Here is a 144,179-nt window from a genome sequence, read left to right as displayed (position 1 = left end):
AGTGTCGGTAGAATCCTACAATGCCCAAAAAGTGCTGGAGGTTCTTTATGTCTTTCGGCGGTTTGAAGATCAGTATGGCCTGGAGTTTTGATTCATTTGGGCAGACTGTGCCTTGCTCCACTACAAAACCAAGGAGGTTGATTCTGTTTGCACCAACTGGACCTTGCTTGGATTAATGGTGATACCAGCATCCTGCATTCGCTGAAGAACATTGGCTAGATTAATAGAGACTTTTAGTATAGCGTATGGACTCTTTCGTACGATAAACGCTAGAAAATTATGGGACGCTATTCCGTGTGTGGCATCGGCGCTTTTAGTTGGCCGTACGAAAGCGCGAACGCAAACTACAGTGGCGACATCTAGGTTTAGAATAAGAAAACATACTCGGGTTTTTTTTTTACTCGCAAGCCAAACCTAGCCAAGTCGCACCGGAGCCAGTTTCTTAGCTGTGGCAGTTTTGTTGTACTCCCTAACGCTGGTATTCCTGCGCTGACGACTTTTACCTTGTATTGCCATCATGGTGCATAACGGCCTCCTTTCAGCCCCGTACTGCCAAGCATATTTTTACGGATACACGCGTGTAAGCAGTCAAGCCAAGACGATTCACTTCATGGCGTTGCCATACCAACAAAGCAACGCTACTCGTCAGGCTTAAGGACTGCGCTGCCGCGGTGCAAAATAAAAAATAGAGGTAAATATTCGCTAATTATTTGTGCTAAATGCTACACGAGGCAAAGCGAAAACCCCGTGTGCCATTTATAGGCGCCAGCGCGCACAAAAACGTGGTAACGAAGACAAATTCACTCTGAAGCGGTAGGCCTGGACGCCGCCATCTTGTCAACGCTGATCTCCCATCGTACGTGAGGGCTGCGTACGATAAACTCAAGTTTCAGCGTACGCTGGCCTATCGTACGAAAGAGTTCGGTCTCGGCTATCGTATAGCGCATGCGCAGTGCCTGTCACGATATTTTTGGCGTGCGCTATTCCTTTGCGTGTGTCTGTGTACGCTATACTAAAAGTCTCTAATGAGACGTTTTTCTAGACTCTCTGAGAACACTACTACATTATCCATGTACGCCATAGCGTAGCTAAACTTAGCGTCTCCGAGCACTATATCCATTACTAGCAGAAAAGTAGCAGGCGAATTACACAAACCGAAATGTAGCTGCACAAACTCGAACAATCCTCGGTGGCCACTAAAGGCAGTTTTCTCAATGTCGCGACAGTCACTAGGGATCTGCAGAAAGCCTCCGCTGCAGTCACGAGTAGTGAAAAACATTGCTGATCCAAGTGAATACTGATGGAAATGGGTTGGAGCCTCGAACTGTTGAGGCGTTCAGCCGCTGATATCGATGGAAAATCGTGCTGTGCCGTCCTTCTCAGGCGCGAACACCACAGGGAATGCCCAAGGGCTTTTTGAGGGTCTCACCGTACCAGGGGCCAGATTTTCATTGAAGGCACCATCCAACAGTGCTCGATTTTGGACGCTCAAGGGCCTTATGTTGAACCGGATCGGACGAGCACCGCCAGTGTCGATCCTGTGTGCCAGAACGTTGCCCTTTGCAGGTGTCTCCGTGAAGAGTGTAGCGAAGGGCCTCAGTGTCCTCTCGATTCTGCATCTTTCGGCTGTAATCCGCTGAAATACTTCAAAACAGTGAGAATACCACTTCCAGTGGCGGTGCCAGAATGGCTGTTTGTTGCCAGCAGCTGTTATTGCAAAGCACCAGGTTGTGCTGTGACCTTAAATGCCGCAGTATTCATGCCGTATTGGTAAGTTTGGTTTCGAAGGTCTATCACGATTCACGCCTTGGCTATGATGTTACGGCCCAATATCATTGGACGGGAAAGGCCGGGAAGCTGTAGGAAGCGCTGTCTAATCTTTCGCCCATTTATTAAACGGGCTCCCTAGGTTGCGGGCGCTACGTGATCAGACGCCATACGCAGGCTGAAGCTTACACTCCGTAACCGCGGGTGTTTCGCATTACAGGCTTTTTTGACTCGATCGCCGGAAACTGAACCTGTACAGCCTGTATCTAAAAGCTGTGGCACTTCTATTTCGGCCACAGTCACCGCAACCAGCGGCATTTGTGAAGGTAGGTCTCATTACAACGAGAGGTTGACGGAACAGCGCTCAGCGTTTGTTCCTGGAGCTCTTTGGGTAATGCCTGTGGCTCCCACGTTGATCGGGGCCGGGTGAGCGGTTCTCGTCTCTGCTTCAGCGGTGGTCGTTCGCGGTTGTATTTTATGGTAGCAGGATGGTGCGACGACCAAAATACCCTGCTTCGTGGTGTGGTTCCGGCACGAGTAGTTCCGCGGTTGAGGGTGGGTGGCGACGACTTGTGCTGTACGTTTGCACCGCAACACGTTGCACCCACAACTCCGTCAACGGGAAGGGGCGGACGGCAACTTGCACGCACAACTCCGTCAACGGGAGGGGGTGGTCGGCAACTTGCACCCACAACTCCGCCAACGGGAGGGGGTGGACGACGACTTGCACCCACAATTCCGTCAGCAGGAGGGGGGGGGGACGATGACTTGCACCCACAATTCCGTCAGCAGGAGGGGGCGGACGACGACTTGCACCCACAATTCCGTCAGCAGGAGGGGCGGACGACGACTTGCACCCACAATTCCGTCAGCAGGAGGGGGCAGACGACGACTTGCACCCACAATTCCGTCAGCAGGAGGGGGGACGATGACTTGCACAAACAATTCCGTCAGCGGGAGGGGGCGGACAACGACTTGCACCCACAATTCCGTCAGCAGGAGGGGGGGGGACAATGACTTGCACAAACAATTCCGTCAGCAGGAGGGGGCGGACGACGACTTGCACCCACAACTCCGTCAGCAGGAGGGGGGACGATGACTTGCACAAACAATTCCGTCAGCGGGAGGGGGCGGACAACGACTTGCACCCACAATTCCGTCAGCAGGAGGGGGGGGACAATGACTTGCACAAACAATTCCGTCAGCGGGAGGGGGCGGACAACGACTTGCACCCACAATTCCGTCAGCAGGAGGGGGGGACAATGACTTGCACAAACAATTCCGTCAGCAGGAGGGGGCGGACGACGACTTGCACCCACAACTCCGTCAGCAGGAGGGGGCGGACGACGAATTACACCCACAATTCCGTCATCAAGAGGGGGCGGGCGATGACTTGCACAAACAATTCTTCAGCAGGAGGGGGAGCGACGACGTGCACCCACAACTCCGTCAGCAGGAAAGGGCGCACGACGCGTTTCACCTGACACCACGTGGCAGTCGACAGGTGCTGCAGGCGGTATACACGGCACGGCTACCGACACTTCATAGCAGGCTGTAAGGAGGCGCCCGGGACAGGGAGGCCGCGAGCCGGCAAGTGGTCATAACTGCTTACCACCGCCAGCCGTCGTCGTTTTTCTGCTGACGAGAGCCGCGGGGGCTTGGGCACTCTCTTCTGCAGTGGCATCGACCACCACACTGGAAACAGACTGGAAAGTCAGCGTTTGTGTCGCCCATACCTTGCCACGTGCTTGGATCAGCAGACCGGCGATGGCCTTGGGTACGCCGTGGGGGCGCTCCTGGGTTCCGGCCTTGGAGCGGGAAGTGGCCTGGGGATCCAAGAAATTGTTTGCTGAACAGGTCCACCGAGAGAGGCGTGGCGGAGCCAAACGAGGTCCCCCATCTGCAGTGGGCGCACCAGGACACGCACATGAGGGCTCCAGGGCAGTTTCTGGTGGGGGTGGTGGCAGATACGTCATATCGGCTAGCATGACGGCCTGGATATCAGAAGTCGCGTTTGCGAGATCGTCCAGCAACGAAAAGCTATGCCACCGCAAATAGGCCTGAAAGCGTGGATGGGCTTGGCGTATCGCTCGTGTGACCTTCTCTGTTTCTGGTACGGAGGGGTCGGCACGCTCAAAAAATGCCTGACGTGAGCGTATATATCCCAAAAGGCTTTCCTCCTCTGCCTGTGTGCGAGTGTACAATTCATCTTTAATGCGGACGGCATAGTAGGGGGGTAGGAACTCTGCCCTCAGCATCTGTTCGAAGTGAGTCCAGTTTTGAAACGTGTTTCGACGCCGCCAGCGTGCGACGGAGCCTTACAGGACCACTGGCAAAGCTCGTAAAATAATGTCGTCTGGTAGGGCTTCCACGCCGCAGTAGTCTAGCATTTCTTGTAGGAATTCGGCTGCAGATGTTTTGTCCGTGTGCCCTTCATATGTCGGCGCTGCGAGCTGCAAACAGAATGTCGGTGATGCAGCCTGCGCCTGTCGTTCAAGCAGCGTAGTTAGCCAGCTCAAAATAACGGTCATGTCTGCCGCAGCCTCCCCTTATTCCTCTTCGTCAGACATTGCGTTAGTCGTGTGGTTTGTTCACTCCTTACAATTAGTACGTTTACCTGGACTTAAACGCATTAGAAATGGAACAGCCCGAGTAGAAATGTTTGGCCCAGAGCTTACGTTCCTTGACGCAGTTGATGCGGTATCCGGTAAATTACTGGGGCCGGCTTCTAATGGGGGTGGTTCTCTTGAGCTGGCGGTCCTCGTGGCACGGGTGCGGACTCAAAGTGACGGGTATCAACTCCCTTAAAGCTGAGTAAAAACTCCAAACCTGGGCCTCAGCCCTCGCTCAGAGGGGTTCGTGAGCCGCCAACTGTGCGACAAACGACCGGCAATAACGTCAACAAAAAGCCCTTTTAATTTAGGCAGTCAAACATAAACACTAGATGAAAGACAACAACGCCAATCTTGCGATTTGCTGCACAGCACCTTATAAGGGAGGGAGCACCGATAACACGCCACACAATCTGAGGCTAGTGCAGCCGTGGAAACACAAGCGCCAAGCCATGTGTGGCGAGGCCGGAAAGCTCCTGCGCTGCAGGACAAAAACGCGATGCTTCGAAAACGCTCACACCCACGTAGAGCTCCCGGCGAACGCCGCTGCCCTGGCGTTCTAGCGGGAAAAACACCCATCAGCCGTTTGCTCGTCGCTTATCTAAGCGCTCGGCGGCTCACGTGCCACGTTACGCGTCAGGGTCCAGGCTGTCTGACATGCGCTGTAGCGTCGGCGCCGGCCGAGTGCCGCCGGATGCGTCATTGCATGATTACGTTTCAAAACAGAGGGGCCAAGGACCCCATAGCGTACAAGTGCCACCCTTTCCTCCGGCCGGGACGTGCGTGGTCATTGATCAACTTCGGCAGAACTTTCTGGAGGTCATGAGCTGCATGTTTCTCCGCCGGGTGAGTCATTGTCCCCTCCGAGTGATGAGAAGGGGATGACGCCTATTCACGCAATGCTACGCGTCCTGCACCCGCGCAAAAGGAGATATCTCTAATGTTCTTGAACACTCTACGCGACGACAGTGCGCGCTTCCGCCGTGCCGTGGTTACTTAACGAAAATGTGCACCGCTTTCATGGCACTGCCATGACCTCGAAGAATATTGTAATACAATATTCTCAATAGACTATCAATAAATCGGCGCGTGTTACCATTGATTCAGCGCAGCGTGAGAGAAATGCGCGCGGGGCGCCGCTTAGAAAGTTTCAGAATATTAGAGAAGCGTCTCCGCCAGCGCGAGGGGAGCTCGTAAGCCTTGTGTGCATCGGCCACATCCCCTCCGCATTACTCAGCGGCGACGGTTACCCACCCGGCCGGAGAATCAACCGGAGTTCTCCAGAAAGTTCTGCCGCCAACGACGACTCGCGTCTCGGCGGGATTATGCTTGCAGAGTGAAAGCTACGTGCGCGCCTGCCTTGGAGCTTTGTAACTGACAGACCCTATTCATTGAGGCCGCGTCAGCCTGTGTTAGAGCTCTTAATTGGGCTCGTTGGTGAACGAATTAAGACATGGCGGTGCTATCGCACAAGACGACACAGAATTGGGGAGGGTGTCCTGTCCCGCTATATTCTTTGTTGTCATACTTGTGTGCTAGCACCATGTCTGTGTTAGTGGCAGTGCTGCAGCGAGCGTTTCAGTGCAACTGCTCGGCTTCCGGGGTCAACCCGCGGTTTGGCAAGCCCAGTGATCTGCGAGCGAGCCACGCTCGTCTACGGGACGGTCACATCGTGACTCTTCAGATGTCGGTCTGCGACAGTACCTGGTGAACAATTTGGTGTTTATTTGCTCTGAATCTCCGTGTATTGATCAGTGATGGGTGTTAATTGCAAGCCTCTTTCGTTGTATGCTTTTTTTTATTCGGAACAATAATTTTTTTAATATAAAATGGGCTAAGAATTTGCACCTATAGCCAAGGGATAGTGCCGGGTCCATACATAATACAATACAATGCAACATAACTGCAGCATGGGAAGGCGAACACATTCCATTAATGAAAAAATACTTAAGTATTTTGAACATCAAGAGAAAACTAGGAAACCTTAAAAAAATCCCAATTCACATCATAACTTCAAATGCTCCTCATCATGAACGTTTTCAGATATTGCAAAATATTTGTTTTCATTTTAATGTCATTAGGAATGTCATTCCAAATCAGACCTCTACTGAACTATATTAGACGTGGCCCATAAATATTGGAACACATTGGTAAATTGAAGTGTTTAGCACTAAGTGCTCTTGTCTCTTTTTTCGGACGTACAAATATGCTATCAGGAGGTGGTTCATTAAATTATAGGATTTTGTGGATTGTCTGCACTACCTTTAAAATGTATATGGGGCGAAAAGGAAGAATGTAAGTTAACTTAAAGATTGGTTTTATAGAGTCAGACAATTTTGAGTCAGTAATTATTTTTACCACTCTCTTTTGCAGACGAATAACCAGCTCAAGATATGTTGGGTATGTGTTACCCCATGACTCTTTGCAATACATTAATTGGCTCTGTATAAAAGCGAAGTAAAGCATGCGGAAGAAAAATAAATCGTAGCATTCTCACGATTGCGGTAAAATGTGACAAGCATACGCTAAATTGGTGCAGACTTGTTTACTTGATTTTTCTAGCACATGTCAGCGTCAAAGTACACACCAAGACATTTGAAATTGTCTTTGTATTGGCTCGTTATTTAAATATAGCGCAACATGTTCGTAGTTTAAAATTTTCCCCTGGGGCTGAAAACAGTGTATTCAGTTTTTTTAAGGTTAAGGGAGAGATTGTTGTTAGTAAACCAGTTAGGTATAATATTTATTTCTTCGTTTACTTTATTGTGAAGCTCGTTTAGTGTCTCCCCTATAAATATTAAACCTGTATCGTCGGGGTACATTAACACTTGAGAGTATTTTATAAGGATAAAAAGTCATTTACATATAACGAAACAACACTGGTCCTACAATTGATCCCTGCAGGACCCCGATTAGCCCGCCTTGCGCCTCAGAGATTACATTATTCATAACGATATGCTGTATGCGGTTTGAAAGATAACTATATAAAAACTCTGATATTTTTTCTCGAAACCCATACTTAGACAGTTTATCTACAAGGGTTTTATGGTTAACCGTATCGAATGCCTATTTAATGTCAAGGTATACAACTATGGCGAACTTGTTATCGTGGAGGGCTCTATTTATAGCTTGCGTTAGGACAAGAGCAGCGGAGACTGTTGATCTATTCTGTGTAAAACCATGCTGACTAGGGCATATAATATTGTACTTGGCTATACTTTCCTTTATGTGCATACTTAATATTTTTTCAAAACTTGTGTTGATAACACTGACGACTGAGACTGGCCTATAATTGCTTTGTTCCGAACGGTCTGCTTCTTTATAGATAGGTACGACTTTAGTCCCCTATAGGTTCGCATTATATATTGAGCTCTTCATAGACTGCATGGACAGATGTAATAGGTGGCTGGCTAAAACGCCAATGTTCTTTTTGATTATTTTTACAAACAACAGGTCCACACCGGAGGCTTTGCTGACTTGCAGTGTGCTAACTACTCCTATAATTTCGTTTAACTCAATATCATTGATTACAACACTATTTATAAGGGGGATATCAAATTGCTCGGGTCTGATTTAGAGGGGCGCTGCTGCGCTAAGGAAGGCCCGATATTTGCAAAGTAGTTCTTAAACGTGTTCACAATATTTTGATCAATCATATCAGGTTGTAACATGCAGCGGTGGCGTAGCGGTAGAACATCCGCCTCGCATGCAAGAGGACCGGGGCTCAAATCCCGGTGCAGCGCAATTCTCCACCGGAGAAAAAAAAAGCCCGCGTGTCGATGGAATTTCATAAAACGGTTTGAGGTGCGACCTGATGCCGGTGAACACCTCCGGCAACGCACTCCCTCACCAAGACAGGAGTTGGCCACCCTGGTGCAGTAATTGGCCGCAACCTCTCAGGATAAGCTCTATAAAACCCCGGCCCTCAGTCACCAGCGGCGGCGGAACAACTGATCACGGCGGTGGTCAGACCTGTGACGCAGCAGGGGGTGCTAAGAATTTTTGTCTCCGCTGGACAGGCCGCCATTGGAAACTGACCCTGGCAACGCTTAATGCTAGAACCCTAGCTAGAGAAGCTAGTTTAGCAGTGCAGTTAGAGGAACTACAAGGTATGAAATGGGATGTCATAGGGCTTAGTGAGGTTAGGAGGCCGAATGAGGCATATACTGTAGTGAGGGATGGGCATGTACTGTGTTATCGAGGCTTACCAGACAGGCGACAACTAGGAGTAGGTATCCTTGTCAATAAGTATATAGCGGGCAATATAGATGAATTCTATAGTATTAATGAGAGGGTGGCAGGCATCGTAATTAGGCATAATGAGCGGTAAAACTGAAGCTTGTACAGGCCTATGCACCCACGTGTAGTTATGATGACCAGGCAGGTGAAAGCTTCTACAAAGATGTAGAATCGGCAATGCGAAAAGCAAAGACGCAGTATACTGTACTAATGGGCGACTTCAATGCCAAGTTAGGGAAAAAGCAGGCAGGAGACCAGGCAGTAGGTGACTATGGCATTGGCACTAGGAATAGCAGAGGGGAGGTACTAGCCGAGTTTGCACAGCGCAATAACTTAAAAATCATGAATACCTTCTTCATCAAACGGGAGAACCGGAAATGGACATGGAAAAGTCCTACCGGGGAGACTAAAAACGAAATTGACTTCATACTGTGTTCAAACCCTGGCATTATTCAAGATATTGACGTAATCGGGAAAGTTTGGTGCAGTGGCCACAGGATGGTGAGGTCCCGAATTTTGCCTAAATCTGAAGGAACGGTACAGATTAGTAAGAAAGAAACCCATAAACAAATCAGCGGTGAGGGAAAGGGCAGAAGAGTTCAGAATCTCGCTACAGAATAGATATTCAGCTCTAACCGAGGACGGCGAGATTACTCTAGAAACAATGAACAATAATTGCAGAGATATCGTTACTGAGTGTGCTGTAGACGTAGGCGGTAGGATAGTTAGATAGGATACCGGTAAGCTGTCTAAGGAGACGAAAGATTTGATTACGAAACGGCAGAGTATGAAAGCTTCCAATCCAACAGACCATATAGAATTAGCCGAGATATCAAAGCTAATCAATAAGCGCAAGGTGGCCGATATAATTAAGTATAACATGGAGAAAATTGAGCATGCTGTAAAGAACGGGGGAAGCCTTAAAGTGGTGAAAAAGAAATTGGGCATAGGCAAACACCAGATGTATGCGATAAGAGACAAGGCGGGCAACGTCATCACGAATATGGGCAAGATAGTCAAAGTAGCCGAGGAGTTCTATACAGATCTCTACAGTAGCCAAAGTAGTCAGGAGCGTATTGAGATTGGCGGTAGGGAAAAACAGTCAGACATTCCACCACTGAAGAAGGACGAGGTCAAGAAAGCATTAGAAGCTATGAAAATGAGAAAATCAGCTGGCGAGGATCAGATAACTACAAATTAGTTAAAGAACGATGGGATATCGAGCTAGAAAAACTGCCCACCCTGTATACGCAGTGCCTGGTGTCATCGACGGTACCGGCACCGTGGAAGAATGCAAACATTATCCTCATGAATAAGAAAGGGGACTCTAAGAACTTTAAAAATGACAGACCAATCAGCTTACTGTCTGTTACGTATAAGGTATTTACTAAGGTAATCGCTAATAGAATCAGGACAACCTTAGACTGCAATCAAGAAAAGGATCAAGCAGGTTTTCGGAAACGGTACACTACTATCGATCATATCAATACCATCAACCAGGTGATAGAAAATGCTCGGAATATAACTAGCCCTTATACATAGCATTCATTGATTACGAAAAAGCATTTGACTCAATTGAAACCTCGGCGGTGATGCAGGCATTGCGAAATCAAGGGGTAGGCGAGCCGTACGTGAAAGTGCTGGAAGATATATAGTGGCTGCACAGCAGCCATAGTTCTGCATAAAGAAAGTAACAAAATTCCCATAAAGAAAGGTGTTAGGCAAGGAGACATGATCTCCCCAGTGCTATTCACAGCTTGCTTAGAGGAAGTATTCAGAGACTTGGAATGGGAGCAGTTAAGAATAAGGGTAGATGAAGAATACCTCAGTAATTTGCGATTTGCTGATGACGCTGCCTTGCTAAGTAACTCAGGGGATGAACTGCAAATAATGATTGATGACCTAGACAGGAGAAGGAGGAAGATGAGGAGGAAAGGCGGGGAGTTTAATCGGTAAATGAACAGGTTTGCTACCCTGCACTGGGGGAGAGGGGTAGATGTGTATAAAAGTTGTGGGTGAGAGAGGGATGGGTGATGACAGTACAGTTGTATCACAGACATGTCACATCACATCTCACGTAACATAATAAATCATAGGCTTTCGATCAGTCCTGTGCTTTTCATAAAGCGGAGCAGTGCCTTGGAAGCCTTCATCGCAGACGATCGCCGTGGCCAGGGACCTAGGATCTTAATTTCAGTTAGTGGGCGTCTATCTAGATGCTCCAGCGCACGGCATAGGCACTGTCTTTCCTCGCTGTATATGGGCACTCACAAATAATGTGGCCTATAGTCTCTTCGCACCTGCAGTTTGTGCATGCAGGGCTATGCAGGGCATGCCATACATATCACAAAAGAATAAGAGTTTGTAAATGCTACACCAACCCACAGGCGGCACAGCAAATGCTTCTTCACGTCGGGGTAGGCCAGGTGGAAGCCGGAGCTTCAGGTCGGGGTCCAGGAATTTTAAGCGGCAGTTCGCAAACTGGTCAGAATTCCACAAGGAGAGCGTGTGTTCCCGCGCAAGTGCGCGAAGCCTGCCCGCTGCGTCTGCCCTGGAAAATGGAATCAACACACAATCGCCGCCTTGGTGGGCTGTTCGTTCGACCTCGTCCTCCCGGAGATTGCCCGCTATGCCGCTGTGTCCTGGAAGCCATTGGTAGATGATCTCATGTCCTTCATTTATTGCATAGTGATGAAGTTGTCGTATTTCCGCGACGAGTTGCTCATGGGCTCCACGACGAAGAGCCGCTTTTAAGGTTTGCAGAGCTGCTCTTGAATCTGTGAAAATAGACCATCGTTGAGGGCTTTGCTGACTCATATGCCTAATAGCGACACGTAGAGCGGTTAGTTCTGCGGCTGTTGAAGAAGTACGGTAAGTTGTTCTAACTTTTATTTCTGTAGTAGTTGCGCGTATGACCATGGAGCCTGAAGAACTCACGGCATTCACTGAACCATCGGTGTAGTCGTGCATACGATTTGCATGGTACTGATGGAAGTACTCAAGGGTGACTTGTTTTAGTTCTGTCGGCGATAGCTCGACCTTCTTCCTGATGCCGGGTATTGAAAGAAGCACGTGTGGTTGATGCAGGCTCCACAGTGGAGAGGACGGTCTAGATGCGGGTGTAAACTGGGACGGCAGAATAGCGCGATGCGCATCAACGGTCTCTGTAAACGATGTACGCGGCCTGGTAATAGGGAGACTCCAAATGCTGACAGGGAACCCGGATGATGTGTCGGAAATGTGCGCTCAGGGCGTCAACTGTTAGGTAGGTAGATATTGGATGCTTCTGAGCAATCGAAATGGTAGCCGCCGTAGAGGCACATTTCGGCAATCCCAGGCAGATTCGCAGAGCTTGAGCTTGAACGCTCTGTAGAATTCCTAACTTGGTTTTCCTGACATTTCCAAGTGCAGGTAAGCTGTACCGAAGAAATCACATAAATAATGCATGGTACAGCTGGAGCATCGACCGGAAACGTAGAAAGTTAGGCTTAAAAATCGATATGCAGAACACTAAGGTAACGCTGAACAGCCTCGGGAAGGAAGAGCAGTTTACGTTAGGTAGCGAAGCACTGGAAGTAGTAGGCGAATGTGTCTACTTCGGACAGGTGGTAACCGCAGATCCGGACCATGAAAAGGAAATAACAAGAAGAATTAGATTGGAATGAAGCGCATTTGGTAAGCACTCATAGATTATGACTAGCAGCTTACCGGTATCGCTCAAGAGGAAAATATACAACAGTTGCATCTTACCTGTACTCACCTATGAGTCTGAAACGTGGAGGCTAACCAAGAGGGTTTTACTTAATTTGAGGACAACTCAGAGGGCTATGGAATGAAAAATGGTAGAGGTAACATTAAGAGATAGGAAGCGTGCAGAGTGGGTCACAGAAATAACTCAAGTTACCGACATTCTAGTGGAAATTAAGAAGAAGAAATGGGCATGGGCAGGACATGTAGGGCGAAGAGAGGATAACCGATGGTCGCTTAGGGTAACAAACTGGATTCCAAGGGAATGAAAGCGTAGCAGGGGGCGGCAGAAAGTTAGGTGGGCGGATGAGGTTAAGTTCGCAGGAATCAAGTGGATGCAGCTAGCACAGAACCGGGTTAAGTGGAGAAATATGGGAGAGGCTTTCGCCCTGCAATGGGTATAGTCAGGCTGATGATGATGATGATGATGATGATGATGATGAGGTAGCATATGGTGTTTGGAGCGAAGGCAGACAGCATCATTTACGGCATTCCTCATTTTTGCTGTATTACCATTTGCTTGCTGAATAAGAAAACAGTAATATTCCTTTTTTCTTGTCATTGTGGAGGCTGTGAGTTTCCTTAGGCGCCTAAATTGGGCTAGACAACAGTCGTTACTTTTATTCTGTTTCCATTTCTTATACCAGTACTCTTCTCTTTAAGTCATCAAGAATGGATCTCGTCATCAGCGGGCTGTGACATATTCTGTTCAGCACTTTTCCGTTACGAACGCGTCATCAGTGCACCTTTATTCCTTCGGAGCGGCATCCGCTTTCTTGGCGCGCCGCTGGGCGGCCGTAGCGATGCTACACGGGCAAAAAGGTTTCTTACACATGTACTTTCAGTACTTTTTATATTCTGAAGAACAATAATAGGATTGTTACATGCTGTGTCAACATTACGTACTGTCATAAAAAGCAGAAAAGTCTGCTCTATAGCAGGCTTCGAAGCAAGCCATGTTTTATTTTTGTGCGTCGTTTGGCATGAATATGACCCCCACCCTCAGGAAGTCTAGTCTTCACGACAACAAATACGGGCAAGTGGTCACTATCTGTACAGAGCATACACCAGCATACACACTGTCATCTATGTTACAGAGCACATGATCAATCAGTGTACTTGTGGTGGCAGTAGTACGGGTAAGTTCAGATATCAGATTATGTAAATAGAAGGATTGGAAAAGGAATGTGTGATTATTTTCTGTTTGATGTCTTTTCAGTAATAAACTCACCATCAATAACAATTCTACTTCTTTTCCCATGTGACAATAGAGCAAGCGATGTTTCAAACTTCTCAGTGAATCACTGTAAGGTTGAACTTGGGGGGCGGTACACGACTCCAATTATTAGGCCATTTGAAATTTTGATAAATAGTGCTTCTATTGGATGACAGAGGCTGTAGACAAAACCTGAAATGCAATGTTATCTCTGCCAAATGTTGCTACACCACCTCCCCTTGCGCATGAGTAATGTGGAAGTGAGGAAAATTTATACCCGGGAATGAAGGTAATCTCGTTTTCTCTCAACCATGTTTCGCTCACTGCAATTAAATCAAAGGCCACGGGGCGTTATATACCGTCAATGGGTGACAGCGGCAACGCCACAATGCTTAGCCGATGTTTGTTTCTTGTGCAGTGCTGGGATGCGTCACCGTAACACCGTTCTTCGGTCCCCTGCGCTGCCTGAGGTAACTACAGTAACTACAGATTCCGCTTCGGCGAGCAAGGTGCGCGTGGATGCAGGATCTTTTCTTTACTCGGACTATCCTATCGCCCCCTTGTGTGATAGTGAAGATTTGTCCGTCTGCACGGCCATCGACACTCATGCTCCTTGCTGGTCCGTCATCATTATCGAACAACCAATCACCATCGGCAGTAGTCCAGTGACGTCGCTTGCCAAGGATATAAAAGCACGGGACTTGGACTGTATCTTCAGTGGGCTTGGTGACAGCGGCAACGCCACAATGCTTAGCCGATGTTTGTTTCTTGTGCAGGTATGTTATCTTCCCCATGCGTATTGTGTCCGATCTGACGATCTGTTCTTGCTGCTGTTACCTTGCCCACGCAGTCTTGCCTCAGCTTCACATGCTTTGTTTTGTTTCAGTCGTCGTCTCTTGTTAAGTGGCGATGTCGAGCTTAATCCTGGGCCGCCAGCGAAAAATAATTTGTCAGCCAGGTCAGGTGATAGGCCTGCAACACGCTCTAGAAATGGTTCTTCTGGTTCCGCGCCTGCGGCAAATGATGATTTAGGCGTTGTTGGAAATGATACTTCAGATACCTCCGTTGTTTTCATGTTTTCGCAACTGCTTGAAAATCAGAAAAACATTGCTCGTGATGTAACCGATATCAGGGAACAGTTCTTAGCTCGTTTTGATGCTCTTGAATCTCGCGTAGCAGCGCTTGAATTGTCTTGTGGCCACAGCGCTTGTCCGTTATTCTCCTCTCTGTTTGTCCCAAGTAGCCGCGCTGTTTTTTTGATCTTGTGGCCACGAATGCGAAGAGCCGCGCTTTGATCTTCCTCAAACTAACAGTACAATCACAAAATTAATTAAAAAATAGATGACTTAGAAAATCTTTCAAGACGCAATAACATTATTGTGCATGGCCAGGCTGAGGAAGAAGAAGAAACCAGCGACACTCTGCTTGGCAATGTTTCTCGGTTATTTGAAGAAAAACTAAGAATTCAATGTCCTCAAATCGAACGTTGCCACAGGATAGGCAAAATTCACAGTGGTAGGATTCGTCCAGTTGTTCTGAAACTGCTTGATTTTCAAACTAAAATCAATGTAATGAAGAATGTTTCAAAACTAAAAGGCTCTGAAATTTACATTACGGAGGACGTTTCGCTTATGGTGCGGTCTATTCGACAGAAACTCTGGGACGCCTCGGCTTCTTTTCGCAGTAACGGTTCTCGGGTACGGCTGCATTTTGACCATATGTTTATTGATGGCGTTCGGTACGATTGGGATCACGTTTCAAATTCTTTGGTTGTGCTTTCTTGTACCCCACCCGAGCCAGTTAGCCAGCATGCAATTACCTCTTGTGTAGAAAATGTGCATTCACCATTGCCAAAAGCTGGTCCATATATTTCATCACAGTCCCTTCCACCCACCAGTCTTAAGTGACTCGTTTGTGATTCTGTGAAGAATTCGACCCTACTGAATGTTCTCCTGGCGAATGCAAGAAGCATTCTTAATAAACCTGAATTGTTTAATTCCGCTGTCGACACGTGCGAGGCTCATATTATCGCAATAACAGAAACCTGGCTTCATGCTAACATACGCGACAGCGAGATATTTGACGACTCATCCCGTTTCTCAGTTTATCGATGCGATCGCACTTTGCTACCAGCCGGTGGTGTTTTGCGGGCTATATCTAAATCAATACAGTCCTATCACATTCCTCTGCAAACTAACCTAAAATCTTTTTGGGCACGCATGGAACTAAACCATCAAAAATACGTTCTTGGTGTATGCTATCGACCTCCTAACTATCCTTCCACTTTCACATCAGAACTACATGATGTGCTTAACCTTGTTGTTACGCGCTATCCGGCAGAACCCATTACTTTGTTGGGTATTTTTAACTTTCCTGACCTGACGTGGTCTTTAGAATCAACTATTAAAACATTCCCATCGTCGCAAGGCAATGAGTTCCTAAACCTTTGTTCACCTTTTCCCCTTTCCCAACTAGTAACGCAACCAAACCGGGTATCAGATACCACTGCTAACACTATAGATTTGGTATTAACATCCCATTCTGATCTCATTTCTCACTTGACCTGCATGCCAGGCATAAGTGACCACTCTCTACTCTCTTTTAATTTCTGGATTCCATTGAATAATGCTGACAAGAAAATCAAGCGTATGCGTGATTATAGCCGAGCTGATTTTCAGGCCCTTAATGAAGAGCTAGCTTCTTTTGTCGATGTATATTTACCAGATTTCAATAACAACCAGGTGGAAGTGAACTGGAGCATTTTCATTGCTAAAATAACGAACTAAAAGAAAGATATATCCCTCTACGCACCATTACAACTCATAAAAATGTACTGTGGTATAACGCTCACCTAAAAAGGCTTTCTAACTGAACAAAACGCTTTTACCGCATTGCTAAAAAATCTAACTCTGTTTCTAAATGGGAAAATTATGAAACGGCAAATAGCGCGTATATATCGGCAATGAAAAACGCAAAGGCTCACTTCCTACAGTACACTCTGCCGAACATGCTTACAGATGATCCCAAATAATTTTGGCGTACCATCAATCCCGATAAAAATCAGTCAATTCAACTGTTAGATGAAAATGGCTCAACTATCGCTGATACTGATTGTCCTCAAATTAAAATTTATTAACGATGCCTTACTATCGGTGCGCACACTCCCAGACACCCTTAGAATATGTGGGGGTTCCAGTCCCAAAAGAGATGTCGTCGGCTTGCGTGCCACGCTCACCCGGAAGTCAGCTCTATAGTGTCTGAAAGGGGTGGCCGTTTGGAACACGGGTATTTCCCGTTCAAGCCAGAGAAAGGGTCGATTTAGAATTAACAAACAAAGCAAACCTTATACACAGCAAGAGACGACAAAGAGGAATTCACGCTGATACTTACACAGAGGCAATTTTCACAAAAGGGCAATGCCGAGCGTGCAAGTAAAAGAGGCTTTCGGCAACATAGAGGCTTCACAACGATACACAATTACAAGAGAGAGTCAGAACAAATTAAGCACAAAATTGTTAACCGCGCACTGTCGCAGACGGGCGTCTGGACAGCCACGCTGGGGACGTCCTGTTGATGCGCGCCTCTCCTTCGCAGAACCGTGGGCTTGCCGAACAGCGGATTGACTCCGCTAGCCGAGAAGTAGCACTTTATTCAGTGCAACATTCGCTGCAACTCTGGCTCTAACACTGGCTGGCTTTCGGAAGCGACGTGACCTCAAATTATAAGACGTGCTGAGTCTGTCTGTTATAACGCTCCAATGTGGGCGCGAACATACAGGACGAACTATACAGAGCTCTTACCAAACTACGTGCCCATACTGTCACATTGAGGTGGATTCCTAGTCACGCTGGAAACCCAGGTAATGAAGTAGTCATCGCCTCGTCCGCTAATTTCAGCAGTGGGCTCCTTGGATTCCCTTGCCTTATCCAGCCACGTGGGACGCAACTCTTCACTACAAAAAAAAAGCACTTTCTCTTTCTCATAAATACGACGCATACATTAAATACGCTCCTTACTCCTTCAGATCGTTTTTAAACGCATCACACATTCTCCCGGATGCCCGAATGATTCAGAACACTATGTAAACTTATCACACTGCATGTGGTCCTGCCTTGTTGATATTAATTCGCCTCCACTTTACACGGCCTCCTCCCCTTACGTGGCGGACTTGGTTAGCCTCTGATGAGCTCGAAGTCCAGTTTGCCCTTGTAACTCTGGCCAATGACATTCTCGACGCTTAATAGTGCGTTAAATAAGTTAAATAAGAGTTGTTTCTTCCTCCTCCTCCTTGTTCACAGTCAACTCGATGTGCCTATAGCTGCAATATCACTCAAGCAGGCGAGTCGAGCGCTTTATACATCCACTCGCAGTGGGGCCAATATAGGGTCCAACATAAATATATTTTGTCTTTCATTCTTACAGTGTTCTAATGCGAGAGGGTACAGAGGGCTGCCTGCATCGAAATCACTTCCTTTTGAATTTGCACTCTCTTTATTGTCTTGAATGCCCTCCGATATGTTTTAGTTAAAGATGCGGCGTGGTTTCTCTTGTGCAGTTCAGAATATTCGGCGTTTTTGCAACAGCTTTTATTGCTTCACTAACATTCAGGCAAGCTACTCACATTGGAGGAGACGGGAATACGAGTCCTCGACGGGTCACCGAAGGGAGCTGATCTGAATATCATTAGGAACCTTTTATGAAAAAAGTATGTCATGACGATCCTTCACAGAGAGCAATAAAGAGGTTTGTTTGGTTTGTGGGGTTTAACGTCCCAAAGCAACTCAGGCTATGAGAGACGCCGTAGTGAAGGACTCCGAAAATTTCTACCACCTGGGGTTCTGTAACGTGCACTGACATCGCACACCACACGGGCGCCTTGCTTTTCGCCTCCATCGAAAAGCTGCCGCCAAGGCCGGGATTCGATCCCGCGTCCTTGGGAACAGTAGTTGAGCGCCGCAACCACTGCGCCACCCCGGCGGAGTGCAATAAAGAGGTCCTCTGGCAAGCAATAACCGAAGAGTAGGAGAAAATGAAAAGTACAAGGCTTATCCAACAATTGTATCCATCTCTGGAAAAACGAATGGCAGACGCAGCAAAGGGTGCCTTCACTGAGCTTGAGTATAACTTTCAGAAAGAATACGAGTTTGGTTCTGCTATGTTCAAAAGTACTGCGTTATTTGCTCGGCCTCATCGCAAGCATTTGCGCTTTAAATTTTTTTGTCAAATTCGTATATGCATGCACATATAATACATATGTACGTACGAGTGTGTTATCATTGATTTTAAAGATGTGTCATGCATAAAATGCCGTTTGTATGTGATGTTCATCGGAATGACGAGTGGCACAGTCAGGGAACAACTAACCAGATTTATTACGGCCCGTACATATATATGGCCGTGGGCAGAGCAGGTAGTATTTAAGAAGAGAGGAGGAAGTGAACCACGTTGCACATGAGCTGATGATAACATGCACCGGCACTGATATATTACATGTTGACCTGCATTATCCGAAACTAGAGTTTGTGGTCCTATTGTACAAGCTTTTTTGTTTTTCGAAAGACCTGCCGTGCATCTACTACACAAATGTTCTCGAAGTACTTATGATCCTGATTCAGTCAGCATTTCAGAATTCAATCTGAGTTGCCCGAAAGGAATTGACAACAGTATGTTATTTGGTCCACTTCTTTGATATTTGAAATATATCTCAGAATTCTCAATTAATTATACCAGGAAAGTGACAGAGAAGACCGAGAGGCCAACTCCTTATGTGCACAAGCCGTGCAGGAAGATTTTGAGACTGAATTTTCTAGACGCAGGTCGCATTTTGATGAATTGATGAATATGTAGTGCAATGTGTAACTTTGAAGGACAATTTTTTTTATTGTTAGCAGCTCTTTTCGATTCTTCTTAACTGTTTATCCCCGTTTCCATGATTACGTATACGTAATCATGGAAACGGGGATGGAACTACGTATACATCTTCGGTCTTTCAACCAACTGATATGTTTTGAACAAAGCTAGAGCAGCCCATTCCACTAGACAAGTGAAATTTTGACTTTATGAGTAAATACTTGTTCCTTACTCTGAATCTGAGACGAGCCATGAATTTTTGCCGGTGCCTCTTCTGATCTAAACGAAAACGGTAGCGGTTGACAGAATCTCCGCCCAACAGTTCACCATGCGCTCACATCAGGTCGCGCTACACATTCTTAAAACATTCAAAGGCACATTGCATAGCCCGGTAAATTTATTTTTGTACAAAACATAGGGGTAAAAAATGTTGAAGTGTACCCGAAGCTCCATTCGACCGTGCTCGGCCGCACTGACGAAGGCGCGCGTGCGCGTCAGCGGATTGTTGACTGTATTTTATTCCTCGTACACAATAAATGTTCGATGCTGATTACGGCCGTTGCATAAGCCATAAGGGGCGAAATGTCAGGACCTGCCGGTTGCAACTGACGCGGGCGAAGCTGAAAACGAGCGCGCGTTTCCCTTGCGCTTGAACGGCTGTAGCGGAGGAGCAGCAGTGGGGCGGTGGCGACCCCACCGAGGCGCGGCGGGCGGTGGAAACAGACCCCATTGGAGAGGCCGTAAGAAAAGAGAAGCGCGCTCTCCCTCGAGACCGGCCGTGTGTCTGGATCCGCAGCCGGGATTAGCGCCGGCGCTGTGTTCTGATAGGGTAACAAACTGGATTCAAAGGGAAGGAAAGCGTAGCAGGGGGCGGCAGAAAGTTAAGTGGGCGGAGGAAGTTAAGAAGTTCGCAGGTGTCAAGTGGATGCAGCTGGCACAGATTCGGGTTAATTGGAGAAATATGGGAGAGGCCTTCGCCCTGCTGTGGGTATAGTAAGGCTGATGATGATGATGAGGATGATGTGTTCCGATTTATTGCTAGTTCCCCGTAAGAATAAAAAAATAAAGACCAACTGAAGCAAGAGCCTCTACTTACTGTTGCCTTTATTGTCATTTCCAACCTCATATTGCACCCATTGATTTTTGTTTCGGCTGCGCATTTCTAATGTTTGTTTTTTCCAGGACTGTATGGTAGGCTTCTTTCAAGCATGCACGACCCATCGCTTGTTTGTATCGAGCGCGCAGCATTCGAAAAAAGAAATACTGGGTATTTTCATTTTTTTTTTTACTTCTAGACCCAGCTGGAGCTCCAAGAGTTGTACTATGTATGCATGCTTGGAACCAGCGCTCGGCTGGTCTACGGATATTGCTTGTGTTGCAGAGAGCACGGAGCCTTCATGCATAGCGGAAGATTTGTTTCTTTTTTTTTCTTCTAGACCCAGCTGGAGCTCCAAGAGTTGTACTATGCATGCATGCTTGGAACCAGCGCTCGGCTGGTCTACGGATATTGCTTGTGTTGCAGAGAGCACGGAGCCTTCATGCATAGCGGAAGATTTGTTTCTTTTTTTTTCTTCTAGACCCAGCTGGAGCTCCAAGAGTTGTACTATGCATGCATGCTTGGAACCAGCGCTCGGCTGGTCTACGGATATTGCTTGTGTTGCAGAGAGCACGGAGCCTTCATGCATAGCGGAAGATTTGTTTCTTTTTTTTTCTTCTAGACCCAGCTGGAGCTCCAAGAGTTGTACTATGCATGCATGCTTGGAACCAGCGCGCGGCTGGTCTACGGATATTGCTTGTGTTGCAGAGAGCACGGAGCCTTCATGCATAGCGGAAGATTTGTTTCTTTTTTTTTCTTCTAGACCCAGCTGGAGCTCCAAGAGTTGTACTATGCATGCATGCTTGGAACCAGCGCTCGGCTGGTCTACGGATATTGCTTGTGTTGCAGAGAGCACGGAGCCTTCATGCATAGCGGAAGATTTGTTTCTTTTTTTTTCTTCTAGACCCAGCTGGAGCTCCAAGAGTTGTACTATGCATGCATGCTTGGAACCAGCGCTCGGCTGGTCTACGGATATTGCTTGTGTTGCAGAGAGCACGGAGCCTTCATGCATAGCGGAAGATTTGTTTCTTTTTTTTTCTTCTAGACCCAGCTGGAGCTCCAAGAGTTGTACTATGCATGCATGCTTGGAACCAGCGCGCGGCTGGTCTACGGATATTGCTTGTGTTGCAGAGAGCACGGAGCCTTCATGCATAGCGGAAGATTTGTTTCTTTTTTTTTCTTCTAGACCCAGCTGGAGCTCCAAGAGTTGTACTATGCATGCATGCTTGGAACCAGCGCTCGGCTGGTCTACGGATATTGCTTGTGTTGCAGAGAGCACGGAGCCTTCATGCATAGAGGAAGATTTGTTTCTTTTTTTTTCTTCTAGACCCAGCTGGAGCTCCAAAAGTTGTACTATGCATGCATGCTTGGAACCAGCGCTCGGCTGGTCTACGGATATTGCTTGTGTTGCAGAGAGCACGGAGCCTTCATGCATAGCGGAAGATTTGTTTCTTTTTTTTTCTTCTAGACCCAGCTGGAGCTCCAAGAGTTGTACTATGCATGCATGCTTGGAACCAGCGCTCGGCTGGTCTACGGATATTGCTTGTGTTGCAGAGAGCACGGAGCCTTCATGCATAGCGGAAGATTTTTTTTTTTAACCACTTCCTAATGACATTTTCCTCAGCGCTCGCTTTTGGGAAGACTAGCCCGACGAGGAAGCACGACATCGAGAGCGAACCACATCGCAGGAGTGCGCGCTTTCAGCTGACTTGCCACGCGTTCATGTCTCCCCGCAAAGAGAAAAGGTCCTTTGAAATGAACAGTTCGATTTACTGCTGTGTTTATGGGCGTTATAGTAGTTATAAAAATATCACCGGAAAGCAACCAAAAATCAAGTTTTTTCGGTTTCCTTAGAAATCATACGAGAGCGACGTGACTCATCGCTAACAGTGGCACCCGGCCGTGCGGATGCAACTGGCATCCGTGATATTGCGTGGGTTTGCCAACAACAACATACTGTCAGGCATGCGCACAGAAGAGAATAAGTAAGTGCAAAAAGAGGCTCTCCAGGATAGAGGTTGAAGAAGAAGAAGCTCGCCATCTGTTGGTTAGCGCACCAGGCTAAGGCATGATTATAAGTTCATTGCAGCTACGTTTAAACGTACAGTTGCAAAAGCGAAGGACGAGTATGATGTTAAGCATTTTGATTTCCTGTCCAAATCTGGCAACCGAACTGCTCTTTTTGGTTTTTTACACTCGCGGAAAAATATTCCGCAATCGCAAAATCTACATTCCCTTATTTTGACTCCCCATGAAGCAATAGACGCAATTGAAACAATTGCCAAAGGACTGGAGAAGCGTTTTTCGTCTACACTTTCTTCATCGTCGATATCTGTAATGTCAATGGAACCAGTTAATTATGATCCTCAAATTTCCGTTTCTGAGCTTTCTCTTATAGTGATGAGATTACCAGCCGCTGCTCCCGGTCCTGACAACGTAACTTCAAAAATGTTAAAAATTCTTTTTGACGAGTCACCTCAGACGTTATTAGAGCTAGTAAATTATGCCATCAAACATGCTTGGATACACCCAGAATGGAAACTTGCCAAAATAATTCCTTTACTTAAGAATAAAGGCGGTGCCTTGTCAATTGATAATATTAGACCAATTGCATTAACATCAAACATTGTAAAATTAATTGCAAGAGTCATACTTATACCTATTTCGGACTTCATGAATAAAGAAAATATCCTCAGTCCTTGCCAAATTGGTTTCCGTCCAAAGTGTTCCATCTGGAATGCGCATGCTGACCTCGAGAGTCGAGTTCTTTTAGCGCGGAGCCAAAAAATGCACGCTGCCTTGATAACGCTAGATATAGCCAAAGCCTGTGATAGCGTTGAATTCTATTTCAAAAATTAAAATCTCTCCAGTTTCTACATTATTTAGTAACCTGGATATCTGAATTCCTCCAAAACTGAGAGTTTTAATGTGCATTAAATGGCGTTCATTCTGGTATATAAGCAAGCCAGGGGAGTGCCACAAGGAGCAGTCCTCTCACCAGCCCTTTTCAACATACTACTCAGCTCAATACCAGTTAATCATGACGTTCGCACTTACGTATATGCTGATGATATTGCGTTTTTTGCAACTGCATCGGATATTCAATAGCTTTATCTCCGCTTGCAAACGTATCTAAACTCTATTGAGAATTGGTTCTGCGGAATGCGTCTAACATTAAATGTGAACAAAAGCGCGGTCCTCGTATTCAATATAAAAGAATCTGTAAGTCTGTCTGTAATGTATCAGCAGCATATAATACCACAGGTTAAATCATTAAAGTATTTAGGGTTCACTTATGATGATAATCTTTCATGGTAGCCCCACATTAACCATATTGCTACGAAAGGGGCTCGAGCCGCGGGCATATTGCGCAGATTTAGTCGTCCCCGGTCTGGAATGCGGAGAGATGTGCTTTTAATGGTTTATGTTATGTATGTGCGTCCAATTTTAGAGTTCGGTTCAGTCTTGTTTTCTGGTTCAGCAGCTTATAAAATTTGACCGCTTGTGCTCTTGGGGCGAGAAGCGCTTCGGTTGGGTCTTGGACTTCCAAAATTTGTTGCCAACAATGTGTTCTACCTTGAAGCTCGGATTCCTCCCTTGATATATAGATTACCAATTCTAACCGTTCAGACGTACCTAAGGATATATGAATCACAGTTTCACCGATCTATGTCTATTTTTTGCTGTCAACCGACCTCCTTTTTCGGTGTCCATTGGCCTAAATTTAACACCCCGCAGGTTGTTATGGTCAAAAATTTGCTGGACCCTTCAAATGTTTTCCTTCCTAGTATTCTACCCATACAAACCATCGGTGCATCTGTTGAAATTGTCTTTGACGACATATTTCCGAATATTGCTAGACTTATCATCCGTTATTCTAAACGGATTATTAGAAGACAATTTAAGAAGCCTTTCTGCTAGTTTAGTAGTAGCTACTGACGCATCTCAAAGTAATGAAAAGGCGGGTGTGGGTATATATTGCCCGCATTTAGACTGGTCTTTTTCTGTCCGGCTTCCGGACTTCACCCCAATTTTTGAAACGAAGTTTCTGGCGGTGGTACTCGCTTTACGGAAATTAGACTGCTCTTTTTTTAAAGTGGCTGTAATTTCCGACTCTCTATTCTTGTGTTCATTCATCGCTCTCTTCGTCGGTGGATTCTGCAATAGTAAAAACCTTTGTCTCCCTGATCCCTAGACAGTTGAAAGTTGTGCATATGGTATGGTTACCAGGCCACAGCGATGTGACTTTAAATGAATATGCTGACAGTTTGGCAAAAGTTTTCTCAATGGCCCCGTATTATCTATCCTTCCGGCGACAGCGTACATCACCGCAGCGAGGTTTTGGAGAAACATTCTATTAAATATGAAAAATGGATATCTTTTAAGATCTGATGACTACCTGCATCTACATTATTCTTGGAATAGAAAATTATGTCATTCACGGCAACTTGAGATTTCTCTAACAAGGCTGCGGTGCCGTATCCCACCTTTGAATGTCTATCTTTACAGGTCTGGTTTAGCACTTTCTCCAGTCTGCGCATTTTGCGGTGAACAAGAAACATTAGATCACTTTTTATCGTTTTGCCGCCGCTTCACTACGTTGAGAAGACAGTTGATGGAAAGGCCATTGCAACAGCTTGGCCTTAGTTTAAGCAGCCTGACATTGTTATCATTTGGCGCCACCATCCTTGGGCACAGTCACAGGTCAGTTTTTACCGCCAGAAAAACTTTTTACGGAAATCAAATCGTTTGCCTTGCTAAATAATTAAACATCACTTGTTCTGAAATTACAGTGTCAATCTCCCGTGAGTGTTACCACTTTTCATTATAGATTTCACTTATTTCCCGTTTTGTTTCCTTTCCTGTACCCCTCAAATCAATTTTTTTTTCTTATGCAAGTATACTTCAAAAAAATTATTTTGCTACCCAATTCTTGGCCGATCCCCCTTTGTGGGTATATGCCATAAGTTATTTGGACAACAACAACAACAACAACTGCAGAATCACTCTGTAAATAAACCTTAACAGTGTGATGGAGAGAGCTGCAACGATCAACACGGATTCCACTCTACCTCGTTCGAGCCGACGACTCGCTGGGCTCCCCCCTTTGACACACACAATGACCCAAGACGGCAACGCACGGCAGCCAGGTCCAGCGGCACCCGCATGGCAGCAGTACCGTGAGCCGCGGACCTTTTCTGGCAAAGCTGGCGAAGACGTGGACGAGTGGCTTACCAATTACCAGCGGGTGAGCGAGTTCAATCGCTGGGATGCCTCTGTAATGCTGGCAAATGTTGTTTTTTTTCTTGGACTCCACCACCCTGACATGGTTTGAGAACCATGAAGCGTCCCTAACGAGCTGGGATTGTTTCGAAGAGGAGATTCGAAATTGTTTCGGGGATACCACGGCAAAACGGAAATGCCCTGAGCAGACTTTATTCCAGCGAGCCCAAGGGCCTGGTGAAACATGCACAATGTACATAGAAGAGGTCCTAAAACTCTGCAAAGCGGTGAATCCCAGCATGTCTGACGAAGACAGAGTTGGCCACCTCTTAAAGGGCATCGCGGTGGACGTATATAACTTTTTAATTACGAAAGAAAACTTAGATTCTCCCACGGCCGTGATCAAGCACTGTCGGACGTTCGAAACTTTAAAGCTGCGTCGCATAACCCCGAAATTCGGCCGTCTGCCTAACGTGAACACTGTTGCAAGCGTGGATTCTCACGAGCATTCACATGAGCCTTCGCATTTGGCCGACATGATTCGCCAAATTGTCCGTTATGAGCTCTCCCGCCATCAATATGTGAACCGCAGTGCAATCCCCTGTGACAGCTGCTCCCTGCAGGCAGCTCCCATCCAGCGCTTTTCTTCTTGGGGTTCTACCGCTCCTCCTCCCGTCCGTGACCACCGAAACGACTCATATGGCCCTGCTTCCCTAGCTCGTTCCCACTACAGGGCGCCACATCCTCCGCAACAACCCCAGCGGTTATAGTTTGCTGATCGCTTCGATCCTGTTACCGAGGACTATTATTTGGACCGTGCTCGTGAACCACCAGTCTGTTACCGCAGTGGTATGCTTGGCCACATATCCAGATTCTGCCGCCGCCGGAGCCCGGCACCACGCGCTACCAGCGCCAATGGTCAAATCGCCGTGCTACCGTGAGTTCAGAAGTCCGTGACCCGACCTATCCCCCTCCTTCCGGCTCCTGCCGCTATGTACCAGCACGCAACGACTCACCAGTCTCAGACCGCAGCCTGACTCCTCCTGCCCGCCGCTCCCGACGTTCGCCTTCTCCCCGCCGTTCTTTTCCGCCACCGGGAAACTAGCGTGTGCGGCCGATGGAGGTGCGGTCGCCAGGTCATCGATATTGCCAATTCCTCTACCGGTCGGTATGCTGAAGAACCGCTTGGAAGTGTTAGTGGATGGTGTTTGTGTTATGGTCTTAGTGGATACGGGTGCTACAGTTTCCGTGATGAGCTTAGATTTTAAGAACCGTCTCGGCCGCAAAATTATGTTTGGTTGGGATAGAACTGTGATATTTCTAGTTGTAGGGTTGGTTGGTTCCACTTGGTATTTGTTATGTAAATGTAACGATCGCTGGACACGAGTTTAGAACTGAATTTACGGTGCTCCCTCGCTCTACGCACGACGTTATTCTAGGAGTAGATTTTTACAGCAGTGTGGCGCAACTCTCGACTTCAACAGTCGCGAGATCAATAAGCCCCAGCCTTCGATCGGCCCTCATAGCAAAATCTCCGCGGGCTTTCCAAGTGTTTTCTGTCTTCGAGGATACCGTCGTTTTGGCGATGTCCAACATCTTCGTCCCAGTTGTGTCCTCGGGCGCGGTTCCCAATGCTTTCGATGCTCTGATGAAACCCGCTTCCCTTTCCGGTGCAAAAAAGTGTGTTGGTGCCCCGCAGCGTTGTTCGAGTGAACGAGGGCGGTGCCACGCTTTGGACTGTAAATTATACCAACGAACCTGCCGTATTGCCGTGTGGTTTGAAACTCGCCGACTTTGAAGAAGAACGCCTTTCAATGCACATCACCGCGTTCAGTGACGGCGTTGCTCGTTCAACTAGACGTCCCGATTATGCCGATTCCCAGTTTCAGTCCATGATAATTGAATCGCTACTCACCAACGACCGCCGAATATTGATGGATGTTCTTATGAAACGTGCGGACGTGTTCGACTTTGCTCGAGATCAGCCACCACCAATTCCGCCTTCCCGCGCCCATCACATGATCGACACTAGATCTGCGCACCCGATTAGACAGACACCATACCGTGTTTCACCTTAAGAACGTAAGATAATTGACGTACAGGTCCGTGATATGATGCAAAGAGGAATTATTCAGGAATCATCTAGCCCATGGGCCGCCCCTGTGATTCTCGTGAAAAAGAAAGATGGCACCTGGCGATTTTGTCTCGACTATCGCCGCCTCAATACTGTCACCAAGAAGGATGTTTACCCGCTCCCGCGTGTTGATGATGCCATTGACTGCCTCTATTCAGCTTCCTACTTTTATCTTTTGATTTACGGTCCGGATACTGGCAGATACCGATGCATCCGAAAGACAAGGAGAAGACGGCATTCGTGACTCCCGAAGGGTTATACGAATTTAACGTGATGCCTTCCGGCCTATGCAACGCTCCGGCTACCTTTGAAAGATTTATGGACACTCTTTTGCGTGGACTGAAGTGGCAAATTTGCATGTGTTACCTAGATACGTAGTGATTTTCGGGAGGACCTTCGCCGAACAGGACAGTCGTTTAGCTGTGGTCCTTAACTGCATAGAGAAAGCGGGTCCCGTGCTGACCTCTAAGAAGTGCCGCTTCGGTGAACGCCAGATCGTTGTGCTTGAGCATTTGGTTGACAAAGACTGTGTTAGGCCTGGCCCACAGAAGATAGAAGCTGTCAGCTGCGTCAAAGAGCCCAAGTCTGTGAAAGAACTCAGGAGCTTACTGGCACTTTGCTCTTACTTTCGACGCTTCATCCCTAAGATTGCTGACGTAGCCTACCCCTCACATCCCTCTTGCAGAAATATATTCATTTAAAATGCACTCCTGAATGTGATTCTGCGTTTCGCCAGCTCAAGTTTCTTCTTACCTCGCGGCCCATACTGCGTCGTTTCAGCCCGACAGCTCCCACTGAACTCCACACTGACGCAAGTGGCATCGGCGTGGGTGCTGTGCTCATACAACGGCATGACGGAAACCAACACGTTGTCGCTTACGCAAGTCGCACCCTTAGCAAGTCTGAACGCAACTATACCGTGACGGAGCAACAGTGCCTTGCCGTCGTTTTTGGCTTACAGCGGTTTCGCTCGTACCTTTATGGACGTTCCTTTACAGTCATCACCGATCATCACTCGCTGTGCTTGCTGGTGAATCTACACGACCCCTGCGGTCGGTTGGCCCGCTGGGCCTTACGCCTTCAGGAGTTCAACTTTACAGTGTCGTACAAAAGTGGCCGCCAGCACGCTGACGCTGACTGCCTCTCGCGGCAGTCAGCGGGCCACTTGTCTGGCGGTTCACGCTTTCTGCTAGTCGTTCTGGCTAGCCTCTATTCCTCTGTTCTACACTCTATGCACGATGACGCTACAGCTGGGCACTTGGGGTTTGCCAGGACTCTTACGCGCATTAAGGAACGTTTCTATTGGCCAAATATGCGTCGAACGACTCAGCGTTACGTGAACTCCTGCGTGCAGTGCCAGCGGTTCAAGCTCTCCACGACTTCTCCGCCGGGCCACTTACATCCGGTGACAACACCGACCACACCATATGAGCAAGTGGGTGTTGACCTCATAGGCCCGTTTCCCCGCTCGTCCAAAGGCAATCGCTGGGTCATCGTGTGCGTTGATCATCTCACGCGTTACTGTGAAACTGCCGCCATCCCTTCCGCCACCGCCGCTGACGTCTCTTTCTTACTTCTTCACGCTGTCGTCCTCCGTCATGGGCCTCCTCGTGTAATTATCAGTGACCGAGGCCGCCAGTTTACGGCAGATGTTGTGGAGCAGCTTCTGCGCTATTGTACTTGCCAGTTGCATCACTCTACACCATACCATCCCCAGACAAATGGCCTCGTTGAAAGTACAAACCGGACACTGACGAACATGCTTGCGATGTATGTTGACTCGCAGCACAAGAACTGGGATGACGAGCTTCCATTCATTACTTACGCCTATAACACCTCGAAGCAACTTCTTATAGTCCATTTTTCCTCCTCTACGCCCGTCCGCCTCGATGTTCTCTAGACACCATTTTGCCGTTCTCTCTCGACAGCGAGCTTCCTGTTTCGAGCACCCTCTGCCGCGCTGAAGAGGCTCGTCGAGTCGCCCGATTACGCACTCTGGCCTCGCAGCACCGCTCTAAGCAGCGCTACGATCGTCGGCATCAGGATGTCTCCTACCTTCCCTGCGACTTAGTGTGGCTCTGGACACCTCCCCGCAAGCGTGATTTGTCCCAGAAGCTGTTGTCGCACTACACAGGCCCATTTATGGTGCTCTAACGCATCAATGAGTTGAATTACGCCGTGTCTCGCCAATGTTCCCAAAGTCGCCCCTCTCGGAAAACACAAGTATTTCATGTCGCAAGAATGAAGCGCTGCCACTCTCGGGACTCTGACTGACAGCCCAGGGGCTTCGTCTGCGAATGGGGAAATGTCAGGCATGCGCACAGAAGAGGATATGGAGTGCACAAAGAGGCTCTCGAGGATAGAGGTTGAAGAAGAGGAAGCTCGCCATCTGTTGGTTGGCGCATCAGGCTAAGGTGCAGAATCACTCTGTAAATAAACCTTAACAATAAAAAAAAACGAATTACATATGTGCTGAAGAGACGCCGAAAGGGCCGAATAAAACTCACCTCCAAGCTGACGTCGTAGAAGACGCTTTTCATTTAGGCAGCGCATTTTCCGAAGATATCCGAGGGCCCCTCTGCACTGTGAAGTTCCTCGCGAACTCCATACACGTGCTTGGATTTGTACCATTTCTGACCGCGCACCAAGCAGTTACCCTTAAAATAAGTCTCAACATTCTTGATCAACCAAAATCCACAGAACAGCACGCGCTGAGGAGCTTGCTCAACCATACCTGTTTTTCCGTGCACTGCACTGTCACAATTGTCACCACTCGTTTTGACGCACCGAGTAGAAAATAAGGACTACGGCAGAACTGCCGAGCGCCGAAAAAGCACGCATGGCCCGGTGCCTTAGGGCAAATCTCCAGATGCAACCTGTGCTCGTCCCGTCCTGCGGAAGAGCTGTTTTTTTTTTTTTGAGCCTTTCCATTGACCGACGGTGCCCATCTGTACTTGGCTCTCGCTTCTGGGGGTCTCACATATGCCGTCTACACGTACACTGCCGCTGATCGAGGGGAAAAGCCAGTGGTGCGAATCGCACACTGGCTTAGTTTTTTGTTTTTTTTTATCTCCTTACTTTCAAAGTGCCAAATTGCGCGGAGTCCAAATTCCTACTACAAAGAAGAACGATGCGCGGCACCCAAAGCGCCGGCGGCCCTCTACCAGACAGCATGAGCGAATAGCGGCTTTCTTCGCTTTGCTTTTAGTTCATTTTTTCAACACACACACTCACATGGTACATGTTCTCTTACGTCCATGTGTGGAACGAGGCAGAAAATGACAAAAAGAAGTTTCGTTCTAACACGTTTGCTGCCGAAAAGCGTAGACTTCGCGTTCACTCCGCCGCCTCTCTCCAACGAGCAGACATACCACATACGGGTGCGCCGGCGGGAGGTGGCGCCACTTGTTCCGGAGCAGTGGCGCCTCCATACCAGCGCACTAGGCCCATACTAATCCTATTACCTGAGCCAACTTTGTACCAAACTTTATAGTCGGAATCCCCGGACATATCCTGGAAAATAACCCCTAACGTCTTAGTAGTGGAAGTAACGTCTAGAGGAATAGTGTTTAAATAGAAAGTCATTTCTATAGCTATCCACTTCTTTTTACTTCCAAACACGACGTTTTTTGTTTATTTGCCTTTATTTTTAGGCCATTCTTACTTGTTCACTTATACGATTTTCCCACCAATAAACTTGCAGCATCGACAAGTTCATCGCCAGTGTTACCTGTTAGTAGTATGCTTGTATCATCCGCGTACGTGATAAATTTACCGTTTGTATCAATTTTTTACGATATCATTTACATACACGTAAAAAAGCACGTGGAACACCAGTTTACATTAGGTAGCGAAATACTGGAAGTAGTAGGCGAATATGTCTACTTAGGACAGGTAGTAACCGCAGATCCGGACCATGAAAAGGAAATAACAAGAAGAATAAGATTGGGATGGAGCGCATTTGGCAAGCACTCGCAGATTATGACTAGCAGCTTACCGGTGAGCACAGGCATCTTGCCTGTGCTCACCTATGGGGCTGAAACGTGGAGGCTAACTAAGAGAGTTCTACTTAAGTTGAGGACAACCCAGAGGGCTATGGAACGAACAGTGGTAGGGGTAACATTAAGAGATAGAAAGCGTGCAGAGTGGGTCAGAGAAATAGCTCAAGTTACCGACATTCTAGTGGAAATTAAGAAGAAGAAATGGACATGGGCAGGATATGTAGTGCGAAGAGAGGATAACCGATGGTCGCTGAGGGTAACAAACTGGATTCCAAGGAAAGGAAAGCGTAGCAGGGGGCGGCAGAAAGTTAGGTGGGCGGATGAGATTAAGAAGTTCGCAGGGGTCAAGTGGATGCAGCTAGCAAAGAACCGGGTTAAGTGGAGAAATATGGGAGAGGCCTTCGCCCTGCAGTGGGTGTAATCAGGCTGATGATGATGATGAATATAGTTCCCTGCGGGACACTAGACTAGAAGCGTATTGAGTTAGAGAGGGGGTGGTTTATGACAACGATTTTCCTGCGGTTTTCCAAATAAGAGCTTAAGGAGAAATCAATTTTCAACGAAGGCCCTAGCGTTGAAGTATCTTAATGAAAATATGATGATTGATGTAATCAAACGCGTTAGAGAGATCAATAAATATCAGTAATACCACCTTGCCACTTTCAATCTGATTTAAAATGCATTTTTCTTGTTCTGTAAAGCGAGCTTTGTTCCCAAACCTTTATGAAAGCCATATTTAAAATCAGGTAACAATTAACGCATTTCTTAAAATTCGCGAATAGGTTTAAAATCACTTTCTCCAATGGTTTTGAAAATACCGGTAGCATATATATGGGAAGATGACTTCCTAAATAATTTCGATCTCCTTTTTTTTAAATATTGATGGGAAGCGTGCTATCTGCATCCTTCGGGGAAAAATTCCTTTGCTTAAGCAGAAAAAGAAAGATATACGTAATACAAGCAGACAAAAGATCTGCCACATATTTTACGGGTTTTGCTTGAATGCCATCAATATCATTAGAACTACTATTATTTTAGCTAAGAAATATTCTAACTCTTCCTCATCTCTGGACATAAAAATATAGACCTGGAATTGTATAATATGCCTTCAAAATCGGTGTCTGGTTACTTCCTATGTTGACGAAATATTCGTTGAATGCGTCAGCAATTTCTTTATTCAGAACCTCTATGCCATTTATGCTTAAGCAGTGTATTTCTTCATCATGGGCATGGTAGTTCAGCAATGATTTCAGTTTCTTTCCCAACTAAGCCGTGCGCGAAATAGATGAGTTAAAGGAACGCATATAGTAATCTCACCTTGTCTTTTCTTTTTTAAATCTTTTTCTAAACGATTTCTAAATGCTTTAAAGGGCTGAAATAACACTATGTCAGACCCCAGGATTCTGGCTCACGCGCCTCCGAAAACGCCTCGCGCCATCCTGCGGCAGCCAGCTGCGCGGTGCCGCGTAACTGAATGGCGCTGAAAAAATAAAAATCGATATCTCGTCACGCATAAGAGTTATCAGTTGTTTCCCCCGGTTACTTCTTATAAGCTTCGTCGAGTTTCTTCTTGGAATCATTTTATCTACCTAGGTAGAACACGCAGGTTTCCTGGGCAATCGAAAAATCAATGTATGGGGCCTATGAGAATTTTGTCAAAAGCACACCACTTCTCGCTATTCAATCATCGACTAATGCTCCAATTAGCAGGATATAAAATGTTTACCGGACTTTTACGTAGTGCAGTGTTCTGTCTTCAAGGCAATTTAAATTTGGTTACAATTGATTGAAGGGGACGGGTTCCTACTATTGTTTTTCTGGTCAGAAAAATTATTCCTGTCAGGCGGGGCCTCGCGCAATTGGTTGCTCCTCAAAGGCGGAGACATGACGTCCTCGGAGACGTCACGGACTTGGCTGCTGGAGGAGCGCGCGACCGTGTTTAGAGGAGACGGCGCATTTCATGTTGTTTTTTTATCACTGGGGGACAAGAGGAGGATGTCGAGATGGCTGGCAGTGAGATGAGGGGGATGCACTCGACAGCGGATGGCTGTGGTTTAGAGGAAGAATGATTGTCGCGCTTGCTTCTTCGCTCTTTCAGTTTGGTGTGTCTTTACCAGCCTCGTCGGCGCCGGTACTCGAAAGGGGCTCTTTGCGGCGGGTTTGGAGCTTCGCTTTGCAATGAGAGGGGTATTACGGTTGTTCTAGTTTTAGTGCCTAGTATTACTTGGCTATGTTCACAGATTTCTATCCGCGGACCACATCAGCAAAATCGTGTCCGCAGCAGTTGTAATTTAGAAGTAGTAGCGGTTAATGAGTGGGGTCAATAAATAGGTGACGTAATGTTGCGACCGATATATTATCGGGCCGTTAAGTTAATTAGGTAATTAATTAAAGGAAAAAATGTAAAAGTTGACTGCAACAGTTGTGAGTAATTGAGAAGCGGTAGACGTTAATGAGGGGCGTCAATCGATAGAGGGTGACATAAGGTTTTCTCCAAAAAATATTTAGGCCTATAAGGTAATTAGGTATAAATCAGAGGCAAAAGATAGAAAATCGTCTCTGCAGCAGTTGTGAGTAATTGAGAAGTAGTAGAGGTTAATGAGTGGTGTCAATCGATATAGGGAGACGTAATGTTGTTGCCGGAAAAATAACTAGGCCAAAAATGTAATTAGGTAATTAATCACCGGAAAAATTGTAAAAGTTGTCCGCAGCAGTTGTGAGTTTTGAGGAGTGGTAAAAGTTAATGAGTGGTGTCAATCGATTGAGGGTGACGTAGTTTTGTGTCCGACCCTAATTAATTGATTACCTAATTAGTTAATTAGGTAATCAATTAGAGGCAAATACGCAAAATCTTGTGCGCAGCAGTTCTGAGTAATTTAGAAGTGGTAGAGGTAAATGAGTGGTGTCATTCGATAGCGGGTGACATAAGGTTGCGTCCGAAAAATAATTATGTCAATAATTTAATTAGGTAATTAATTAGAGACGAAAATGTAAAAATAAAGATGAAAGTAGTCTCATTAGTTAATGGCTTGGCGCCACATTTGATTGTATCAAACAGTCAAATAATTAATTAAATCAGTAAATTAAGGTGGCGTCAAGGATGTGATGCCACACAACCTGAAGCCGAGCCAATAAAAGGGCATAGGAAGAGATTTGGGCGCTATTTGAAAGTATCAAACACAAAACTAATTAATTAAGGCAGTCAATTAGGGTGACATCAAGGATGTGACATCACACAACCGGAAGTAGAGCCGAAAAAGGACATAGGAAGGGATTGACGCGCAATTTGAAAGCACCGAAGACTAAAATGGGTAAACAAGAAATGAATTAATGTGTCGTCAGGAATGTGACGTCACGCAACCGGAAGTAGAGCCAAAAAAGGCCATAGGAAGGGATTGGCGCGCAATTTGAAAGCACAAGACTAAAATGTGTAAACAAGAAGTGAATTAATCAACTAGAAGCAACCAGAAGCAGCCAACAGAAGCATCCGTGCTTTCGCATTACTCCAATGCTAATTATGCAGAGCTCTTTAATTTTATCCTAGCGGTGTAGATTGTGCGTAAGGCATGTGTGTACACTATCTTCAGCGACTCTGTAGCTCACGTCGATTGAACAGCTACACGTGCTCTGTTTTTGGACAGGCTGCCAAGTACAAATTGCACTGGACTAATAGTACGTCCTAACTCATTATAGTTAATTAGCTAATTGTGATTAAAGATACACTTTACACCACCTCTGCAAGTAATATATCGTTGGATAGCTTACGTATAGAATTGCACTGTACCATTTGCACATCTTACTTATGCAACATTTTATTAGTTATTAACTGATTAAAAAATTGAAATTTACACAACTGAATTGAGATATCGTTGGACAGCTTATGTCGACTATAATCACACTGTACTAGATGCAGGTTTCAATTGTTTACCGTTTATTTATTTATTTATTTATTCATATACCCTCAGGGCCCGAAGGCAATAAAGAGGGGAGTGGGAAAGATACATTGGTACAGGGTACAGTGCAGCATAAAACAACATAGGAGAAACAATAACACGGCGAAAAGTGATAAAAAAAAAAGAGGATTGGCGCAAAAAAAAAAAAAAGCGGAAGAGCAGTTGAGACAAAAAAAAACATTTCAGACAGTCAACAATGTCACCGAAAACTAACAAAAACAATTGACTACCATCTATATATATAGATTACATACGGCAATCAGATAAAGAAATAAAAAAATGAAATATATGTTATAACATTAAGTCATATCATTGGGTAGCTTATATCCTTAGCTTACTACCCTCATTGCCGGACTTAATTAATATTCGTTATTTATTTAAATGCGATGGATAATATATCTTTAAATTACAAATTCAAGTCATATCGTTGGAAAGGTCTCGACTCGCAAATCCAAAATATACTGCTAAACCTCGCAAAACTCTGTAGAACCGAGCATTAACCGAGTTCAACTAGGGCCGAAAATGCATCACAGGAACGAACCAACAGCACTTAAGCGCGGTAGTGCGTACTGTTGTTTTCGCCCCCCCCCCCTCCCCCCTCCGCCGCTTATACTGTGTGCCGCGCGCATGTTTAATTCAGTTTAGTTTTATTTCCGTCAAAGCGGCAGGGGCTCGAACAAAAGTAAAAAGCACTTCACATGACAAGGTTCAAGTCCCTGTGTACAAGGCATACAGCGGTCGTACAATGCAGCATACAGCGATCGCAAATGTTTACATAAGCAGTGCATAATCTGCAGGACAACATTTTATAGAACAAATAAATGTGCAAGGACATGGCATGAACTGAACCAAACATAATAAAATAAGAAAGCTACATTTGCATGTCAAAAAATTGCTCAATCAGTGTAATGAACACAATACATATATAAAGTATGGACAAAAAAAGAAAAAAAGAAATCGTCATCATCATACAATTCTTAACAAAGGTACCATCTCTATGATGGAAAAAGGTCTTCAACGTTGACATACTAACATTTTCTATATTTATATTGTGAGTGTGGAGATAATTAAGTAACGATGGAAGTGAAAATTCCAACATTTGACGTACAAAGGTTGTGCGTAAAAAAGGAACTTTCAAAATTTCTGGTGACCGGGATGTAGACCTACCCTCCCTTAAACCTAAATTTGCAATGGATGTGATAAGGGCGTCATTGTTATGTAGACCTTGCTTGTACCTTCTGGCCAAGGTGAAAGAGTAAACATTATCTACGGGAAGTATTTTAAACTCCGTGAAAAGGCTTCTGATGTGTGTATTTGGTTCTGCACCTGCAATGAGTCGAACGGCTTTCTTTTGTAGAATGAGAATTTGATTTAAATTTGTGAATGTAGTGTTACCCCAAATAAGAAAACAGTAATTTACATTGGACATAAATAACGAATTAAACAAATGAAGTTTAACAGCAGGCGGTAAGAAATATTCGAATTTAGCTAGTATACCCATGGTTCTTGAAATTCGAGAAATCATGTTATTAACATGGACATCCCAGAACATATGTTTATGGAAATATACACCAAGTGTTTTAATTGTATCAACCGCCTCTATTGATGTGTGACCAATAGATAAGTTTATACCCTTTGTCATCGTAGTCTGTCTTGTGGTGAAAATTACTGTCTTAGCTTTTTTTTTTTTTTGCTGTTTAGTTGTAGGGAATTTGATGTGCTCCATAAATCTGAATCGCTGAGAGTTGTGTTTGTCATTTTCTAGGCAATCGTAACTGTGCCTACAAAACAACAAGGTGGCGTCATCGGCATATATGACATACTGTGCAACCGAGGTGATGCTTGTTATTTCATTAATATAAAAATGTGCAAATATGACGCTACGCGATAAATTAGCAATATGACGCTACGCGACTGCAGGTTGTATATACAGTGTATTTTATTATAATTTTATAGTTGCTGTGGCGGCTCAAGCACAGTTATTTTTGCAGACAGTGATGGCAAACTTTCGCGCGACCGACGTGAACTTGTCTACCTTTTTGTTTTGTAAATAGTGGAAATAGGTCTCTCTGCAAGCTCCTCGTGTTGCACCCGCTTTAGTGTACATCTTACAATCCACTCCATGCCTTTTTTATGCTCGCCAGCCGTAGCTGGAGTTTGGTTATTAGATAGCAAATATTGAGACCAGCAGCATGTTTTCCTTCCTTTTTTATTTAAGTTAGGCTTGCAGGCCGCTGAGCGTTGGACACACACGGAGGTCAGGTTCGTCTGCGCCTTGAATCATAATTTTGTTCTAAAAGGCTCCTCGCGTCCCCCCATTCCAGTTGTCCTGCCCTCCCTAAACTAAGGGAGCGATCTGTTGCTTGCCGAGGGTCGTCGAGCCGTAAAGTAAAAACCGTTGCGACAGGAAGGATTCTGGAAGGAGGCGCGCGCTCGGCGACGGGGACTGTGTGTGGCGCTCCCGGCACATTGTCCGGATGCAGTTGTTGATGGCCGTTTTCGGAGAAGCTGCCTTGGGACGGTTGTGAAGTGTAGCGTGGAGGGCGGCTACAGACGTATATTTCAGTAAAAACACGTGTGATCCACCACGCTGAAAGGGGTGCCTAAATGATTTTTGGTCGCGCCTCGTCAATGGCCGGCCAACAAATACAAGCGCCGTATCCGTATGTATCTGTTCTGCAGGCACCGCTGGCGGATGTAGCGTTTGAACGTGACTTTGTTCTATCAATGCTATTTGGGAGATTTGGTCTGTCTGCATGGTATTCAATTGGAATATATTCAACGAATTCTTAAAGCACGCTGTGCTCGAAGTAAATCAGTGGGGCATTGCTTTGTTCAAATTTAAAGAACACTGAACACTGACTGACTGACACTCCGATTGGTTCGAATAAACGCCTTCCCGATTGGTCATTCAGATGGGGGGTGAACTTATGCAAGAAAGTGTTTTGTCATCAAAAAGGAGACTTGGACAGGGTCGGAGGAGTGAGCGGTCGGACCATGTCAAGGTGTGGACTGAGCTCGCGCCGAGGAATGAGGAACCGCTACGAGTAGCGCGATGATCTTTACAGATTCGTTGCGATCGCACTGGCCGTAGTTTAAAAAGTGTGTATATACGCCATGCGCAGCGCCTATAGGGGCGCCACTGAAAGCCGCGTAGCGGCGGCCGTCGGAACACAAGGCGGGCCTCGTGCGGCAAGCGTGGCCGTGGTACGCGCATGCGATCTACCGTTTGTGCGCGTCTCGCGGGCACTTCCACGGTGACAGTGCACGCAAGTATATCGCACTGTATAATAGTGGACATGTGTTCGATATCACGGCCGTCTGGAACTACACCGCATCCGTATGAATCAGCGCCTGCTGCAGACGAGCGTCAACAAGGTTGCGTACGAAGTGGAGCTCATTTTGAGTATCCCGCTTTCATTACAACGCCACGCTAATTCGTTCATTCCTTGACCTATGAACCGATGTTCTTTCTTTGCTTAAAGGTACACGCTTGCTTCGTTTATATACAATATATTGCTACAGGAAACTAGGCAGCGTCGTCGAAACTGCGAGCGGTTTCGTACCGGTGCGACCGCAGGAAAAGCCAGCGAGCTTGCAAACCAGTATTCTGAGCATCAGAAAAATAGCGCATATTGGGCTTCTGTAATAGGAGTTCAGATTTTTCACGCTTGCGCTTTACCACTGCCTGTACAGCATGGGTTTCACGTATTCCGTCGTCAAAAAGGCAGAGCGGGTAGATAATTTCATGGGGGCGTGAGATATCAGTAGAGGCAATATCTGAAAAACTGCATCATCACAGGTTAGCTAAGAGCATATTAGATATAAATTTTATATCCTATATTATTATTATAGTATCATCTTCATTTCATTTGTGTCCCCCTCGCGCCCAACTGCAGAATTACAGGGTGGTTTATAACAAGTTCTAGAGCCCTTAGTCTGAATAGCAAGTACAGCGACATGTTATGTTTTCGTAATCTTGCCAGACAACAGGAACACTGGCTCTGGTCTTCAGTGTAATTGCATGACAAGTTTCAAAACGCATATTGGCAAATATCTGTTCAATAACCCGCCGAAGTGGCTCAGGCTACTCAGGAGGATCGAGGTATCCGGACCGAAGTCGACCGTGATGCCCGGGTCTAGGTGGAGGCGAAACGCAAAATGCAACCGTGTGCTGTGCGAGGTCAATGGACGCTAAAGATCGTCTGGCTAAGCGTTTCACAAAATTAATGCGTATTGTATCTTTCCGGCTAGCGGATGCGACCAAGTTTAAGCAAGAAGTGTTTACGGAAGGTGCAATGACAAGCAGAAAACACTGAAAAATAGTTGTCACTCAGCCCTGCTACACGGCAAATTTAATATCTTTTCCATCGAATGACTCTCGTTCAAAATGATATCTGTTTGCTGTTACATGAGAAAATATGACATTTGATGAAAATGACAATCGAATGAGTTTGAGGTACTCATCCGAATGCGATCAACGAGGAAATGTGTTATGTCGACACCATGGACACTCGGTGAGAGGATACACTTAAAATAAACTACAAAAGTGCCATCTGCATTAAATACTACGGTGCCCCTATAAGTTTTCAGCTAGTCATCTATGTGAAATATGCCAAATAGCATCGTAAAAAAAAAGGCCCTCATCGCTGCCAGCCAACCGGTAGCCAACTCAGCGCAGGCGGAACAGGTCGCTTCTGCTGCCACGTTCCGTTGGCGCCGAGTCGCCGACACGACGGATTTCTTTCGCCACCTTCAGAAAAGCATGCTCTGTCCATCTTAAATATTAAGCGGTTATTTTGAGGAAGAAATCTAAAAAATTGTAGTTACTGAGGAGCGCTGTTTTGTAACGAGATTTTGGAAGAAGTGATAAGAACAATACCAGTAAATTTCTGCTTTTAGCAGCTGCCGCCGGCTTGACGCAGCTCATCTAATTTCGTTCTCTAGCTCCGCTGTTAAGGCGTCGCGAAGTTACACCTTCCGTGTACTGTAAGATAATTTGTGAGATAATTGAACAGATAGTAAGGCAATTTATGAATAGAAAATTTACTATTTCCAAAGCACTTCCAGCTATGGCTTTTATGCGGAACAGTTTAGGCGTTTAGCCCAGCGACGACTAGGGCCTTGCACTTTACCTTGCACACGGCAGAGCGCCATCGTCGACCGCCTTCGCGGGCAGTAAGCTCGCGGCATCCGATGTAGCAAGCGTTACGAATTTGCGATATTCTGTCTTGATGAGGCTAAACTCGAGCATTTTTCGACGGGCTTTGATACGCCGAGCGAACGATTCGGCGAAAACGTACGGGAGTCAGCTGGGTTGCCGTATGCGGTGCCGTAGGGCGATACTCCAACGTTCTATAAAATCGCCGTCCGACAGTACACTATGCACCCTATTTTACGTGTTGCTCTGACACTTGCTTTAGTGCGGAAAGTGTACGTGTTGAAACTCGTACGCGTTTCACCGTCGAGCGCGGGCGTGCGCACCTTCCGTACCCTTTCGTAAACAAACGCCGCCGACACAGCCGCTAACTTCGTAATTGATAGTCCTAATCAAAAAGTTGGTTACAAGGTATGCAAGACATGAATGCCAATTTACAGGCTGCTTTCGTTTACAGCGCCTTCACCTTCGCAACATATTGAAGGCACTACAATATTTGCATATCAATCACAGTTACCATAATTTAGAAACGGCATTAGCGTTGGTCGTGTAGCAGCGCGTCGAAAAAATGACATTAACCTGAACAAATGTCGTTTGGGTTCGATTGCTTGCTTTCTGCGTCAACAGCCGCGATTCACAGCCGCCGTCGTTCTCGTGAAGCATCACTGAGACCTATACAAACAAGTTCCTGGTAAGGTTTATTGTGTGTTCGAAAAACCAACTACGCAGCAATTCTTCCCGGACACTGCTAAAAGTTGACAGCGGCGGCGTTACATTTGTTAAACCGCAACCAAAGACGGAAACACGACACGCGCGCACAGACGCTGACACGAACAGCGCCCCGACCGAGTCCGCCTACGATTTGTGGCTTTGGCGACAGGTGGCATTGTCGGCGTTTTGCGCATCGCGTATAGTGTGAATAAACTCATTTGCATATCTTTACCGGGAAGAAACGTCCAACCGTGTCATCCTTCTGCAACATGTTGGACTCAACGAACCACATCTCCAACTAGGACCCGAGTCTTACCATTGTCTTACCATATTGCTTACCATTCGATGCATGCGCATCAATGGAAGTGTGCAAACGAAGTCGGCGAAAGAACCGTCGTTTCCAGCAAGGGCACTGAACGCCTCGTTATATATGAAAATAAATTTCCAGCTCGGACAGAAAAATGAAAATTTTATGGTGTTCCTAGCCAACGCTACCACGGCCACAATTTCCTGTAGAAGAATTAGGAATCCGCGTAAAGTGCTCAGGTTAAGTGGTAAGGCACTGCTTAAGGATGTGGACGAAATTTAAGGGATCGGCTTAGCGTAATTAATACGTGGTGTAAATAGCATGTGGCGAAAACACAGTGATGATAGTCTTCAGAAGATACGACTGTTCTGTAACGTAGTGTGATGCCCTGCTGCAGATACGATTAAATAAAATTTTTCTGGACTTTTCTACACTTATAAAACCGACGAAAAAGCGTTAGTCAGCATAACACTTGGTTAAAACGGTTTAACGTCAGTATTTTAACATGATATCGTTAAAGGCCCCGTTCAACGAATACTCAATGCGGCGGTCGTCCTCTCACGGAGCTGGCAGGCGGTAGCTGGCAGCTGATGACATTTCTTTCTTCCGCTGCACGGTGCTAGAAGTACTTTGGCAAAGGGTGTTCCAAGCGTCGACCGCGGATGCCTCTTTTCTGGGAAAAGTTGGCGGACCTACAAAAGGTCAGAGTACAAAGCTCTTTATAATAGTGACTGCGTAGATCACAGCAGATTGTGGCAAGCTCTCCAAGAGATGGGAGTTCCACTTCACCTCATCTGTCTCCTCAGGAACCTGTATGAAGGGCTAGAGGCCACAGTTAGAACTGGGCATGGTCTTACTGGTTGGTTTCCGATTGAGAAAGGAGTGAGGCAAGGCTGCATTGTCACCTTGCCTATTTAACCTATATGCAGAGTGCATCATGAGGAAGGCCGGTCTGGACGAGTCTTCAGCTGGAGTGAAGATTGCTGGAAAACGTATCAACAACCTTAGATATGCGGATGATACCACTTTAATGGCAGAAAGTGAAGTGGAACTCAAGAAACTTCTGATGCGCCTACAAGAAGAGAGGAAGTTTGGGCTTAAACTGAATATTAAAAAGACAAAGATGATGGCGTCTTGCCCTATCAAGTCCTGGAGCATCAAGGGACAAGAAGTGGAAGCTGTGACAGATTTTTTCTTCTTGGGCTCCAAGATTACCTCGGAAGGAGACTGCAGCCACGAAATTAGGAGACGCCTGCTTCAGGGAAAGAGAGCAATGGTTAGCCTTGACCGCCTAGTAAAGAGCAGAGACATTAGTCTGCCAACCAAGATCCGTATAACTCGTGCTATGGTCTTTCCAGTTGTGATGTATGAATGCGAGAGTTGAACTGTGAAAAAGGCTGACCTTTGAAGAATTGACGCGTTTGAATTCTGGTGCTGGCGAAGACTCTTGAGAGTTCCTTGGACTTCCAGAAGATCAAATCAGTCGATATTGTCGACCATAAACCCTGACTGCTCATTGGAGGGTCAAATTCTAAAGTTAAAGCTCAGCTACTTTGGTCATCTGATGAGAAGAGAGGAGTCGCTGGAGAAAGATTTGATGTTGGGAAAGGTTGAGGGTCGCCGGAGAAGGGGTAGGCAGCGAACGCGATGGTTAGATGGCATCCTCGAGGCACTTCAGATGAAGTTATGTGATGTTAGGAAGATAATGAGAGACCGGAAAGCGTGGCGTGACATGGTCAATAGGGTCACGAAGAGTCGGACATGAGTGAACGACGGAACTGAACTGAACAAAGCTCTTTCCTTTTTCCCTTCTCTGTGCTTGCCTACAAAGCTCTTTCCTCTTCCCTTCTGTGTGCCTGGCTACATTTCGCGCTTCCTGCCCAGATTGTTTGCAGGTGTCCAGGCCTTGTAGTAGTGGTAGGTGCTCATTTAAATAATAATAAAAAATTAGGAAAGGACTTAAAGTTGTCGGCCGCGGCAACTGCTATCTAATATATTAAGCACCCGAGCTGGGCCTGGCGGGAAAGAAAAGGGAGAGAGAGAAGTGAGGCTGGTGAGGACCATGAAGACATTCGTCGAAGCCTGAGCTGAAAAAGACAGAGAGAGAAAATAGCTTCGAGAGAGAGAGAAAGAGGATTACTTTATTCATCAGCGCAATATTAAGCGCTAGGAGTTATCGTTTCGTAATATGTATTCGCTGGCAAGTGCAAGTCTGTGTCCTCAGACTGACTGGGTGAGGGCCAGTACTTTCTTTTTATTTGTGTTTCTTTTTTAAAGTGAAGTCTCGCTTTTACGCTGGTTCAGAGTGGGCGGTCAATTGGCTGCTATTTGCGGTATTTATAATCTTGTTCGAATTTCGTTTTTGAAGACTTATGTTGGTTTCAGTGCCGTGCTTCAGCGTTTGCGCGTGAGCTCCGTTTTGGGCAATGGACGAGTTTGGTGAAATGGCTGGATTGCGGTGCCGAAAACGAGTCCGTCAGATATATCGCAGCCCTTGCGGAGTTTTCATGAACTTTGACACTCCGAAAGCGTGCAAGCTTGAGACTTCAGCTAACTTTTAGAATATGATCCGGTCATTATGTGATTTGGCAATGTTGTACTGTTTGAAGTTCTGGTTACTCAATGTTTTGTAAATGTTAGCTGTAAGTCGAAGTAACTTTCTCAAATGTTTTCTTACTAACGAAGCATTTAAGAAATGGATGATGCGGACATTATCTGTTTGAATGTATACACGTTGTGAACGCTGATTGTGTGCCTTGAGCTTCCTGCGGACCCAATCCACTCTTTGTGGGAAAACCGCACTGACAACTGCGTGCGCCTCATCATCACCATCAAGCTGGCTTTTCTTCAATCTAATAGGGCCTTGTTCCTGATATACGAGACTCGAGCAGTCGGAAAGTTGCTGCTTTCCTAAATATGAAAGGAAAAAGGAAAAGTAGAAAAAAAGGAGAGCGAAAGGCAACTAAGGACCATGGACAGCCAAAGAAGAAACGCAACGCAAATGTTTTAGGAGAAATAAACAGAGAAGAAAATGTTGGCGGGAAGTGTTCCAGGCAATGCGGGAAGAGTGGGCAGATTTTAGTGAGACAGCGGGAGGTTGAGCCTAAAGAAATAGCGTTAATAAGTTTCTATATTGCAAGCGGGTGCCGGGTTTCACTCGTAAAATTCGTGCTCCCTCCGGCGGCAAAGGCAGCGGCGGAAGGCTGCGGCAGAGCTGTGACGTGTCACTTGCGACGTGTGCGCCGGCAGCCGCATTTCGATGAAGACGAAGTGTAAAAGGACTGTATCCTGTGTGATTTCTGTGCTGCCCATTACAGAAACGTTAGCTATTCTGTGCAACGACAATAGTCCCAGCTACTGACATAGCGCCATGTCTTTCTCTCTCTTAATGTTTAAAGGTATACGTTAATTGCGACCATGTGTCATTGTGGCGAGCTCCTGTTCTTCACGAACGATACAACCATGCGTGCTTGACGTGATCTGGCAAAGGTGGTGTTGGGCTCTGCCTCAGCAGTGAACACGGTGTAAGATAGAGAGAGAATTATCCATGCGCCACGCCCTGACGCTGAACGCGCCAGTGGTGCAGCTTTGGAACGCACAGTCCCAAATATCAATACCATTATTGCTTGTTCATTGAAACGTGAAGGAGAATGAAAAATAAAATAATAATAAAAGCCTCGATAAAAAAAGGACTGAACTCTGCAAACACCTACAGCAGTGAGGAGACTGTCATCTGCCTTATACCACGTCCGAAGACTCCTCGGAAAGGGCACTGTTTATGCTCTTGGTTGAAGTCCACGCGATAACCTTATAATCATGCTAGACTCTGTACAGAAAACTAGCTGCATACGCGTATGACACGTCCTATCACATTTATATATATATATATATATATATATATATATATATATATATATATATATATATATATATATATATATATATATATATATATATATACTGGGTGTCCCAGCTAACTTGAACCAAGGGTTACAAAATAATATATTTAAGGTAGGTCAGTGAAACCAATTGCATACAACTGCCAGCCTATTTGCGCACTACAGGCAATTTTTTGTTTAGCAATTACTTAATTAGCTATTTATGTTAATTTCTCTAATTTATTAAATATCGACTTTAGACCGAAAATGTGAATTGGAAAGTTGTAGAGCACAATCAGAAACCCCCATTCCATTAATTGCGATAAAGAAAGTATCACGTGTATCTTTTTTTCCGGGCTCAGAAGAAAGCCCGCGAAATACAAATAATACCACGTGACTAGCGCATATGTGCGCCGCGATTGTGGTGCTCTCAGTCGTGGTTTGAGCGAACGAAATCAGCTGCGGCCGTGACCCGATGGTCCCGTTGCAGCGGCAGGCAGAAATGTTGGCGATGGTTGGAGCGAGCTCGAACTCGCCCGTCGTCACCGCGATCTTAGCCAGGCCTGTGCACCGCAGCAGCCCACATCACGACAGGCGGATGACGATAAAGAACCGGCAAATGAAGGTGCAGCGCTAATTTTTTTGAGTCACATGATGTCATCTCGCCCCTTTACCCAAGCCTGTATGCGCAGATTCAGTGGCTGATACCTTATCGCTCATCCGTTTGTCGTGACGTTCGCTGATGGGAGAGGAGGCCTTGTTAGAATGTCGGTGGTGTCGGATCGCCGTTCTCGCTGCTACTGCACCGTCACGTGGGCCGGCTGTCTGACGCGGGCGAAGAAGCCATCTCAGGCATATCGGCCTGCCGCTTTAACGGGGCCAAGAAGATACGGCCGCAGCTAATTTTGTTCGCTCAAACCACGAGTGAGAGCACCAGAATCGCGGCGCACAAATGCACTTGTCACGTGGTATTATTTGTATTTCGCGGGCTTTCTTCTGAGCCCGGAAAAAAAGATACACGTGAGACTTTCTTTATCGCAATAAATGAAATGGGGGTTTCTGAAGGTGCTCTACAACTTTCCAATTCACATTTTTGCTCTAAAGTTGATATTTAATAAATTAGAGAAATTAACATAATTAGCTAAACAAGTAATTGCAAAACAAAAAATTGCTTGTAGTGCGCAAACAGGCTGGCAGTTGTATGCAATTGGTTTCACTGACCTACCTCAAATATATTATATTGTACCCCTTGGTTCAAGTTAGCTGGGACACCCGGTATATATATATATATGAAGGAAAGAAGCCAACAGTCGGCGAGGCCAAGGAAAGCGTTGGGGATGGTACTTTGTCTTTTTTTATGTTTACTCGGATAATCACAGAAATTAGTAATGTAGTCTGTTAGGGGAAGATAATTAAACACAAAGTAGAAGCAAAAACAACGTGCCGATGGTGGGAACCGAACCCACGACCTCCGAATAACGCTTCCGGTGCTCTTCCAACTGAGCTACATCGGCCGCTGTCCCCCCTGCTACTTGCTTGGGTAAAGTACCATCCCCAACGCTTTCCTTGGCCTCGAGGACTGTTGGCTTCTTTCCTTCATGTAGTATAACGAGCACCCTCATTTCCCCTTAATTGATCTGCTTGTAGCTTACGGGGGTCTCGGTTCTGGCAGTCTCGAAGCCATAGGTAGCGTAAGAGGGTTCTAGCACAGCTTTCGCCCTCGCTCTTTATCACGTTCTACGTGACGCTGGCGGTAACAGAGGACGTTCTACGTCCGTCGCTATGGTTGAGGGTGTCGCTGGTGAACACTCTCAAGGTTCGTATACAGACAACATAAATACCCAAGCAAGTAGCAGGGGGGACAGCGGCCGATGTAGCTCAGTTGGAAGAGCACCGGACGCGTTATTCGGAGGTCGTGAGTTCGGTTCCCACCATCGGCACGTTGTTTTTTCTTCTACTTTGTGTTTAATTATCTTTCCCCTAAGAGATTACATTACTAATTTCTGTGATTATCCGAGTAAACATAAAAAAAAAGACAAAGTACTATCCCCAACGCTTTCCTTGGCCTCGCCAACTGTTGGCTTCTTTCCTTCGTGTATTATAACGAGCACCCTCATTTCCCCTATATATATATATATATATATATATATATATATATATATATATATATATATATATATATATATATATATATATATTACAGGGATGCGCTTAATTAGAGCGGAAATGGTGATGGCCACAGCAGGGTTGTTCTCATTAGCTGAGCTGCATCTTCATTGTCATACTTATTATAATCACCATAGCTGTCGCCACTATTGTCATTATGAACTAAATGCACCGCAATGCTCATCGCTACTACCATTACCATCACTAACTGCCGTGTAATTATCATCCTACTGTCATCATTATCACATACTGAATTGTTATTGGTACTATAATCTCATGCTTGACATGGAGAATTGTGACCGTCTTCTCACAAGCCCGACGTGCAGTATTGCGTGCTCTCGGCACGAGATCGGAGGGATAGTGGTTCGATTCCAGGCGGAGACAATTTTTTTCTTTAGTGTCAGTTAGTGCGAACATATCCTGCCAAAATGTGCGAGCCCATGATTCAAGAAAGGTTTTCGCTTAAAATCAACCGAGGTAAGGCGCCTGGTCGCTGATCGTCCACTTGCGGCGCGATGGTCAGCGCCGCTCGAGACCAGGGCGGGGTATTCCTTTGAGGTGGCGCAATTATATATATATATATATATATATATATATATATATATATATATATATATATATATATATATATATATACATACATACCGGGTGTCCCAGCTAACTTGAACCAAGGGTTACAAAATAATATATTTGAGGTAGCTCATAGAATGGGGGTTTCTGAAGGTTCTCTACAACTTTCCAATTAACATTTTTGGCCTAGGTTGAATATTTAGGAAGTTAGAAAAATTTACATAATTAGGCAATTAAGTAATTGCAAAAAAAATTGCCTGTTTGCGCAAGGAGACTGGCAGTTGTATGCAACTGCTTTTACTAACCTACTTCAAATATATTATTTTGTAACCCATGGTTCAAGTTAGCTATATATATATATATATATTCAGATTAACAGGGTGTGATGTTATGTTATGAGCCCAGGTCCGTTCAGGAGCTCCGGCAGGTAACAGAGCAGGTTCACAGACACACGCACGCTTTTCTTTTCTTGACCACAGTATCACGGGCAACACACATGCATACAGCCTAGCTTGATACCTAGTGGAACATATCCCAACACAAAACCGTCCTACTTCTGTTTGTCCGTTCGTGCACTTGATGCCGGTGCAGGCGAATTCGCCGGTGCTCGGCGTCCGGTTGAGGCAAGACCAGCGGCCGGGCTTTGACGCGGGCTCTGTTCACGCCCAGTCGCCCGAGGACTCGGTAGCGCGGCAGGCCACGCTCTGGCGTCTGTGTCCGGCGTCTGCTTCGCAGTCCGGGGTACTGCGGTGGTCACGCCCGGGTACTGCAAAGGCAGCAGTGCGGCAGCACAAGTGCGGCGGCCAGGTACGATGGAGCAGTCGAGCTGCCTCCGGAAGTCGTTCGCTGGCTGGCGAAGCGTTGGGCGGCACCAGACCCTGGACCAGGTGCCCGGCAGGTGCTGGCGAGCCGGCCTTGTGCGCCAAGCCCAGGAAGATGAACTCAGCTGCCAGCGACGCCCAGGAACGTCCGTCCCGTTCTCTTGCCCGAACAAACTCTCGCGCACTGGCACGCCCCACATCCGGCCGCACTTCACTTCTTTTCGAGCAACCCGCACACTCGCCACAATCACCATCATCACAACTTCCCCCCGTTCCAAGACAGTTTTTTGCCACTGTTCTGGCGCCGGGGAGCGTATTTGGGTTTGCTCGGTACGGTGGCTCCGCAAGGGACAAAGCAACAGAAGAGATGACGAAAACGGGCTGTTCCGACTAGCATCTACCGCCCCCAGGAGCCGAGCAGCCTAGCGATTAGCGGCGCATGCTTTTTCAATGGGCGTCATGTTGGACGCGGCACTAGCTTGAGAAAGCATATACTACTACTACTACTGTTACTACTACTACTACTACTACTACTACTACTACTACTACTACTACTACTACTACTACTACTACTGCTACTACTACTACTGCTGCTACTACTACTACTACTACTACTACCACTACTACTACTACTACTACTAAATAATAATAATACACAGTAACATTTTTCTGCTAAGTATTATTATTATTATTATTGTTATTATTATTATTATTATTATTATTATTATTATTATTATCGTTAGTAGTAGTAGTAGTATAGAGAAAGACTCGTTTCACGAAGTTGGCGCTGATTTGTCTAGTTAACGGCCGAATTACCTGGCTAAATATTTTCACAGTTTTAATTAATAATAATAATGATTGGTTCACAGGAATGGAAAGGCGCAGTATCTGTCACACTTGTGTCTGTGGACACCAAGGGATGAAGGTGTCCACAAATACAAGTGTGACAGATACTGCGCCTTTCCCTTCCTGTGAACCAATTAATATTATTATCATTAATAATTAAAACTGGGAAGATATTTAGCCAGTTAATTTGGTCGTTACCTACAGACAATTCAGTGTCAACTTAGTGAAACGAGTCTTCCTCTATACTGCTACTACTACTAATAATAATAACAACAATAATAACAGTAGTAGTAGTAGTAGTAGTAGTAGTAGTAGTAGTAGTAGTAGTAGTAGCAGCAGTAGTAGTAGTAGCAGTAGTAGTAGTAGTAGTAGTAGAAGTAGTTGTAGTAGTAACAGTAGTAGTAGTAGTATATGCTTTCTCAAGCTAGTGCCGCGTCCAACATGACGCCCATTGAAAAAGCATGCGCCGCTAATCGCTAGGCTGCTCGGCTCCTGGGGGCGGTAGATGCTAGTCGGAACAGCCCGCTTTCTTCGTCTCTTTGGTCGTTTTGTCCCTTGCGGAGCCACCGTACCGAGCAAACCCAAATACGCCGCCGGGGAGGGGGGAGACGTGGCGGGAAATGCACAAACTACACAAATAACAACCACAAAGCAGACGCCCACAAAACTCTTCACAATCCACACATCATCCGCAATCCACAATCCAACACACGAGTTCGTTTTTTTTCTAAATCTCTTTTCAGTCAGCAAAACACACTACTACACCTTTCACACACGGCTCATGTAATCGGCACCAACGTTATCGCTCCCTTTTATGTAGTCTATGCTGAAGTTGTATTCCTGGTAGAATAAACTCCACCGCAACACTCGATTGTTCATATGCTTCGCGGATTGCAGGTACTGGAGCGGCTGGTGATCAGATTGGATGGTGAAATGTTTGCCATACACATAAACATGAAACGTCTGCACCGCCCAGACAAGAGCTAGACATTAGAGAGTTTTAGCTTACCGTGATCCGCGATCCGCTACTGGGATCCGCCACCGCGCGTTCCACTGCGCATGCCCTGACCCCTCTTGACGCCGACAGATGGCGCCACATACTGGATGTCGGCACACAGACCTGCCGCGTCGGGACCAATCAGCATGACCGCCCCGCCCACGTGCGGTAAGAGCCACGGCGGCGGATCGCGGATCACGGTACGCTAAATCTCTCTATTCTCGCTCAATCGTTGAATAGCGTGTTTCTCGTGGTAGCAGATTGCGACTAGCGTAGGCAACTGGATGTAAGATACTATTGCTGCCAGTTTGCAAAAGTACTGCTCCGAGACTAATGGTGGATGCGTCTGTACGAAGCACGAAGGTTTTCGAGAGATCAGGAGCCTGTATAATAGGAGTCTCACTGAGTATTGCTTTCAGTACAGTGAACGCATGTTCATGCACTGGTTGCCAAGAAATGGCATTAGGCTGTCCTTTCCTGATGAGATCTGTCAAGGGCTTGGTGATTTCGGCATAATGCATAAACTTGCGGTAATAACCAGTCAATCCAAGAAACGACTGCATAACTTTCTTAGTTAATAGATATTAGGGGCGAAACGGCCGTCAACTAAGAAGTTATGCAGTCGTTTCTTGGATTTACTGGTTTTTAGGAGGGGTCCTACCCTGCCGTTTCCAATACGGTGACTTAAGAAAAAGATAGACCGCTCTCGTATTTCACACTTGCTAGGTTTTATGGTCAAGTGTGCCCGCTTGATCCTTGCGAAGACTGTTTTCAGCGTTTCCATATGTTCCTGCCATGTGTCAGTGGCGATGACAACATCATCGAAGTAGTGGTAAACGTTATTCACATCGCCCAGCACAGTCCTCATGAGTCGTGCGAACACTGCAGGGGCCGTTTTGATTCCGAACGGCATGTATAGAAAATGGTACAGTCCTGACATGCTAGAAAACGCTGTTTTCTGACGACTGTTGTAGGCCATTGGCACTTGCCAGTACCCTTTTGTGAAGTCAAATTTGGAAAAGCGAGTCTTCGTGCCGACAAGGGTAAGAACGTCCTCAATGCGTGGTATTCGCTCGCTGTCCGAAATTAATACTTTGTTCAGCTCCCGAAAATCGATGCAGAGTCTAAGTGTCTGGTCAGATTTCTTTACGACTAGTATTGGAGAATGATAGGGGGATTTCGATTTCTCAATGATCCCCATCCTCAACATTTCCTGCAACTCTTTCTCTGCACTTTCACGTAGAGAAAATGGAATGGGGTACTGCGGAATATGTATGGGTTCATTAGATGTCAATCTGAGAGCGCACTCTGTGAATGTGGTCTTTCCCGGCAAATATGAGAAAATTCCCTCGGATTCTGGGAGCCAGCCACGCACTTCTTCAGCTTGCACTTCCGAGAGACTTGACGCCAACTTGACGTCCGTTGCGCACTGCGTTCGATGCAAGCTCACAGAAGGTAGTTCTACTGAGTCCTCTTCAGGTGTCTCTATGTCCAGTGAGGTGGAATCGAGTTCAGCAGCTGCTGAGACTGGATGAATAGCCGGAGGGTTTCGTTCTTTGCACTTCTTCAACATGTTAATGCGATAATGTGAAAAAGTTTCCTTTTATGTCCTAGGTCCACGATGTAGTCCACATCGTTTCTACGGTCTATCATATCGTATGGACCTTTCCACTGCATGAGCAGCTTATTGGATTCGATCGGTAACAAAATCAGAACCTTGTCCTCTGGTTTCAGTTTTCTGGGCCGACTTTTCCGGTTATAATACAGTTTCTGTTTGTGACGTGCTCGTGGTAATTGTTCGTGAACAATCCGGCACGTATCCTCCAAACGGTTTGTGAGCTCGACGAGGTAGGTGTACGTTGACCGAGTATCTCCATCGAAATGCTGATTGATCCAGAGCTCCTTAAGTACTGTTAGTGGTCCGCGCACATGACGGCCGTAAATTAACTCGAAAGGAGAAAACCCCAGGCTTGCTTGTGGAACTTCTCGGTATGCAAACAGTAACGGTGCCAGATACCTATCCCAAGACGTAGGTGTTTCTTGCCACATTCTCTTCAGTATAGTTTTCAATGTTCCATTGAACTTCTCCACAAGACCATTTGCCATGGCATGGTAAGGTGATGTCTTCAGGAGCTTGATGGAAAGAAGAAGACCAACTTCACTCATGAGCTCTGAGGTGAATGTGGCTCCTTGATCGGTCACCATTTCTTTCGGTATGCCAATGCGAGAAAACATCTCAACGAGCGCTTTAGCAACATGCACAGCATCATAGCTGGAAGGGCGACGGCGTCTGGGTACCGTGTTGCAAAGTCTATCAAGGTGAGCACATATCGGTTTCCTTTATCAGACGTAGGTGAGAAAGGTCCTATGAGATCGACGGCCACTCGTTCGAAAGGAGTGGTAATCAGTGGCTTGTTGCCCAAAGGGGCAATGCCAACTTTGCCTTTCTGTGTTGTTCTCTGGCACTTATCACATGAGTTAACAAATCGTTTAACATCTCCATGTATGTCAGGCCAATAAAAGTCCTGAAGTATATGATCAGTAGTGCGCCTGATCCCTTGATGTCTGGCCATAATACTTTCATGTGCTATTTGTAAGACTGATTGCCGGCGTTTTTGTGGAACAACAACCTCCTTGAAGATCCTTCCCGATGTCATACAGTAATATCGATAAAGAATATCCTTTCTTCACAAAAATGGTACGAATTACCTTGACCTGATCCGAATTCCTTATCTACCTTAAGGAAGAGCCGTTTTAAGGATACATCTTTCTGCTGCTCTTCCGCTAACTGGTCCTTTGTCATGTCACACAGAAGAATGGGTGGTACGCACAGTGGCGTTTTCTTTTCTGTTGGCTTGGCCAAGGCTGCAACACATCGTCTAAAATTCACAGGTCGCTCCTGTTCCTGGAAATCTTGCGAGGTATGAAGCTCTAGGCTGCTTGAGGTCACCCAGTCGTGATTGGAATCATTTCGGGCCCTGACACCTGGTATATTCCCAAGCACGAGATCATACAAGAGCCGCCTCATGTAAAGCGCGGTTACCTCGCCTATGAAATATGGCTTTTCCACTTGTACTCTTACCACCGGTGACTGGGCGACCGTACCATCGACAAGTACTATCCTCTCGGTCTGCCCTGTGAAGCAGTTCTTTGGGACCAAACCCCGGCGGACAATAACGACATTACTACCAGTGTCTCGAAGCACGCGCACTTGTTTTCCCACCACAAACTTTTCTACAATAGGCATTCTTCCTGTTGAATTCTGAGGTGCGTCTTTACTGACCTGTGCCCAACTGCTAGAGTCGGATGGGCTCCGGGCCGTATGCCAGTCAAGATGATCAGCACGCTCGGGAGCATGAATTGCAGAGCATGCGGCACTCTGTTCTTCCTCTAGGTGCCAATTCCTGCAGTTTTCGGCCTTGTGTCCGACCTTTCCACACGAGTTGCACTTGAGCACCGGTCTAGTGGACGTGCGGAAATCAGAAGCCCGACGTCCTGGACGATTGGACAACATACACCGCAACTGGGGTTTATTCGGCATGTTGACGGAACTTTTGGTATGAGGTTTCTCTTCGTCAGAAACTTTACCGATGTTCGAATAGTTCTGAGCTTCCAAGAATCGATCGGTTGCGTCTGCCATGATGTCGAGTGTCTTGCAATCCCGTTCTTTCAAAAACACGACGAGTTTCGGGTGGCAACACTGCAGGAACTGCTCACCGATCACATGATCGCGCAGGTTTTCAAATGTCTTGGAAACACCATTTCGATCCAATGGTCGAAGTAACCCGAAAGCCTGGCGGCTAACTGCCGTCTCGCCATCTTCTGCTCGGGCCTCTCGAAATTTCGCATGGTAACCTTGAGCCGTGAATTTAAAGCGCTGCAGAATAGCCTTTTTGACCTTTTGGTAGTCTAATGAATCTGCGGCTGACATCCTGTCAATCACGGTCAAGGCATCCCCAGTTAGGCACATACTTACGGCCATAGCCTATTTATCTTGAGGCCACTCCTGTCCCACTGCCACGCGCTCAAACCGTTGCAAATAGGCATGCAGGTCATCCCGTCGCTCGTCGAATAGGGGTAGCAGCTTTTGAGGGTTGAAACGCTGTACTTGTGGCGCTGACACTATGGGCTCGATAACTTCTGCCGCGTTACTCCTCGCTCCTTCTTAGAGTCTGAGTTTTAATTCTAAGATTTCTTTCTCTCTCTCCGCGGCTATGCGACTTTGCTCTCTTTCAGCAGCACGTTCGGCCCTTTGCTCCGCGCGTTCCTTATCTATCCAATCCCGCAACTCAGCGCCGGAGAAACCCAGCTGCGCGCCCAGCGCGGCTAGACGTTCAAGATCCATCTTCGCTCAAACGTAGCGATGCGCGTGAATCCGTCCTCGATACTGTACCCTCTCTCTGAATGATTATTTCCTAGAATCTACTAAATTCTCGAATCCTGGCAGGCTCGCCAAATTGTGATGTTATGTTATGGGCCCAGGTCCTTTCAGGAGCTCCGGCAGGTAACAGAGCAGGTTCACAGACACACGCACGCTTTTCTTTTCTTGACCAACGTATCACGGGCAACACACATGCGTACAGCCTAGCTGGCTACCTAGTAGGACATATCCAAACACAAAACCGTCCTACTTCTCTTTGTCCGTTCGTGCACTCGATGCCGGTGCAGGCGAGTCCGCCGGTGGTCGGTGTCCGGTTGAGGCAAGACCAGCGGCCGGGGTGTGACGCGGGCTCTATTCACGCCCAGTCGCCCGAGGACTCGGTAGCGCGGCAGGCCACGCTCTGGAGGCTGTGTCCGGCGTCTGCTTCGCAGTTCGGGGTACTGCGGTGGTCACGCCCAAGTACTGCAAAGGCACCAGTGCGGCAGCACAAGTGCGGCGGCCAGGCACGATGGAGCAGTCGAGCTGCCTCCGGAACTCGTTCGCAGGCTGGCGAAGCGCAGGGCGGCACCAGACCCCGGACCAGGTGCCCGGCAGGTGCTGGCGAGCCGGCCTTGTACGCCAGGGCCAGGAAGATGAACTCAGCTGCCAGCGACGCCCAGGAACGTCCGTCCCGTTCTCTTGCCCGAACAAACTCTCGCGCACTGGCACGCCCCGCACGCGACCACACTTCACTTCTTTTCGAACAACCCGCACACTCGCTACAATCACCATCATCACACAGGGGTATGATGCTCATCTTCCTGTAGACGTTTTGCGCAACGTAACGCGCCTTTGTAAAAGCCCGGCAGCGTATACAAGTCCTCCAATTTCAACTGTGCCGCAGCTGGGCAGGCGTCACTAGATTATAGTCCGTGGCACACCCGCCGTTAGCGGGCCACATGTAATCCACACGCAAGTTAATGACGGACGCGCGTGCCAGGTCTGGTGGGAACACTAGCTCTCTTTGCGTAAGGGCTGCCACTGGGAAGCAGGTAACATACGGTAGTAGCCAGTTTGATGGCCTTATATATACCTGCCTCTAACGCCGAAGTGACCGGACACCTACTGCGCGCATATGATGCATCCACATTGAGCGAAGCTCCCAATGCGCTACATGTATATCCATGTCCTCACGTGTGACTCATCGCTATCTCATCGTGGAACACTAATGTTACGGCGCTCGACTACTGTTCCCAAGGGGTGGGATCGAATCCCGGCGTCGGCGGCAGCTCTTTCATGGAGGCGAAAAGCAAGGCACCCGTGTGCTGTGCGATGTCAGTGCACGTTAAAGAACCTCAGGTGGTCGAAATTTCCGGAGTCCTCCACTACGGCGTCTCTCATAGCCTGAGCTGCTTTAGGACGTTAAAACCCACAAACCAAACCAAACTAATGTTAACACAGTGTGAGGGTGGCATTACTAGCCATTTTTTTACTTGCGCGCAGTTGCGAATAACGTGATTAGTGTCTATTGTTTTCCTTTGCCCTTTATCTGTTTTTCTTTGCAATATATTTCAGTTTCGTTTTGGAACCGTCCTTATGTGCAATAAATAGATAACTACCTCAAATATGCAGATGCTCTCCTGGAGGCTTTCACTGCTCTGAGTCAATGATGAGTGTGCATATGTTGATGGTGGCAGTGGTTTATTAAATAATCAAAAAGGAAGAAAAAAAAAGTGTTCTTGGCTGCGGCAACCGTTATCTAAAATTTGAACAACCCGAGCTGACGCTAGCTGAAAAGAAAGTGGGATAGGGAGAGGATAGCGAGGGGAAGCACAGAGGGAGCGATATCAAGAAAGGACAAGGGAGGGAAGGAGCTTTGTACATTAGGGTGCATGACAGCTAGTCTCACAATTACGCTCGCATTCGAAAAACGCTTTACTGAAACGTCTTTTCTGAAAATATCCTTTGTGCTTACCGCTCTCGGGCCGCTCCCTTCACTCCTCAGGAGTGTTGTGACAGCTACTGCAGGAACTAACAGATTTTGCCGCCCTCTCCAAACCATCTTGCCCTATTCTGTCACTTCTGCATGACTAGGGCTGCGCTCAAACAACCACTCGTTGGTTTTGTGGGATCGCAGCCTCTCGCCCTGTGTGACTAGAAGGGGTGGGGGAGGGTGGCGAGAAAAAAAAAAGATTAGGGAGACTTTTCTTTGCGTGCATTTTGTATGTGCGCTCATTTGCCTTTGTGGGGCCTCACTTTCGCCACTCTCCCCTTCCCGCTTAATGCCTGTGAGATTGTTCGCACCCCGCACGCTCTCATCTGCCCTTGACCTTATCTCGCTTTCTACGCCCTTCTCTCCTTTGTCGTCTCATTTCTCCTGTATCTCGCTCTGGCCGTTGTTTTGTGAAACAGGGTGTTGGGAACTGGGAGCTGAGAGTGAAGCCGAAAGTAAGAAGGTTGCAGTTATACATTCTGTAAACGTAGGAAATAAGGTGTAGCAGAAAACACTGACCTCCCTTTAAAATGACTTGCAGTTGTCCTCAAAACGCGTCAAGTGGTGCCTTCCACAGCATCAGACATCTCGGATGCCGCGCTATGCTAACAAAGCGGCCGAAATAGGGCTTCCTGTTTCGCTTATTGTTCTTGCCACGCACTTATACCCGAATGTTTTCTGTCTTTCTTTCGCCCGCTATGTTACAATTCCACGCCATTTAAAAAAAAAATAAAATAATATTATTTTGCTACTATTATTATATATAATGATATTAATTTTGGGGATACGCCAATTAATCCTCAAATGGCATTCTAGGAAGTGCAACAAAGGCCTATTAATACTAAACGTAGATTTTTATTCGTGTTGTTCGTGTACAGCATGAATTCACAATTTTTCAAGCTTACCAGTGGCACCATATAAATGTGACTTGGAGTGCTTATGTTAAATTCATCGCCGGGCGGCTGAATAAATCTATATGACATGTATAGTAGGGCTTTCTGAATTCACTAAAATGTGTTCGCACTCCTGAAATAGGGTATCAAGAATTTTTTTACAATTAACAAATTTTTTTCCAAGTTATAATCACATTTAGGAGGTGACGTAGCACATTAATTGTTTGAACATGATGTCAGTTAAAGAAGGCAAACATGACGAGAGGAACACTGTCGTGCTCGCTGTACTGGAAAAACGAACGGTTGGCTATTTGTGCGCGTGCCTTGCGTCCCGGCAAGTGACAACGGACGAAATACATCCTCAGAGCAACGGAAGCGGAGCGACGGAGTGGTCCAGAACACCGCCGCATGGAAAGTGGCAAGGGAAGACGCTGGCTCGAGAGAGCACGCGGCCCCCTGGGGGCGGAGAAGAGGAGGAAGGGGGGGGGGGGGGGGGGCGCTACTTATTGCGGCCGCCGCTTCGGGGAGACTGCGCAGGCCTGCAACGCCGCTGAGTTCCACGAACCCGCCGCGATTCTTGCCATCGGAAATTTGGACAAAAAAAAAAACGACAGAAGAGGGATCAGCCAAATGCCTTGGGAGGAGGACCTTGGAGAAGAGGACGTCTTCGAATGGAGCTCATCGATGCAAGAAGAGACTGAACTTTGATACAGATGAGAAGCCGCACTCTGAGTGAAAATAGGTGTTCGCAATTACGGAAACAAATTCTTGTAAGCTGGAATTGTCAACTGTGTCTGGTCGGTCTTCGTCGGAGAATGGTACAGGGGCGGAGCAAGGGATATGCCTAACACACTTTGTGAATTATTGGGTGTGGAATTAATAAAATCTTTAGCTATTTTCTTAAAAGTATGGTTTATCCTGCTTTCCCACACAGCAGAACATTTAAAGAAATGACGTGTGACAGGATATTCTATTCCAGCATTCTAGCATGTTCTAAAGACTGGGCAATTAAACGTTGAGTGGTAAACGGCAGGTACGTGATTTCGATGCATACAACAAGCAGTCAACGCATTTAGGTTTATTGTTCAGGTAAACATATGTGTATTCAACGATAGTTCGCCATCCGTATGTACTCCGACAAATAATCGGGTAACATGGTCGTGAGGTGCTTGTGGCGGTGTGAAAACAAAAACGACAACAAACAAGCAAAAACCAGATTCATTATACGCGACCAGTTTGCGTGAAAGTTCTAAAGCATAAAAGCTGCGCTTCTAATGAGTTAATGACGACGAAGATAGATTAAAACTAATACTTAGTAGCAACCTTTTGTACCTTTCTAGGCACGCACAAAAAATAATCCGTATTAGGTGAGATGAGCAGAGTGAAATGTATATATTCATGAATCTCTTCTGATCCTATCACTTAGAAGGTAAAAAACATAAATATTGAATGAGATAAGCAATGAGACGCATCCTTTGAGAACACCACAATGTAGACGTTTAAATCTGCTTTGCAGAAATTCGATTCCCCCATTTTGAGATCGCTCAAACAGATGGTTTAACGCAAGAATAGGGCCACGAAAGAAATGACGAGACAGTTTTCCACATGCAATATTGTTATGCATTGTAATAAACGCCTTTTTAATAGCGAACATAAGACTAAATGACGCTTCATTTGTATGCAAACTCAAATGTAGGCAATCAATGGTCTTTTCTAATCATATTTGTGTAACCGAACCAGCATAAGATCCATAATCATGCACGTGAAGAAGATGCAACCTAAATACAGACATTACAGATGAAATGCGCGTTACTAATATTTACGGTAGTTTAAACAGGTGGGATCCAATCTGTAACCTCTGCGTCTTTTTTGTTCTTTTAATTTGCGAGTCAGCTTAGCGCTTGTGCTGTAGAAAGACTGCGATGCGATACATAGATGGCGAAAACGGCTGTCTGGGTCAGCTAGTTCGGATGCATGGCAGTGGTCGAAGTCAAAAGACAACCAGGCTACCCAGCGCCGTCTTTGCGACCGCTGTGCACAAGAAACTTATTGCAAAAAAAGAAAGAAAACATGCTTGCTGATAAGCCGCAGAGAAGAGTGTGCAGCTTCGGAGCAGAGACTCCTCCCCCCTCCTCCCCTCCCCCGCATGGACTACCATTCTCAGATTGGCAGGGGACATGACACCCGAACATGCCATGATGGCCGTGATGGCCGTGCCTTGGTTGCCCCACGGGCCAGCGCTCGCACTGCTGAAGGGTAGGCAACGCAAGCAAAAGAACACCCCCATTATAACCCGCGCCCCCCGTCGCGCTGTGTCTCGACCCTGTGGGAGAATGAAGCTCCGCCCCTAGAGGAGAGAAGTAAAAGAGCGAGAAGGGCTTCAAGGTGGTCAGCCACGTGGTGTTCGTTTCGAGAACTAAAGAGCCATGATCGGGCCTATTTGGTCCTTGTAAATTCTTTGAATAAGACAATTTTCCTACGTATTATGTAAGAAAGCTCTGTAGCTACCCATGGTTCACGCGTTGTCTTTTTTTGCTCACAGCCCTTGAACGAAAAACTAGCTTCGTAACTTGCCTTTGATATCTTGCAAAAAAGCTTCATATGCCAAATTTGCGTCTTTCAGACCATATACAGAAAGAGTACGTTCTGTTATAAGCGGAATTGTTTGGTTCGAAGTTGCATTATTTTGCTGTGTATGTCCCTTAAAGCACAAGTAGATCGGTAAGTGATCACTCAAACTCGATACGAAAGTGCCAGCATTAACGGCCTCCGCAAATATGTTATGAATACATTTATTAGGAAAGTTGAATGTTCAGTGACTCTGTAGGTACACTGATAGTATTCGAACATGCATTAATCTACAGAAAAGAAAAGTTTCTAGGAAATCCAGGAATACTGTTACTGAACCATTTGGTGGACGGTAGCAAACAGAAAAAAAAACAATATTATTTAGTTATTACAGTTTTATAGTCGTGTGTTACTAATGACAATTGATTTAGTATTTTACATGAAAACTGATTTTTAGCCAAGATACATATCCCACCACCACGACAAGTTCATCTATTGAGGTAAAACGTGGTGTACAGCGGTAGCCGAAATATATTTACGTCAACCCCAAACCACGATTCTGCAAGTATAAAGACATCAAGTGATTGCTCTCTCTGTTCGAAAAACAGTTGAAGATCTGTTGCTCGTTAGTTAATGACCAGATAATTATGTGAATACATCTGAAACTCCTTGAAAACGCGGCATATAAGTTACCGAAAAAAGAATGGTGCTACATATGACTGATAGATGTGTGTACCATAGTTATATCGTATTCATCTACATTTTCTACTGAAGTTTATCGCGTTCACTAGCACAGGAAATTACCACTGCGTTTGCACCATCAGCCACCCGGACCAGCAACCTGATGGTCAAGTGCGGAACATACTCATAGTTTTTTGCCTTTGCCCAGAGTTTAGTTTTGCTCAACCAAGCACGTGTCATTTTAGTCACATTTTCCGATATGAAGAAACCATTTCTTTCGGACAGCACTTGTTGGACATTGTGGGTCCTCGACCTGACGTATGTTTCGGAAAAAGGCCATTCAACGGCTTTTATTATACGAGTAATGCACACTGTTAAAGCTTATCCAAATCCTAATAATCACAAGGATGTGTCGTCATGCAAATGTTCACATAAACGCTGTTAATCAGTGGTCCTAATCCTTTGCCCCAGTAAGACGCGCTCGGGCGCATGTGGCAGGATGGCAGCCAAAAGTGCAGTGAGCAGAAGTTTTGCGCCCGTAAACTCTCAGTCGGGGGTGTCACCGATACACGCAAGCGACCGACCGTGTTGCCTAATCCTTTGAAGATAGCAGCGATGAAAGCTAGGCGTGCTCAGGCGCCCGTAGCGACCATGTGTCGGGTGTAACGACAGCGCACGAGCGACTGGGACGACCCATAGCGGCGTCAGCTGAGCAGTTGAAGAGCGGCGGGAATTCCGCCATGTGGCGGAGCGGCAGGTTTACGCGATGTTCGGCCAGCAGCAGCTGGTCCCCCTTGTAGACCGCGTCGCTCGTCTCGCAATTGTCCAGCGCGTAGTAGACGAAGAAGAGTGCGTCGGCTGACAACGACGGTAGCCGACGGTACCGGAAGTCGACGTTCCACGCACGGCGAACCTGGAAGGGTAGAGAAAATGGCTGGTACAATCCGCTCCAATATTCCTGTGTTATTTCGAGAGCTTTCGATTGTTCGGATAATCGATTGTGAAAGCCACCGCTTTTGTACTCTTAGTGCCGCTGCCATCGCTGGACATGGTGCACAATCGCACATAGTACATTCAGCACAAAGCAGTACTAACTCACCTGCATCGAGAATGGAACGAGAAACCACGGATGGCACATACCAAGGAAGATTGGTGAAGTCATTCATTCACAATGCAATATGAATTGTGAAGCACGCACACACACACACACACACACACACACACACACACACACACACACACACACACACACACACACACACACACACACACACACACACACACACACACACACACACACACACACACACACACACACACACACACACACACACACACACACACACACACACACACACACACACACACACACACACACACACACACACACACACACACACACACACACACACACACACACACACACACACACACACACACACACACACACACACACACACACACACACCTAGCAATTTAATTCGCCGGGGTACTGGCCATGTTTCGCAAGTCTGCTGGCAAGCAGCGCTGTACGGTTAAGGGTACCGCAGCAGAATGCACAGAGGTTCCGTACTATCACCTGGAGAGAAAGCCGGTCTCAACCACAATGCGAGTTTCTCAGCGACAACTTAAGCATGTGTGTCGAACAGGAAGTTTTTCTGGTTCGGTTGCGGCTCCGGAGAAACATTCCATTCAGGTTCAAGCCTGTTCGACCCTGCCCGAACCAACTCAAACTTGTTCAGAAAAAGAAAAAAAACTTTGGGTGGATTTTTACTCAAGAAGAACGGAGGTTAGGGACAGTTGATGATTATAAATGTTTAAAAACAGCGCTAGCGTACGCAGACTGCTGCAAGAAGGGACACACGACGGCGCTCAACTTACAACTGTCTTTTTTGGGGAAAACACACGTCGATTTATGCTTTAATCAAATCTGCGCACATGGCCAACGTTAAAAACATGCGTCAAATCATCATGTGCTTATCAAGGATAAAACCACTTTAAAAGCACTGTGTGTACACTGCGCTATTATCCATTGTGTCATCATCGTCATCATCATCAGCCTGACTATACCCACTGCAGGGCAAAGGCCTCTCCCATATTTCTCCAGTTAACCCGGTTCTGTGCTAGCTGCATCCACTTGACCCCTGCGAACTTCTTAATCTCATCCGCCCACCTAACTTTCTGCCGCCCCCTGCTACGCTTTCCTTCCCTTGGAATCCAGTTTGTTACCCTCAGCGACCACCGGTTATCCTCTCTTTGCACTACATGTCCTGTCCATGCCCATTTCTTCTTCTTAATTTCTATTAGAATGTCGGTAACTTGAGTTATTTCTCTGACCCACTCTGCACGCTTTCTATCTCTTAATGTTACCCCTACCATTTTTCGTTCCATATCCCTCTGTGTTGTCCCCTCAACTTAAGTGAAACCCTCCTGGTTGCCTCCACGTTTCAGACCCATAGTTGAGTACAGACAAGATGCAACTGTTGCATACTTTCCTCTTGAGCGATACCGATAAGCTGCTAGTCATAATCTGCGAGTGCTTGCTAAATGCGCTCCATCCCAATTTTATTCTTCCTATTTCCTTTTCATGGTCCGGATCTGCGGTTACTACCTGTCCTAAGTAGACATATTCGCCTACTACTTCCACTACTTCGCTACCTAATGTAAACTGCTGTTCCTTCCGGAGGCTGTTGAACATTACCTTAGCCTTCTGCATATTGATTTTTAAGCCTACATTTCTACTTTTCCTGTCTAAGTCATCAATCATTATTTGCACTTCATCCCCCGAGTTACTTAGCAAGGCAATGTCATCAGCAGATCGCAGATTACTGAGGTATTCTCCATCTACCCTTATCCCTAACTGCTCCCATTCCAAGTCTCTGAATACTTCCTCTAAACAAGCTGTGAATAGTACTGGGGAGATTGTGTCTCGTAAACGTAAAGGCTAAAGGTAAAGGCTTCGTAAAGGCTATCGTAAACGAGCCTGTGGAACGAATGCGTTTCGCTTTTTCGCGCCTTCACTTACTCGGCTCGCTGTGGTTGCTCCCGCCATTTCTTGTCGGGGTTGCATCTGTTACTTTTTGCCTTTTTTATGCGATGCTTTATTCGCGTTGGATCCATATTGCTGACCCGAGCGTCGCTCAATGGCTCTTGGCCCTTTCTAATGAGGACGAAAACCGAAAATGCATTTTGTGATGAGGCTTCACACGAATGAACATAAGTGGCTGAAATTAGGGAGCGACGTTTCGACCGTTTGTCTACATCGAGAAAACGGTGTTGAGTTGGACGTCCGCTAGACGGAGAAAATTCGTGGTAGGGAACCGCCTGAGTTCGCGACGTCTTACAACTTAGATGCGGCGCCACAATTCGATGGCGGCAGCAAAAAACTTCCAGTTGTCCTCAGGGAACGGCTTGGACTAGATTGACTGAAGACTTCGACTGCCGGCACAGAGCGCCGCGCAAACCACGCAGGACACAGCGGCATGGTTACTCGTGTCGACGAGAGTCAGTATTACACTGCGCCCACTTTGTTTCGCGGATTCGGTTGCGCTAGCTACCTGAACGATAACTGGGCAAAGCTGTGTCTCGAACCACATGCAACGGCGCCAGCATGTTCGTGCCTTCAAAAGGGCACCTTGTATCCTCCTTGGCATCTCTGCGTAACGATTAAGTCGTACGGGCGATGTGATGTGACCGATCTTGAACAATATTCATACTTATTTACGAGCCCGTCACCACTGTTCCCAAGTCGATATCTTGCCAGAAGAGGATACAATGCGCCGAGAGCATCTCTCTTGGGCCTTTCGTGAAGGTGGCGGAAATAACTAAACGAAAGTGATTACTGATTATAGGCTTTATATATACAGTAAATTCTGTACTCGAGGACAGGTGCGCAAGGAACCCATTCAGTAACAAACCTTAAAGTTCTCCATTTCAGTGCTCATCTTAAAGTTATTATCTATAAATTTCGATCTGTCTCTGCTTCAGCGACTGCCACCCTGGACATGTCCGAGTGCCTGAAGCCGACGCCTTACTCATCAAACGGTCCCAGCATGCTAACTTCATTTATTGTCGTCGTTAGCGTATTTATTGTATGGGATGCTCTAACAAATATCTACTCATCCGAAGCCCTCCAAAGTGGCTTAGCCCACCCGTTAAGGTCGTTTCTTGATCATTAATCACAAAAACTACTACCATGATTTTGAAGAACAGCGCGACTTGCACAAGGAGGGAAGAAAGACATACACGGACAGGCGCTGATTTGCAACTGATGTTTATTGCTCGGAACGTGGCAATATTGCCACGTGCCTAGCGCCGCGCGACTGCCGTGCTTGGTGCTTGTTGGCTCGAGAGGCGCGCTCGTGCTGGACTCTGTGATCGGAACTAGAAGCTGACCTTACTCTCGGGTCCTCGTCTACGTGTACCTTCACGGCTCCGTGTGGCTCGAGTCGTGACACCGGGGGAGGTGCGGGGCGCGCCCGTCGGCCCTCCTTCGTCAGATGCCACCGAGGACGATAGCTTCATTGGAGCAGTCACTACTTCCCACCTCGTTTTCAAACAGCGTGCCGGCGCCGAGCTGCGACTGAGTATTGAGCATCTTGAAGGTGGGCACCCTACAATAACCCAGTATCTTGCTCAGGGGCTGTCGTCGTATTGCCTCCACGATGGGGTGCATTAAAAGAAGAATTCTACGTCGAGTGCAAAAACATACCTGCTAGTCACACCTTTCCGACAAAAAAACACTTTTGTTTGGTTGGAAAGGCAAGAAATCCTCCTGACCTGCCACGACGAACCAACTTCCGGTCATCTTGGCTTTACACGCACCCTATAACGAGCCCAGCAGAACTATTACTGGCCACATCTTTCTCCGAGCGTTAGACGTTACGTACAGACTTGTCGACAATGCCAGGGGCAAAAAAAACCCGCTCTCAAGCCATCCGGCATGTTAAAATCTATCGAACCACCCCTCACACCCGCCGAGCAAATGGGCATAGACCTTTTAGGCCCATTTCCTTTAACATCGAACGGACACAAGTGGATCGTAGTCGCCACATACTACTTAGCACTTTCCTCGATCACTTCAACGCCTTGGAGCCCTCAATCAACTTTACTTTTGAGGAAGAGACCGACGGCTGCCTTCCGTTCCTCGACACTGTGGTATTCCGCACCCCGGCTGGTCTCAGTTTTCGCGTCTACCGGAAACCGACGCATTCCGGAAGGTACCTTGATTTTAATTCAGCGCACCCAGTCAGTCATAAGCGGTCCGCGGTTGCGTCTCTAATCAACCGTGCCAGGGAAGTATGCAGTGAAGACGGAGCCCTAAACCACGAAATGAAGACCATCGAAAATGACTTGAAAAGAAACGGATACCAGCTGTCGTTCATTCGAAGCACGCAAAGAAGATTGGCTCCATCGAAGAAGCCTACTGCCAGGGAAGACGAAAGTGCCAACGCACCGAAACCGAAACGAGCCCCTATCCCGTACGTATCAGGAATCAGTGAGGCACTGGCACGGATGTTCCGCAAGCATGGCGTCAATGTGGCACATGTCCCGACAAGCAAGGTACGAAATGAGCTTGTAAATGTGAAAGATCAGCTCCCACGTGCGAAGTTCCCCGGCGTGGTTTACAAAATTTCCTGCGCAGACTGTTCAGCAGTTTACGTAGGCGAAACGAAAGATTTCACGAGACGCCTGAAAGATCATCAGTACGATGTACGTAAAGGAAAAGTGACAACTAACGCAATCGCAGAGCATGCGCAAGAGACTGGCCATGAAATTAACTAGGATGAAGCAGAAATAATGACATCGGAAAAGAACGTATCAGACCGCCGAAATCTCGAGTCACTAATCATCCAGACAACATCTAACTCAATAAACAAGAATGATGGCACACTGCATCCTATCTACGCGAAATCTCTAAGAACAGTACTAACTGCTACAAAAAGCCCGGGGCGTCCGGCCGGTTGTTCATTGTGAACAAGGGAGCCATAACGCTCCCGAAACGTCATTTGTTTTAAAATTGACCATGGTCACTGACCAGTGAATCGATCAACAAAACATACTACTTAACGCGCTACGCTGAAACGAAGGCCCTTGCCCGAGGTACTGCCGGCGAAGTTGCTCGATTCTTTATGAACGACATTGTGCTCAGACACAGTACACCGTCGACCATCATTACTGACCGAAGAAAGGCGTTTACAGCTCGGCTACTGCGGGACACCTTAACTCTCAACCATAAGGAAAATAAAACCGCAGCAGACACAGGACGGAGGCTGGAGACAACACAGGGTGGTACTGGCAACTGAAAAGTTTATTGAAAAAACAGGGGCTTTTAAAGACAGATGGTACATGTGACCTTACAATCATGTAAAGGGGACTGAAACATGAAAACCAAACAAGACCTTCGGCGAAACTTAAAAGACAACAATCAGCACGTGGAAGTTGATAAAAGGATGATAACAAACATAATCTGTAAAAGAGGAAATAAGTACAAAATAATCTGAACAATCTGCAACAGCACATGAAGGAAAAGACAAAGATCTCCGCACTAGATGAGCATGAAACGAATCCAAAACAAGAGGTTCAAAAAAAATTTTTAAACGACCGGCAACCAGGGGAGAAAGTGGATGCATAAAAACAAAAAAGTAAAACAACCACCCAAGAAGTCACATGACAAGGAAATCTAGTTTCCTTGTCATGTGACGCTTGTATCCAATTTTACCGGTGGGTGTCCGGCGGCGGGTGATCGGGACTAGAAGCCGACCTTATTCTCGGGTCCTCTTCTGCGTGTACCTTCACCGCTCCCTGTGGCTCGAGTCGTGACAATATGTATATCAGGCTCCAAACAACAAAAGAAAGCATAGAAGCGATACACATTTGATTATGCACGGGAACACACGTTTGATGCCACCACGTCACTTCCCTGTAGCTAGAAATCTTAGTTGCTTGGCTGACAACGCCAAGAACGAGACGTTGACGTCATTTGACCAGGCAATTTGCGCGGCCTCAATAATTTCACGGGTAAACTTGTCCCGATGCCTATTTAACACTTTTGTTTTGTTGGAAATATGGCTTGCAGTCTTTACTTTTAAAGTCTCTGCAGTGGACGTCGAGATGCCCTGTAACGGAGTTGACTCGAGAAGTGCCTGAAAATAAGATAAGATTTCTTGTTTCTCAGACTCAGCTTCATGCCAAATCACGCCTGCTGGTCTTATGAACCACGAAGCAAAAAACTACCGCTTCCGTTTGCGTAGTCGCATTCTAAGCTCGTAAAACGCGCCGTGGCTATGTAGTGCTTTACAAATGCATTAAACAAATCATGCTTTCACTCCATAAAAGAAAATTTCTACCACAAAACCGATCGCCTTGTGAAGGCAGGATATCCCAAGCAACTGCTCGTGTCCGTTTCAGAATCGATGCTTGCATGTTTGAGCAAAACCAAAAAGAAGGAACTGGCAGGATCCGGCTAGGAAAAACAAAAGACAACGGTCATTCCCTATATCTAGAAATTTTCCTATAGGCTAAAGAAGATAGGCCACCGAGCTAATGTGAGAGTTGTTTCCTCGGTTTCCGAAAAGCTTGGGAAATTGTGCAAGTTTGTTAACACTGAATCTATACCAGAAAAGTGCACTATATAATATGAAAACTAATTCGTTGCATGCAAAGATGGTGTTATCTACTCCATCCCTTTATCTTGCGGCAAACGGTACTAGAGCAGTGCACGGGCTCGGGCGGCTCGGCAGCCCTTTCGCTTGTGTTCGGGCCGGGCCATACGCCCCAATCACAAACACGTGCAACGTTTGAGAAAGCGCGATTAATGCCATAGTGCGAGTTAGACTTGGTTGTTCTTGTTACAGTGTGTACATGGCCCACAGCCCGACGGCCTCGAAACCTAACTGCGCGATAATGCACAGCATCTTCCCGCGTCCTCCTCACGCGACAGCTTCCGAACTCTTTCCCGGAATCGGCCCGCCTTCCTCCCCACCTCTTCGCCGCGAATGGATCTTTGGTAGCCGTGAGTGAGCAAGCAGAGGGGTTGGTTGTGGGCTATTTAGTTTTAGTTGGTAACCCCGGCGCTAATGTTCAGGTATCTGATTCGAGATTCGGGCCACGCTGTCGCCTATCAAATTAAGGTCTCTTTTGTGACTTACTCCTGATGGCCTCATCTGAAGCGGGACATGCTCAAAGTATCTGCGGTGTAAAGTATCTGTTGTTTCTCTTGTTGCGAAAATTTCACGTGAAAGGCACACGGTGAGCCAGGCGAGCTCACCGAGTACTTGGCCACAAAATCAAACCCTTGTTTAGGTTTAGACCTAGCGTACTTTTGAAGAAATAATCAAGCTGCTTACCGAAAACTTGGTTTCCTATCAAAGAACGTGTTAGTCCGCCGCAAGTTGTAGCACCGAAAGAAATTTCAGCGCTCCTGGGTTCATTATCCAGAAGTGCCGTAAACGCCTAAATTCAAAGGATAACTCATTGTTTTTGTACAATAAGTAAATTGTACGTACGTCCTGAGTCCTTATAAATTCAGCAAATTTGTCATTTGAAATGTGAGGACTCAACATTTTAGTATCTTGATAAACTTATCACCCCGATTCTTTGTTGTCGCTGGCATGTTGCATGGCGGGCCGAGTCGGGCTTTAAATCTAAGCGCCGAGATGGGCCGGTCCAGGCTCAGTCCCTACCGTAGTTGGACCGGGCCTCTAGAGTCGGGGCCGGCACGGGCTCAAAATTTCGGCTCGTGCACACCTCTAAACGGTACGTCGGCTGGACGGGCAGATGCCTTAACGAGCGTCTAAGGAAACGCAGTAACAATGTTTAAACTCCGTTATTGAAGCCGCGCAATTTGCCTGGTCAAATTACGTCAGCAGCCCGTCCTTGGCTTTGTCAGCTAAGGAACTAAGATTTCTTGCTACAGGGAAGTGACGTGGTGACATCAAATGTGGTTTCCCGTGCATGATCAAATGTGTATCACTTCTATGTTTTCTTTTGTTGTTTGGAGCATGATATACATAATACCACGTTCCGCGCAATAAACATCAGTTGCAAGTCAGCGCCTGTCCGAGTGTCTCTTCCGTCCATGTCCAAATCGCGCTGTTCTTCTACAAAATGGCATACCAACTAGCCCAAGAACCATGACATTGCTTTCGTACGCCTAATGCGGCGCCGCTTTTGCGCGGTCACGTCGAAGTCTAGTGCAAATGTTGTACACTGCAGAGCTGCGCGTACAACAGAATTTTGCATATATATGGCACCTGCTATTTTCGTCCTTGAAATTGTACGCGCTGCCGGTATATAGGAGCCGAGTCAGTGCAAACTGCTTAGTGACGGACCGTGGGCTTACGTTTTCTTATTGCCACAGGCGATGTATCATTCCAATTACTTCTCAGTTACAGCAATAGAGCCATGACCAGCCGCATTGATATTTTGCTTGAATCTATAATTCGTGTCACCTGCTTAGAGTTTCAGTGCATAATAAAAAATGGCTGAGGCTTAGCTTGGTTAAGCCTGGTCAGATGCGAAGCATATTGATTGCTAAACTCGGCTTTCCATGGTTACACTTGGCTAAACTTTTCTTTCCTTGGTTACACGTGCTTTTAAACGGTGTAAACTTGGAATTCGCAATGTTTTCCCATCGCATAAAACTAGGTAATAGCATGACTCGTTCATCTCTAATCTAACTGTGTTACCAACACGCACAACGAACATGTCCCCCAGGCCAACGATACTCGATTGCCACTACGCGAATATGTACGCAAAGCAAAAGCTCTTGGAACACGGGTCTACTGGAGGCGAGCGCAATCGTCTCCTCTTTATATATAAACCTGCGCTATACTACGTGGTCCGCACAGCGTGCAACCGCAGCCGACGGCGCGAGCTGGTCCCCGTCTCTCCTCTGTTGTGACGTAAACGTATCACGTGGTGTGACGTCACCATACCACGTGGTCGGCACGGCGTGCAACTGCAGCCGACGGCACGAGCCGGTCCCCCGTCTCTCCTCTGTCGTGACGTCAGCGTATCACGTGGTGTGACGTCACCGTACCACATGGTCCGCACGGCGTGCAACCGCAGCCGACGGCGCGAGCTGGACCCCCGTCTCTCCTCTGTCATGACGTCAGCGTATCACGTGGTGTGACGTAGCATTCCACATTCATTGCACGGCGTGTAACCGTCACGAAGGGCTGTGGTTTACCTCTAGCAATATGCTTCGCATAAAAATAAACCAATAGGCGAATCCGTCATCTGAGGAAAGCAAGACACATACCCGCTTTTAGGCAGCCGCGACGACGCTTCAAGCAACACAAAACTGCTCACCGAAGAACAAAATCGGCGCACGGTGCGGCCGCCGGGCGGCTGCTGCAAGCGGCGTAATCGAGAGGAGGAGAGGAGCCCAACAGGCGCCGCGAGCAGCACGCGGAAAGAAAGCGCGCGCGGCCTCTTTGGCACGGTGAGTCAATGCGTCGCGGCGGCTACTGCATTTCAGCACTTGAGGAGGAGCGCGCGGCAGTCTTGCAGGCAAACTTGAGGTTGGGTTCTCTAACACTCTCCACTAAAAATCTGTTTTTTGGCATCCTTTGTAGAATTTCTGCAGTGCATAGCTTCTCGGTACTCGTGTTTGAATTTCGTGGTACTATATATTTGTGAACGGCGCATGCATCAGATTCACTTCTTGTGGTTTTGAAAGCCTTGTGCTGAGCCTACAAGCTTTTGCAGAACTGATATCATATTGGGCTTCTTTCCGTGCGAACTGGTCAACATCGTTTTCAGTTGTTCGTATAATTGCCCCCACTAACTTCTATCAGCACTGCTATGCTTATCCTGACACCTGTTCTCTCTCTTTTAAGCACACGTGTGCTTTGTGCGTTTTCCCCGCGACTAAATGCGAATTTTAATATTTTTGCACACTGCGCGTAAAATACAAGCAGTGGAGTGTGCTACCATACAAAGATTTCGTGTTCCTTTGTCATGCGGCATACGTGATGGCGGTGAATGAAATAATATGTAGAAATAAAAACCCTGCACAATTCAGGGAGAAGCTGTGTTATTTTCTGAGACAGGCAGTCCTATATCAAAGCAGGAGTCATGCGCTCCGAAGACGTTTCGCCTAGCTGACCGAGAGCAACCGATAGTCCACATAAGGCAGCATAAGAAAGGCTCTCCAGGGGTGTTGCGAACGAAGGTTGATGAGGAAGATTCATAAAAAAGTAAAGTGTCCTTAATTTTCGGAAGCAGCAAGTTTTTTGTGGCCGTAGTAGTAAGGCACGGATACATTGAAGACTTTTAAAACATTGGATGGAAAAAACATTCTACGTAACGTATTTGTTAACTTAGATACCTGCCACGGCTCCTGAAAGGCACGGAAGGCGAACTGCAACGCGGCTGTCTGTAGCAGCAGAGCACCTCTCGATCGCACGGGATCCGCCATCGCGGCTCCCCTCAGTGAGCCGGGCAGCTCTCGCATGTCCCACTCGAAGCACTGCAGCAGCGCCTGTAGCTTGCGCCGCACGGCCTCGTTTCTGTCCCAATCATGCAGCAGGAGTGCGTCCAGCAGGGCATGGTACAAGCGCACCGCGTAGCGTGCCATCTGCAGCGAGAAGCCCGTGCTGTTGCCCGGCACGGATATGTTGAACAGCGCCGCTGGAACGAGGACGCGCCGAAGCAGCTGGTCGTACACGGCGTGCACAGAGGACGGCCGCACGGGGGTGATTCGGTCTAGCGAACGGCCTGCACGTGCAGTGCACAAGTAGTAGTGGTAGATCGCACTTAAAGCGGAACATGAACTCGGCCGCGGTAGCCACGGTCTGGGAAGCAATGCGGCACGTGGAAGGCATAATGATTGCCGCAACGGCATGCACTCTCAGCTCTTTCGATTATGTAATTTTTTACTTCCTACAAAAATTGCTATAGATTGAAGAGCCATCTTTCTAGTCTATTCAGTATATAGCCTTGTTCTGTCATTAATTACTGATGGGACGCTATGGACTGGCTGTCAACCAGTTAATGCTATTAGCACCAGTTCTCGACAAAATAGACCTAACATCAGCCGTGAACCCAAGTGGGAATAAAGGTGAACATCATGTTTTACTCGACGCCCAGCTGGAAGCGAACTTTTCGTCTGAATCATAGCTGGGTGCAGGCTATGTATATGGATAAGTTGCGCTCACAAGCAATGGGATGGAAATGAAGAGGTGATGTGGCGTTCACAAGCACTAGGATGAAGATGAAGAGTAAGAAGAGCGGAGGAGGCACACGAGCTGAGAAGGTGACCGTTCCGCGAGTTTCCGAAATCCTGTAAACAAATTCGTTTTGCCAATCACCACTTCGTAAGAGTTAGTAATGCGTGCAGATTACCAATCCTGGACCCATCAGTCATCCGAAAGAGCCGACGCCAGGCCGGGGTGCTGCCATCGTTGCCCACTATGAATACCTCAGAAGGAAAGACCATGCCTGCGTTAACGTCAGGGACGAGTCAGCAACATCCTCGGGATTGTCCTGAACAGATAAAGTCCTGGAAACACCAACACGAGCCGCGCACGTTTTCAGGAACGTCTGATGAAGATGTTGAAGAGTGGCTTACACATTACGAACGAGTGAGAATTTTCCTATTTAAAAAGAAAACCTCGCCACTTCTTCTGACTTCATCCATTATTGCAGGATGTTTGAGGCGTTGAATCGAGGTGTATTACCCCAACTTCGGTCGTCTTTCCAACGTCCCAATCGTTGCTAGTTCCGAGAGTAATTACGACCCTAATTACATGGATGACATGGCGTCTTCCATGGATGACATAGCGTCTTCCATCCAGTGGATTGTCCAAGAACTGGCCAAAAAATTCCAGCTTCCTGCCACCCAACTCATCTACAATGATTGTACCGTCTTTGCCAAAGTAACCAGGCTGCTCCGAAGGCTGCCGGAGCAAGCAAGCGGCCGTGTGGCGGCTTATCGGTGGTCGTCAGCTCCGAGGGTACAACTGCTGAGGTAACTTCGCACCCTAACTAGGCGCGTATGATGTGCGGGCTGCGGTTTCACGCGTGCGAAGCCTGGTTGTGCCCAGCGAGGGCGCTCAGTGTAGCAACAGGGCTATTCGCTCCTCTCGGCAACTGCGGAAAACAGAAAAGCAGCTGATAGTAGACAATGAGCTCTTGTTGTTCGTTTCTAGGACAAATATGTGCTAGGTTTGCCAGACAATGTGGCCCTGAAATAAGGGTTCCGCGAACGAAAAAGTAATCATGTGCCTCTAATAGTTGAGCGCGAGGAAGATTGCATTATAGTTCGTTGCTTAAACCAAAGCTTACCTACAAGCAAATGCAAGAATTTGTTGGAATCGATCATTGCACTTATTTATACACAGCCCTTTCAAAGGGCTAACACAGTTTTGCGAGCCTAAAAGAGAGATAAGGTGGCTTTTCGGGTTCGCAAGCTTTCCCATATCTTTGTACCGGAGTTACCGCCCGTAAAGTGGCAATACGCAAGGCACCTCGGGGAAAGCATTTTGAAATTTCGAGGTGCGTTATCATTCTTTAATGTACAGACGCATCAAACACGGAGGAAAGCGTAATTGAGCTGGTGCATCTCAGCAGCGGATCACAGAACACAATCACGTATAATTATATAGCGAGAAACGCGAATTCTAGTATCTGCTTCAGGGCAGTTGCCGAGAAGAGCGAATAGCCCTGTGGCTATACTGAGCGCCCTCGCTGAGCACTACCAGGCTTCGCACGGGTGGAACCGCAGCCCGCACATCACACGCGCCTAATTTTTGTCATCCAACGGGTGAGAGTGAGGGTGCGAAGTTACGTCAGCTGTTGTACCCTCGGAGCTGACGAGCACCGATAAGCCACCGCGGGCGCAACGCGGCCACGCGGCCGCGCGCTTGCTCCGGCAGCCTTCGGAGCAGCCTGGTCACTACTAAGGTGCAGCCACCGCGTTTTGAATCACCGCCCTCATTAGCCAGACCGAGCTAGCTGTACGATAGTCCGCGAAGTAGCTTCAACAGCGATCCCGCAGCTGGCCCCCTTCAGGGTGCGTTTTGAAGTCGCTCTGTGGAAGACCAAATACCAGGGCTGCGAAGCTTCCACCACCCTTCGAACGATTTTGCCGTTCCTGCACCTCGCCGCTAGTACTGTCCCAACAATGACTTTACCTGACCAACAGCTTGTCGTGCGGGTCCGGTGTGTTACCGTTGTGGTAGTCGTGGGTACATTTCCCGGTACTGCCAGCGTCGGAAGCAATATGACCAACATCCGTTTTCGTACGCAAGTCCCTTTGGCCAATCTAAGATGAGATTTCGTGATTAGCAGCCCTAAAACCAACATTTTTCCCGGCTGCTGTGACAAGTAACCCTCCTAAACGACTCATCCGCTTCCGATCGCAGTTTCACGCCACCTATCCATCGATGCCGTTCACCGTCGCCGCTCCGCCACTTTGTACCACCACTTCCTGAAAACTAACCTCTAGGGCCGATGGAGTTAAGGTCGCGGAACGGTAGTCTTCACTAATTCCTCTTCCCGTCTTTACATCAAGTGTGTGTGTGTGTGTGTGTGTGTGTGTGTGTGTGTGTGTGTGTGTGTGTGTGTGTGTGTGTGTGTGTGTGTGTGTGTGTGTGTGTGTGTGTGTGTGTGTGTGTGTGTGTGTGTGTGTGTGTGTGTGTTTTGGTGGAATAAATACTCTCCCGTTAGTATACACTGGTGCCGCTATATCTGTGATGAGTCTTGCATTTAAAAACCACGTGGGAAAGAAATTTATGTTCGCGTGGGACCAGCCTGCCAGTTTTCGCGGTGTTGGAGATGAAACTTTGCGCCATGTTGGTATGTGCTTCGTGTCAGCTGTTATTGCCGACAAACGTTTCGGACTAAGTTCGTCGTATTATTCCACGCCACCCACGACGTCATGTTAGGTATTGGCTTGGCTTTTTACATGAATGTGGGGCAACACTTGACTGCGGTGGTGGTGAAATTTCTCATCGTCGCTATGTGCTTGCTGCCTTTGTGGATGATTCCACCTACCACCGCGAGAGAGCATTCAGTGTCACACAGGATTTGCTGTTACGAGTCGCAATGTTCGTTCCAGTTCGCTCTTCTGACAGTTGCGTGTGGACTTCCTATTTGCTGGTTGAACAAGATTTCCAGAACGCCGCGATGAAGAATGCAGTGGTACCAAGGGCTCTTGTTGCAGCAGCTGAGGGAACAGCACACGTGTAATCGGTGAATGCATCAAATGAATGTGATTTACTTCCATCTGCCATGAAACTTGCTTGCTTTGATGCACATGACGCTCTATCGAATCTCGAGAGGCATGATCTCTCAGCAAATATATACGGTATGATCAAAAAATCGCTACCGTCATCAGAATATCTTGCATTGCAGGTTCAAGCACGGATTCACTCACCTCGCCTATCCCTTGATGTCTTTGCTTCACAAGGACACTCCATTTTTGTGGTCGTCTGCATGTGAGTCTGCCTTCCAGCAGCTGAAGTATTTGTTAACATCTCGGCATATTCTGCGCCACTCTGACTCAGCGGCGCCTACTGAAGTCCACACGGATGACAGTGGCGGCGGTGTGGTCCTTGTTCAACTTCACAACGACCTCCAGCACGTTGTTACGTAAGTAAGCCGTATTAAAGCGGAAGGGAACTATACAGTAACGGAGTTGGAGTGCTTTGCGGTCCTTTTTGTGGTCCAGAAGTTTCGACCATACCTGCATGGGCGTCATTTCCATATCGTCACTGATCACCACTCTGTGTTGGCTTGTTTGCCTGCTCGATCCATCCAGTACACTCCCACTTTGGGCCTCGCGCCTCCAGGAATGCGACTTTACTGTTTAGTACAAAAGCGGACGCCGTGCATCTCTGTGGAGTTTTCCAGTGTTTAGACAATGAGCAAGAGCAGCGGAGAGACACTGCCCTCCAACATTCTTCGACCAAGCCTGCACGTCTGCACTTGGGAGTTCGCTCTTCATTCATGAAGGCTTGCTTTTTGAGAACTATTCAGTAGAGGGTTCCCGCCTGCTTGTGGTTGTCCTTGCAAGCATTTGTGGCGCTGTCCTTCACGCTATGCATGATGGTAGTGCATTCCACTATATGATCTTTCCCTGTACATACTACCGACTATGGCAACAATTCTACTAGCCCGGATAATACAAGGCAGCGCGACAGTACGGTGCAAGCTGCGTCCAGTGGCAACAGTTCACATTGGAATGCTGCAGCCGATCAGCCCGTCGCATACACCATTTGAGAGAATTGGCATCGACTAGCTTGGTCCGCTCCCCAGGTCAGCAACCGGCCACAACTGGATTATTGCATGCGTCGACTACTGCACACGATATGTAGAGAGCGCTGATCTGATTTCTGCCTGAGCTGATATGTTTCCACCTTTTTGCTGCACTCGTCATCCTTCGCTACGCTGACCTAGAGTCATCATCAGTGACCGTGGCTGTCAATTCACTCCCCATGTCGTCGACGATTACTCCGGCTATGTCACTGTGATTATCGGCACTCTACACCTTATCACCCACAGAGGAATGGCACACAGAGCGCATAAATTGCACCTTAACGAGCATGTTGGTGATGTACATGGCACAGAGCATAAGGACATAATGCTGCCATTTGTCACTTATGCGTAGAATACTGACCAGTACGAGAACACCGAGAATTCACCGTTCTTCTCCTCGCTGGCTCGCCATGCACCTTTCTTGACACAATTCTTCAATTGTGCATCCACCCTCATACATCCATTTCAGACACTCTATTCCGCGCCGACTTGCTAGACTGAGAACCCTCAGCACACAAAGTCGACCTAAGGCACGGTATGATGACGGCCGCATGGCAGTCACTTGTGTTCCCCTTGACTACGTTTGGCTCTGCACCCCTCTGCGCCGTCGAGGCCACTACCAGAAATTTGTCTGCGCGTACTCTTATCCCTTTGTCATTCTCGACGTCATTTCTTAATTATACTCATTGCCGGTGCCACGAGACCCAGGTAAACCACGTCGCCCGCCTAAAACCTTGCCGTCGGACTGATGATTAATGTAATTGCTCGCGGGCGAGCTTTCACTGAACCAGGAGAAATGAAACGTGTGCTCACAAGCAGTGGGATTGAGATGAAGAGCTGATGTGTTCACAAGCACTGGGATGAGGGAGCATGAACGGTCGATGAACACTGGAACGGGGTCCAGTCATGCTCCGTTCATGCTCCCTATGAGGGAGCATGAACGGTCACTGAACACTGGAACAGGGTCCAATCTGGCGCTGCATTGTAAGGACTGTGATCGCCAGCGCAAACCCATTTTAGAAAGAACGGTGGTTTTGAACCAAAGCCGCGAACCTGTTGCCCGCGAACTAAAGGAAGCTTTTTGGATTTGAAAGAAGGGCCAAAATTGTGTTAGCGATGCCTCGGTTTCCCTGTATGTGAGTGAAGAAAGTTTTTTTGGAAAAATTTGGCTGAACAAGAGTACGAGGTTTGCTACTATATATATTGTGTGTATTCAGAAGGCGAAACCTTTGGTGATTGCTTACGCTGGTACATGTGCTTGTTCTGGTTTTTATGTTTTCGTGTGCTTTTTATGTCGTCTTCACTTCTCAACATTTCACTGGGTCCCATCATCATAGAAGTTTTGTTTGCCTTTTTTTGGGTGGCAGAAGGTGCGTATAGTGCTTAAAGCATTGAAGAAGGTTTAGTATCGTACATGATTTCTCGAGGTTGGTTTTTTAAGTTCCGCTCACTTCTTATTCATTCCATCATGTTACTTTGGCACTTTACACCACGTGTCATTTTGTTTTTAAAGTCATCGGTGTTTTTATGGGTATTAGTCCACCCTATGTTAAACAATGAATTTATTGTTTATTGTTTTATTTTTTATGTTAATTTGGCCTTTACGTACCACGTGTTAATTTGTTTTCAAAGAGTAAGGTGTTTTATCGGGTTTAGATCAAGCTAGGTTAAACATGGAATTTATTGTTAGATAATATTGCTTTCCGACGTGTAGGGAGGGTGACGACGTCCCTATATATTGTGTGTGGATTTCAGTAAAAGAATCAGTCGCCAGTAGCGTGTTGTCCTGTCTCCTCTCTTCTGTTTGTCTCTTTTTTGCGCTTACTTTCCCGTACGATGCAAAAACATGAACGTTAGCGGGAATGCCAGAGGGGCCACTTGAAATTTGCGCCCTACAACGCCAGTGCGCACGCCACTCCGGCGCAATGGAAGCATTTACAGAATGAAATCCACACACAAAGCTCTTTTGTCGGCGCGTATCTTTTGGGTAACGTAGTGAGATGTTTTGAAACGCACTTTAGCTGTGGCTGTGACGTTGTCGAAGGAATCAGGACTTACTCTAAGAACGCGCACTTTCTTTAAAATATGCACTTGTCGACGCGCCGCTGCGTCTGTGGTGGCACGCCGCCACGCGCGGGGCAAGCGCCAAAGCCTGCAGGGAACGTAGGGAAGACGCCCACTAGCTTTCCAAGTTAATGGGAATGGTCCGCGCTTGTGCGTACTGTCGCGCGAATGCGAGGAAGAACGCACAAGATCGAGCGCCGGACCTTCAATTTCGCAATTGCGTCCTTCGCACGCAAGGGACGAATGTCTCCACATGCGCCGGCTCTAATTGTACCGCTGCCAACGATACCGTGAAAGTAGCACGCCGCTGATGGATCCTTCAATCAATGGAACTGGTCAAGATTACGAAAATATCGAGGAATACAGAGCTCCGCGTTTATGAACATTGCGCTGCAGCATTAACGGATCGTAGCAAAACAGACATCTTAGCAAGTTGGTACAGCTTCGAAAGCTTCACCAGCGCTGCGCCCTCCCTTCTCTCTTTGTCCCCTGTCCTAGTGGTGCTAAAGTTTTAGAACAGTAACGGATCCTTCTGTGCGTCGGCAATGGTTCCCACACTGCACGCAAACGTTCCTTCAAGTGCATGCATTTTTTTCGATGCTCGCTTATTAAGAGCACCTATTACCTCGCACATACTCAAGGTTGTAAATTTCTCGACGATGTGAAGACCACCGGCCTAGAGATACGTATACAAGCCAGAATTAACCAATGCGCATACGGACGTGCCTTCATGACCTTGGAGTAGCGGGTATTGTGCCACGGGCAAGATTCCTGGAAGCTTCTATCTCCTAGCATAAGCCCGCGTCGGCACCGTCTCATGAAGTTGTGTGCGCCTTCAGATCAATCGTCATAATCACTATCAGTCTAACATACATCCACTGCGAAGGCCTCTCCCATATTTCTCCAATTAACCCGGTCCTGTGTTAGCTGCATCCACTTGACCTCGGCGAACTTCCTAACCTATTCGCCCTTCTAACTTTTTGCCACCCCCTGCTACGCTTTCCTTCTCATGGAATCCAGTTTGTTACTCTAAGCGACTATCGAATATCCTCTCTTCGTACTACATTGCCTGCCATCTCTTCTTGATTTCCACTAGAGTGTAAGTAACTGAAGTAATTTCTCTCCTCCACTCTGCACGCTTCCTATCTCTTAATGTTACCCTTACCCTTTTTTGTTCCACAAACCTGTGCGTTGTCCTCAACTTAAGTAGAACCCTCTTCGTTAGGTTCCACGTTTCAGCCCCATAGGTGAGCACAGGTAAAATGCAGCTATTGTATACCTTTCTCTTGAGCGATACCAGCAAGCTGTTAGTCATATATGCGAGTGCTTGCGACGTGTCGCAGCTGTGTCCGCAATTGTTAGTTCACAACGCTGTTACATCGTTTGTTTTTAGAACAGAGCTTTTAACATCATTGTGCTCAAAAGAAGTGGAATTCAGAACAGTGCGCAAGCGGATTTATTCCCGCCAATGAGACAGCTTTTGAGGTACCTCTCACCTCATTATGCGCAGATCTAATGCGCCACCGCACTCTGGAAATCATCCATAATTTTCCATACACTTTAATAAAATATAATACAATTTAAGCTTTCTATCCACCTGTCAGATAGCTATGAGAATCCAGTTTTGTTACTTTGACATTGCTATTTGTTTAAAGGAAGTACCGGTGCTATCAAACATCGTATTTATCGTATAATGCAGAGAGCTGTTAAAAAGTGAATGGTAAATATATAGGTAACAGATAGTAAACGTACGTAGCGAGTGGGATAAACAACTCTTGCTAATAAAACTTGTGTTCAATGAACAAAACATGGATGTGGAGAACGCATGCGGTGAGAAGAGAAGATAACGGATGGTGATAAGGACAAAAATTTGCACTTCATGGGATGGAAAGCGTAGCAGGGCGTGGCAGCAAATTAGAGGGGCGGCACAGATTAAGTTTGTAGGGGTCTAATGGAAGCGCGCAGAATGGAGCAGAGAAATAACACGAGTTATTGACATTCTATTGGAAATCAATAGACATGGGTAGGGCATGTAGTGTGAACAGAGGACAACCGATAGTCCCTTAGGGTAACAAGCTGGATTCCAAGGGAAGGAAATCTTACCAGGGGGCAGCAGAAAATTAGGTGGACGGATGAGGTTAAGAAGTTAGCAGGAGTAAAGTGGATGCAGCTAGGACATAACAGGGTTAGTTCGAGGAATATAGGAGAGACTCCGCAGTGGGTTTAGTCGGGCTGATGATGATGATGAATGGATGGATGCAGCTAGCACAAGACTGGTTAACTGAAGGAATATGAAAAGTAGAATACGCGTCAGTTTAATTATAGCAATTGTAAAAATAGCTAATTATTTGCAAGCATTTTCAATCTAGACTGCACACAGCCCCCTCGTTACACACGATATGTGGAAATTCGGCAAATACTTCGAATTAGAAAAAACTATCGCCTCCAAACGCTTCGACAAAGCTTACCTAAACTCCTGAACTCTCTGGAAAAACCTCAGCATGAGTGAACTGAACTGGACACCTACAGAATTCAAATCCCTTTTGCACTCAAATGTTTTTTCTAGCCTTCTGGTGTAAGAAACGTGTTAGATCTTTTTTTACACTGTAATAATTCAATTCGCGCTCGGAAAAGGTGCTGCGCAATGCCTTGAACAGAGAACCACTGCTGCGCAGTATTTTGTTTATTTTCAGGACACATCTAGCAGCTTCGGTATGTATTATTGTACATTATTTTACTGTAGGTATATTTACAAAAGGTGTCAAATAAAGCAAGAGAACCTTTGTCGCCATCGCCTTGCGTGCGAGATCTTGCGTGCATCGCTCCTGTACTGCTGATTGTATAAGGAAGGTCGAGGGCTCATTAAGCTGCTTCTGTGCAGCTTTTTTCTTTGGCCTATTCGTCTGTTTAATGAAATTAAACAATAGAACTTAATTGGATTATATTCTAGTCGAATAGCTTCGGTATATTGTCTCACGGTACTGCTGCTCCTGGACCTGCAGCAAGCAAACGTCTTATGCTGCTTTTTGTTTCAATAAAAAAGATTATATTTCTTTAAGAGGAGACAAACTAATGCCGGTCCTGGGAACATAGCCAAAGTTGAACAAACTTTGCTAGATATATATTCACTGGTCAAAACAAAAAAAGTCAGGACTTAAAGCGCTGATAACAATAGGTGTGTAATTCGTTGAATGATCCAAACTTGAGGCATGGGTTGAAACCACCGCAGATATTGATTTCAGTGTATATCACCTGAAAAGTGCTCTTGCCAGAGAAGGGATAAAAAATACGACCCCGAAAATTGGTTCCGATGAGACAACGTGGTAACTTACGGTCTTTGCGAAGCACAGACTGCTAACTCAAGAGGAGTGACCTAAAGATCTCTCTCCACGAGTGCGCCAGGTACGCAAGACGCTGCGGCAGCAGCAAGTATTGGCAGGCTGAATACAATCAGGCATAAATGCAGATAGGATAGAGCACATTGAGAGTGACAGCATTCTGAAGATATCAAAATGAGTTTAACAAGAATGCACCTTGAAAGCAAGCAAAAAGAAAAAGGACTAGGAAGAAACCAGCAAGAGAAAGCGCGGAACTTCAACTATAGTTGTTTACAACGGTGCGTCCCAATTTATACGTACATCGCAATCACACTGTAACCTAACAAACGACCATCCCGTAATCACAGTGCGCATACTTGTACGGGACATTACGCTATCCGGATGGGCAAACTCATCAGACAAGTTGACCAAGGTTTTGCTGAACACGAGCCGGATTCCTTCTTAATACAGTAGGCCTCGTAAAATTCTCTACTTAATTCAGACTCGAGCTTTTTCAGGATTGTCGTCTCGCGGAACCAAACCTGGCACCACGGATGGGGAGAAAATGGTCAGCCACGTGCCCTCCCCCCGCCAATGCGCCTGTCTGTCGTTTATACAACGTCCAGTTCGTGCAACGCAGATTTTGCCACAGGACACAGTATAATGTATACGGGCCACTTTTACACAGGACAAACCTATATTTGTCTGCGTGCTAAATGCTCTACTCTTTCTTGGGCCTCCCTGCATCTTATTGCAGAGGCCGACCATTTTTTGGGGTGCTGTGAAGACCACCGGCACGTCATCTTCTGAGCCACTTTTTTCAAGCGAAGCGAAATCTGCTAATAATATGACATGACAACAGGTCTCTTGCGTTGCGCTTCTTCTCTGGGGCGGTGCTCAGGTACGCCTCTAGAGTCACTGGGAAGGACCTCTAGCACAGAGGTAATTAACTCCCAGGAGAAAACCAGCACTAGTGAGCCTTTGTAGCTGGAAATCCACGCCGTATGACATTTCACGATAGCAGGGCTTCTTCAGAGTTGCACGCAGGCAGCTGTTTGCAATACCCCTTCTTACAAGATTGAAAAGAGCTGGCTGGTGGCATAAAATAGCTTTTATAGCGAGACGGATACCTCCAGCACGTTTGGGTTCCGCGGACAACAATCCAAGAATTGCAAAGATCCTTGCGCTGGCACCTCATGGATGAAACTAATACCATTTATTAAGACCAGCTAAGACCATTATTAATTTTTAAGCAAAGAACTTTATTCAAAAGCGTGGCGTTTGCATTGGTTCTTGCATCCCTTCGTTGGGCGACGTGATTATCACATTGTGACGAGCTAAACGTCTTGACATAGCCTACTTTGGTAAGGTTTATAGATGCATGGATGATTACGCTATTTTTCTGGAAAGGGTTACGCAAGAGGGGGGTATGACTGCGGTAGACCGAGTTCTAGAAACCTCCGAGTATGCTTTCGGTTTTACTTTCACCCATGAAGGGCTTGTGCAAGGATCCTTGTAATTCCAGAAAATCTGTATTGTCCGCGAAACACAAGCGTGCTGTAGGTATCAGCCTCGCTCAAGAAAAGCTATTGTAAGCCACCAGTGAGCTCACTGCAAGGTTGTAAAATGGCTTATGGGAAACCTGCCTGCGTGCTGCTCTGGACAAGTCCTTCCGTCATGAAAAGTAACACAGCGTGGCCTTCCAGTTACCAAGGCTGACCAGTGTTATTTTTTCCTGAGAGTTAGTTACACGTGTACTAGAGGGCCTTGCCCGTTTTGCGTTCATTTTCATCTCACGCGAAATCGCGGACATATTCAAGTAAATTTGTTGCCTTAATCAAGCAAAAACCAGCGCAACAACTGAGACAACTGGTTCCGTCTTCTTTCTGCTCTCTTGTCTCTGTTCTTGCGCTGTTTTGCTTAATTATGCACCAGTTTGCTCAACTTGCCGTTGTACTAAAGTTTCTTTCGCCTTAAAAATCAGTAAGATTTATTTTCTTTCGTAAGGACCGTTACATTCACCCCTTCATTCCCCATTCCACTCACAGAAAGCAACGCGCTGACCCCCTGATCGTTGTGCCTTTTCATGCTTTTTAAACCGCTGAAACTTTTCTTTTCTCTGTGTTGACTGTAATCTAGAACAGCCTTTATGATTCCTTGCGTAGTATGCCTCCAGAAGTGATTATTATTGCATTGCTATTTCATTTTCATTCTTCATGTTCGTGTTCATTATCGTTTCTAACCACACATGTAATGTCTGTGCATATGTAAATGAAATGCGCAATTTAGGCGAGGCATTTCTATATGACCTCTACGTGGGGCATGAGGTAATATTGCCGCGAATTGATTAAATCTTTATTTGTTCCTGTTCGACAGCCGCTGGCATGCGGCCTTATCATTGTTATTCTGGCGCACTTATCAATTCTGTATCTCGTGTTTGTTCATGCTCGTTGCCGCGATACGACGCGTTATCATTTTCTTTGTCATGAACGATGCGCCGAGATCTGTCTCGAAGATTCCGATCACTCGCGTATGTTTCTACAATGTTCCAGGGTGCACTAGTACCAGTTTGCGACGTTATCTGGATGGTTCTGAGCAGCCTTTAAATTGACCGTTGACGAGAGCGACGGGCATTCTTTGTTCGATGATCGACGAGCACGTTTGTTGCTATCGCCACCACCGAGTTGCTTAGTTCTTTTACGGGTGCAAGTCAGCCCAATAAAGAGTTAATTTCACTACCATCAAGCCTGTGTCTTCTTTTGGTGTCAACGGCCTTGTCATCCCAACGTGACATCTGGTGGAGGTGCTGCCTTTGATCCTGCAAGCGAAGACCCCAGCCTTGTTCCGGTTACCCTGGAGGACCAGCCAACAGGCCACCGAACCAGTCGCCGGCTTCAAGGGCACCAACCTGAACACGGTCTGCTGCCGGACGCCATTCGATCTCGGAAGGCATCGACCCTGACAATGGCCCAGCCTACAGCAACGGTTGTTTTCGTCCAACTCCGTGAGCCCACCTGCTTCCATTGACGACCGGACGAAGATGCCGAAGACAGGATAGACCTTTTCGACCCCGTGGCAGTATTCAACGGCTGGAACGATGCTGCGAAACTCAGGCAAGTCTACTTTGTTCTTCAAGGACACGCCCGAGTTTGGTTCGAAAATCACGAGACTTCTTTACAGGATTGGGAGATATTCAAAGTAGATTTTTTGGTAGCCCTCGCGAGTTCCGTCCGAAGAGCAAGAGCTCAGGCCCTCCTCCAATCCAGACTTCAACTCCCAAACTAACCCGTCCTGGTCTACGTAGAGGAGATGAAGCGCCTGTTTCGCCGCGCCGACCTAACATGACCAAAGGTGAAAGAGTGAAATTGTTAATGCGAGGAGTTAAAGAGCCGCTTATTTCAGGACCTGTCCGGAACCCGTCGAAAACTATGGACGAATTTGAAAGTGAAGCATCGACCATCGAAAAGACGTTGGATACCCGGATGCGCCACCACGAGCGACTACTTCAGCCGGACTATTCAAGCCACTACCCCAGCGCTTCTGCAGGCGGAGAGAATCTTTAGTCTTTAGTGTCTTTATTTCTCTTTCAAAAAATGAAAGAAGGACTGCGACAAAAGGCGGTTAGGCCTGGTGGAATCACAGTTCCCCATACAGTTCACAGCAGCGCGCAACACGGAAAAGAAACGATAACAGAGCATCATAGCAAACCTGGTAATTAAACATACTGGAGTAAAACCTAAAAAAAAAGAAACCAGTATACACTATACACTCTAAAAGAAACCACAGCATATGGCACACAAAACACGGGAAAAATATTTGTGCCGTAACATATGATAAAAATTTGCACTTGTCAAATACAAAACCAGACTGGAACAGATATTCCACTGCTTTTTTATGTCTCTTTTAAATCTGCGTTTATAGAGATGGAACATTGAACATAGGGATCGGTTTATGAGAATAGTTGGAATCTGGTAATTAAGCTTCTGTTTACCGTAACTTGCCCTTGTTTTTGAGGCGAGGTTTCTGTGTTGCCTGAGAGGGTATTTAGTAGGGAATCGGTTAGGAGAGAAGGAGAAAAGCCTATTGCTATGGATATGTTGTAATAAGCGATATGTGTAGACTCGGTTAGCTTGAAGTAGATTATGTTTTTGGTATAGATGTGATGTTGGTAAGTGTTCCGGTCTACCATGATAACCCTCAATAGCCCGGACTGCCTTTTTTAGCAGAATGAAAAGCTTCTGATAATTGCTATTTGTTGTGGTGCCTCACACCAGGGCACAATATGATAACTTAGAAAAAATAGAGCATAATACATAGATACTTTTATTGAAACCGCTAAAAGGTCACTGGGCCTGTAGAGACAGCCAACAGTTCTGTTAAGATCTGTGGCAAGCTTAGAGATATGTGTATTCCAGGATAAGTGTTCAATGAAGCAGACACCGAGAATCTTCTGAGTGGTTACCTGCTGTATTTGTTTGTTAGCATACCTCATATCAAGTGAGTAATGAATTGGGGCGTTGATAGGTCTGAAAATAATAACTAGTCTTGGACAAGTTTAAGCTAAATTGATTGGCCTGCATCCAAGTGTGCAATTTTACCATGTAGTCATTTACATTAGTTTCTAAATCTGACAAAGTTCGCGCTGTGAAAAATATATTTGTATCATCAGCATACATCACCAAATCAGGTGAATCAGGCATGTTACAAACATCATTTATGTAAACTAAAAATAAAAGTGGGCCTAAAATAGATCCCTGCGGCACACCTTGAGTAACACACAAGAAACCTGAAACAAAATTATTGCATTTAACATGTTGAGGTCTGTTGCTCAAGTAACTTCTAAGCAGGCTCGAGGGAGTACCTCGTTTTCCATACCCAGTTAGTTTGCATAAAAGAATTTCGTGCTACGTGCAATCAAAAGCCTTTCGGAGGTCCAAAAACAAACCAAGTGTATATGCTCGGGACTCAATGTTATCAATAACTTTCTCTTTAACAGCGAGCAAGGCTTGTTCGGTCGATCTATTTTTTAAGAAACAATACTGGGACGGGTTATTATATTATGAGCACTGAAGAACTTTGCCCTTCTGCTGTGGCTGGCTCCTTCGAATACCTTAGAAAATACAGATAATACAGAAATTGGTCGATAATTCGTAACATCATTTCTATTTCCTCCTTCATATACTGGGCACACCCGGGCTATTTTTAGTTCATCTAGAAACGCACCGCTGGTGAAAGTTAGATTTATAAGATAAGCCAGGACGTCGCAAACTGATGCCTTTAACGGTATAGATGGCCGGCGGAAGCATTGTTTTTTAACGCGGTAGCGTTAAGGAGCTCGTGTCGCAGAAAAGCCGGTGTCGTTGGCGTCGGCGGCGTTGGCCGTGAGCGATAAATCCCGGCATGCACTTCATAAATAAAAAGCAACTTCCAAGATGGGCTGGGTGGGAATCGAACCAGGGTCTCCGGAGTGTGAGACGGAGACGCTACCATTCAGCCACGAGTTCGATGCTTGAAAGCGGCACAAAAGCGCTTCTAGTGAATGCGGTGTTGCCTTAGAGACGTGCCGTAGAACGTTATACTGCGGTGTATATCGGTAATTATGAGCATGTTACTTACAGAAGTCGCAATTACACAAGTAGCGAAGTACGTTTCCGCTAAATTTCTTCTGCGCTCTGCGCACATGCAGAGCCATCTTGCGGCAAACACAGAAGAACCCCTCCTCGCAATGTGCGGCGCTGCCCCGACACGTCGCGCGCCACTCGCCCCTGACGTTTCGCCGTGCACCCTCACGGGTTGTAGAATCAAGCGTCTTTCCTTTCTATAGATCACTATCTTCGCTCACCCGCTTCTCCCCTTCGGGCCGCGCGGGTACCGGTGCGAGGATGCCCCAATACCCTTGCGTTTAATAAGTTTTCTCGCTCTCTCCCCTTCCAACATCCAGCGTGCGTCACTCGAACAGCGGTGTTTAGGCGACGCGGCTCCTCTTTCCGCTCACAGCGCGATTGCTAGGTGCAGCGTCTGATGCCGGACGCCTCTGAAGTGATCGCTGCGCCGTAGCGCTTCTGCTGGGAAAGCGTCCCCTGCGATGTGTGCCGAGCTGCTTCCGAGGAATCATGCTTCTGCGTGGTGCTCCCAAGCGAGATAGAGGACGATCCCATCAAGGCGTCAGCCCCATGATCGCGTCCGCCTTCATGGCGCATCACTGCCCGGCTTTCTCTCTCCGAGACACCGAGTTCTTTGGTTCGTTCCGGATGCTCAGGCGCACGTTTCGTTGCCGCGCCGAACGCTGCGTTGTTCGGCGCTCACCGCGTGATTCGTGAGTGCAAAGTCCGACGCGGGGCGCCTCATCAGTGATTGCTGCGCCGTAGCGCATTGTCTTACACTCCTTGGCAGGTAGACGGGTGTTGTATTGCAGGGCCTTGCGCGCTCGCTCTTGAGACGCGTGTGATGGAAGCGGCGCCGTCTACCAGTGCCGGTAGCGCTACAGTGTCTTGCTCATCAGTGTCTTCCTCGCCGGCGAGCACTGATGGACCATCTCCGTCAACTGGTGGTGCGAACGAGGTGCAATAACGCTATCGCGTTCCACTTTTGTAGGCGAAGCTTAAGCGTCCTCCAAATTTTTATTTTACCAATTTAAAGAGCTACTTCTTGTGAAACCAAACGGCACAATAGAATTAGATAAAGGTTCAAGGAAGTGACGCACGGAGGGGTTTGATAAAGATTGATCAAAAGTGGGTTTACCAGCTTTAATGAAAAAGTGGTTTATGGTGTTTACTATATCAGTTCCACTGGTCTTGAAATGAGATATAAGAATTTCTGCATTATCTCTGCACTTGTGCTTGTTTAGTAATTCGTTTATCTCATGCCAAACTTTCTTGCGGTTGTTATATATTCTCGAGAAGCGTTCTGTATAGTAAGCCGTTTTTGCTGCCTTGAGGTCTTTGTTTAATTTATTTCGCAATTTCTTGAATTCAGTAAAATTATTTGCATTACGAGTGCATACGAATTTATGGTACATTTTATTTTTAACCTCTATTCGTTTATATAACTGCTTATTGACCCATGGCTTTCTGGACTTTCGGAAGCTCTGCTTAACTTGAATTAAAGGAAATGCAGCATTATAACATTCAGTGAACTTTGCAAGAAATGTAGTATAGGACAAGTTGACATCAGATATGTAATATTATTGTCCCAACTGGTGTTTTCAATAAGATTTCGAAATTTAAAAAGGTTTGCCTCACCAATATCCCTAGTTACCTTCTCGGTGCTTTTGGATACTATTTTATTGTGGTTCATAGGAAGAAAACAAAAAATCGGGATGTGGTCGCTAATTTCAGAAGATAACAGGCCAGCCTCCCTTTGAGGAGACATCGTATTTGTGATACAAACATCCAAAAGAGAAGCTGTATCAACGGTAACTCTAATTGGTATGGAAGCGCACTGGGTGCGGCCTGCTGCGTCGCGCCGCCGTCAATGGGCAAGCGCGTCCTTTGGGAGTTTACAGTTACAGTTTACAGTAGCATTTGTACAACCATAAGATACTATAATGTTATTGAATTCATGTGTGTACAATCATCATGCATTAGAGTAATATTAACGTTACCCATTATCACAAAAGACAACCGGAAATTGGCAAGATAGAGCATTAAACTTTCTTGAAACATAAAAAAAATGCAGTTTTTCCCAGCCGGAGGTCTGTATATCACAACCACAATTATATCGGACAACGATACAACTAAACACTCGATATTGGGATCTATCATCGAAATTTCTTCTAGCACAGATTGTGGATAACAGTTTTTCACGTACGAGGCAATACCACCACCTCTCATGTTCGGGCGAATGAGCCCATGATGCCGGTAGTTCTTGCAAGGCCGCTCGATGGAAGCGCACTGGGTGCGGCCTGCTGCGTCGCGCCGCCGTCAATGGGCAAGCGCGTCCTTTGGGAGTTTACAGTTGCGCCCGCTATTTCTGCTGAGGGCGCCACTGTTCGGGGACACGTCGTCGCCGGGGTCGCCGGCTCTTAGCGCGCGGTTTGCTTCCTTTCTGGACGCGTTCGCCTCGTGTCTGCGTAGTAAATACCAACTTTTTTCTGTGCGCGTGTGCAAGCACGTTAACGTTGAGACGGAATGCGTTTGATTTTTAAGGCGAAAGCCGTTCTACACTGTAAAAACAAAAACATCTTTTTGGGCATTTGTCTGATTCAAAACACCCTTACACCCTGAGTCTAGGGTGTATGTGCCATTGGAGATCACCTCTTGCATACCAAAGGGGTGCTTTGGTTGGAGAATATGCCTTAGGGTGTTACGGGCAAGCAATATCACCTAACATGCTGGGGGTATACGGCTGCATAACTTCGTAGCCTTTTATACACAAGCGGCGCTGCTAATATAACCCAACACCTAAATAAAGCACCAAAAGTAACGCTAAAATTAAAATTACGCACGAGTGCTTTCTAAAAATGAAACAGAACCTGAAACAAAATTTCACCGCCAGGAGGCCGCCGGTAGCTACGAACGCTCTTTTCAAATTTCACAATATGGCCGTTAGCATTGTGGGGTGCGTTTCGACCACGTTTCGGCGAATGCTGAATGTGCTTCTTCGATTGTTTACCCTCGTGAAATGTGTTGCATTTCCCATGCGTATGTGTTACAGAAGTGTGTACGCTTTTGAAGTGCCTTCTACATGTGGTGTTTAATGCAAACGGGCATTTATCGTGCCGGCAAGTGTCCGGGCTTCTTTTTGCTTTGCTCAGATGGAAGGACTGCTGCACCGCTTTATGTTTGAGATGTTCGAAAGAAGAAGGCATGGACCATTTTTTTTTCTGCGTGACTAAGAGGTATATGCGCCGACTACATTGCACTCGCGCTGAAATCGCACTGGTTGGTTCGGTGCCGGTGATACGAAGGGGGACAGCGTACTGCGCGGCTGACGCAATCGACTGTAAAGGTAAGCATATTCTCACGCATATTGCGCTTTGTGGGAACAGTGTCCTACCGGATTGCTGCATTCTGTGTCTTTTTGTGCCGGAATGCTCCAAAATGTGCTGAAATGAAAACGTGGGACACGCGCTTGTTTTCACCTGGCTGCAAAAATGACATCGTACATGTGATAGATGTCGCGGCGAGTTACGCAGGTTTCGCGCAAGAACATCAGTCTCAAGTTTCTTGAACAGAAATAATATATGTGATACGTTTCCTTGCATTTTGTACGCGCAGGAGGTTCACGAAACAATTTTCGTTTCTTGACAGTTTGATACTTGCGCTCAGTTCGCAACGACTCGGTTTTGTTCTACCGTTTCCGTTCGTGCGGCAAGGTCATGTTGGTGTACTACCTTAATTCTCCTAGCACTCTCGACTCCCCCCTCTCCCTCCTCCCTTATCTCTTACACTTCGCGCTCGCTTTCCTGAAACCTCCTTCATGCTTCGTCATCTCCTTTCACTCGGAGCGCTGCGACCCCCCTCCCCCCCTTTTTTTTATTTACTCCGAGAATAGGCGCGCGCCGTCCTGCTGCTCGGGGTGCGTCCTCCCAGAGCCCTTCTGTTTACACTTTTTGTTCGAGGAGGCTATGTTCGCTCTCGGCGGCCGTTCAGCGCGGCACGCTTCTGCGCTCGTGCTCTCGGCATCGAAGTGCGCCGGTCGGCCGGCCTGGTTGCATGATAAATAGTTTATTCCAAACTGCGTGAACTATATGCCGCTATCATCAGCCTATGTTAACTTCCCCGCGTCTGGATTTGCCTTTTTTAATCACAATGGGAGCATTTTTCATTTTACGGGGACCATATTTTGCGGTTGCATGGAGTGTGAAGTTGCATTTTTATTATACTGCTTTTGTTATGGCGTTTACTTTCGCTCTCGAAGAATCATTTAGGTACGTATTTTATTTTCGGCAAGACTTCAATTAAGGCACTTGTACACGTGCTAAGTCAGCTGATGTGGTTCAAACCATCCAGTTTTCATTATTTTTGTGTTCACATTTCAACATAACTGTTTGACCGCATTACTTGATTTTTGTAGTGTCTTTAGACTAGAATAAATGGATATTCGATACTGATGCCTCAGCATTCAAGTAGAGGTCGACAGCTTGAATTCTGTGGCCAAATATTGTACCGGATGTTGCTATTACAGAGTTTGATTCTGACCAGATGTTTACTTTTTTTTTTGTCTTTTGCTTAAATGTATATATGAAGCGGTTATCATAGCCTTAGGTGCATATGTTTACCTGCTTTGCTCATCACAGTGCGCATATTGCCAGCAAATTTGTGACTCACTGTTATTAAAAATTTGCAATGTATGTGTTGAAAGCAGTTGACTGATTTAAAGGGCCCAGAAAACAATTTGACTTTCATATGCTAACGATGCATGCTTGTAGATTGTCTCTAAGAATTGAAGCCTACTTTTTAAAGCTGAGCGTGGACCCTTAGTTTAGAGATATATTACATATTTTATTGCTATTCAGCCGTGTGCCAAGTTGAGTGGAGGAGGATCATAATTTTTGCTTTGTTATTTTTTATATTAGACCTTCCTTGATATTGCTTGCAGTTTGGTGATGAGTGGCAAAATACTGATGCTGTTTGCAGTTTTCTAACCTTAGTAAATATGTGTACTTGCTGTTCACTAATGCCAGTTTTTTTTTTCAGATATGTACAAAGGTATCAATTGCCTTAGCTTTTGTATGATGATTTTTAATATTCAGTTACTTAAAACATTAAGTAAAATGAATTCTTTATGGCTACCATTCACACAAACTTGCAGTTCTTACATGACTTCAACATGCTGATCAAGAAGGACGGCAAAGAGGCAGTTGAAATTGGCCTTAACAAGACACTTGTTTTGGTATTGAAGGACACCATTCGTGCAAGAAAAAAGGACATTGCCCGGGTGCTCAAAGTATGTTCTGAGGGAATACGTGAAAGGAGAAAGAAGCGTATGTATTAAGCTGTTTCCTTCTGTTTGCTGCATGTGCTATCTAGTTGGCAGTTTTTCGCTAAATTCCTACATTTTTGCCATTTTGCATTGCCTTATAGATATACTAAAAACATGGCTAAGCATCAGAAAGAATAATAAAACCATAACTAGCCTGTGCATTTCTTCATATGTAACAATTTTCGCCTTAGCTAAATTTAAATTACCTATTGTTCTTCTCCATTGTAATGGTGCAGTCTTTTCGAATCTGTTCAACTAGTAGCAGAGAATTAGGTGATACCTAATTCAAATCTTCACAAGCTTTGCTAATTTTTGCTGTAAGATGTTTGGCTTTGAGTTTGCGTGCCTCTACATGTTTTCAATTTTGTTTATTTGCCTTCCTAAATTAGACAATAAATTATCGCCTCAAAACTCGGCTGTCTCTTTTTACCTGCGAGGATGTACACCATTGTTGTGTTGCTAATTTTTATTGTAGATGTACAGACAGTATGCATTCTGCAACTCTTGGCAAACATTGGGAACCAGCCGCGAGCTCTGGATGTTATGTTTGTATTATTTGTAAGTTTTCACTTTGTCATTTGAATATTCAGGAAGTCGACTTGAAACCGATATTATTAGCAAATTTTCTTTGTTTCTAAAATGACCTACAGTCTAACTTGTAATATGTATTAGTGATTCATAATTCAAATAGAAATACTACACAGGTTTTCATCACAACTGTGAATTCTTTCCTGTGAAAGGATTATTTGCAGAGTAAGTACAATCAAAAGCACTTTTAAGAGACTCCTGCCATCACATGCTTACCACGTCGTATTGCATACAAGAGTCACCTGATGGTAATGTCAAGATTGGTGCAGTGTGCCATTTGACTAAGCACTCTGCTGCAGTGGACCAGCAGTGCTTTATCAGATGGCTCTTGCAGGCAGCTTGGTGGGGTTTAGCATTTACTGGCAAGGGGTCTCTCAACCTGATCATGCATGCTAGTACCTAACATGTTCTTAATGTCTGGAATATATAAATCTGAGACTGCTTCAAAAGAAAAATTTGCCGCATTGTCTTATCCTACAGGTTTGTGAAGGTGGGTAATGTAGTTTAATAGTGGTTTTTAAAAAATTCTGTAATTTGCTAGCCAGGTTTGAAATGGTGTAATAATTTTAATTCTTCTGAGATTAGGTTTACCACATTGGTTGGGAGAAAATACCGCTGTGTTTAAAGGTTCATGCTGTATAAATATCATCATCATCATCAGCCTGATTATACCCACTGCAGGGCGAAGGCCTCTCCCATATCTCTCCACTTAACCCGGTTCTGTGCTAGCTTGATCCACTTGACCCCTGCGAACTTCTTAATCTCATCCGCCCACCTAACTTTCTGCCGCCCCCTGCTACGCTTTCCTTCCCTTGGAATCCAGTTTGTTACCCTCAGCGACCATCGGTTATCCTCTCTTCGCACTACATGTCCTGCCCATGTTCATTTCTTCTTCTTAATTTCCACTAGAATGTCGGTAACTTGAGTTATTTCTCTGACCCACTCTGCACGCTTTCTATCTCTTAATGTTACCCCTACCATTTTTCGTTCCATAGCCCTCTGGGTTGTCCTCAACTTAAGTAGAACTGTCTTGGTTAGCCTCCACGTTTCAGCCCCATAGGTGAGTACAGGCAAGATGCAACTGTTGTATACTTTCCTCTTGAGCGATACCGGTAAGCTGCTAGTCATAATCTGCGAGTGCTTGCCAAATGCGCTCCATCCCAATCTTATTCTTCTTGTTATTTCCTTTTCATGATCCCGATCTGCGGTTACTACCTGTCCTAAGTAGATATATTCGCCTACTACTTCCAGTATTTCGCTACCTAATGTAAACTCCTGTTCCTTCCCGAGGCTGTTGAACATTACCTTAGTCTTCTGCATATTGATTTTCAAGCCTACCTTTCTACTTTTCCTGTCTAGGTCACCAATCATTATTTGCAGTTCATCTCCCGAGTTGCTTAGCAAGGCAATGTCATCAGCAAATCGCAGATTACTGAGGTATTCTCCATCTACCCTTACCCCTAACTGCTCCCATTCCAAGTCTCTGAATACTTCCTCTAAACAAGCTGTGAATAGTACTGGGGAGATTGTGTCTCCTTGCCTAACACCTTTCTTTATGGGAATTTTGTTGCTTTCTTTATGTAGAACTATGGTTGCTGTGCAGCCACTATATATATCTTCCAGCACTTTCACGTACGGCTCCTCTACCCCCTGATTTCGCAATGCCTGCATCACCGCCGAGGTTTCAACTGAGTCAAATGCTTTTTCGTAATCAATGAATGCTATGTATAAGGGCTGGTTATATTCCGAGCATTTTTCTATCACCTGATTGATGGTATGGATATGATCGATAGTAGAGTACCGTTTCCGAAACCCTGCTTGATCCTTTGCTTGATTGCAGTCTAAGGTTGTCCTGATTCTATTAGCGATTACCTTAGTAAATACCTTATACGTAACAGACAGTAAGCTGATTGGTCTGTAATTTTTAAGGTCCTTAGAGTCCCCTTTCTTGTGAATGAGGACAATGTTTGCATTCTTCCATGGTTCCGGCACCGTCGATGACACCAGGCACTGCGTATACAGGGTGGCCAGTTTTTCTAGCACGATATCCCCCCCGTCCTTCAGCAAATCTGTAGTTATCTGATCCTCTCCAGCTGATTTCCCCCTTTTCATAGTTTCTAGTGCTTTCTTGACCTCGTCCTTCGTCACTGGTGGAACGTCTGACTGTTTTTCCCTACCGCCAATCTCATTACGGTCCTGACTACTTTGGCTACTGTAGAGATCTGTATAGAACTCCTCGGCTACTTTGACTATCTTGTCCATATTAGTGATGACGTTGCCCGCCTTGTCCCTTATCGCATACATCTGGTTTTTGCCTATGCCCAATTTCTTCTTTACCGCTTTAAGGCTTCTCCCGTTCTTTACAGCATGCTCAATTTTCTCCATGTTATACTTCCTTATATCGGCCACCTTGCGCTTATTGATTAGCTTTGATATCTCGGCCAATTCGATCTGGTCTGTTGGATTGGAAGCTTTCATACTCTGCCGTTTCTTAATCAAATCTTTCGTCTCCTTAGACAGCTTACCGGTATCCTCTCTAACTATCCTACCGCCTACTTCTACCGCGCACTCAGTAATGATATCTCTGAAATTATTGTTCCTTGCCTCTAGGGTATAAATAAATGCTGTATAAATATAATGCCTTCAACTACAGATGCTAACATTTCATGCATTAACCATATGGCACTGTCATAGACATTCTCATTTATAGTAAGCATTCTCAATAGATCCAAATTATTTTTGCATTTCAAGTTAGTCAACATATTGTTAGTATTCGAACCTTTCGTATTTCAAAGTGCTCAGACTGCCTGCCGCTATAACGATTACAACGTTTTGAAAACTTGAGCTTTCTGCCGCCTCTTGAGGCTCACCACTCATGTTCTGGATGTCTATGCATACAATGTGCTATGCGTGGAAAATGTTTTAACATGCCATGCTTCAGTGTTGACATTTTTTAGAGCTTCTGCTGCTTGGTTGTTTGGTAATGCTCTGCTGTTGCACATGTAATTGTCACTCAACTCAAAGCTCCAGTGTACACTTTCAATGAATAACGCGTGATGAAGTTTCAGAACTGCCACATAGAGCAGCGAGAACACTTTTTCCTTGTTACTAAACCTTAAATGTAAACACTTCAGAAAGCATTGCGATGACCTAGGGCTTGGCTGGTTAATACTTAGCACAAGAAGAAGTGCAAAAGTTCAGAAATGTATTATGTGTTATGTATTACATGTACTTTGTTTTTTTTTTTGTAGTGCCCCTTCACTAAGTATGCTCTTTCCACATTTTTTTTTTTGTTTGGTTCTGCAGTATCTACTTGGCCAGTGCAGGGTATGCTGTAGACCTTGTGTGAAGCCTTCAATTGAGCCAGCTGGTAATATTTTAGTAGTAAACACCATGTTCCAGTGCCGTTAAAAAATCATTACAAATTTTGAAGGTAGCCTATAACTAATTTTATTTTCAGTTGCAAGATATTCAGCAGTGGGTAAAGTGAGGATCAGAACTGCACCAATCATGGTTGCTTAAGAAGGATGCTCTCCCATTAATGCTAGAAAAAAGAAACTGCCATAATTTTATATTCAAGTGCACATTGAGTTCCAAGAAAGTGCTTACTGGGGCACTGTTAGTCAATTGCCCCATTTCTCTGCCTATTTCGAAAATGATACTGGGACCGGTGCAACCCCAGCATCCATTCAGCACTTCTTTCAGTGCATTATGGGATACCAGCAATGCACCTGCATCGTTGTAAAGTAAATGTCAGTATTTTCTCCCATCATACAAGTGCAACCAGCGTCTTCGCGTCACAGCTTCGCTGAATCTCGCAGACCACCAGCGTACCCAACGGAAATGTGTGGAAAAGAATTGGTTTCGCACTGGAAGGTGGTGGTTTCTGTAATAGGGTAGTTCAACTTACAAATGCTGTTAAACCATTATGTAAAATAAAAGGCAGTATTTTTGCCTTTTGGCCTGCATTACCAGTATTTTTTTAATTTGTTACCATTTTTAAAACAATTTTTTCAGGTTGAAATCATTCGAATGCTGTTAGGAGTGATAGAAATCCAGCTAGTATTTTTTCCTTCTGCATACTTTAGCAAGCTATTGGTTATTTACATTTTTAACTATCATATTAAACATTCCAGTTCATGTGAAATGAAAAGTTTGTGGGACAGCATGGAAGTTCTCTAACCCAGGTGCTTTTGATGAGTGTAGCCATTTTTATTCAACAAAATAGCTTGCATAATCAGAAAATACCATGCAACAGTATGCTGCATGAATAAAAATGGGTAGACCTCACGTGCTCTCTTTTATGACTTGATCAAACACTGCCAGCTTTGTGCCTCCTGAATCAACCATAACAGTACACTCTGCATTGTTAATTGTGAGATAACCACCAGTGGTTTCTGATGGGGCCCTTTTCCAGCACACTGCTGTACACTAAAGGGGCATTGGTGTATTCTAAATATAGAGTAGAAAATATGTTGAATTTGCTCAGGCGCAATGCACATTTATACAGCTGCTCTCTTATGCACTTCTTTCACATTTTTATCAAGGAACAGGAAGAAAAGCCTGCCACGCCGTGCGTCGGATATACTGTTAGCAGCATCAAAGAAGCTGAAGAGCATTTCTTCTTCATTGAGCAGCGGAAGCTTCTTCGAGTCATCGACTCTACGTAGGGTATTGTTGCAAAAATGGGTCGATTTTGGCTCTTCAATATGTGGTATGACTAGGCGTCCGATAATTTTTGCTGCTTTATAGAGCACCTCTTTTTGGGCGTATGTGTGTCGAAGTCAAGATGCGCTGCACGACGCTTTATTTCATCGCACAAGGCCGAATTTTGTGCAAGTGCACGCCTTGACACTGACAAAGCGTAGGATTATTATTGTGTACTCCGATTATCGTTGCATACGACTAAAATATTTGTTGTTTTTTAAGAAATGTCACCATGCTGTTGTGTGCATTGTTTGGATATGTTTTTCAAAAACAATTGTATACTTTGTTGTCTAAATTTGTTGGAACTGTTTTGCTTCTTTCATTTTTTTAGGTATTTACGTACATAGCATGTATGTTTTTGCCCGTCTGCTAGGCTCTCGGTTGAGAGCGGCCGTATTGTTAAATAAATGAGGTTACATAGCGCGAATCAATGAAGAAACAGAACACAAGTACCCCCCCCCTGACCCCCTCCCCCCACTAGCACCCGAGCACCCACTAGTCCGAACCCTGACCCTTCTATGCCGAATAAAATACTTCCAGGTTCCTTCTGTGTTTGAAGCTGGGACATTTTTTCGTAACATGCTCTGTGAATTTGTGAAAACAATCATACTGGCATGGGCCATTCTAGATGTCAAAATAATGGCATGCAGCATCTCTTTACATGCGCTTTTGGCATTACAGGTGGTTACCAGGTATACCATTAAGCTTGATTGCAAATGTGCCCATAGGAAAAGCAATAAAGAACGTGTAGTGGCAAATGTAATTCCTAATTAGGGAATGCAATATATGCAGGTTATCCGCACTGATTTTTTTCAAGGGGTGTAAGGGTGCAATGCCACTGTTCCCACCCTGCAATAGGGTGTAACGGTGACGAAAACCCCCAGTGCATTGGCCCCATAGAAGGGTGTTATGACCAACCGAATCACCATCTTTGAGGGTGTACTGACACACTGAAGCCACTTTTTTCAAGGGTACATGGGTGTTAGTTATAGACATGCGAAAACACCCAAAGAGGTGTTTTTGTTTTTACAGTGTAGCTCATGTAGCGAAAATCTGTGCGCAGAAGCTGTGCCTGTAATCTGTGCGTCGCATCTGTGCACAGGTCTGTCAGTCGCAAAAGCGGACGTGGAAGCAGGGAGATTAAGAATAAAAATGATTGAAGGTGATAGATAGTCAGTAAAAATTATAAATAGACGTTGATAGAGGTAATGACTAATGCTAATTACTGATAATGGGTAATAATGACTAAAATGATTTGTAATGACCAGTATATCAAACTACGGCATGTAATGACCGCAATTGATTAGAAATGAGTAATAGTGCTTAGCGATTTGTGGTAATGACTATAATAGCTAGGCTTGACTCATCATTACTGCTAATTACTACGAAATGACCAATATGTGAAACGACGACGTGTAATGACCACTGCTGATTCTAAAGGAGTAACCTGCTTAGTTATGAGTGGTAAGGGCTACAATGACTACGCACGCAGACTCATCATGACTGGGAAACGACCAATATATCAAACGACGACTTGAAATAATGAACTGTGGCAAACGATGAGAGGCAAACGATAGGAGAAGGGTAGGCTTTCGCCGTCCTCCGCTTAAGAGACATCTAAGAGACCCTCTAATTTTATCTGCTGAGCTCGCTTCAGGCAAAGGCAGCCGCGAGGAGTGGAAATGCGCTCGCTTCATCTGAAATGAAAGTGCCGCTGAGGTTAAATAGTCCAGATGCTGAAGCATAATGCCCTGTCAGCTGCCGTTGAATCTGCTACAAGGGACAGCACATTGGAAGTGTTGGTGATTAATTATATAGGTTAACAGTGCAAACAACGTGACGGGAACACAGGAGAAGAGGACGGCACAACCGCGCTAGTTGTGTCGTCCTCTTTTCCTGTGTTCCCGTCACGTTGTTTAACCTATTCAGTTACCAAGGAACCGGCCAGTGAACTAGGTCTTTTAACGATGTGTTGTGAGGCAGATTAACACGATGAGGTAGCACCAGAAGCTTTTCTCGCAGGTTATGTTGCGAGGACATATCAGAAAAAGGTAAGAAGGTTTTTTTTTTTATATATAACCATAGAATTAGTTTTAAATTTTGCCGCGCTAGTCTGAGTGGCCTTGCAAGCAAATGAGCCTGTGCATACAACATTTGTTTACACTCTTGAGACTGTCTGAGCCGATGCGATAAACTGAAAAGCCACGTTCCACAGAAAATCCGGCGCCCGCTCTGTCGGCGGAAAGTCGGAAAAATACCTTTTTGGTAAGAGGCACTTTAGTTGTTGATATAGCCAGACAACTTTGGCGCAATGAGAACACGTGACATGTTCATTGTGGCAGGAGCTGCCAAACCAGCTCCTATGTGTAGGGTGCTGTTTCATATAATGCAGCGGCTTAAGGCTGCATTTTAATGATATGCGACAGAGGCAGCAATTACGGTAGCAAAGTGCGGCTACTCCAACAAGGCTCTGCAAGGAGATTTAAGAACCACAAGTATTGTTTATCACTACCAGGTTGTTGCTTAATTTATGCGATATTTGTTATGATTTTGAGGCGACATGTCCGTCGTGCAAGAGCCTGTTGCCGGAAATATAAGTCAGCTGGGCCAGTTACAGGTTAATGAAAACCAAGGACAATTGAGGCTTGATGTACCCCGCAAAGGAAGTAGTCAAGCTTTTTCAGCTTACGAGCACCTTCATTAACAGGATGATGAAGTCTGAAGAGGTCCGGCGCAGTAGCAAGCTGTGTAAACTTTTGATTTCATCATTTTTTCTCCCTACACAGTACCTGCAGCTCATCTATGAAAACAATGATCGTGCCCATGCTGAGGCGCTATGCAAGATATCGTTAAGTTGCTGCACCCACTGATAGCGAGCTGGGCTGGAAATGTGAACTCAACAGTAGAGCGACGTTTACGGCTATGGCATAAACCTCTCTCAAGAATGGTCTTCCAACTGCGATTGCTAATTTCCTTCCTTTTTTGTGTGGACATTTAATAAGCGTACTCAGGTGCTCGCTGAATCTCGGCTGCAGTTGAGAACTAAAGCGTGAACATTCTTGTGATCGAAGCTAAGAGTTTCACAACAGGAACACTCGATGCGCGTCCTTCCATTGAAAATTAAAAACCAGAAAAATTGTATGGGTTTACGAGCAGCCAATAAAAATAGTAATAAAAACTTTCGGCGCATATACGTAGCACCTTGAGGCTGACCGGCTCTATGAAGCGCGCTCAGTTCGGTCATGCAAAATGCGGGAAGCCACGACGGATAGCGTTCTGGCGTTAAGGTCTCCAACTGAGTCGAAGGTCCCAGGTTATCATCTTGATTTAACTTAATAAACATCTTCATATTTCCACAGTAACATTTGTCAGAATGAGATAGAAAGGTTGGTTACATGTCGCACTTTGACAGAGGTTGCTCATAGTAGGACATTTTTTTATTAGATAGCGCTGTCAACTTAGAACAGGTTGACATCAATTTGTGTATAAAAGCTGTATGCAGGAATGAGTAAATGGTATAAAAATTATACACGGAATTCGCGACATAGTTAATTAAGTGGTTATGCATTAGGCTACCATGGCAGCTGATTCACAGCCGGGTGACTTTTTCATGTGACAAACAATTTGATCCGAATGCAACATCATGGTAATGCGAGCTCTCCAATCTAGTGGCCTTAAAGGCCCACTGTCCACCTTCCGGTCGAAAATATTTTCTTCCCCGGTGACTGTGAGACTTCGCCCCTAGAACGCATGGCCGCAAAATGTTTTTGAAAAGAGTAACTAATAACGCAGTTACAGCCACCGCAATCACCCGATTCTATCATGCCTCTCTCCTTCCGTTCCCTCGCAAAGGTTTTTCACTCTCCTGCCCGAGGTCGTCTAGCCTCCGCAATACAAATTCCCCTTTCTCCTCCGCGTTTGGCGTGGCTCTCCGCGAGCGCGAAAAAAAAAAACGGTCGAGGGAGCGCGCGCCGCTGGATTGTCTGGTCGTGGCAAGGGAAAAGCGCGCTGCGAGCGGTAGACACCCATCCTTCTCCCGTCAGTCAGCGAGACGGACCAATGGACATCGTTCCCGGTACGTACGTCATTATCGGTGCCCGTCGGGCCAGCGCAGGAAGCGGTGAAGCTGGCTTCTCAAAGGAGAGCATGAGGGAGCTTTGAATTGTATTTTCGTTGCTTTGCGGCGCGCATGTCGCTGTAGAATTTTGCACAGACTACCTCCGGTACCTGATCGAAACACTGGGCTCCTTTGCTTAAAAGGGCCTTCCCTGGACAGTGGCCCTTTAAACTACCGTCACATTTTATTCGGGGTACACTCCAGTATACATCCTTGCCGAGCAAGCGCTAAGTGTTGACATGGTCACACTAGACGTGACAGTATATACTAATTAGTGTTGCCAAATTGTGTGAAGCGGAGCTCTTATAACCTTAAAATAAAAGGCTTCTACCTCGCCGACACCTTCCTGAAAGCGCAGCCAGGCGCAGCTCACCGCGCGCGGCTGTCCCCGAACGGTGGCGCCACGGCGGGCGCGACGTGAAGTAGGCGCCTCCCGCCGGTTTCGGGCGACGTAGCAGGCCGCACCTAGTGCGCTTCTATCGAGCGGCCGTGGTTCTTGAATGGCAAATGATCATCTTGAGATTTTAACCAAGTTTCGGTAATGAAAAGCACCTCAAACTGCAGATTTAATGACCCAAGGAACTCATCAAGACTGTCACGTTTGTTCTTCATACTACGGGACGTTAATACTACGGGACGCCTGTTCTTCATACTACGGGACGCCTGCCGAACCGAAGTACTGCAGCACCCTGACACTCACTTGGAACCTACCGATTCAGCTGCTCTCGATGACGTCACGGCGGCTACAGCTATAAATTCGTCGACAACGACCGGCCTCCCACATTGGCAGCAGCAGTGGCGGAGATAGAACATTGCTGAACACCGTTGCCTGTATCTTGCAGGACCATCATCACGCGAAGTTTCATCGCCTGCCTGCCTGACGCCTGTCTACCGCTCGTCACCGGCTGCTTACTGCGTGCCTGCCGAACCGAAGTACTGCAGCACCCTGACACTCACTTGGAACCTACCGATTCAGCTGCTCTCGATGACGTCACGGCGGCTACAGCTATAAATTCGTCGACAACGACCGGCCTCCCACATTGGCAGCAGCAGTGGCGGAGATAGAACATTGCTGAACACCGTTGCCTGTATCTTGCAGGTTGGTTGCTGTTTTGTATACTTGCTATCCTTTACTTTCCCCTTTGAAACTTATCCCGACACTGCTGCTGCCACAAGCATATTTTACTCGTCCTTTCTGCTTGCTAGTGTGCGAACTAATATTCCACTAGGTGAATTACCTCGGCCGCGTGTGCAGGGCGAACATCTGCTCACAAATATCACTGAAATGTCGAAAGAGCTCGTTAAGCTGTTCGAAGAGTTAAAACGAGAATTAAAGCAAGAATTCAAAGAATTAAAAGAAGGGTTCGAGCGAGACCTCAGGAAAGATATACGAGAAATAAAGAATAGCTTAGCATTCATAAATGAAAGCTACGAGGAAATGAAAACATCGGTGAGCATTGTTGAAAAGGAAAATGCAGACCTCAAGAAATGCGTGACCAGTCTGCAAGAGGAACGTGATGCTTTGCGCTTGCTGTTAAAGCAACATGACATTCGACTCCTGCAAAACGAACAGCACTCCAGATGCTTCAATATTGAGGTAACAGCTGTACCTCAATCTGAAAAGGAGGATGTTCTAGAACTAACCAAGAAGCTCGGCACAGCCATTGGCGTTCCTCTTGATGATGCTGACGTTGAGGCATGCCATCGAGTTCGAACAGCTGGCAATTCTACTGCACCAAACATTGTCGTACAATTCGCACATAGAGCTAAACGCGACCTTTTTCTTGAAAAGGCTAAGAAGCAAAGACTAACATCAGAAGCATTGGAAGTCGAGCCAAAAGTCTCGATCTTTGTAAATGAGCACCTTTCTCCCGCAATGAAACGATTATTTGGAGCGGCAAATGCGCGAAAGAAAGAACTTGGCTGGAAGTATGTGTGGACGCGGCAAGGAAAAATTTACGCCCGGAAAGCAGATGGTACGCCCCTTGTCTCTGTTGAGCACATCGATGACCTGTCCAAGATCGCTTAGACGAATTTTTAAATTGTCCGTTTTTGACCAAACTTTTTGTACATGGTTCTTCGGCCATCTGAAGTTAAATATACTGCAATAGGAAAATACCCGGCATTATCTCTGTTCCACCAAAATGTGCGATCAATGGCTAGCAAGGAAGATGAACTAGCGCTCTTGCTTGACACATTCCGCATATCGTTTTCTGTTATCATGCTCACAGAAACTTGGTACACCAAGGATTCGCGGGTATTCATTCTACCTGGCTATCAGTCTTTTTGTCGAAGTCGTCTGGACAGGCGAGGGGGTGGCGTCTCTATTTTAATGAAAGAAAACCTTATCTGTGAAGAAGTGGCTAAATTTTGTGCACTCACTGCAGACTATGAAGTGCTTACCTTGCGCACACAAAACAATGTCTACTGCGTCTTGTACCGACCGCCCTCCGGCGATTTCGACAACTTTCTTCATTTCCTTGAAAATTTATTCGGCTACGTGATGGACAATAGGATAGATCTTTACTTAGGAGGAGATATAAATGTAAATATGCTCGTGCCAACACACTCCCAAAAGAAGCTATCCAACACCATAGACGTGAACGGTTTTTGGAACGCAATAACAGAGCCAACTCGTGTTACTCCAGATAGTTCTTCATTATTGGACGTATTTATCACAAATATTAATGCAGATTTAGTGAAAGCAAGCGCTGTATGCACTGGCCTTAGTGACCATTTCGGAACACTATTGCTAGTTAGAAAACCCCAAAAGGTTACTACAAAAGTGAAGCAAACAAAATATGTACGAACAATGAATGAAGGCAAACTTCAGTCTTTTCGTCGTGCTATTGGTAACGAAGCATGGAATTCTGTTTATGAAGCAGGAAATAGTGACGCCGCGTATGATAATTTCATTGACGTGTTCAAAACTCTCTATGACGCAAATTTTCCGTTAACACCAATAAAAAAACCAAAACAAGCCCGAAAACCTTGGCTAACGGGAGAACTACTGAACATGATTAAACATAAAAATGCCTTGTATGCCAAATTTGCAAAAGATAAGAATTTAGAAATATTTGCTGAATTTAAGTCTTACCGGAACAGGCTTACTTCTAGATTACGTGCAGCAAGAAATGCATATTTTGTTAACATGTGTTCTGATGACAGCGCTAAACGCACTGATGTGCTTTGGCGAAAGCTTAATTCCCTACTGCGTCCTGGCACTCAAGAAAGTATACCTGATACATTTATGCATGAAGGAGAGGAACTTAATGGTAGCGCACTGGCTGACGCCTTAAATATGTTTTTCGTACGGCAGGCTGACCACTGCGACGGTTCTGGAAGTGATAGTGCATATGACGCGGACACGTATCTATCCCAGTTTATGGGCAGCCAATCGCTTTTTCTCCGTCCTACTGATTGTGCCGAGGTGTCCTTTTGTATTCAGTCCATCAAAAACAGTAAAACTGAGGATGCATGCGGTGTGCAGCTCCTTCCCGTAAAGCACGTACTTGATTTAATCTGTCCCGTTGTCACTTTTATATATAATTTAATTTTGTCTACAGGTGTATTTCCTAGGGCAATGCAGATTGCACGAGTGGTTCCAGTACATAAATCTGGAGACCGAAACGTGTTCTCAAATTACCGTCCAATCTCGGTACTGCCGGTATTTTCTAAAGGCATAGAAAAAATATTGCACATTAGAATTACATCATATTTTTCTCGACAAAACTTTCTCTTAGACTATCAGCACGGTTTTAGGAAGCATCGATCAACAGAAACAGCCCTTTTAACGCAAAAAGAAATTATCATAGAAGCATTTAGTAAGAAACATGTAGTACTAGGGATCTACATAGATTTTTCAAAAGCATTTGACCTGGTAAATCATAACATCCTTCTTTCAAAATTATACAGATATGGTGTCCGCGGAACACCCTACGCGCTACTGAAGTCATACCTTACAAATCGAAAGCAGTACGTAGAAATAAATAATGTTAAATCTTCTTTGCAAACTATTTACACTGGCGTTCCGCAGGGAAGCATACTCGGGCCGCTTTTATTTCTTATTTATATTAATGATATGGCACACTGTACACAGGGCGTAATTTTTAACTCCTACGCAGATGACACCACAATCTTCTTGTCCGGGATCACGGAAATCGACATTGAAGAACGAGCAAATAGCGCTTTAATTGACTTGGATCGCTGGGTGAAAGCAAATTGCTTGAAAATTAACACGAGCAAAACAAAAGCTGTGTGTTACTCACCGAAAGGAAAACATTTAACAGGTAGCATAAACATACGACTAGGAACCGAACAAATTGAACTTGTAGATTCGGTAAAAGTACTCGGAGTGGTATTTTCGAGCCACCTGACTTGGAATGAACATATTGACCATATTCAATCGAAAGTGTCATCAGCTGTTGGCGTCATGGCCCGAATAAGATATCTTCTACCTCCTAAAATCAAGCTGCTATTATATAATGCTCTCGTGTTATCCCTTTTCCAGTACTGTAGCCTAGTTTGGTGTACCACAGGAATAACTAATTTATCAAAACTGCATGTATTACAAAAAAGAGCCGTCCGGTATATCGCTGGTGTAACCTATTTCCATCCCACCAAAGAGCTTTTTTCCAAGTATGATATACTTTCGGTGTTCCAGTTATTTGAGTATAGACTTATATTGACTTATAAGTCTCACGTAAAATCAAATAGCAGTTGTATAATTTCACTTGCAGACATAAAAGAAAATCCTGGAAGCAGACAAACTCGACATAAAGAAAAATACCTTGTTCCAGTACCTCGCACATACGCGTATACACAGTCACTGCATTATACTGTACCTAAATTGTTGAATAGGCTACATTTTGCCGGACTTGAACCAGTTTGCGTGTCGAACCACGATGTCAGCCTCTATTGTCGAGGAGAGCTGTCATGAATTTGTATATATATTTTTCTTTTTGCATCATTGTGTACCATTGTTTTATTGTTTTCTGTATCAGCAATGCTTTCCCACTTCTTTCCTTGTATCTTTGTGCTGTATTTTATAACGTTCCTTCGTTCGTACAGAAGGAACTGTACAACGTTTTACCCGTTTTTTATTTGTATAAACGTGTTTAGCTATAAACATGTGAATTGATTTTTTCTCCTGTCTGCTGCTCTGCCAACCTTGTAAGGGGGCCAGGACCCCGTCAAGCTGTTTTTACAGCTTTTAGTTCTGGCCCCTCCTTTTCTTGCTAAAAGGAAATAAACTTGAACTTGAACTTGAACTTGAACTTGAATATGTATGCCAGAGAATCTCCCCATGGAAGTGGCAAACTTGTTGTTAAAGCATCGTGTATCACGATGAATGCAATGGAACGGGCTGTCTATGTCAATGGGATATCAATCCTGCTATCAGATAAGTCAACACCTAATTAGTCGTTTTAGCCAGATCAGATCCTGCAGAGATTTTGTGTCAGATGAATCATCCTTGCGTGCGAAAATTTTGCAGCCATTCGTCCACACAAATTTCCAGCCGAGTTCCTTTTTTTTCGAGGAATGGTCGCTCCTAGCAGTTTTTTGTTGGCATAGGTCAAGTGTTCATTGACGTAGATACGCCCGCTGTCTGTGTCTGTGAAGCCAGGTTCCTTATTAGACAGCCCATGCTTTCTGGCCTTGGAAAGAAATGCATGGCGCTTATCTCGGCGCACAATGCGGACTATGATGTTGGTTTCATCTTTGCGGCTAGTGGGGATTCTATGACACGTGTCAATGTCAATGGCAGAAACTTCTTCATTATTGACCTCGCCGATTTTCTCTACAACTTCGACGGGTTCAGCATCTGACTTTACACCCTTGATTTCTAGGTTGTTTAGGCGGCCATACTGCTCAAGTTCATCAACCCTTGGAGCAAAAAGTTAGTTTTCGGATCTCAAATTGTAATTGCAGCTTATCAGCTCGCTAAGCACTTTTCTTAGTGTCTTTATTTCAGAGCTGATAACCTTCGTCTCGTCACAAGTGTCGCTGCAGAACTTAAGGCTATCCTTGGCAGAACGCAGCTCAGCTCTCATTTCACGTTTGAAATCATCCAATCCTTTCGCTATTTCTTTATCTTTCGACATGGCACAAGAGTGACAAAAACCACTACACAAAAATTCAAGTTTGGCAGCAGTGAGCATCGAAACTATGGGCTAAACAACAAAAAATTCGATCGCTCACCTGCAAAAAGCAGAATGGATAAGAGGCTTGCTGTCCGCTCGCGCACCGCTGCCAAACTACTGCAGTCCCAGGAATGCTGTCCGTTTTAAAGGCAGCAGAAGACAGTTGACACACGGCGATTGGACGCAGATTATGCACCGCAATCGACGATGATCTGCTGTTACCAGGCAGACAGGGTTAGCCGTCGCAGTCCAAGGCAGCTCCAGCACGTGTTGTGAAGTATAGGCGTTTGTCACTGCAAAAAGAAGATTGGATAAGAGGCTTGCTTTTCGTTCGCGCACCGCTGCCAAACTGCTGCAGTCCCAGGAATGCTGTCCGTTTTAAAGGCAGCAGAAGACAGTAGTCACACGGCGATTGGACGCAGAATATGCACCGGAATCGCCGACGATCTGCTGTGACCAGGCAGACAGGGTTAGCCGTCGCAGTCCAAGGCAGCTCCAGCACGTGTTGTGAAGTATAGGCGTTTGTCACTGCAAAAAGCAAAATGGATAAGAGGCTTGCTTTTCGTTCGCTCACCGCTGCCAAAAAGGACCTCGTCCGGGAGATCGTGCGAGAGGAGCTCCGCCGATTACTGCCATCATCACAACAACCCCAGCTGGCGACGCTCGCGGACGTCATACGTTAAGAAGTCCTGCAGGCACTGGGCGTTCCTCAAGCGGCAACTCCGACGGCTCCAGTGCATGAATCAGCAGCGATGAACTATGCTGCTGCATTACGTCGTCCTCACCCCGACACGACCTCCCAAGCCCTCGTCGCTACCATGCTACCCCCGAAAGCCGCCCCTTGGCCCCCGCCCGGCAAGTCTACCAACGATCTCCAAGCCCCAGGAAATGCGACGCCTGGAGGAAATCTAACAACCGACCGCTCTGCTTCCATTATGGTGAGGCAGGACACATCCTCCATCACTGCCCGTACAGGCGGATCGGCCTCCGTGGTTTCGCTGTCGATGCTCTACGATCCCGTCCTGGCGAGCGACCACAGGAAATCAACGACTTACAGCGGAGAGAACTCGTCGCCAAGGCGTCTGTTACGCTCTCCATCGCCGTACAATGCCCAATTTGCGTCGCCGGACTGCAGTTACATGCAAGGACGGTTTTCTAGCCCCCGAGGGGAAACGAAAGGCAGCAACCTTTGGAGGTGAGGTTGCTCAACGGCAAAAAGATGAACATCTTCCGCCGCCGACGACCACTAACGAAGACACAGCCATTTAACCGCCACTGCACACGACGACATCGGCGACAACACGACAAGAGTACAAGCCGACAACTCCGCCCAGCGAAGTAACAACGGTATGCCTCGGCCATGACCTGAAAAAACGACGGAGCCGAGATTGCACACCAAGGCCCACGTGCATTGCAAGGACGCGAACAAGTCACCTTGAAGTTAATATCGACGGTCGCAGAGTCACCGCCCTAGTAGACACCGGAGCTGACTATTCAGTCATCAGTGGACCGCTAGCCTCCCAGCGAAGGAAAGTTGCGACCGCTTGGGATGGCCCGCTGATTCGCACCGCAGGTGGCCTCCTGATTACTCCATCGGGACGATGTACTGCAAGAATAACCGTAAATGGGCGTACTTACCCCTCCAGCTTTGTTGTCTTGCAGCAGTTCTCCCGCGACGTGATTTTCGGCATTGACTTCCTAACTGAACATAGGGCTATCATCGACCTGCGATCCAAGCTCATCAAGCTCTCTGCAGACAAAGCCATACCTGCTACGACGACTTCTACGCAACACATTGCTATAAACGTCCTCGATGGAAAATTGACCGTGCCGCCCCGATCAAGCGTCGCAGTCTGCGTAGGTAGCGCAACCATCAAAACCACTGAAGGCATCGTCGAAGAAAATATCCAATTGCTCTTGGAACGAGGTGTCGGCATCGCAAGAGGCATCACGAAATTCCGGAGAGGACAAGCTCAGGGGCTGGTGACAAACTTCACCGAATAATACCGGCGTCTAAACAAGGGCACGACGATCGCTTTTCTCGACGAATTAGCGGACCTCAAAGATGTATTCGCCCTCCACGACCAAACCCTGGAAGACGCACCGGACCAATTCTGTCAGCCCACATTTGACATCAACCCGGCATTGACCCATGGCAGGAAAGACCAGATTCTAAGTCTCCTTCGAAGCTACAAGGAGTGCTTCTCGTCCTCATCGAAGGTACGACAAAGACCACTGGCCAAGTACCGCATTATAATGAACACGCCTGATCTCTGCGCCAAAACCCCTATCGCGTATCACCGCGAGAACGCCAAGCCATACGCGATCAAGTTAAGGAAATGTTGCGTGATGACGTAATCCAGCCATCGAAGAGCCCCTTGGCGGCACAGTCGCTTTGGTGAAGACGAACGACGGCATACTTCGCTTCTGCGTTGATTGCCGCTGTTAGAATAGCATAACTAAGAAGGATGTCTACCCGCTTCCCCGCATCGACGACACTCTCGACCGGCTTTGCAACGCGAAGTGCTTCTCATCGATGTACCTGAAGAGCGGATATTGGCAAATGAGGTCGACGAAAGAGATCGCGAGAAGACTGCATTCATCACACCGGACGGCCTTTTTGAGTTTAAGGTGATGCCATTTAGCCTCTGCTCCGCATTAGCCACGTTTCAATGAGTAATGGACACAGTCCTGGCAGGCTTGAAGTGGCAAATTTCTTTGGTATATTTGGACGACGTTGTTGTCTTCTGGTCAAACTTTCAATATCATACATGCGCAGTGATGAGCGTGGCACAAGTTAGCATGTAGATAGTTGAGCTTCTTCATGGAAAGTGGAACTGAAGTAGGGCTTATACAACAGCAATTCCCTTTTTTATGCTATAGGCTTAAAAAATTTCTCTGCTGAGCTGGTTCGGTAATTTTGGGGGGACAATTGCGTCACGGAACCTTGGCGAGCAGTTACAGCAATGCCGATAATGGTTTTCCAGTTCACCGCCCCCCGCCAATAATTCAACGGCTGAGCGGTGATCCTGTAGTCGGACGTTCAAGCAACGTCCAGTTTGCCCTTAGCAACAGTTCCCACATTTCAGGGGTATTTTGTACACCGCCCCTGTTTTGTAGGGAATGAACATGTTTACGTGCTTAGTGCGGTACTCGTTCTTTGTCCCCTCGCCCTACACCATATCGCACATGCTTGAAACCTTTTTGGGCGCCGTGAAGACCACCGGGACGTCACATTTCATGGCCACTTTTTTGAGGTGATGGGAAATCTGCTGTAAGTATGGCAAATACACAGGTCTTCAGCGTTTTGGTTCACCACGTGGGCGGTGCATCGGTGGGCATCCAGCTTCCTTGGCGAGGGCTTATATCACCGATCTGATCACCTCACAAGGGAACCCGGCACTAGTCAGTGGTTGTAGGTGAAATTGCACGCTATTCTGCATTTCATGTGGGCAAGACTTATGAAGAACAGCACGCAGTCAGCTTTTTGCTTTTTGCCCCTTTTTATAAGTTTTGAATGAGCGGACTGATGGTTTAGAATCCCTTGTTTTGAACGAGGCTGGTACCTTCAGCACACCCCGGGTTCCGCTAGTACCTGTAACAATGCATATGTCCAAAAGCTGCAAGCACCCCTGCGATGGCAACTCATAAGTGAAGCTTAACCCAAAGGCACACTCACTAAAGATTTAAGGAATTCGGTTCACTACCATAATAGCTCCTTCTCTAAATACCTCTTTCAAGAAAATGGCATAATCATCCATATATCTAAAAATCTTAGCCGAGTGGGCTGTGTCCAGTGTTACAGCAATCCGCTTATCCATGAAGGAATTCAATTATCTAGATGCTAATTCGTGCCACGCTCATCACTGCGCATGTACGATACGATCTCTACATTTATCAAGTGTGATTAGGAAACGTGTATAAACAAGATTTTCCTTGTAATAAACCTTACTTGAAGTTCCGCGTTTTTTTCTTGCTCCTTCTCATCGTCCCTGTTGCTTCGCCGGTTGCAATATGCATTTCATAGTCAACCACCAACTAGCCCGTCTGTTACATGTACTGTAGATATATCGTGGATACTTACCAACAATGATGCGGTTCAATCTTGCTCTCTGCTGTGCCCGGCAAACTTGTCGATAAAACTCCACAGGACTGCCTGTATGCCGAGGCACATCGAAAGGCGCACAGAAAGCGGGACCAAACTGAGAATGTCGCTGTCGCTTCCGCCGGTACCGGTTGACCAATGCCAACTCGTCGCTATTCCAGGCCAGGTGGCGGACGTTGCGTGCAAATGCGTCCTCTAGCTGCGACAGCTTCTCGGGTACGCGGACGTCGTAATCGGCGGCCCGGAAGAGCGACGACGACAGCTTGCTGAAACACGCTGGCAAAACATGCTCCACAGCAATCAGGCAGAGCGTCGAAGAGTTTGAAGCGTCATGCAGCGTACGGCCTCGCAGAATCTTGGCAAACAGCTGTCTGAGGTGCACGTATCGTTCTGGCAGGAACGGTGAAAGGTGTATTAGCGCGAGTAAACCCATGTAATTGATGAGTGCGCGTGGCTGTAGCTGTCGAATTGCAGTGGTGAGGTAGTTAAGCACGTAGTTTTGCGGCCTCAGTAGTACCACAGTATGAGGGCCGATAGTGAGGATGCCCTCAAAGACAATGGCCAGAAGCAGTCTTACATTATCATTCAACTGTGACACGTTTGCTTTCGTAGCAATAGTGTCGCCGAAAATGATCCCACTGAAATCTGATAGAGCGGGATTTGTTGGAAATGAGCGCAGCCTCACGAAAACGGTCATAACGTCGTCAATAATTTCGCTTCCGCTAGCGTGCGTGAAATCTAAAGATAAATCACTGAGCGCGTTACGAAACAACGTTGTGACGGGCAAACGCCAAGCGTTGTTGGAGGACAACGAGTACGCTGGTTGTCGCAGTTCGATTATTCTACTGCTATCACCTTTCTGTCTGGTGCCTACCGCTACGTCGAGTATGGTGCCCAAGCCTAGGTCTCGGACGAGCTCACCGGCGAACTGCCATACATCTGTCGTGCTGCTGTGCGCTTCACGAGGCCAACGTTGTATCGTCCATGCTTTGAAGAGCTCCTTTACGTCGCTTGAGGCCTTATTGCGGTCGTTGCACGCATCGTAAAGGGCAGATGCCACGCCAGCGTCGCTGCTGGACCTCAGTAGTGACGCTAGCTCACTGTCTAATTGTTCTTGGATTATAGTATCAGGAGACAAGACTGCCCCGAAACCTGCGAGATCCCTCAGAGGATGCGCTTGAGACCAGGCTCCACAGATGTGCTCATAAAAATTCTCACAGGCGCCTTTGCCCCTGGCGCTAAGCAACGACCAAAGGAAGTCAGCCTCACGGTCACAAAACTCTGAGGAGCAGTAAATCACGCTAGGTGTGGACGAATTATACGGAAAAGGCAGCGTTGTTCCCAAAGGTGGCTCCAAGATCGTGAGCACGTAGATTAGGCTTAATAGCGAGATGAAAATAACCCCGGCAAACGTTAACACGCACGAGAGAAATGCCCACTGGGGTTCTTCATCACCGATGACCACAGCCTCTGTAACCTGCATAACGTATTCGCGATTTACCGGAGGGTGCGTGCTTTCAAGAGGTCCTGTTTGCGTCTTGGGTGCGTTGGGTGGTCGTTCTGTTCGTAGCGGAATCGCTTCGAGAAGATCGCACATTTCGGTTCGCTTTTTCTGCTCTCCTTTCCCTTTTCTCTTCCCGGGTGCAGGCTTTGGAGAGGAGTCTAAAAAGCAGGCTGAATTGGTGGGTCGTTGCTCGGTAACCTTGGAAAACGGCATTACCTCATGGTGCAGACGATGGGCACAGATAAAGCTTTCTTTTTGGTGCAAAGCTAGGGGAGCCTTTATCAGTTGTCGAAATGACTTTTCTGATGCACTCACAAAAGCCAGATGCTTCACCCTTGCACACTCGGTATCGCGTCTCGTGGAAGGGTATGAATCCAAACTGTCTGCTGAAATAGACTTAGCATCGTCTATATGTCTATATATGTCTTTTGATGGGCGATCTTCTGCTACGTGGGGAGGACTAGCATCGTCTGAATAGAAAATGGAGACAACCGAAGACTGCAGTTTTGTATGGGGAGGTCCCCGAGGTTTGCCGTGATACGCTGGTGACTGAGCCATGCCCAGGTTTTCTTCTATACTGGACATGGTCTGCACAGATAATTGTTGATTGCTGTATGACTTCGACTTGAAAATGACAGAGTGAGAGCTTAATTTATGTTTAGAAGTAATACGTGAATTCAAGCATTTTCCTGTTCTTGGAGCAGATTTGCCAATTTCGTCAGCCGGCAGAGACGATGCTGCTTCTTCAGGTGCATCCAAAGAGACGACCAAATTTCTGGCTTTTGGTATGTCGCAGGCAGATCCTGCTGGTCTAATCAAAACGTTCATCGTTCCCTTGAGCATCTGCATGACCGATGCAAGAACGAAATTTAGCGGAGATAGCCCTTCAGCAGAAGCGATCTCGAGAGCATGTTCGGCCAGTTCACTTTGCCTGGTTTTCTTGAACTGTGCTCTCAGGGGTGAATTGGTCAGGCTCACCCCGTTTTCGGCGTCGGCGATTACCTCGCCTGTATTGAGGTTATCTTTAACACTTTTCTTTATTTGAAAATTTTTTGATGGCCCCTCTCCGCCTGCTTGAAGTTGCTCGTCTTCAGCAGGAGGATATTTGATTCCGTGGCTGCACGCCACAGAAATCACCTGTGGAGATGCCACTACTCTCGACCACTCGATATCAGTGCACTGAACAGCTATCGTAGGGCCAGCCGTGCCTACATTTGGAAGTTGATTCGCCAAAGTGGGCGGACCGAGTGCCATCGAAGTCGCTTGTGCAAGACCATCAATCCGCATTAGTGGCAAACTACGTCCGGGCATTGCCAGCTGAGGCACAGTCTGGGGAGGGTTGGAGCCAAACTGTCCTGGAATACGCATAGACCTCTGAATTGGAACCACCGCCGAAGGGGCTGCTGGCGATGGTGCCACGGCGGATGGTTCTATTCCTGGCAAACGAGAAGAGGCGCGAAGGAACACGGGCACCGGGTGTGGAACCCTGCAGTTCAGTTGTTCTTGTCCAGGAGTACCGACTGGCATGGAGTCAATTTCAGGAAAAACTCCCCCCATAACGGGATGAATTTGTTCTCCCGGCGGAAGTGCGATATCGCCCTGGTGATCTGGGCACCCTTCTACTGCACTACTCTTACTATGGGTATTTTCTAACACTTCGCCTACTGAATTTGATGTCATGAGAGTGCAACCTGTTATTTCGTCAACTATCTGGTATCTACTGCGGTATGGTTGAGGGTCTTGAGTGGACACATGGACATGCGTGGTAGCTGTACCTCTGCCTGTCGCTCCATCCTGTTTGTTGTCATGCCTTGTTTCTGCATTGCCAGGTGTAATCACGGCGGCAGACAACATTCCATCTTCAATCTTGCTGCTTCTACGCACATCATGAGTTAGTTGGTTGGAGGCATCATTGTCTCGCACGGGCTTTAAAATCTTTTCAGTAGCTCCACCCGTCTCGCGGTCCTGTGCTCTCCTAGGATCGGCAGGTGAAGAACGGGAGGCAGTAAGCATTTTTCCTTGCACTTTGGTTGTCCTTTTTTCAACTTTAGTCGGTCTTTCAGTAGTTAAAGCTTCATAAACGAGGTTTGAATCTTTGCCCGGAGCTTTCGACACTATAAATGTGCGCACTGCTTTTGGTTCTGCCTCATACCCTTTCTCGAGCAACTGCGCAAAAATATTACGTGGTTCGTTCACACCTTTTGGTGAACAATATATACGCGACGAAGGGCCAGATTTAGCGCTGGAATCGGCAGTTGTGCTTTCGGATATCGGCGCCGGAGATCGTACACCCATCGGTAGCGAACCACGACTGCTGTTTCCCCATGATTCATCGTGTTTTGAAGTCTGAAGAGCGTGTGTTTTGTTCATGGCTGTCGCATGTTCTGCCTGGGGTAGTTTATCGAGAATATCCGGCCCTGTCTGAGGTTCTTTCCCGTATTTCGCGAGGACGCTTCCACCAAGCGCCTTTAGTCCTAAAAGCGAATCGTCGAGGGAATGACGCGCTTCATGAGGCGCAGCCGACACTGTCCCCATTGCTGGGGCTGACGCGGCCTTTCGAGCCGCAGATGGGGCCAGCCGTGGCATTCCAGCTCCAGATGATGTCGGAGAAGTTGGCTCAAATGGTTTATTTGCGGTTGATATGGCATCTTTGGTATTTATAATGCTGGATTGTTTGTCCGAGCTGGGATCATGCTTCAGTAAATTCATGGCGTGATCTCTAAGTGTAGATAGCTTTTTAACCTCCTGTGTGAACGATGTGTGCCTGATCGGGCCTGAATATTCATGGAAAGGCACTATGGCTACCGCTGTGCCTGTCGCCAGCTGTCGATTTTCCTCAGAAGTTGAAGAAAGTATACCTGGGCTTTGCTCAATCGGCACCGTTGTCACCGAGTCGGGTGCAGATAGCCTTCCAGTTATTGTAGCAGTTGTCGACTGGTCGCATGCACTCGAAGCCTGATTTAAAGTCACCGTGACAAGCACACATGGTGTAGACAGTTCTCGATCTCCGGAAAGAGCGGGTGTGATCCGCGATGCAGATTTTCGTGCTTCCAGAACTGGCGTCATTGAAGGTAATTTCAGCTTCACATCTTTATTCTCCCCTTTTTGCGGCTGTGCAGGCGGTGCCGGTTTTGGTGGCCCTAAATTCGAGACCAGAACGCCTGTGGCATCAGGTTTCAGCATTGAAGTAAATATAGCGGGGCCACCATCCGGAACGGAAAATGTTTCGCTCATTGAAAGTGGGGGAGGTGGCGGCTGACCGAGTATCGTAAATAAAGAAATAGGGGTCTCGGAACTTGAGACTTCGGTTAGCAAAGTAGTTTTCATGGCGTCTTCAAGTGCAGCCACGTGTTCGATTCCAGGGGATAAGGAAGGCGCAAAAAGCTGCCCGAGAACGACGGCTGTGCTATCATGTGAAACATCAGCCGAAGGGAGTCGAGCGTCCGTCGCGACTGCAGTTTGCGCATGCTGCTCCTCGAAATTCAGGACTTCGGATTTGTAGAGATCAGTACTTTCTGTTCCCTGCGGAGGAGCAGCAACAAGGGTTAGCTCAGTAACTCTGGACGATGTAAGAGCCTGGGTTGAACCTGCAAATAAAACTGGCACAGGTGAAACTTCCGCATCGTGTTTCGCAATTTGTATATTTTCACTATTTGTTTCTGAAGCAGAAACCATAGAGGCAGTTAGAATTGTAGCAGCGGCCGAAGTGACATCTTGTTCGCGCATATCTCGGGGCATATTTGCCGGTGTCACTTTATGGTACGGTTTCATTGTTGTAGGCTCCCCTTGTGTCAGAGAGGACTCAAGGCTCGTTTTATACTTGCCAATGCTTTCCTCTTGCGTCGCGTTCGGCGATTGAGAATGTTTGCCGGATGAAACACCACTATCAGATTTGACGAATAGACGCGGCATGCGAGGGCTTGGTGGCGCCTGTATTGGCTGTACCCTAGCTGGTGTGCATTTCTCAATAGAAGGTTTCCCACTAGAAACTTGTTCACCCACAACTTTATTCGAGTCGCTGAGGGCGGTTGTGTGTTCCGACGACGCTGGCTGTGTTGGCGCGAGTGGTGGAGATGGTGGAGGTGGCTGGGGTGGAAATGAAGGGGGATGACATTGAGCCCCGATGGTTCTGCTTCTCTGCTTCGTCAACTGGTCCACAGTCCGGCAAATCGGAAACGAAGCTTCAACTGACAGGTCATGCTTTCCGCTGCTTCGGAGTATGGCACCGATCACAGCGCGGACTGTGGAGGAGAGAGCGCTGCGTAGATATGGCTGCTTCCTTGCAATTGATGCATCCATGCGCGATGACTTTTCTTCCGAAACGTATATGCTGTTCGCACTTCCACTTCGTTCAAAGCTTTCCTGGTCTTTACCTACTGACTGTGTTGAGTACTTATAGCGAGCACTCGATCGGCTTTTTGATGGAGAAGGGACAGATTCTTCCCGGTCCAAAAAGTGTGTCTCCGCTCGCCCGCCTAAGGTGCCTGTGGGCGTCTGAGAGGAAGCCACGCTGCTGTCTTTGTTCTCAGTTCCTGTCGCTTCCGTGGGCCGATGGTGCGCACTGCTGGATTTTCCAGACGTTTCCGCAGGTTGTAACAGGAAGCATGTTGTCCCGGTGTAGCCCCTGCGAGGCTGCGAAAATTGCAGATAGAATTTCAGATATCATTCCACCAGTAATGTCACAAATTCACACACCTTTAAGTGCTGCTGGAATTCAAGTAATATACCCCATTTAGAAGACATTCATGGTAACCCAGGGGCGGCCAGACATTTGATGACAAGATGCTAAACCGCATTTTGTTCGCGCTGTTTAGTACCTACTTCGCCGGAGCAATCATCGAGACTGCAGCGATGCCTACTTTAATTGCACAACGCACTGCAGCTTCATCACCATCGCCTGTCCTATAAGTGGATGAACCTTGTTAGAGTATCGGCTACCTTGCCTTTCTGAAGGCAGATAGCGTGTTTTTATCTGTCCATGCACTACTTTTACGCGCGTATCCCTTCAGTGATGTCATCTTCGAATTAGAAAGACGGAATTACGGAGTTGCCCAGGACTGCAGTGATTCTCTAAGAAATGAACTTCATTAGCGACAGCAAATTGTTGCGCCTTACAACACGCTGGTTAGAGCGTTTTGGCACTTGAAACTCCAAGGCCTTTTCTGAGTATTACGTTTGCAGGACACAACTCGTTTTCAATTTTGAACCCCGTAAAGCACGGTAACTCGAACCATCTTTGAAGGCTGAAGTGTTCGAAAATAATTTGCCCCTGAACAAGCGCAGCATGGTTTGCGAAGCCTCTTGCAAGCGCAGACCCCTGTGCGAGCCGGCCGCCAGGCCAAGGGGTGCTTGTACCTATTTTTACTTGTGGGCCTTCGGCGATGGGTTTCGAACTAACCATCTTCGGCAGCCGAGACGGATGCGCAGGTCACTTATAAACGATGTGCCTGTACACTGTATACTGTCAAAGGCTAGAAGATGGCGAATACGGCGTATTGCAGCCTTGCATTCTGTTCTTCATGCCGGTACGCCACATTGAAACGCAATTTTAGTGCGCTCAGATGACAGATTTGTTATTCGGTTTGTTAGCCCACACAATAGTGGTTTGCGCTAAGAATGTGTAGCGTTGTATTCACAGTAGGCATTCAGCATCATTATAATGTGTTCTTGAGCGGAGATATATAAAACAATCCCAGCCCTGCTCGAACGATCCTGGTAAAAAGCATGTCACGCATCCTGCTTCCGCTACCATTCTGATGGTATAACGCTGGTGATGGCGGCTGCAGGAAACATATTGAGTATCTCTCGTCCGGGTGAAGGCTTGATAAGGCGGTCTTGAATTTTCGGCCCATCATGACTTCGGCTGGAGATTTACAGGCCTAGAAGTGCGGTGTAGAGTGCTGTTTAAACAGAAACCATGAAATCTTGCATAACACGCTGCCCTGTTTCTGTTTCCGTAATGCACACTTCAGTTCACTTACCTTACGCTCCGCCCTTCCATTGCTTACCGGGGAGTACGGAGCTGTGTACATGTAGCGTATAGCAGTTAGTTTCAGGAAAGACTGCATTTCTCTGCTTGCAAAATATGTGACATTATGCGACAAGACCAAGCCCAGTAATCCATATGCTGATAACATTTTTCGTAACTTCTCGATTACAGTAGACAACTGCCGAGACGGCATCACTTCAATTTGCACCCTGTTAGACGGGGTGCTTACCACCACCAAAAAAAAAACATGCCCTGGATCGGGCCGGCGAAATCTACGTGGATTCTACCCCACGGCCGTTCAGGTTTCGTCCAGACATGCGTTGGCGTTTATGGTTAACTCTGCCTGTTTTCCTCGCATGGAGTGCAGTGCCTGACACACTCGACAATTTCTTCTTCCATCTTCGGCCACTACACGTGCGACCTAGCGATTGCCTTCATGGCCGTAATTCCCGGACGGTTAGCGTGCATCAGACTTAGAACCTCGCCTGTAATGCCTCAGGAATTACTAACCGGCTTCCCCATAGTACGCAATCCTTGTATAAGGGCAACTCATTTTTTCTTATCCAATACGCCGAATACTTCAAGGCTACCCGATCTTGTGGCCCGCCCTCAAGGATTCATTGCTTCACCTGCGACAGCTGCGTGTCACGCCGGGTGAAGGTGGCCACTTCGATTGCGCTCACAGGAAGGTAATCGACAGCTTCCAGCAGGAGTATGTCGTCTGGCCCCTCTGTCTCTTGCTGGGTAAGAGGCCTCGGTAACCTGCTTAGGCAATCTGCGTTTCCATGATCCTTGGTTTTTCTGTACTCAAGCGCGTAATCGTAGGCTGAATGCATTAGCGTGCACCGTAACATGCTGGAAGAAATGACCTCCGAAATTTGCTTTTGCCGCTGAAATATTCCTACCATCGTTTATGATCCGTGAGAATAAGAAATTTCCGCCCATACAGGTATAGGTGGAAATGTCGATCTCCAAAATCCACGGCAAGAGCCTCACGGTCAATTTGAGCATAATTTAGCTCCGCCTTAGGTAGCGTCCTTGACGCATACGGCACAAGCTGCTCATTTCCTTTGCGGTCGCGATGAGCCAAAACTGCTCCCACAACCACAGGTGATGCGTCGCAAAAAAAGCACTAACCGGGCATCTGTCTTAAAATTCACCAGCAACGAGTTAGATGTTAACAATTTCTTCAGACTGCCAAACGCTTTCATATGATCTGCATCCTGGTTCCATGCTACATTGCTATCCAACAAGCGATACAGCTTTTCTGCCACCTCTGTCCTGCCCTTCAAAAAACTATTATAGAAATTGGTCATACCCAAAAAGGCTTGCAGTTCCTTTTTGTTCTCGGGAGCCGGAGCCTGGTGGATGGCGTCGATCTTGACCTTCGCTGGGTAGATGCGCTTAGAGTCAATCCGATGCCCCCAAAATTCAAGGCTCTCTTTGAAAAACTCGCCGAACTTCCTGGCTTGACCTCTGAGCCCCGTTTCGGACAGGCGGCTAAGGACTTCGACCATCATGTTCCTTAATAGACTCGCTGGCGATCAGGACGTCGTCTAGACATGCATCGACTTGCGCCATTCCGGCCAAAACAGTGCATATTGTTCTTTGAAAAACCCCTGGGGCCACGGAGACGCCGAACGGCAACCGGCAAACTCTGTACACTCCGGCACGGTGTTAATTGCGAGTAACTCCGCCCGTGCGTCATCAACCCACAGTTGCTGATAGGCTTGTGTCGGATCCAGCTTGGAGACAAAACGCCCCCTTCCTAACCTAGCAAAAAGTTCTTTGCTTGTTGGAAATGGGTACACATTACTTTTGACGGCCTGGTTCACAGTGCTTTTATAATCCCCGCATATTCTGAGGGAGCCATTTTTTCCGCACCACTATGATTGGCGTTGCCCAGTCAGAATATTTTGTTGGTTGCAGAATTCCCAGTTCCACCAAGCAATTTAGCTCTGTTTAGGAGTACTATACCGATTTCTACAGTAGCCAACGAAGTCACGACAATTATAAAATTGGCGGTAGGGAAATGCAGTCAGGAAATGCAGTCAACACCATAATCAATATTTTTTTTGTGCCAGCTGCCTTGTTCTCTCGACCCCCTTAGTGACCTGTCATGCAGCCCTAAGTACGAGGTATAGTCGCTGCCAGTGAGCTTCACATAACCAGTGGAATGTAAATCGCCCTGCAGAAATTTCAAATAACCTCAAATGCCAACTCGAGACATGTTGCTCGGTGTTTTTCGTCTGGATGTTTCAACCCAGGGCACTGAGAGCTACTTTATAGATTGCTGGGAGAATTTGCAAGCAACTCCTTGTAGTGCAATATCTTCCACCAACTGGAAATCCTTATCGCATGCTTTACACTAACAGTTTTCTACGATGGCAAACGAGAGAAGGTTAATGTCAATCAGGTCATAGCTACCGTCAAAAGTTTTTGCCATTATGGTCTCCATGCGTCTCACCAAGCGTGAAAGCTTCGATGCAGACGAGCGTAGTGACCGCGGCGTCTGCCACTTGATTGTTGTGGATATTTGGTGCCATTGCTGATCGATTCATGCCTCTTACTGTGGAAGTGCAGTTTGCTAAACTGCTTCATCTTTGTCATTGGATTAGTGCTAAATATCCAGCTTCAAAATAAAGAAAATGTCAGTTGCTCACGAAACATGTCGAAGTGCGAACAAAATGCCGTGAGTCGCGAGTAATCCGGCTGGGTCTGATTATTTGGATAAACAAAATGTGCTAGCTAGTTTTTCACTGTTGCGAGATCAGTGACAACCATCCCGCTAATAATGAAAAAACAGACGCTGAAAAAAGTAGTTTTTTTTTTTCAGATTAAAAGAGGCAAAGGTCTCAAGCAGGTGCAAAAAGGGGAAGTTGCTGGTTACCGCCTTGGTTTCGAAAAATGTCGATTTCGGAGTAAATATTTCGCGTGCTGGTAAAGGAAGGACTGGACCATGTACAGGATAGAATAGGGGTTTTGATTTGCAAAAATTAAAAAATCGATTTTTTTATTCAATTTTGCCTACCCTGTTCCTATAACACCTGATTGAGAAACGTCGCACTGGCATAAGAGAGTACGTCTCTAGTCTACAGCAACTGAGCAACACAGCTCACTTGTGCTGTGTTGTAAGCTTGTTAACTCCGCACGATAATCCAATGCGCTCAACATATTCTAACCACATATTCTAACCCAACGTTCTAACCCTTTGCTTTATAAAGTGTCACCAATGCAGCATGCAATTTCTGGCTCCGCGAAAGGAGAATTCGACTCTGAAGATTGGTATGCGCATTCCTTAGTAATTATTTTGAGCGAAAACCTATTTGACAGGGAGTAACAATATATTTTTGTTCCACAGATGTCTGTAACAAATTTGAGTACGATACTTTCACTTAATTTTACCAAGTTTGATGTTTTTGATATTGGTCTGAGATTGGTCCAAATATAGCCACCACCATTATGTTTCAGTAAAGGAATCACATTGGCTAGTGTCCAGTCACGTACCAGGTAACCAAGAATGATTGTTTCACCAGCTCTAACAAGAAACTTGGAGGCACCTCAAAAAAGATCTTTAGCATTTTTTATGTTACTTCATCAGGGCCAGGAGCAGCTGCTGGCAATGTCGTCACTATCGGAGAAAGCTCAAAAAGGGTCATTTTGAAAACATACTTAACCGTATCTACTGGGCCTACAAACATAGCGGACAAAGGAAGTGTCGACAAAAATGCTTTTCCAAGCCTTTAGCAATTGTTTCTACTGCTTTGAGACCTTTAGGAGTCGAAACACGTGAGGGTTAACTTTCTGAGGTAAATTTAAATTGTGTTAACTGCGCGAAAAAGTAGGACAACAGGAATAAACACACACGGCACTTAGAAGCGGCACAAGGAAATGCAAGGCGCTCTGCTACGTGCAAAATCATTTGCCATCCTTCCGCAGTTAACACAATTTCAATATGAACCAAATAGCCCGGCAAATCTTTGTGCAAACTCTGAGGCAGGAATCTTCATTCGAGATTTTAAAAACGCGAAACTGACATGTTGGGTATTAGATTGAGGAAGGTAATTGAAATAATCAGTATCCTAATTTTATTTCGCTTGTGCGACTTTGTGTTTAAATGCAACAGGGGCACTGGTTGTGAATGAGCCTCTTCCATGCAGCCTTTCTTCTATAATCACGCGAACTATCTGCATTCCACCATCTTGATGCCCTTTTGATGCGCGCACCAAGGAATCATACTTCTTGCGACCGGATGCAATGGCCTGGCATATTCACTGTGATTTTAGCTCTTCCGTAACATTACCCACTGATGCAAGAGAAGAACTCAAAGATAGCTGAAATTGGTTATAAATAACGTATAACCTCAACTCAAAAAGGTCGGCGCAGTTAAGCGGTACTTAACGTCAAAAACAATAGGCATATGGTCGCTGAAAGTTTCACCCTAAACTGTCGACTGATTGCGTATAGAAACACTAGAACTGGAAAAAGTAAAATCTATCACAGATTGACTGTAGGCACGTGCGAAGGAAGGTAAACCAGAATGTATGCAATAAAGGTTATTTATGCAATTACCGGCGCTTGCCGCAGAGATCTGTCTTGTAACCCCACGAAACATGGTGAGAATTAGTGTCCAGCCAAAACAGACGAATTTAGACAATTAACTAGTAAGTGGTCTATAGCTATCTGGTGTCCTGAATACCATGAGGGAAATAAACATTCGATTATGTAAACGGGCTGAACCCTGGAATTTCAAAATTTAAAGCCAATCATTCAGAATCTAAAGTAGAATATTGAAAAGATATGCTAGCCCTATGACAAAAATTTTGAGAAACTAGAATTAGTAACCCATTATTTCTCTACTGCCGATCTTGTCGGAATGATCGATTGAAAATGTTTTTCAGTTGCAAGCCAAGTTTCATTCAAAATAATTAGGACTGGATTCTGTTTTAAAGAAAGATAACATAAATCTGTAGTAGGTGAAAGAAGAGATCTAGATCTACAGAACTTTTAATGCTGATATGGTTGTGTAATCCGGGCAGCAGCAACAGCCTGCCTCAAAATGGTATCATTTGGCTTAGACCCGAGCTGTCGCTTTTTATTTTGTCTGAGGACGAGGTTGTGGGGGGGGGGGGGGATGGTGGGTTATACATCGGAGATCCATGACGCTTTAGGATTCGCGTATCTGATTCCACCATCTCTGCATCATGAGCCTCGCCTAACTTGCCAGAGTTTGAAATAGAGAAGCGGAAAGTGATTTACCATGCCGGGAAGACATTGTAGCTAAGGAGTTCTGTGCTGTTAATGAAGGCACAGATATCGTGGGAGAGACCGTAGCAGTTTGCACAGCCTGAGTAATCTCAGCTGTCAGAACGTTGGATATGCACTCTGTGACAGTTCTTACAATCCTATCAACCATTTTGGCAGTGGCCGCTTCCACAGCAGTTACTATGACTTTAGACAGCGAGGCATGTAATGTGGCTCCAGAAGGGACTGACACACCTGCATATCCGTGAGCGCTGCCTTTAATTTCTTGTGCTGTCTCACGCCGTGAGCAGCGTTTTCGGTCAATTATGTCTAGAATTTGCATTTCATGAGCCCTAGAAGGACATTGAATAAGATGAAGTCCAAAGACAGACTCCTCTCGCACCACTAATGTACCGCGGGTAGAGAAAGTTCCGGAATTGGCGATATAAATGAAGGGGTCTATCCTGACAAAAGTTTTGATTACAAGCTAATAAATGAAAGGGGGAATGCTACTAAAGCTACTCACAGCCGAGGAAGCAGGCCCCGGGAGACCCCACGTATCTCCCCTGGGAAGTAGCGGAAGTAATACGTTGTATAGGAACGGGAAGTAGGAAGGAGGATATGGTTATTTGAATGTGGAGGGGAATGTGGGCAGCGTCGAAGTTTGACTGACTGACAATTTGAGTCGAGCTCCCTTCCGGGCCTCCGTAGAGGACAAGCACTTGCTCTTGGCCGAATGTGCGGCCCTAGGCCCTGGGATCATTCCACCACCACAAGGCATTTGCCGGGCTTCCGCCGTCTTAGATAGGTTCCCTTCATAAAGCCCCTTTTGAGGTTCCCCGTTCCCAAAGCCCAGTTCCCCCGCCTTGGCGGCAGCTTTTCGATGGAGGCGAAAAGCAAGGCGCCCGTGTGCTGTGCGATGTCAGTGCACGTTAAAGAAACCCAGGTGGTCGAAATTTCCGTAGTCCTCCACTACGGCGTCTCTCATAGCCTGAGTTGCTTTGGGACGTTAAACCCCACAAACCAAACCAAACCAAACCCCGACTGTACTTGAGGTACTAGAGAGGTGGATTTCACTTAGCGTTCATCCCTAGTTCAATGTACTCGGCACGTGGCCAGATTTTGGTCTCTAGCGCACACTGATGAGTTCTATTCCCCGGTGTTCGGTACAAAGAATTTACAGAGTGAACTCTGCCACGAAGGCAGCATTTGGCGATTTTATCTGAGCATAAATTCGATTTTTGGGCATCGCCGCATTTGCAACATTCCAGAGAGATCTTGCAACCACCAGCAGTAAGGCCATAACGCCAGCAATTGTTGCACGGCAGAGGCTTTGTTGGAAGGAGATCTACACGAAATATCAAAGGCCAAGCTTCAATCTCTGATGGATAGACATTACCAGCAAAAGTAAAATTACTGATTCTGTCGGCATACAAACACTATTTACCACCCGGCTGCAGCGATAGATAGCAATAGCTGCTGCTCTGGAAAGAAGGTCAAGAGTTCCTTCTGGATTTAAGAAAGAATGTACACCTCTCACCAGATCTTTTCTGCAGGCCAGGTGTGCAGGAATGAAACTGCTTATCGGATGAGATGCAAATGAAGAGCAGTTTAGAAGATCCTCTACACGTGCCAGGTTTGGTGAACAGCACAGAATCGCGCCGTGACGAAACTGGCATACCTCACCTATTCCTTTGGAGAAGGAAGTGGCTTCCTGAAGGGCAATTCGAACAGCGCCTGGGTTGTTCATTTTGACGGCGCCGCCATGCCACCATCCTTAGGCACGAGCGCCAGAGGGATGCTGCGGACATCGGAGCTCTGAAAAGCTTCCAAGGCAGCAGAGAAGCCGACCAAGGGGAGAGCCCTTAGCAGGGGAACTGCATCGACATTGCCTTAAATTACCAATTTCACCGCGTGCGTTAGCCAACAGAAAACAAAAGACGCAAAGGCGCAATGGGAAAAAACAAAACCACGACCAGCAACCAAATACTCAACCGATCGGCGTATCTGCAGGCCGAGGAGCGAGAAAGATGACTGCAGGGTTTCCCTTTCGGGTTCCAATGGACGCTAGACGGTGCGGGTTTTGAACTTCCTCTTCGTTGTTGGCTTTTCATCTACATCTTTTACACACGTTTTACATACGCCCTCTGCGGTTTTTGTTTCTTGGTGTGTTTTTTTCCCTGCTTCTGTTGCCCATTTGTTCCCCTTCTGACAGTGTCACTTCTTTGCGGGTGTTGATAAGTTAGTTTCGGCATTTGTTAATGCCGAGGCTAGTTTTTGAAATGGGCGCATGCACAGCATTTCCTGGTTCTAATTCTGGCTGTATATAAGGTGCGGTTAGGCTGTTTTCGAAATAAAAGTTGTTAGAGCATTCGTGTCTCCTCCTTCTTCTCGTCCTTCGTTTGCCAGCACTGTTTTTTTTTAAATGAAGTCACCATGAGCCTAGAAAGGCTTCCACCTTAAACTCTAAATTAGCGAGCTCATTACGAAACGAGGAACTCGCAGTCCCCCTAATATAGTTGTAATTCTGACTTATGATGTGCCTACTCTAATCCGAATCAGTGTTGTGCTTTAATGCGGTCCAGACGGGGTGGCGCAGTAGTTACGGCGCTCGACTACGGTTCCCAAGGACGCGGGATCAAATCCCGGCCTTAGCGGCCCGTGTGCCGCTAAGGCTGGGATTCGATCCCGCTAAGGCGCCCGTGTGCTGTGCAGTGCTGCGCACGTTAAAGAATCCCAGGTGGACAAAATTTCTTGAGGCCTCCACTACGGCGTCTCGCATAGCCTGAGTCGCTTTGGGACGGTAGACCTCACAAACCAGCCAACCAACCTCCATGCGTCTGCATCTGTAATTATATAGTCTATTGCGGTTTTACGCTTTAAAATGATTATTTCTTCTGTATGGATATTGACACATGTCAAACTACCACAAAAATATCCGATTCGTATTTCATTCAATTTGTATATACACATATTCAGCTAGATGTGAAAACTAACCTTTAGCTTTTTGATACGGATTAAAATGAAAAAAAAAAAAAAAATCAGCGGTCATTACCACGCTACGTATGGAGAAATTTGAGCTGAGATGTTCAGTTCCTTGTTGTTTTTCCGACTGCAGGAAGAAGGAAAAGAAAATGGACGTGCCTGCTACTGGCTGTGTACCTGAGCCACCTTTGCTGCCTGGTGCGGATAGAGGAGAAAATGGAGAAGAAAGAAAAGGCAGAATGGGGTGAAGGCCAAGCCTTCGAGAAAACGGATGCGCGAGACATCGCCTCGCGTGACGTGTGACCAATCCAGCCTCTCTTAAAAGCACTGGTTTATTCCGGATAAACAAAAATGCATTCTATAAAAAGAACATTGGCTGCAACGGCGCTGGAAACATGTTGTCAAGGCACAAATAAATGGACGACGAAGATAAAACAGAACGAGTGGAGTGTCAGGACTAATATTATTATTTTATTCGCCGCGGCAAGACAAAATGCACTGCGGCGTGAATAAGGCGAGTGATTATGGCGAAATCGTTAACTCTGATACAAGAAACATTGTTTCTCGCGTGACAGCAACTAACGCAGATACGCCAAAGCCATTACTGCAGGCAAGGTCCATCTCATGGTTGCGTTACTTAGAACCAAACGGGGACTGAAAGCCATTGCCACCAATCGCTTTGAAGGACTCTTCAAATAGGGTTGCAAATATAGGAGCTACTGAGTAATAAACAAAAACAAAATAACATTTTCACGTTGTTATGTTGATCAAATTTAGCTTCTTTATTTTTTTACAAGAACGCGACACAGTTATTCTGCAGTAATTAGAGTGCACCTTATTTTTAGCGCCCTTTCGTGCTCTTGTAAACAAGGCGGAACCTTGCAGAACGCGATGGGATTGCGCGCGGGATGATGACGGTTCAGCGGTACCTTCGTTGAATCGTCACACGGATGAAGGAAACGTGTCGTCACGTCTTCTTGCCATTTGGAAGCGGCACTCAACACGAACTTACACTGCTTATACCCGTGTCACACGGGCACTGTAAGGGCATTTGAATAAAAAGACACCTCCACAAAAGGAGTTTCATCCGCAGACTCACGACAAAGTTCAATCGCCTTTCCAGAAGCGGTCTTTTCCAAAACTGGAGATCGCCGATCTCTTTTACGGCTGCAAAAGCGTAGCAGTAGACATCAGTGATTATCATCTAGTAAAGAAAGAAAGCAGCAGTTTAAAATTGTGTCACCTTTACACAGTACAACAAATATATTTATGCTTCGTAGAAGATTCATCATCATCAGCCTGACTATACCCACTGCAGGGTGAAGGCCTCTCCCATATTTCTCCACTTAACCCGGTTCTGTGCTAGCTGCATCCACTTGACCCCTGCGACCTTCTTAATCTCATCCGCCCACCTAACTTTCTGCCGCCACCTGCTACGCTTTCCTTCCCCTGGAATCCAGTTTGTTACCCTAAGCGACCATCGGTTATCCTCTCTTCGCACTACATGTCCTGCCCATGTCCATTTCTTCTTCTTAATTTCCACTAGAATGTGGTAGAAGATTAACTAGGCGCAATAATGCACTCTTTCTACAGCACTCTCGTGTGCAGTTTGAAGATATCCCGTGATGACGCTAACCACCGATGCGGATGCGCGACATCTTCTTTCTTTAATTTACCGTTTGTGAACATACTGTAAGCAACGTGTAATAACACACGTATTTGATTTATATGTCCCAAAGGCTCCATACCAGGGGCTTTTGAGGTATCAAATAAATAAATATCATGCGATACGTCGGTTTATTGGGTTTATTTTGAGTGCTTTCGTTTCAAGATGTAGCGCCGCGCTTTCGATAGCGTCCTCCGAAGGAAACGCTAAAAAGAGATCGCCAGCGCCGTGCGTCTGCTAGGCAACTCCTTTCGAATACAAGTCTTTCAACTCGCTAAAAGGCCGCTTAGGTAAAATAGTTTTTGCTTGTTTAAGCAGCAGCGCAAAAGGACAGAGACGAGTGGAAGGAGGTACACAAAGACGGCGCTGAACTTACAACTGTCTTTATTAGGAAAAAACACAGATCAATATATACTCTACTCAATCAGCGCACATGCGCAATGTCAAAAAACATGCGTCAAACCCAGACGTACTTATCAGGATAAAATCAATTTCAAATCGACATGCGTGTGCAATGAGCCTTTAACCTTTGTGAAGTAGGCTCATTTCTCTGGCTGATAAAGACACAGATGGTGTGCTGACAGACCCGTCTGTTTTTCTGATGATATGGAAAGCCTCAGCCAGCTCTCTTGTGCGCCGGTCATTATGCGCAAACAACGCTTCTGTATCTACAAAAAACGGAACACATTTACATGAAAAGCAATGTTTGGCTAGGTTTGTGGCTTGTTTGTCTAATGCATTACAATGCTCCATGAGCCTAACGATAATAGCTTGGCCAGTTTGGCCGATGTACGTTCGGCCACATGAGAGCGGTATTTGGTACACAACACCCTTTTGACACGGCCGATGTATTTTTCTTGCCGATGTATTTATGATGAAGTATTTTTCTTCTTCATAAGAGTTCGGCTTCATTGGATTGCAAGGCAAAGAAAGGACAAATTTTGTTACGCGGCTGCTCATGTGAAGGCAGCGCATATGCACAAAAGCTATGTACACCCTTCCACATTTTAACCTGAACGCACGAGCGTCGACCGTCGAGTCGATAAGCGCCTTGTGACGGAGCACAGCGGCAAAATGAGCGAGAATACGTGCGTGCGCTCAATGAGCACTTCGATGCAGCTTTCATCTGCCAGGCTATTCTGGGAAAGGGACCTCACCCCTGCTTCTTTTGAGCACCGTTATCGTCCTCATCTTTTTTTCTTTTTTGAACGTTTCCATCAATTTACAAATAAGCGGTCAGGTGGTAGCACTGGATGGAATGCGATATACGCCCACTGATTATACTACAAGGTTTTCAGCATTTTATTTCTTTTTGCTATGGGTCACGTAAACTTTCCTACGCCAAATTAAAGAGCAGGCGGTACCACGTGGCATTTTCTAATATTTTTCCAGCGGCATGCAGAAAACAGAAACAAATGTGATAACGCACAAAAAAGCAGGTGGGGTTGGATCCGGTTCCCGCAACAGCCTGGCAAAGGACAGCTGCACCTGAGTGCTCATTGCGCGCACGCGTTTTTTTCTCGCTCATTTTCCCGCTGTTTCCCGTCGTACGGCGCTTATTGACTTGGCGGTCGACGCTCTGGCGCTCGGGTTAAAAAAATGGGAGGGTGTCTTGAATCTGTTCAGATGTCCGACATTTTATTGCGATTGTTAGTGAAGGGTTGTTTGGGGGGGGGGGGGGCAGCATATTATTTCTGTTGCATACTATTTGGGTTGATGGAAATCTTACTGCCTTGGCACGATGTGTGAAAGCCGATTGCTATTTGTAAACATTGTGGGGCTCCGCAGCCCCTTAGGTGTTTTAAACCGCGCGCGCGTCTTTCTATTTGTATTGTTTGCACGGGCAGCGCGAGTGCGCATGAGCAAGCAGCTAATCTTGGGGGGCGTGATGTTAGCGGCGACAGACAAGGGTAGATAAGTGCGTCAGAAGCGAGGTGCGTGGCTCTTTTGGCCCCGGCGGAAAGGCCGGCGCGGGGCAACCAGCGAGCGTCATGGGCCAGCAGGGTGTGCACGGATGACTGAAACAAGATCGCTGACACGACGATGGAAGCAGTGCCTGCAGCAACAACCTAGGCGTATTTCTGTGAGTTGCTATCCCACGAGGAGCAATCTTTCATGTGTCGCCGTTAGCGCTTTGGCCCCATTGCTCGTTTTATTCGCTCCGCAGTGTGTTTGTTTTCGCCGCGGTAAGACCCTGACATTCTTCCCGCTTTCCGTTGGTGTTCAATTGTCGCGCACATGAACAGCCTGTTCTCAGCGCGGTAGCGCCTTATGTGTCTTTGTTTTGCGTTTTTTGTTTATCCGGAATAAACCGGTGTTTTTAGGAGACTGGATTTGTCACTCGTCGGGCGAGACCATGGCTCGCGGACCCGTTTTTTTGAAGGCGAGGCCTTCACCATTTCATTCCACCAAATACATAACTTTTTTTTAATAGTGTATTTGTACAGAGTGCGGTCATTAATTGTTGTGGAGGATCTCGCGCTTTAGTTTCCATTTGGGCTCTCCCTAACTTGTATCCCCTTATTCCGTTGGCACATAGCTGTGCACTATGTTTCGTGTAAATAACTATACGCACGAAAAACAATGTTAAGAGTACACGCTTGGTTATCTGTCTTTTTAATCTTTAAGCTTGGCCGTACTGCTGATGCGCTATACTATTTGTGTATATTCCATCTTGTTTTAAGGATTTCTGTTCTATTTGCTGCATCATGTTGCTGTTCGATTATGTGCGAGAGCTCACATTAAACGTTCGTTGCTTCTCCGATACTCAATTTTGTCTTTGTGTTCTTCGTGGTGTGCAAGCACTACGGAGAATTTGACTCATCGGGCCAGTGCATGCCTAAAGAATGAATGTTTATGCAACTAGCGGTTCAAAGCTCCGTGTTTTTACATCACTCGCACAAAAAGGGAGGGCCAATCACGACGCAGAGTGAATGATTCTTGGACAAATCAGCCGAGAATAGACCCTGTTCAATACCAAGAGTTGCGTTAAATTGTCTCTCAAATTTTCTGCCCAAATGAATTTCCACAACTGTTACAGGGTCAATTTTTTGCCGACATTGCCGAGCATTACTCAGTCTTCGTCATCGTTGGCCTTATCTTTCGTTTCAATGAGAAAAACAATTAGAAATCGGCGTCAAAAATACGTAGCTGTGACTTGATGCTTTTTGTTTGTTTCTATTAGTACTAGTATTTAGAACCAATCTCAAGGGGCGTGGTGGTGCTCCCTCAGTTGGCCGCCATGGAGTCTATGCAAGTTGCGCTACCATGGGATCTACCTTGGTGCAGCCGCTGCTTCTGTCACCTTCTGGCATATTCCGTCCTCCGTGGCATCCCTCTGACCCTGACGTTCGCTTGCCGACCTTCGCTGCCCAGGCAGCACAAGGCTATGGTCCAATATTGGAAATATATTGGGAAATGGTGGTCTTTCAATGATCCAGTTTTCAATGATTTTTCAGCTAAATTTTTCATTACACAACAAATCCAATGATAGACCAAGGTTCCCGTGTTTCACAGTGTTGGTACTACCGTTCTCAAATGTTGGCAACATTCGACGAGTTTGCCTTGTGTTCCTCGGATATTGGGCCAACCTCCTTTAAAACTGACAATCTTGGACCAACTTGTCCTGTGTCCTCCCGATATTGTTCTAGGCGATATTGGAGACCGGACACATTGGACCAATTTGTCCTGTGCCCTTCCGATATCAAGTTGCTGTTTTAGAGGCGACATTGGATCGTGCTCTCTCGATATCGGTGGTGCCGTTTCTAAATACGGCTACGTAGGAAAAGTTTGTCTCACGTACTTCTGATACCTGTCACGCCGTTTTAAAAAACAACCGACGGTGGAATAAGTTCCCTGATCTTCCGATATTGTTAGTCGCAAGTTAGTAACCTGGCTATGATTGGTTGCGAGATAAATATTATGCAACGATTATTCAAATAAAAACAGTGTTCAACATCTTTATAAATTAGCGTGTATTAAAAGCCATTTCACAGCATTTTTGACATCTGCATTTGAGGCGAATGGCATTCAAATGCATTCGCAGCATTGCTGCAGCCGCCGAGTTTTGGCCATGCCGTCCACTAATTTGTTGTACAGTCGGTATTCCTATGCTTCCTTAATATATTACAACACTGGGTTCCTAAGCAAAGCGCGCGAGCCGTCCGTATACCGACTGGTACAGAAATAATTTTATAATAAGCTTTATTACACCTGTAAGGCCGCGGTGGTCCGTTTTTTATTGTTTCGGCGCAGGAGGAAGTGACGCAGATGAAAAGATCTAGCGGCTTCTCGACCGAGGCCCGGCCCCGATGGCGCAATCCCGACCACAGCGCTTCCTCTTCGACATTGTCGACATGGTCGAAAATGCTGACTCACGCGTGCATCCCTCCGCCCCTCACTTCGCGTCATTGGGAGGGCCGCTCCATGGCTTATCGTAGATTCAAGAAGCGGTCCGAAGGGGGGAGCATAGCTTTGGCAACGCCAAGCTGTTTCCGCTCCTCTTCCGCGCCTGGAGAATTCGACGGCGGTTGTTTGAGAGCGCAGCGCGCGGCCATCGGCGGTTTTGGTCGTTGACGAAGCTAGCGCGGCAGTAGGCAAGCCCAGACTTAGAAGTCGTTAAAAGAGCTATGAGCTCATTTTGCTGTAGCAAGTCAGCTAGTGGAGCTGCGCGTAGGTTTCACTCAGTCAGCCTCTCTTGTAGTGTACTCGCCTCTCTTTTGTAAATAAGTTTTCTGTAGTTATGTTATTTCAAGTGTGTCGTCCTATGTATCATTGTGCGTGTCTCTGAACTACATGTCGCCTGCCGAATCGACAAGCATCTTGGAGAGGTGCGGAAGATCTGAAGAACAAAGAGGAATCTGAGATTTTACTGGCGCAGCCGACAGTACGATTTGGCAGCTGCAGCACTCCACAAGCCTAGCCCATTACTCGAGCCATTGCAACGTTATCGGCACTCACGAAATGCGTCCGGTCATTCAATGTGGGAGAGCGTCACCGCGTGCAAGGAGCTGGGGACCCCAAGAGGAGGCGGTCAGAGGCAGCTGCGAGTGGAACTGTTCACCAACGAGGAGGGACGAGGCAAGGAAGGAACAACCGTTGCTGAGGGGCCGAGATCTCCCGGTCTTTCGGGGTAGGAGCTTCATCGACGCGCGCAAGAACCCAGGGACACCCAATGGGGACGGTCAGAGACGGCGACGATCGGAAGTGCCTCACAGCGAGTAGCGACGCGGCGAGGAAGGCGCAATTATTGCTGAAGTGAATGGGGTTTCTTGTGACCGTTGGTTACGTGTCTCAGGCATTTTGAGCAGGAGGCGCGTGGTGTCGATGTGTCGTTCGATATGTAAACATGAACACTAGAAAGTCAGTGTTCTCTGGATGGGCCAGCGCTTCCGTAAGAGCCCCCGTAGCAGCACCTAAAGGAAGGAATACGTAGCAAATACGAAGATTAAGGACCAAGTGAAGCGTCGAGAAACAGAGGCGAAAAGAGGGAATGGAACGCGAGAAACTGACTTCCAACCGAATGCGCCATATTGGCGCATTGTGCTGGGGGGACGAGAGCAGAGGCACCGAGCAGTACAGAGCAGTAAAGGAACGCGAGCGAGGGTGTAACTGTCGTGTTACGAGAACGCTCTGCGTGCCGAGAGCAGCGCGCCACGACCATGTGGCGGCCAGCAGCCACTCTCAAACATGCATACAGCACCTGAGCAATGCCTTCCGCTTCGCGAGAGCCGATGTTTTGCAGCCGCCATTTTGAGCGTCACCGGCGCAAGAGAAAAAAAAAGGTGGCGGGGATATGACGCTTTATGCCATGTGACTTCCTCTACACTGCCTTTGTGCACTCGGGTGCTCTCAGCAGAGGAAAAGCCCTCCTCCTCTACCATTGGAAGCCAGTAATTCCACTCCTGCTCTCCCAGTGGAGGGCCCCCGCTTGTATAAGAGCACTTTCGAAGTGGTCTCGAGTGCGCCTGCTCTCCCACTCGAATTCGCAATTAGAAATCAGTAAGTGCGAGGAAGAAGTGAGAAAGCACGAACTCAAAACTCTAAAAGCAATAGCTGCAGCTGGAAAGGTACAAGCAGAGGTTAGATTATTCATCATTATCACCATCATCATCAGCCTGACTATACCCACTGCAAGGCGAAAGCCTCTCCCATATTTCTCCACTTAACCCGGTTCTGTGCTAGCTGCATCCACTTGACCCTTGCGAACTTCTTAACCTCATCCGCCCACCTAACTTTCTGCCGCCACCTGCTACGCTTTCCTTCCCTTGGAATCCAGTTTGCTACCCTAAGCGACCACCAGTTATCCTCTCTTTGCATTACATGTCCTGCCCATGTCCATTTCTTCTTCTTAATTTCCACTAGAATGTCGGTAACTTGAGTTATTTCTCTGACCCACTCTGCACGCTTTCCATCTCTTAATGTTACTCCTACCATTTTTCGTTCCATAGCCCTCTGCGGTATCCTCAACTCAAGACGATCCAAATCAAAATCCGTTTGTGCAGCTCAGCTGTCCGATTTGCGCTATGTACACTGATATGCTCTTGGAATCTTGCATGGTCTCTACTGTCATTGCTGTCGAAACACATGGGCAGCGCGATTAGGGTGTTGTGTCTTCGGTATATAATGCCTTTTGCGTTCGAAATATGTGCAATCAAGAAAATAAAGAGCCTTGCTACGCGAACTATCGAAGATAACTTGAATATAGTTACTTTTTGAAATGCAGATCAGAAATTTTTCACTTCGAAGTAAGTTATCTCTTATGTGCAGAGCTTGTGCCCACATCTTTAATCTCGAGGAAGTCTATCAGTGACACGAAGAAACGACTGGCTTCCAGTTCGTTTCAATAGGCGTTGCCCTCAGTGCAAAGCATGCAAGCCAGCATGAAGAGGTCTGATGTTAAAAAAAATATCTAGCAGAAAGCTTCGTCTTAAGAGAGGACGCGAGAGCGCCTTTAATGCCGTCTCTTCATTACGCCAATTTTAGGCATCTAGAGGTTGCCAAGTAGCTGGCAAAGCGTACATCTATTTTTTTTATTTTAGGGCAAAGAGGCAGCATCTTCTCGACGCACACACTGCGTTTACAGTGAATGGAATAGAATTGGAGGTACACATGTCGGCGGCTTGAATCCCTATCATAAATTGGACTGAAACTGGGAAAAAAGGTGGATGCTAAATAAGCACGCTGAACGTTGCGCAATGAACGGCTACGTCATAATTTAATACGAAATGACTTACGCGCAACGATATCGCGTAATAAAAAGAAATGAAACCGAAGAGGAGAACGTTACTAGAACGCTGGTTCTGGCGAGCAAGTCGACAACGCTGTTGCACTTGTTTCACGACATTAAATTTCTCAGCACACAAACGCGTTCTCCGAGGTAATGCATGCCTTCGAAGCCAAAACTGTCATAATGTAGTCATAACTGCACTGCAGCCGTGTAGAGTGCAACGGCAGCCGGTAACAGCTACGTGTATGCCGGCTGCTCCATGCTTCCGCGCCGCGTGTAGCAGACGACGCACCTGGCAAGGGGCAAGAATAGGGTGCCTCAATGTAGCGCGCCGTATCGAGGCACCCTAAGCAAGAGTCAACTGCAGCGCCGTTAGTTGCTCCGACCGCCAACGGGGACACCTCTCCGGGCGCAGCTGTGAAACTGAGATTGTTCTAGTAACGTTGGTTCGAACAGAATCGTGGCTTCGCGCTGACATTTCAGATCACGAGGTGTTTCCTGCAGACTACTCCTGCTACAGGAAAGATAGAAACTCCCATGGGGGCGGTGTTTTTATCCTTGTTCAATCCGGCGTAACTTCTTCAAACATTCAAGCGGAAACCGGCAGCGTTAAAAACACCTGGTGTGAACTTTGCGCCGCAAATGGTGAACCGGTGAACCCGTCGCAGTCGGAGCTTTTTACAGATTCACAGATACACACGCAGATGTGCTGATATCAATGAGAGAAATTGTTTCTACTATTAGGTGTGGAAAATTAATTATAGCTGGTGGTTTTAGCCGCCAGAAATCCGTTTGAGCGGCAAGAATTTCAGGTCAGGATTGTGTAGTCAATTATATAACGAATTTTTCAACCTTGCCGACTTATACGCATTTGGCCAGCATGTATTAGAAGACACACTAGATTTACTTCTGTCCAATTCACCCGATATGAATTCGGATACGCATGTCGTCCCCGGGATCAGCGATCATGACGTAGTTGTTGCCAATGTTAACTTCAGTTCAGTTCAGTTCAGGCGTTCAGTCGTGTCCGACTCTTCGTGACCCTATGGACCATGTCACGCCACGCTTTCCGGTCTCTCACTATCTTCTTAACATCACATAACTTCATCTGCAGTGCCTCGAGGATGCCATCTAACCATCGCGTTCGCTGCCTACACCTTCTCCGGCGACCCTCAACCTTTCCCAACATCAAATCTTTCTCCAGCGACTCCTCTCTTCTCATCAGATGACCAAAGTAGCTGAGCTTTAACTTTAGAATTTGACCCTCAAATGAGCAGTCAGGGTTTATGGTCGACAATATCGACTGATTTGATCTTCTGGCAGTCCAAGGAACTCTCAGGAGTCTTCGCCAGCACCACAATTCAAACGCGTCAATTCTTCGGCGGTCAGCCTTTTTCACAGTCCAACTCTCGCATCCATACATCACAACTGGAAAGACCATAGCACGAGTTATACGGATCTTGGTTGCCAGACTAATGTCTCTGCTCTTTACTAGGCGGTCAAGGCTAACCATTCCTCTCTTTCCCAGAAGCAGGCGTCTCCTAATTTCATGGCTGCAGTCTCCTTCCGAGGTAATCTTGGAGCCCAAGAACAGAAAATCTGTCACAGCTTCCACTTCTTGTCCATTGATGCTCCAGGACTTGATAGGGCAAGACGCCATGATCTTTGTCTTTTTAATGTTCAGTTTAAGCCCAAACTTCTCACTCTCTTCTTGTACGCGCATCAGAAGTCTCTTGAGTCCCACTTCACTTTCTGCCATTAAAGTGGTATCATCCGCATATCTAAGGTTGTTGATACGTTTTCCAGCAATCTTCACTCCAGCTGAAGACTCGTCCAGACCGGCCTTCCTCATGATGCACTGTGCATATAGGTTAAATAGACAGGGCGACAGTATGCAGCCTTGCCTCACCCCTTTCTCAATCGGAAACCAATCAGTAAGACCATGCCCAGTTCTGACTGTGGCCTCTTGCCCTTCATACAGGTTCCTGAGTAGACAGATGAGGTGAATTGGAACCCCCATCTCTTGGAGAGCTTGCCACAATCTGCTGTGATCTACGCAGTCAAACGCTTTCGCATAATCAATAAAGCAGAAGTAAATGGGTTTCTGGAACTCTCTTGCTTTTTCCATGATCCAGCGAAGGTTGGCAATTTGGTCTCTAGTTCCTCTGCCCTTGCGAAACCCAGCTTGCACGTCCGGAAGCTCCCGATCCACATACTGCTGCAGCCTACCTTGGAGGATTTTCAACATCACCTTGCTAGCGTGCGAAATAAGCGCGATCGTGCGGTAGTTGGAACAATCTTTGGCACTGCCTTTCTTTGGAATGGGGATGTAAACTGACCTCCTCCAATCCTGTGGCCACTGCAGGGTTGTCCAAATCTTCTGACATAATGTATGCAGAGTGTTAACAGCGTCGTGGTTGAGGTTTTGAACCAACTCAGCTGAAATACCATCAATTTCGCTAGCTTTGTTCTTAGCAAGGCTGGCTAAGGCCCATTCAACTTCACTCTTCAGGATGCCCGGCTCGAGATCAGTAATCACAACCGTCTTATGTTGGGTTTGCACATCCGGGTCCTTCTTGTACAGTTCTTCTGTGTATTCCTGCCACCTGTTCTTTATCTCTGAGGCTTCAGTGAGGTCCTTGCCTCGTTTGTCCTTTATCACGCCCAGCTTGGCACAGAAGCTTCCTTTGATATCTTTGATTGTCTTATACAGAGCTCTTGTGTTCCTTAATCGTCTGTTGTCCTCAACTGCTTGGCACTGTATGTTCAGGAAGGCATTCTTATCTCTCCTTGCTATTTTCTGAAAATCCGCATTGAGAACCTTGTATCTTTCTCTTTCCCCCATAACTTTTGCCATCCTCCTTTCCTCAGCTATTTGCAAAGCCTCTTCAGATAACCAGTTTGCTTTTTTGCATTTCTTTTGCTTTGGAACTACCTTAGTAGCAACTTCTTGTATTATATCACGAACATCAGTCCACATCCCTTCGGGCTCTTTGTCTTCTAGATCTAATTCTTGAAATCGATTCCTCACTTCCACAGCATATTCTAATGGAATTTGATCCACATCATACCTGAAAGGCCTTCTATTTTTCTGCGTTTTCCTCAATCGAAGCTTAATTTTGGCAACAAGAAGCAACTGAATATTCTAATCGGCATAAACCAAGCGAGGTTTTCTTCTACAGCAAAGCAGAGTACTGCAGTATGAACACCGCCCTTGATTTAATTTATATTTTCCAACATTTGAATCGTACCGGAAAATTCAAGCTTTGAAGACCTTTGGTGCATTTTAAAGCAGAAAATTGCCGAATTGATCAATAGATTTGTTCTCTCGCGTGTTCTTTCCCCTAAGTGTGCTCGTGAAAAGTCATGAATGAATCGCATGTTGCGCGCTCTTATCCAAAAGAAGCAACAACTTATCAAAAATATCGCGCTACAAGATTGCCAGCGCATAAGGCCGAACTTTGTGACTTAGCAGCGCGTGTCAGAGCTAAAATTAAACAGGCTAAAAATTCGTTTCTTGAAGCTCTTGAAGAAAGGGTAGAACTTAATAGTAAGAAATTTTGAAAGTACGTGCGCAGTAATGCTGACAGTAATCCATCTATACCGCCTTTAAAATATTGATACGTGGCAAGGTTAGTGCACGAAGGTTAGTCCAGGATGACGCAGCACACACAGCACATAATCACAGCCCCGTCAACCTTCTTCTAGCACTAAACGTTGCTACTACTTTGTCGTCTTTTGTGTCACTGTTTCTGATCGTTGTCTTCTTTGACGTCCAGCGATGCAGGGCATATATGTCACATTACCCCCCCCCCCCCCCCCCCCACGGAAAGCACAATCCCGGTGCGCACTTGGACGAACCACTGCAGGGGTAGTACGGCTTCATTCTGGCGACATGAACAATCTCGGTGCGTGGCATAGAGGACTGTCGTGGCGGATGTACAGGGGCGACCTCGTACGTCACAGGAGTGACTGGCCGTAAAACACGGTAGGGTCTTGCGCAGCGTGGCAAGAGCTTCTCACACAGCCCAACTTTACGAGCGGGAGACCAGAGCAAGACGAGAGAGCCCGGAGAGTAGTGGACATCCCGGTGGCGAGAATCATGGCGCCGTTTTTGAGAATTTTGGGAGGAGGCCAGTCGTCGGCGAGCAATAACACGGGCGGCGTCAGCTCGGGAGATGGCGTCACGAAAGTAGCAACTGGCGTTAGCGGTGGGAGGCAATACGCTGTCAAAAGGAAGGGGAGGGTCGCGGCCGTATATAAGATAAAACGGTCAGTAGCTCATTGTGTCATGACGAGAGGAATTGTACGCGAGCGTTACAAACGGCAAATTGATATCCCAGTCACGGTGATCATCTCAGACATACATTGACAGCATGTCCGTGAGCTTGCGGTTGAGGCGTTCGGTGAGGCCGTTCGTTTGTAGATGGTAAGCGGTGGTAAAATAGTGCTTAATGGAGCAGTACCAAAGAATTTCGTCGACTACTCGAGCAAGAAAACAACGGCCACGGTCAGTGAGCAGCTGGCGTGGGGCACCATGGAGCAGGATGACGTCGTGGAGAAGAAACGCAGCCACATCAGTTGCATAGCTGGTGGGTATCGCTCGGGTGACAGCGTAGCGCGTAGTATAATCCGTGGCCACTGCAATCCATTTATTCCCCGACGCAGAAAGTGGAAAAGGCCCGAGGAGGTCAAGGCCAACTGGGAAAAACGGGTCTACTGGGATGTCGATCGGCTGCAGGGATCCAGCAAGCATAGCCGAGGGCTTCTTCCGTCGCTGACACCGGTCACAAGAAGCAACGTAACGACGAACAGAGCGATAGAGGCCTGGCCAAAAGAAGCGGCGGCGGACGCTATCGTACGTACGAGATACGCCAAGATGACCCGCTGTGGGTGCATCGTGCAGCTGTTGAAGAACGGTGGTACGCAGGTGTTCGGGAACTACGAGCAGAAGCTCGGCGCCATCTGGTCGCATATTCCGTCGTTATAAGGTGCCGTTGTGGAGCACAAACAGAGCAAGGATAGCATCAAGGTGATAAGCGCTGAGGCGATTGATTATGCTGCAGAGCTTGGGATCTAAGCGCTGCTCATGGCAAATGTTTGCAAGGTCAGATATGGCCAACACATATGTGTCATCGTCGCACTCGCTCGCAGGTGGGGGACCTACCGGGGTGCGGGACAGGCAATCGGCCAGACTTGTGGACGACAGCAAAAGTGTATTCCTGAAGGCGGAGGGCCCAACGACCCAGGCGACCAGTAGGGTCCTTCAGCGTAGAAAGCCAGCATAAGGCATGGTGGTCGGTGATGACGGAGAACGGGCTACCAAACAAGGGCGAAACTTTGTAATGGCCCACACGAGGGATAAGAACTCACGTTCTCTGATCGAGTATTTTCTTTCAGCCGCAGAAAGGAGGCGACTGGCATAAGCAATGACGTGAGTGCGACCCATCTACTGCTGGGCGAGTATGGCACCAATACAGTGACCACTGGCGTCGGTGCGTACCTCCGTTGGTGCTGAAGGATTGAAGTGTGCCAGGACGGGC

The 144,179-nt window shown here is 46.5% G+C and overlaps 1 protein-coding gene across 1 annotated transcript; it reads right to left on the bottom strand.

The window, feature by feature from the left end:
• Window positions 1–60,946: 60,946 nt before the first annotated feature.
• LOC146170939 (neprilysin-1-like) lies at window positions 60,947–123,033 on the bottom strand. Its single transcript, XM_084586699.1, has 7 exons — window positions 122,832–123,033; window positions 122,143–122,339; window positions 119,523–119,673; window positions 116,839–116,960; window positions 114,000–115,497; window positions 73,123–73,511; window positions 60,947–62,700 (listed from the first exon to the last, which is right to left on the bottom strand). Exons 1-7 carry the CDS (start codon window positions 123,031–123,033, stop codon window positions 62,410–62,412), a joined length of 2,850 nt encoding a protein of 949 aa, XP_084442825.1. The 3' UTR covers window positions 60,947–62,409.
• Window positions 123,034–144,179: the final 21,146 nt, after the last annotated feature.

Source organism: Amblyomma maculatum, unplaced genomic scaffold (genome assembly GCF_055883805.1).
Source record: "Amblyomma maculatum isolate TAMU_Amacu unplaced genomic scaffold, ASM5588380v1 scaffold_27, whole genome shotgun sequence".
Taxonomy (NCBI): Eukaryota; Metazoa; Arthropoda; class Arachnida; order Ixodida; family Ixodidae; genus Amblyomma; species Amblyomma maculatum.
Note: the sequence above shows the minus strand (reverse complement) of the source record. Positions and strands in the feature narration are given on the sequence as shown.

Excerpts from the sequence above, each read along its gene's own strand:
- LOC146170939 (XM_084586699.1), bottom strand. The coding sequence starts at position 123,033 with ATGATGGTCGAAGTCCTTAGCCGCCTGTCCGAAACGGGGCTCAGAGGT. Across the intron at positions 122,340-122,831 it reads GGAACTGCAAGCCTTTTTGG|CCTACGATTACGCGCTTGAG; the intron begins GTATGACCAATT and ends TAATGCATTCAG. Across the intron at positions 115,498-116,838 it reads CCCAGACTGTGCCTCAGCTG|GTTACAGAGGCTGTGGTCAT; the intron begins GCAATGCCCGGA and ends TACGTTATGCAG.